This window comes from Podarcis pityusensis (genome assembly GCF_964106645.2).
Source record: "Podarcis pityusensis genome assembly, chromosome: 2".
Classification (NCBI taxonomy): Eukaryota; Metazoa; Chordata; class Lepidosauria; order Squamata; family Lacertidae; genus Podarcis; species Podarcis pityusensis.
Genome location: NC_138029.1, coordinates 54,511,408 through 54,655,586, shown reverse-complemented (window position 1 = coordinate 54,655,586; position 144,179 = coordinate 54,511,408). Strand labels below are relative to the sequence as shown.

General features: G+C 42.9%; 4 protein-coding genes across 17 annotated transcripts in view; 2 read left to right on the top strand and 2 right to left on the bottom strand.

Annotated features, from left to right (window-relative positions):
• Window positions 1-6,151: 6,151 nt before the first annotated feature.
• On the top strand, window positions 6,152-9,460 carry POU4F3 (POU class 4 homeobox 3; the record flags this gene model as incomplete). Its single annotated transcript, XM_080993452.1, has 2 exons — window positions 6,152-6,271; window positions 6,563-9,460. The coding sequence occupies 2 exons, from the start codon at window positions 6,152-6,154 to the stop codon at window positions 7,553-7,555; spliced, it is 1,113 nt and encodes a 370-aa protein (XP_080849578.1). The 3' UTR covers window positions 7,556-9,460.
• Window positions 9,461-50,398: 40,938 nt separating this feature from the next.
• TCERG1 (transcription elongation regulator 1) lies at window positions 50,399-85,016 on the top strand. 10 transcript variants are annotated; one of them, XM_080997115.1, is made up of 22 exons: window positions 50,399-50,549; window positions 54,017-54,242; window positions 54,521-54,673; window positions 55,413-55,683; window positions 56,441-56,683; window positions 60,081-60,143; window positions 61,314-61,514; window positions 64,130-64,245; window positions 65,100-65,188; window positions 65,916-66,076; window positions 66,548-66,641; window positions 67,012-67,147; window positions 68,468-68,557; window positions 69,794-69,912; window positions 72,149-72,299; window positions 77,466-77,630; window positions 78,720-78,902; window positions 80,422-80,601; window positions 81,798-81,881; window positions 82,045-82,145; window positions 83,565-83,661; window positions 83,857-83,995. In XM_080997115.1, exons 1-21 carry the CDS (start codon window positions 50,437-50,439, stop codon window positions 83,638-83,640), a joined length of 3,015 nt encoding a protein of 1,004 aa, XP_080853241.1. In that variant the 5' UTR covers window positions 50,399-50,436; the 3' UTR covers window positions 83,641-83,661; window positions 83,857-83,995. The 10 variants fall into 10 exon arrangements, with proteins under 10 accessions (XP_080853241.1, XP_080853235.1, XP_080853233.1 ...); XM_080997109.1 differs by having other exon boundaries at window positions 83,498-83,661; XM_080997107.1 differs by having other exon boundaries at window positions 66,575-66,641; window positions 83,498-83,661; window positions 83,857-83,907.
• Window positions 85,017-86,852: 1,836 nt separating this feature from the next.
• GPR151 (G protein-coupled receptor 151) lies at window positions 86,853-90,133 on the bottom strand. Its single transcript, XM_080997252.1, has one exon. It carries the CDS (start codon window positions 89,953-89,955, stop codon window positions 88,720-88,722), a length of 1,236 nt encoding a protein of 411 aa, XP_080853378.1. The 5' UTR covers window positions 89,956-90,133; the 3' UTR covers window positions 86,853-88,719.
• A 39,014-nt stretch (window positions 90,134-129,147) lies between these two features.
• The window catches only part of PPP2R2B (protein phosphatase 2 regulatory subunit Bbeta), a 250,394-nt gene continuing 235,362 nt past the window's right edge, over window positions 129,148-144,179 (bottom strand). For all 5 annotated transcript variants that reach the window (XM_080997195.1, XM_080997196.1, XM_080997197.1 and 2 more), the window contains 3 exons: window positions 140,344-140,513; window positions 138,044-138,135; window positions 129,148-134,885 (listed from right to left, as the gene is read on the bottom strand). In XM_080997195.1, the coding sequence (XP_080853321.1) occupies window positions 134,606-134,885; window positions 138,044-138,135; window positions 140,344-140,513 (542 nt within the window). In that variant the 3' untranslated portion in view covers window positions 129,148-134,605. The remainder of the gene's footprint in view (window positions 134,886-138,043; window positions 138,136-140,343; window positions 140,514-144,179) is intronic.

Here is a 144,179-nt window from a genome sequence, read left to right as displayed (position 1 = left end):
TGCCATTACTTTTCTTGTTTGGGGCTGGGCCCTATCACTGAGGTTGCCCACTGGGTAGGAAAAAAAGGATAAAATTCAGTGTGTTTGCCAATGTGTATTCAGTTACCTGCAATAGTACCATAGTACCCAGTTTAGGAACCAAACTGGCCCCTAGAGCACATCAAGAGCAATAGGATATTGGGTCAGGCAAAACAACTAAGGTGATTTGATGCATCTGATTGCTTGAACAGGATGTATAATGTGTGCCTGACACATGGAAAGAGAAATCATGTCAATGCTATACACTTTGAACTATGAGGCAAAATATTCTGGGTCCCACATTCTGTTGTTTCCTTAGTTGTAAAGTTTAACAGTAAAGGGAGTCTTCCATTATACAACTGCCTGTTTCCTCCTAATCTCTGAACTGGGTCAGATAATAAAATGATTCACGTGAAAAGATCCATAAACTTTTCATATAATTTTGTGTTCAGAGTGAGTTCACTGGAGCATTGTCAGGGTGTTGTTTATTTCCTCCTCCTTCTCCATCTACTCCCTCCAGAAAGACCATCAATAATTTACTGGGAGGAGAATGATCTCTCAAGTTGGTTGCAGCTTTCCTTTTATTCATGTGAACAGAGTTACTTGATGGCCAGCCATCTGGGTCCTTAACTTGTTCCTGTTTATGGTTTTGAACTTTCCTGTTTGTGGGGTTTAGACAAACCAGACGGGGCCTGAAAGGTTTGATTTTATTTTATTTTTTAAACCCCATGCAATAAAGAGTCAGCTCAGTTAGATGGAGCAGTCCATGCCTAAAAAGAAAATCAGTCAAGCCAAAATTCATAAATTCATTCATTCATTCAGGGAGGCAGGAAGCACTTGGGTGGAATTCTTATCAGAAAACAAAGAGTTTCTGACAAGAGATTTGTTCCAACTGAATATCATATCTGAGCTTTCAGTGTTTATCTGGAATGTGTCTTTAAAACAGTGCCTTGTTTTTGAGACCCCTATAAAAATATGCTTTATTAAAATGGCATCTCATCTTATGCCCCGGCCCCAGTAATCTTAGTTAAAGGGACATTTTAAGTCCTTGTACATGAAACTGAAGATCAAGTGTCAGTTTCATTATCTGAATAGATGGCAGCGGCTGGCTGAGCAGGAGAAACCCATTGCTAAGGGCTCTTGTATGCAATCCTACATTTCCCCTTTTATTTATTTACTTTAACTCACAAGTTCCAAATAGCAGGAGGGTTAAGCAAAAAGACAAAGGCCTGTCATTTATCCATCTATTAATTACCTCTAGCATGGTAGGGCCGTTTGTAAATACAGTGCTACTTTAGATAAAACTTTCATGCAGCTATTTAGGCCCTTTGAAATATAAATGATTTCCTTTAAATTTTTTATCATAAATCAAGGCATGGAGCTATGCGACAACACACCGATTCCCCCCCTGTTGGGAGGAAGCTCTCTCTCTCGCTCTCTCTGCCTTTTGCCTTTCAAAGCCTAGTTCATGTTCCACTTCCAATTGCCTGGCTCTTAGGCTTGATGGGAAGTGATGGCGTGATGCAGTCTTGTCATCAGGCCCTCTGCACCTTGGGCTGCCTTGTCATGTTGCCAGCAGATCTAAGGAATTTAAAGGGGGAAAGAAGGGGGGCAGGGAGGTAGCGCTTTAATGGCCCTGTACCAGCAGAGAACAGAGAGATGCTGCTGGACTCACTGTGGAGAGGTGACCACCCCATCCCATAATCCTTACCAAGGCCTCTTTGTCTGGCTTTTGAAAATCTCCCCACACCCCTCACTGGTCCTGCTTCCCACGCTGGGTGTCTTTTGCCTGGCTTGAATGTCTCCTTGAACTTTGATAAGGCCTCTTTGTGTATTATAATGATTTGATCATATGTGTCATCATATGTTTTTGAGGCCTGTTTGTTTCCTTGTGATGATGGGGGCTATAACCTGTATTTGGTTGAGCAGTAAAAACTGATGAAGGTTTAGGCCTCTTGGATAGAGGATAGAGAGCTCGCTCTCTCTCTCTCTCTCTCTCTCTCTCTCTCTCTCTCTCGTGTGTGTGTGTGTGTGTGTGTGTGTGTTTAGAAACTAGCCTACTGTAACCAAGATAAATTTTACCTTTGTGGCTCTGCCCACTTTTGCCACTGGCTCCTCTCACAACTGGTATGTGGCCTCCATAAGGGAATGTGGCCCTCAGGATGAAAAATGTCCCCCACCCCTCTGTTAACAGCACCAGGCAAATAGTGTTTTAAGATTGCCTGGGTCTTTTAACTCTACGTTAGTTACATTAATTTTATGCTGGGATTTTATTGCTGTTGTTTCCTGTTTCAGTATATTTTACTGTACATGATTCCACATTTGGTAAGCTTCTCCAAGAGCTTCAGTTGAAGAGCGGCTAATATGTTTCTGGAAAGAAGGCAGGCAGGCGGCCAATTATACTCAGCTCCTTCCTGGATTTTGCTGGATAGCATGGCTGGTTGTGATCCATGTCCTGTCTCCACAGAGGCCTGAGCAGGCAACAGAGTGAGAACTGGGATGGAGAATGGACCGCTAGATATCCCTCCAGTTTTGGTAACTGGAAATGCTATGTCAGGGAGAGGAAACCTGTGAATCTCCAGATGTTGTAGGACTCTTGCTCCCATCAGCCTTGGCCAGCATGGCCCATAGTCAGGAATGATGAGAACTGTACTCCTGGAATATCTGGAGAGACACATGTTCCCCTGTCTTTGTTGCTGGTGGTGACAATTTAAGATTGGGCAAGCCCCCTACAAGAACATTAAAAAAAACCTCTGGCATCAATTAGTATGAATGGATTGTTTTATTTCTTTGATTCTATAGCATGACAACCAAGGTGGCATACATGGGGCAGGATTCAACTAATGAGTGCAATGGGGCTTTTGCCCTCTCCGCCTTCCACATGTTCCTGCATGCCTGTTTTCCACCCCACCCCCAAAACTGGCTCCGGAGAACCTCCAGAACAGTGTGCAGGGGGAAGAGAGAGGAGACTGTACACTCTTACATTAACCAAAGATGCTTCAGTCATTATTGGCATCCATTTGTCTCTAGAGACAATGGAGTGGACCTCTGGAGATGAAGTCAAACCGCTGCATTAGCAACACCTAAGTGACCTCCCCAGGGTGCAAGCCTGGGCAGTGTGTATGGAGGTCCTGGGTTGCTCAGACCCCCCTCTCAGCCTCACTGATGTGGTCCAAAGGAAACCAGAGCAACATATTTAGCACCAACTTGGCTGCAGGAGTTGCCGGAGGGAGGTGTACAAGACGTCATCTTAGGGACTCCACTCCAAATTTGTGTAGGGTTTACTCCTTAGACTTTTCTTCTCCTGAAGATATCTCTCAAGGCAACAGAGGTTTGGTATCTGATTTTTCATTCTCCTAGATAGGCTAACCTCTTAGATTGACAAGGCCCATCTGCTTCTCACTTCCCCCTACAGCACATGCAGAAACCTCCTTCTTGACCATTAGACCCACTATTGGTCTCGTCCTTTCAATCTGCTGGAGCCTGTCTTCACAAGCAGGGGATATTCCCAAACTCACTGAGGGTTCGAGAACCATTGGCTACCCTCACCTCAGACCGAGGGCAAGTGGCAAGAGCTGCACCCATGGATCCCAAAGGTGGAATGACAGCACCCTGTTGCCCCCCCCCCCATCACTGCTCCTCACCAAGCACTGCTTCTGCCTCCAGGATGGCAACTGCAGGGGCAGCTAATACTCCTAGGAATTGTGTGGTAAAGGGTTGGGTTTGGCTGTGTGGCCTCTGGTAGCTGATCCTGGCTGTACATCTGGGAGTGCACAACTGAGAGGGGGCGCCTGAGAGTGCCCCCTTACAAACCACATGAATTCCTCCAGCCTGGAATCAGACTGTGTTCCTCTTCTACTCTCCCCCCCCCCCACTGCCCCAAATAATTTCTGGTTCCTTTCTTTGTGGTGCTCTGTGCTGGCTCTGAGCTGCTTCCCTTTGCCCTGGTGGCAGCTCTGAACATGTGGTGGCTCTAATGTGGGGCACCTGTTGCGTTACTCTGCTGTGCTCGCTTGCCACACAGTTCCAGGAGTGAGACAGATGGGAGAAAATTTGGACAGCTTTAGTTAGCCAGGAGGGAGAGCTAGATTCCCTTCACAAAAAAGAGGTGATGAAGATTCTCCCTCCCCGCCCCCAAACTCTAATGGGGCAGAGCCTAGAAGTTCCTGGGCAAAACAGGTTCCCACAAGTGGTAGCAGTTTGCTGAATACCCACTGGGATGCTTTTAAGAGAGGATTATACAAATCCTCATGACTCCTAGCCATGATGGCTATGTGCATCAGGGACTGGCTGGGAAGCACCAGTTGGGAATCCCATGGGAACCCCCAGAGGAAAAAGGCTCAGAGCCAGGGTATTGGTGGTGGGACAATGATGCGTGGTCAGGGGGAAGGAAGAGCGGACGAGCTCTTTTCTAGGTTGACCTAACCTGTCCCGCAGTGCTTGTGTACACAGTTGCATAAGTTCCCCATGATCCGTCAACAATCCTTGTTAACCAACCCCCAGTAACAGGTCTCTCCCATCAGCCCATTTTCAGGAGGTGTTTCTCTCTGCGAGGTGTTTCCCCGGCTAAGCAGCCACACAAGTCATCACAGGAAAGTCTACCTACCGTTCAAGGAAAGAGTTTCTGCACTGCTAGGTTTTTAGAAGCCATTAAAAGAATCAGAGATTTGTGGAGCTGTCAAAAAAGAAAAAGAAAAAAGAAACAAAAAAAAGCATTTAAGATCAACGCCTTTAATAGATTCAGGTTATGACACCCAGGAGATAGAAAACATCTGGAACCCATAGGCATTTTTTTGCGGCTGGGGAGAAGAACCGGCAGTGCCCTAGATGAGTGGAGATTTCCTTGGACCTGAGTCAAATTTTGTGGAAACAGGTCCCACTTCATGAAAGAAATATGGGCACTGGTAGCGTGTGGGGATGGGGGGGCAGCTGCCCCCTAGATCAAGTAAAACAATAGAAATACTTAACTGACTGACCAATTACATGAGTTCTGCCCCCCAACAAAGTCCTGCCCCCCCTCAAGAATCCTGGATACGCCCATGACTGGTAGGTAGAGGAGCAAGAGAAAGTGTTTGTTTATTAGGACTTGGGGCGCAGAGCCAAGTTATGCATGCAGAGGCAATGGGGCGGGGTGTGCATGTGATTTAACAAAGGGGGTGTTCGTTAATTCCAAGGTAAATTCTCTTCTGTGTGTAGTTCAGAGTAGTCTTGGGGAGGCTTCAAATCCCCGCTAGGCCAGAATTTGATCCTGGACTGGTGTCTGTCTGTCTGTCTGTCTCTCTGCCGAACCTTACCTCACTAGGCTGTTGTAGCTGTGAAGATAAAAGAGAGACGTAACCTATGTATGTTGCCTGGGAGGAAAGCTATGTTATAATATATCCAGGAGATCTGCAATGTGCAGCACAGCGAAAAGACGCGGTTCTTTTCCAAGCCTCCAAATTATTACGTATTCTGCTGTTGTAAAAAAAATAAAAAATGCTAGCTCAGTTGGCTAGACTGCGAAGTGATGATAACGCCAAAGTTGCAGGTTGGATCTCTGTATGGGACAGATGCATATTCCGGCATTGCAGTGGGTTGGACTAGATGTTCCTCAGGCTCCCAACTCTACAATTCTAGGATTTGAAACCCGGGCCCCTCTGGAGCTGGAAAAAACGCACGGGGCGCCACAACTGGCCAGGTTTGTCGCCTTGGGACGGTGCGCATTTAGCTACTTTCTGCGTCCTGGCCAGTTCTCCCGCCTCTTAACGCGTTGCCAGAAAGGAATCCCCGTCAGAGCCAATGGGGCGGCCTTTTTAAAAAATGGCTTTTGGCAGGATCCTTCCCAGCGCCTTAGCTGGGGACCCCCTGCTCTCCTCCTGCTTGGCTCCCATCCCTGGGGTTCCCCCCCCCCTTCCCTCTTGGCCGGCACCAGCAGCAGCAGCACGCGTGCGCACAGGGTGCTGGTCCCATGGCAGGCAAGGCTTGTAAGATGAGTGAAGAAGCCGAGGTGGAAGCAGGCGCGGGGCGGGGGGGGGGGGGGCGAGGCGCAGCAAGGGAAGCGTTGTCCTTGAGCACCGCTCACTTTGACAGGCGCCCGCCAGAGAACCAAGGCGGCCTCGATGCCCGACGCCGCGTCCCGGCCAGGTGCGCCAAGATGCTGGGCATGAACGCCAAGGCGCCTTTCGGCGTGCACCCTGCCCTGCAGGAAGCCAAGTTCGCCAGCCTGCACTCCAGCTCGGAGGCGATGCGCCGCGTGTGCCTGCCAGCCCCGCAGGTACGTAGACGGAGCCTAGCGACTGCTCGAAGGCACATTTTCTGACAGGCCCGGCTTAATGTTTTTTTCATGTCTCCTGCACAATCTCTCTCCCTCTCTCTCTCTCCCTCTCCCCCTCCCTCTCTCTGATCCACATGTCTGTTCCAGCAAAGCATCTTGCGCCTTCATATTAATTTTTATGACCTGAGCTTTGAGAAGAGGAATCTCTGTGCTTGAGAGAGAGAAAATGTGTTTGAATGCCGACTTGACGGTATTCCCCACTGACGGCGCTCTGCGCGTTCTTGCTTGCAGCTGCAGGGCAATATATTCGGGAGCTTTGATGAGAGTCTGCTGGCCCGCGCGGAAGCTCTGGCGGCGGTGGACCTGGTCTCGCACGGCAAGAGCCATCCTTTCAAGCCCGACGCCACCTACCATACCATGAGCAGCGTCCCCTGCACGTCGGCGGCGTCCAGCTCCTCGCCCCCCGTGGCCATCTCGGCGCCCTCGCACCACCATCACCACCACCACGCGCAACATCCTCACCATCACCCGCACCATCCCCACCCGCACCACCACGCCGGGGCGCAGCACCAAAGCCTCGACGGCGGAGACCTCCTGGAGCACCTCTCTCCCGCGCTGCTGGGCGGCCCCGAGCCGGGCGCGGTGCTGGCCGGCCCCATGCACCCTCACGCGCACCCACACCTGGGCGCAGCCATGGGCCACCTCCACCAAGCCATGGCGAGCATGGCGCACGCTCCGCCGCCGCCGCCTCCCTCGACGGCCCCGGTGCCGGCTCCCCACGCGGGTTTGCCTTGCCTGGGCGACGTGGAGTCGGACCCTCGCGAGCTGGAGGCGTTCGCCGAGCGCTTCAAGCAGCGGCGCATCAAGCTGGGCGTGACCCAAGCCGATGTGGGCGCGGCGCTGGCCAGCCTGAAGCTGCCCGGCGTCGGCTCTCTGAGCCAGAGCACCATCTGCCGCTTCGAGTCGCTCACGCTGTCGCACAACAACATGATCGCGCTCAAGCCCGTCTTGCAAGCGTGGCTCGACGAGGCCGAGGCCGCCTGTCGCGAGAGGAGCGCGCAGGCCGAGCTGCTGCGCGGCGCCGAGCGCAAGCGCAAGCGCACGTCCATCGCGGCGCCGGAGAAGCGCTCGCTGGAAGCTTACTTCGCGCTGCAGCCGCGCCCGTCGTCCGAGAAGATCGCCGCCATCGCCGACAAGCTGGAGCTCAAGAAGAACGTCGTGCGCGTCTGGTTCTGCAACCAGAGGCAGAAGCAGAAGCGCATGAAGTACTCGGCGGGGCACTGAGAACGCCAGGGGCACCAAAGACCATAGATCACATACATATATCTATAGCTATATCTATATAGATCTCTATAGATGTTGCTCGACGGCAACAGGGAGCGGAACAAATGGATCTCTGCAAGGACAGCCCTACCGAGCCACAAAGCCATGGACCTTAACCGACCAACAAACGCTTCCTTCTTTTCCTCTGGCCATCGGCCACCTGGTTTATTTATTTATTTATATTATTATTATTATTATTATTATTATTATTTATTGCTTATTAATTATTTTCATCGTCATCATTCAGTTGGCACAGCTTACTGTTGTTCCTCCCTGCGGGAGCGGCTGCAAATCAAAACTACCAACCGGCCTATCCATCCAAAATAAAACGCGCGCACACACAAACAGTTTGTTTCTCCCCCAACCTCCAAGCCATCTTTCCCCGTTTCATCCTTCTGGGTTTCTCTTCTCACCCGAGTGTGTGTCTTCTGGCGACCTAGAGAGTGTATGAAGCTTGTCATTTTTGTTGGAAGAGTTTAAACTCGAGAGGTACTGATTTCTTTTTAAAAAAAAAAAAATGACGCAATAAGAACGGCAGTGGTAGATGCAGTTCGGAGGGGGAATAAACCGCATCTGGATTTATGCAGAGAGAGGTGGGGGAGAGAGAGAGGGCCGGGAGAGAAGAGAATGAAGATTTATTCAGATTTTGTGGATTTGTATCAGTGGGCAGGGGGAGGCTATTTTCTGAAAGTCCGTTTTGTAATTTGAAGCCAGGTTTGGGTAGTTTTTGTTGCTCCACCGCCTGTTACATGCTTGGTCAATTGCATGCTGTGGATAACTTAAAAAAACAAAAACAAAAAAACAAAAAACAAAACCCGATTCCTTCTTAAAAAGCGGAGGTGGACCGAGCTTTATTTTTAACTGCGAAATGACTTGGTCTTCTGTTTCTCTCTCACACACACGCATGCCTATCTCCAGATACAGCACAGTTCGGTGTTTCCTGGGTGAGGAGAGAGGAAGGAAGAGGGGGTTATATGAAATAAATCCATGCCGAATGGAAATCTTTGTTGGGGAGTAGGGGAGCTTGCATTCCCCACCCCCCATCAGCGACTGGTGGATGCGTTTACTTTTTTATTTCCATGGGTCTTATTTCCAAACACGTGTTGAAAGATCATACTGAGCCAGCAACAAGTAATAGATTTTTGCCTGAGGTGAGCCACTGCATCCACATGGCGTAACGCGTGTGCCCATCCCCACCCCCCGCCCGCCAAAAGGCACCTCATCCCGTTCGATAAGTAAAACTCCCCTTCTAGTAAGGAAAACTTTCACCCGCACAGGACGATCTGCAACACTAACTGCATAAATGCTCATTGGAACTGGAGTTCAGTGGGTCTAGCGGGTTTGAAATCCGAGCTCTTTCACTTGAGTCTGTAGAGTCTGAGTGACTTTAAAAGAAAAACAACAACAGATGTGAGAGTTTTCATTGCACCTCCGAAAAGAATTTACTTTTGGCCCACTGCGGAACGCATTTTGAACTAAAAACAGTCCCGCAGGAGGTTTAAAAATATAGCTGTCAGTTCTCGTCCGGGCTTTGATCTAAACATGTTTTTGCACTAAGTAAAGAGTTCTTTTTGCAAAATGTCTTGTCTGTATTTGTATCCGCCCCTCTCCCTGGAAAATTTATATTTCCTCCCTGTAATTGGGGCATTTTGCCCACTCCTGTCATCTCTACACCTTTCTCTTTGTCACTAACTTTCTGCCCCCGCCTCCCTGGAAATACATTCTGAAATTTCTCAAATAAAAGAAGCTTTATTTTTCAACCTGAACGGAAGTTTTTTTCCTCCCTCCCCCGCCCCCACGACCGTTTTGTGGATTGATCTTGTGGTTGACCTTGTTTTCTGTTTAGATGGAGAAGTGTGGGGGACAGGGAGAAACATTTTGAGGCGCGCTAAAATGTTTCAGTGAAGCGAGTGATATTTGTGCCAGAAAAGAGAGTGTCACATCTTGCCTGACGAAGAGTTCTGGAGAAGGTGAAAGCTTGCCACGCTTTTGTGACATTATGGTTGACCCTAATATAAGTATTGCTGAACTAGATTTTCCAAATATTTTCCTATACGATGTACTCCGAGTTCAGAGGGGCTAATTCATCGGAAAAGCGTTACAGGATTGCAGCGATAGGGGTCAAGCCGTTCCTTAAGGTTATTGTATGTACTGTATTACGTTATACCTAATTTCGGCCCGCATCTTCTTCCTAGAAAACCAGTTCTTTCTTCACATTATATCATACTTTGACTGTTAATGATAACACTTAATTCTCATCCCTACATCTGACGTATTTTTGTTTTGATGCATTTCTTACCGCTGTTCCCACGTGAAAACTTTTTTATTGGATGGTCAATGTTTTGGAGAGAGAGAGAGAGAGAGAGAGAGAGAGAGAGAGAGAGAGAGAAGTACTCTAATATAACAACATCCCTTGCCAAAATCTTAAAAATTTCTTGTGGTAAAGCCTACAGAGCCCACTAATGGTGAAAATAATTTCGCAGTTCATAAAAAAAAATTCAAATTTTATCGCTGTTCATTAAAAAATAAAACAAAATACCGGACTGATTGTTTCTGTAATAAAGTTTAGCCGAAGCCCTTCTCAGCAGGATAAGGACGGAACTTCTTTGTCTGAAGTTCCATTGAGAAGGAAAGAAATCGCTCAAAACAACTGTATCAAAGGTTGATTTGGAATTCTGCTTAAAAGGAAAGTAGGGCTTTTGTTTATAAATCCCCGAAGCACCTTAAAGGATTAAAAATTAATGCTCGAACCGCAGCGATCTTCGGAATGTCTCGCCCTTGCATATCAATGAATATCCAGCAACAAAACTCCGACCACATTCTGCTTCCTTTGAAAAAATAACAAGAAAAGCTCCTTACTGAGTGTTTTTTAAAAAAGTTGTTTTTATTCCCATGAAGAAAATCGTAAGAAAGAGCATTAAACTCTCCTTCAACGCCATGGTTTCATTTTGTTTTCTCAGCGAGCCCCAATGATTTCCCCCAATCAAATGTCCTTTAATAATAAATGCCCTTGTGTCATTACATTATATTGTGGGTTCTGAAATTTTAAAATAAGGTTGATGCAATATTAATTGGATAACGTGGTATAAAAGGGGCAGAAAGCAATGCTGCCTGCATCCTGTCTCTGCTATCCGCTTGGATTTCAAGAAATACTCTTTTCAGGGTTGGTGGCGGTTGTTTTTATTTAAAAAACAAACTAACAGGTAAGAGGCATTTAATGATTTTAACATTCCTGCTTACTTAGCCTGCTACATTGCTGTATTTTGAACGTAGCACCCTGTGTTATTTGGGTTTTTTGTGCCCCCTCCTTCTTTATTATAGTCTGCCTTCCTCTTAAGTCCAAAGGTAGCTTTGCTGCTACCTAGTGCTCCCCCGCTCGGGAGACTTTTCTTCTTCGATTTTCTACTTAAACATCCAGTTTCTATGAGGATTTGCTTTAAAAGTCAGAGATACAGGGAAAGAAATAGAACCGCATTCAGTTTTAAGACAGGCTTAACAAATTCTCTAGTTCTCGCTCTCTTTCTTCGGATACGATCCCGGGAACTGAAGAGTTTCCCCAAAGTCTCATGTCAACAGAAACAGATTTTTGAAACTTTTTTGAAACCCAGTTGGCCTTCCAAAGTTGATGTTCTCAATTTCAGCACCTGGACAGCTCCCTGCATAGACAGACTGTCCATTTTTTTTTTTTTTTTTAAAAACGATTTCTATAAAGCCAACCTCAGGGCATTCCACTTCAAGAACGCAACTTTCTTCTCCACTGAGTTTCCCAGATTTAATCCAGAGGATGTGCTTTTGGAAGGGATTTCTTGATGTACGTCCCTTAAAAAAACCTCATCTTTTATTGATCAACAGCTGTTGTATTTTATTAGCTTCTTCGTTTCTTGTGTGGATTGCCACGAACCGCGCTGCGCTGCATTTAGCCTGTCTTGCAAAGGCAGGCAGGCAAGCAGACTGCTACTTACACTGGGTTAGAAAAGAGGAATGGCGCGGGCGACGGTTTCTCATTGACTGTTGCCGGATATAGCTTGCAGTTTGGTGAGTTATATATTGCCCAACGGGCGGATGTTTCGGGAAGCAAGTCCAGAACTTATTAGATAAAGCAGAACAAAAGCGATTCTGGGAAAGAGAGAGAGACTCAGAGAAAGACACACACAGAGAGAGAGAAAGAGAGAGAGAGAGGTGTCTGTTACCCTTCTTAATTTTTAACACGTGCAGAATAGTGCCAACTGCCAATGTTAAAGGACTTGTAATTGGACAATAAATGTCTTATGCCTGGATTTCGATTAGTTGTCTTGAGGGGCCCCTGTCCATTCTTCTGCTATAGGTTCCCATGCATTTTCATTCCGATGTAAGCACAAGCGGGAGCTTGTCCTTCAGTCTCTTTTTTACCCCAAGTCCCACCGTGCAGAGTGAAGGCTTGTCTTCCCTTTCCACCCACAATTTCCCATGCGGTGATGAAATCAGTCTCAGCGTCTTCCAGCTTCTGTGCACTTTTTGTTTGTTTGTTTACGTGTCCAACATCTAAGTCTCGTACATGCCTACTTAGAAGTAAGCCCCGCTCATAAGGATGCAAAAGGGTTGCAGCTCAGAGGGCCAGAATCTATCCAGCAGCTGGTTTCTGTGTATGAAGAGAAAGAATTCAGAACAACTTCTTCTTCTTCTTCTTCTTCTTCTTCTTCTTCTTCTTCTTCTTCTTCTTCTTCTTCTTTTATCAATTTCTTGTGATGAGCTACAAAAAAACTATGATACGTTCGTTCCTGCCGATATTTCTCGTTCCCCTCAGTTGCTTTATAAAGTTGAAGGAAACAGTAGAATGATCTCTCTCTCTCTCTCTCTCTCATAATATGGTGGCCGATGTGAGTGTGCAGATAGTATTCCTCCCATCACGCCTTATCCCTCTCGCTTTTTCATTGAATAATCGAATTGTAGAGTTGGACTATGCAGGACTCTTTGGCCCAACGTGGGGTCCGAACTCACAGCACTGAAATTAAGAGTCTCATGTTCTACCGACCGAGAGAACCATATACCGAGTCAGACAGTACATGGTCTGCCTCCACTGACGGGCAGCTGCTCTGCAGGAATCCAGGCAGGGCTGTCTCCCAGTCCAGCCCCGCTACCTGGAGAGGCCGAGAAGGAATTTGGGACCTTTTGCATCCAAGAGAGATGCTCTACCAACGGACCAGGGGCCTGACTCAGCAGAAGGAAGGGCTCCTATGCTCCTTCCTCTGTGTGTGACTCTCCGAGTCCTGCGGGCCTGCTTGCCTCCTCCCTTGCGAATCCACTGAGTGATCGCGTCTCATACACCAAGGGGGAGGAGGGCTCCCCCACCCTTCCCCCACCTCGCCCCCCGCTGCCCGGATCAGCCTCTCCCAAGTCACCTCCCCTCGTAATTGCCTCTGCTCCTCTGGGCCAGCCGGGGCTAGAGTCGCGCTGGGGGATCTGATCAATTAGTCATTAAGCGGCTCCATTAGCTTCCTGATAGAAACGCCCCGTGTCAGTTTCCTTGTTTGTGAATGAAAGCATTCATTATGAGCGCCGCGGAGGGGCAGGGCGGCGGGAACCTGATCCGGCCAGCCGGGAGGGGAGCGGGGAAGGGGACCCAGCGCACAGGCAGCGCCATTCCATCCCGAAAGGAAGGCTTCCTTTGACCAGAACTTCCAGCCGAGCGTCTTCTGGTCTCTTCTTCCAAGCCAGACGCGAGAAGAACGAGGCTGCCATCCCCCACACCCCACTCCTTGGAAAGGAAGCCCTGCGGAACTCACAGGGACTTGAGGAAACATGCCCCGGCCATAACAGGAGAAGCGGTTATGGGTTAAGTTAGGACGTTTTAAAAATCCAATTGGACCATTGATTCGTTCTTCGTCAGAAGTCCATGAACTTTGAAAAGGCTTCTTGCTTGCCTGGATGTAGGATAGACTCTATCCGATAGAGTAGGTGGGTGGGTGGTCTGTAGAAACTAGCCTACTGGACAAAGGTGCATTCACTGCCCCCTTTTGCATCCAGTCCTGCCTTCCACTGGCATGTGGTCCCTGAAAGTCGCCCAGAAGGGAATTATGGTCCACCGTCTGAAAAAGGTTCCCCGACTCTGTTTTATTCAATATTAATAACATTTACCAAATAGGTCTATATTTTAGAGAGCAGAGAACTTGCAGGGTTTGTTTTATTTTGATCATGGCGAGTCTAAGTGCTGTCTGAGGCAGAAAATCTTAATGTGGCTCCTATTTCCATTAACTAATGGAACACACCAACACACACACACAGAGAGAGAGAGAGAGAGAGAGAGAGAGAAAATCCACAATAAACCCTACTGGATCTAAGGAGGACTGTGGAAGAACTCTCCTTGGTAGATTGTGCCCTCTGGGTCAGAAAGATCTGTCTGTTGCTCACTCTGCCAAACTTTAGTGGCACCCAAATATGCCATTTGAATCAGTCGCTCTGCTTTGCTTCCTGGTAGAGACTGCCTCTGCTTTTGGTGCTGCTCTTGCAAAACTGAGAGACAGTGAGGTATAGTGCTTAGGGTGTTAAGAGTAAGACCTCAGAGTCCAGGGTTCAAGCCATGAAGCTCACTGGGTGACCTTGGGCCAGGCTCCATATCAAAGCCTAGCCTACTTCACACAGTTGTTGTGAGGATGAAATGGGAGAGAGGGAGAACCAGTTACGCTTCTCTGAGCACTTTAAAGAAAGGGTGGGGTATACATGAAATAAATGAATAGATTGGGAGACACAACACAGAATCTTGTGTATGCCCAGGAGAGTAGTTTCCAACTCAAAGAGAAAACTTAACATTCCCAGTAATGCTGCCTCACCCGTGAGATAAGAGTCTCATCTCCATGGTGGTCGAGTCAATCCTCCAGATGGAGATATGATAGTAGTGTATGAACCTTATAGTGTTCATTTTTCTACTGTTCATGAAAGACATTTGAAGAAAGTGTGTGGCCTGCTGTTTCTTGAATAAGAGAATGAAAGATGTGTGAGTCCTACAAAAGACCAAAGTTCTATACGCATTCCAGGCAAGGAGTTGGTCCATCTGGACATTTTGCTGCTCTGTAAGAAGTTTTTCTTGATGCAGACATGATTACAACATGACAGCAGTCAGGAAAGACTGTGCCATTTCCCCCCTGATCTGACAGGACGAGGGGACCAGAGAAGGACAGGGAGCCTTTTACCCTGTTATGGTTGTGCAGGAATGTGGGCAGGTGCAGCTTGACATGCAGTACAAAAGTGTGGAAGAGGCTCAGATGACACTCACATTCCCTTACCGCAGTCTTCTCTGTTCGTTAGCTCAAATTGCTTGCAAGTTCACCAGCTCTTCACACAGAGAAAGAAGAGAAGTTTGCCAGTTCCGATTTATCACAGTGTTTCCATAATGCAGGGGTTGCCAACAGAGTGCTTGTGGGCACAATGGTGCCCTTGAGATCTCCGCAGATGCCTTCTGAGCTCCCTCCCTCCTTCCATCTCTCTCTCTCACACACACACCTTAGTCAGAATGAAAAGCTGGAGGAAGTTTATTTATTATTAAGAGATTTCTATATCATCCTTCTCCAAAAATACACAGGGTAGTTAACAACAAAATAAAGCAATATACAACATACTACATAATATTATTCACAGGAACTCAATTAGCAGCAGCATAATTTGAAAACGACTTAACCCACAAACCTCTACAAACCTGACCATAAAAGGGCCCAATTTAATGAACATAAAGTTTGGGTGATTCACATTTCAGAGGGGAGACATTCCACAGATGTACAGTCACATGTTTTTCAAGGCTCAGTTTGATTCTACTGGATTTGATCCCTTCGAAAAGCAAAGTGTGTGTGTGCCTGTGTCTATGTGCTTTCCCGCTTCCTGCCTCTCTTTCTCTCTGTGTGGGTGATCTGGAGGAGGGATGATAGATGTGACCAGAGGGACTGTCACCCATAGCACTTGCTCAAAAATCCAAATGTGCCCACAGACCTAAAAAGGTGCTTGGCTCTGCTGTAATGCAGCTTATTAAGAACCCTAGTTTTATCCACATAGTCATCTTTCTGAATTTTAAAGTTTATTCACACACATGCACCTTAAAAGAAGAAAGCATACATCCCTTTAGTTTAAGCTCTCACTTGCATCACTAGCCTCTTTGCTTCTTATGGATGGTACTCTGCTGCTTTCGACAGAACCCGGACAGGCAGACATTTAGCAGTGGCAGGAGTAGAAGAAGCTTTTCCTGGGAAAAGTGATGAAGTGATGGGGGAAACTCCATCTGCTAAATGTCAGGCTGCAGGTAAAAGACCAGGAGCAGGGCCAGCCAAAGAGTTTGCAACTGAATCAAAACTGAATGCCTGCCTTTAATACAAGGAGTGGATTGTAGTTGCACATAATAACTGCTTTGGGATTAAACCCCCTCCCCCCTTTCTTCAGAGAGAGAATTCCTACAAAAGTAAGAGAGCTATCACCTCTAGGCAAGCATGATGGGATGAAGCCAAGAGTTAATCATCAGCTCAAATGTTAGGCTGCAATTCTGGAGAGATCTCAGGGTATATAATTAAAACATAAGACAAGGCAGTCTGCATCATCCTGATTTGGTGTAATGAACCCACTTCATCCAGTCAGATAGACAGTTAACATATGCCTCAATCTCAGGTTGCATTTGCCCCAGAGTCAATTTTTCTATTGATAGGGTTCCTGTATGCTCTACAGCAACATAACAAGTGTACATTCAGCAGGTGAACCTTCCAGGCAGAAGTAGTGGTGGGGGAAATCTTCACCTGCTGAATTTCTGCCTGTTGTGAAGCTATTTGATTTGTCATGCATATCCCATGCTTCCTCCAATGAGCTAAGACGGGTTTGCAAGAGTTCTCTCATTTTAGCCTGACTGTGAGAAAAGTTAGGCTGAGATTCAGCAAGGAGCATGAGGCTATTCAGTTTCATAGCTGAGAGGGAGTGCTGCCATGGTTCTTGAAAGGGGTGGGGAGCTGGCTGGAAAGGTGGCTCATCATCACTGGGCCCAACCATTGTTTGGTCCCCACCACAGACACCAGCTTCCTTGGCAGGAGCAGCTGGATCTGGGAAGCTGCCCACCATTTACATTTCCCGCATTGCCCCCCAAGCAAAGCAGAGTGCTCCATGGCACTGTAGGAAATTTGAGGAGTTGGGTGGCTTCCTAGATTAAAGTGCTGCTGCCAGATAAGCCTGTGGCAATGGAAACAGCTTACCAGGAGTGCCAACACAGGGGCATCAGTCCCTACCAGGAGGTTTGGGCAGGAGAAGTGGTCCAAGAGTATTGGGTGCTGATGGCAGTGCAAAATCAGTGCAAAAAAATGCCATAGGGATCTCAGATGCACAAGTATCAGTAACTCTTACCCCTCCTCCCGTTCCCTAGATGCTTCATATAAACCTCACTGTGTCTCACACCTACACAACATTTGAAATCTCTTTGGAGATTTCTTCATGGTTGCAGAAGCACGGAGAGCATAATGTTGTCTCATACCTGTATTGTTCTTGCTTAAATAGGAAGGATCTCTCTCTCTCTCTCTCTCTGCGTGTGCGCGCGCAGGCATCTGTGTGTGTGTGTGCACGCACACACATGCACGTGCGCGCGCGCACACACACACACACACCTTGCTAAATCACTGGTCATGGAAGCACAGCAAATGGATCTATGGCAATACCTGTGCCATATAAAGCAAATTAAATCAGCTGGATAGCTCAGTAGCTTAGAGCATGCTGCTGATAATGCCAAGCTTGCAGGTTCGATCCCCATGCAGGACAGCTGCATGTTCCTGCATTGCAGGGGGTTGGACTCAATGATCCTCAGGGTCCCTTTCAACTCTACACTTCTTTGATTCTATGATTACTAGCTTGTCCAATGTAAACAGCTAAGAACATAAGGAAGAGCTTATTGGATCAGACCAATGACCCATCTAGTCCAGCATCCTGTTCTCACAGAGGCCAACTAGATGCCAATGGGAAACCCATAAGCAGGATTCAAGCACAAGAGCACTTTCCCTCCCTGTGGTTTCCAGCAACAAGTATTTGGAAGCATCACTTCCCATCATGGCTAGTAAGTCTTTGATAGCCTTTCATCGCCCTCTCCTCCATAAATTTGTCTAGCTGCCAGCAGGAAGCATATTCATAGCATTTGTGGAGTAGCCATTGGTTTTCATTATCTGTAAGATAAAGTGCTTCTTTGTGCATTCTCCTTGCCTTGCCAACCATCTGGGCCAGGACCTGCTGAAAACTCCCATACAACTAAATAAGTTGTAAGTTTCTTCAGCTGGTTGTTTCATCAGTGCTGACAGCTCTACTTTCAAACTGAGTGTTACCTTGAACTTTCAAATTAAACATTACTTTCGATAGACTCTGACATGCAGCGTAAGAGAATAACGCTTCTTTGAAGCACAGAGACCAAGTGAGAATTACCAAGACCTGGCACACTGGTGAATTTTTCAAGATCTGTACAGATTCAGAATTGAAAATAAGAGCCAAGCTGGAATTTGATGATATCATTAGAAAACTTGCAAAGGCTGTTTTTGAGCCTGAGAATGTCTCTGGTGAGCCAGAAGTTTGAAAATGAGCAATGCCCATGTGATGCCAACATAATGGTGGACATTCGCATAACTTAAGGAACACAAGGCAGCTCCCAACTTTACCTGGAGATGCTGGGGACTGAACCCAAGACCTTGTGCATGCAAAACAGATGCCACACCCATCCTCCTTAAAAATATGAATGCACCACCGAGAAAAGATGGGTTCTGTGACTTGTATCAGTAATGCAAATTAAGAAAGATTCCATGTGCTTGATTAGATTCTGTTACTTACTCAGAATCTGATAGTCAGGGATAGGAACTATATAGTGCTCACAATTCAACCACTTATCTCATTTTGAAGTGAATGAACATGAACATGAAATTTATTACAGTCAGAGACCAGCTTGTGAAACACAAATGGAACTACAATCCCAATAGCAAAACAAACATTTAAAACAATATACAACAATGGATTTCAAGTTTAAAAGTGCAATAGGCATATAAACACATAAAAACTTTAAGATGGACTACCTTCCCCAGAGTCGGTCATGACTGGACCTAATGGTCAGGGGTCCCTTTACCCTTACCTTACCCTAGAGAAATGACCCAGAGTCGCCCGTGGATCCGAGTTTGGGAATGTTCTTAACAAACTAGATTGAATCTCATTGGTGCAGTGAGGTAATTTTAGTTAGACTTTGGGGACATCCTGGTCTTACTTGGGGTAGTTGGTGCTGGGGCTCTTTCAGAATGTGGCAAGCCAGCCTGGATGCTTCTGAGGGGCTTCTTGCTCATTCTGCCAAGAGGGACTCTGAGCATCTATCCCCAAGAGTTCTGACCAAATGGCACCATTGTCTTAATTCATGGGAAGGCATTCTGAGCTCTCACACACTTTTCACGGATGATCATTGTCATAATGAAAGATGCAGATGTGATGTCCAAAACCTCAGCCCATGTTGTTTTCCTCTCCTACTATATTATAGGCTTATCAGCATATCAGATGCAGCATATCCTTTCCCTGATATCATTACATGGTGATTTGCCCTCCATTTTAAAAATATTATTTGCCTTATTTTCATTCACTAAAGTGGAGAAAAGCACAGTGTAACGATGTCAGGACATGGATAACTTGTCCTCCACATTACAAAGGAGGTAAAAAACAATTGTACTCCCCAAAATTGTCACTGCAATTCTTTCTTAAATCCTTATTAATTTTGCTGAATCTTTTTAATTTTGCTGTCACATATTGTCCAAATGTTTTTGCTGGTTCATTTAATTGCTGGATGATTTAACAGTATTTCATATTCTGTACTTTCCACCCAGTGATATTTGATACTGGAAAGTTGATCATTTATAGGATTTGGTAGCTAACATGCAATGGTGTATAGTATTTGGCAATATGGAAAGCTGATACCCTGGATTATATTGAGTGGAAAAAAGACTGAGGTGGTTTTAGTCCCCCTGCTGCATAACCCATTTCAGAAGATGGATGGAGGAATGTGACCCTGTTAGTTCTCCTGAATCTCTTACAATAATGATCACATTATAAAATAAACTTTTCTTTGGTGATCTATATCCTGGGCAGGGCCAAGTTTGTTTGGTGTGTGTGTGTGTGTGTGTGTGTGTGAAGGCAATGGATGACATACAGGCAGAGAGTGAATGAGCATTCAATTGAACAGAGGGGCTCCTCTATATGAGCCACTAACAACTGATTCCTCCTCTCCCTGTTCCCTGCTTGTTTCCTAATATCCTGTGCTGTGTCTCCTGAGGACAGCACATGGGGGATGAAAGCAAAGAAAACCAAACACGCCATCGGCGGCATTCACTCAATTGATTTTTACACAAAATTTGCCTTCATGCTCGAAGGATGGAAAAATGATCCCATTAATAATAAATCATGAAAACAAATGTGGGGAGGAAATCAATAGAGGCACATTTGGTGTCATAGGGAGATGAGGAGGAGAACTGGGGAAAGGAAATCTCACTACAGACATCAGATTAGCAGCACTGAGGTGTTGCACTTGTTACATAATGCAAGGACTCTGCCTCTTTCCATTCTATGCATTTTGGGAGTGTGCTCAGGAGAAGAGGCTGCCGCAGCACAGGTAGAAAGTGATGCACACTTCTCTCCACAGGGCAGCATTTCGGAAGCAGGCCAGCTGATCCCACAGTGGGAAGATTCAATTGAGAATGAGTAGAAAAAGAGGGGAGACAGTTAAATCACCTGTCACTTAATTTGTAGTCAAGCCTTGAGGCTGCCGCTTTCTTTCCATCCAAATAGGTAGACTAACAGAAGAAATGAAACTATATAACAGTTCGTTCCCAAGCGATCCAAAACTTTTACATTGAAATAATCCATAATTTGAGAAGATATATTCAGTATCCATCAGTTTATTTGACTATACAGTATTCCGACAATATTCCAGGATTCCAGCTGAAGAGACTCAGCATTCACAGCTCTATCCTTCCTGCTTCAGTTCAGCCAGTGTTGTTGGGTTTTTTTTGTTTGTTTTTTTTTTTTTGTTCTCACTTGTTGTTTGAGCTTAATCAGTCTTGGGACACTAAGCACATTTTGCCACAGGCATAACTGAGCAAACACTGGATATTCCAATCCTATCCACTCTCTGCTGGTTATCCATGCTGGAAATCAGCAAACTGAAGTAGTGTTTTCAGTGCTATTGGAACTTGCAGATATCAGAATTTGCATATGCCAAAGTGTGTGTGTGTGTGTGTGTGTGTGTGTTTAACAAACATTTCCTTTCTGCAACCGAGGATTTGGATGCAGAAATAAATGAGACAAGAGAGAGTTACTAAATGTTCTATAGACAGAGACAGGCATATTCTCCAAGGATGCTCTATTGAAGGGAGTGAGGTCAGATCCAGCAGGGGGACAAGTGCAAAAGAAACTTCACAGCTCCACAGCATGAGCTGTCCTGTGCCATGAAGTCTGCATGATGAGATGTCATGGTTTTGGCATGGAAAAGGAAGTACCTTCCCACACTTTTCTCCACTCTGATTTTATACTAAAGTGGCATTTCTCAAACTTTTTGAACTTGGCTCCTCCCCTCACAACTGCACACAAATACCCCAAATAGCAAGGCAGCATTTCTAAAAGGAAGCAAAGTTCTTTTTATCATTCTCACCGTATGGTTGCTCCTAATCCTATCCTGGCTGGCTGTTGAGTATGTTCCTTATTGTGAGTTATTGTACATAAATTATTGAAGAGTGCCATATATCCCTATTTACTGACAATCAAAATGTACAAGTTAGAAAGGAAAACCTGCCATCACCTACCCAAAGAGAACAGCATTTGGATAATGCAAAGTTCCTGAATGATTCAGTGATGGGTTAAAAGAATAGGGTTTTGTTCTGTATAGTTCTGCTTTGGACTTTCGGGAGAGGCTTGCCTGCCCCAGTCTTCATATGAACATATGCCACAGCTCCAGGCCCTGAAGCCAATAACAATTCATGGGTGGTAGCCAACTAAGTAAGTCATACTCAGAGTAGACCCACTGAAATAAATGGACTTCAGTTACTTATGTTTATTGATTTCAGTGGGTGGAATCACCCACTGAGCATGATATGCATTGGCTATCACCCAAGAAGGTATTGAAAATTGATTTGGCCATTGTCTGAGCTAGATTAATTTATGATGTTTGATGCTCCCAACTGGCAAGCAGGTTGTATGTGCAGGTAGCAAAAAATTAGCCTCTCACCTTGTTCAACATGCCTTACTAGCTGATGGCATAATTTACATACTATGCAGAAATGGACAATTTTTAGGGTGGTTTAAAAATCATGAAATTATATATATATATATATATAAAACCACAATCTTATAAAACAGCAAGCAAGCAAGCAAAAAAACAAAAATAAAACAAAACCCAGGAAAAAAGACTCATCAGTTCAAAACTAGCTAGGTTTGGAAGCCCTGGGAAAATATATACCAGTAGGTATTTGGATGACACTGAAAAGATATCAAATTTAGTGCTCTGTTATCTTTTGGAAGAACATTCCCTATGCCTGGTGCCACCACTGAAATGGCCATCTGTTCTGATCACATCTGCCTAACTTCAGAAGACGGAAGGACTCAGAGAAGGGCCTCTGATAATGATTTTTTTTGTTTTGGTAACTGCTTTTATTTTCATTTCTAATACACAAAAAACAATAACAACAAAGAGAAAGAGAAAGGCTCAAAGCAAATAAGGAAAAGAAATGGGTTACTGCAGATTATCCTGAGTTGTTTCGTTTCCGCTGTTCTTATTGTTGGAAGAGAAATGTTGTAACTAACAAGTTCATAGGAGCAAGTTCAGATACTTCTGCACCCTCTTTTAAATCTGCCATTGCATAGGCCTTGAACAGAGGTTAATACATTTCCTGATACACTGGGAACTGGCATTCCCAGTATGTGCATCGAAAATACTACTTTCCTCTGCTAGACTAGCGAATGCATTTGTGAAAGCAGTCTTTTGCAACTATTCGCATGAGTAAACCCACTAATTTTGCAGACTCTGAAGAGATGGTGGTTTGAGTATGAAAAATGTGTGAGAACTTCATATTAAATAATGACCACAACCAACAAAGATGCTCCACTGTGTAGGGGCAGCAAAGTACTCCAGTCTCACGGTGAGAAGTAGAGACCAGTCGTTTGAGCCTTGTTCTGTAGAATAAGGTTCGTGTAGCTTATCACCCTTCTATGGGGTTGACGTTTAGCTGGCCTCATCATTACGCTTGAAAAGCAGTCAGATCAAATCTTGCCACCAAGGGAAGGTGGGAGAAGATTTGCAGCAACAACAACGTTAATGTAAGTTCCATATCAAGCATTAATAAAACATGTTCCCTGGGACTCGTGTACAGCTTGGATCCTGAGGAAAACATAAAAAGATAGCACATCCTGATCAGACATTAATATATTTGGGCTTCCCCTGCACCACCTCAGTTTAAAAAGGAAGACAAGAAAGGAGATTGTAGGTACTCCTTTCATATGCATAAAAAGCAACGCCAAAAGTAGAGATTGCAGTATTTATGGGAGACAGGCGAACATCTCTTTCATGTCTGGTGTTTGAAATTTCTTTCACAGTTACCTGTGGGAAAACAATGCACAGAGCTCACCCGAATATGCTGTATAATTCACACAACTGGAACTACATAAAAAAAAAAAACCAGCTCAGAAGATAAACCCACTAGAAGAAGAGCAAATGTGATTTAGAAAGGGAAGATTACACGTTTGGAGTTCCAGACACAAGCTAGATGTGCATCAGTCTGTAAAGTAAGGTTGTTCTGCTGTGTATGAGGTTCTAATATCAAAGTAAACTTCAGCTTGTGCTGACAGCAAGACAATGCCTAGGTGACTTAGCCTAGGGCAGGCACGTGGTAGATGGCTCTTTTTCTGCTTTTGTAACATAGGGAAGATCTTTTCCTTTCCTTGTGTACCTGCAGTGCACGCCCTTTTGCTGCCCATGAAGAACAGAGGGTGGAGGGAGGAAGTGGAGCGATTTAACTACAATGATTTAAATGTTAAGTCCTCTAAATTCAAATGCTTTAAATGTTTAAAGGAAGGTAATTTAGGGCCAATTCATGCATTATGAAATAACACTGACTGTGTTGACAAGAGCATCATAAAGCAGAAATGGATAATGTGTGCAGCGGATATTTTTGTGAGCAGGGATATCTGCAAGAGCCCTATGTCGACAATTCCTGCTACGTCTTTTTGTGAATACCCATTATACTGCTCATGCTAAAACAGACCATGCACTAGGGAAGCATGCACACAAGCTGTTATCTGTGCAAACCTGGACTATTTTCTTCCATAGGGCACATGATTTCATGGAGCAATCTAAGCAGTTGGTGAGAAGGGAGAAAAAATCTCCATGGCCCTGGCGTCAGACTTGGGAAGGGTGCAGGAGGGGGAATACATTTTCAATGTTTGTGTTTTGTTTTGTACTGTCCTGCCAAAATGCCCAAGGCAGTCCTGCTCAATGCCAACCTTCACAAATACTTTTGCAATCCTGCCCGGTTCATATCTCTTTTGTCATTACCATTCATTAGAAAATGTTAATCCTGAATTTTTGTTAAATGTTCATATTAACACATCATTTATTCTTCAAAATAATTCACTATGCTATGCTGTTGATTACTGTCGCTTATCCCAAACCTAATCATCTCTCTCTCTCCCTCCCCCCCCTCTCTCTCACACACACATACTCACACACACACACTCACACTCACACACACCCCTTTAGACAGGGCCATCTTTAGCATATGCGCTGCCGGGTGCAAAGATCCACCCAGTGCCCCCAAATTTGGTTTAGCTGCCCCCAATTTTTTTAGGGGGGGGGATGAACTCAAAGTTGTTGAGCTTCTTTTGGGAGGGGGGAAACAAAAGTTGTTGACACTACGGACTAACAGAGCAATGGAGGAGGGGGGCAGAGACTTTCGCTCCATTGCTTTTCACTGCCGCCGATCGAGAGGGACCAGTATACAGTAAGTATACATTTGGTGCTCCCCAGAATTCAGTGCTGGGGTGCACCGCACCCCTCGTATCCCTGGGTTATGACAGCCCTGCCTTTAGACCTCTGTGGCTTATTAAGGAAACAATACAACCTTAACTGCCTCGGTCCTGTATACCTCGGTCCTGTATACCTGAAGGAGCGTCTCCACACCCATCGTTCAGCCCGAACACTGAGATCCAGCGCCAAGGGCCTTCTGGCAGTTCCCTCATTGCGAGAAGTAAGGTTACAGGGAACCAGACAGAGGGCCTTCTCGGTAGTGGCGCCCACCCTGTGGAACGCCCTCCCTTCAGATGTGAAGGAAATAAGCAGCTATCTTCTCTTTAAAAGACATCTGAAGGCAGCCCTGTTTAGGGAAGTTTTTAATATTTAATGCTGTATTGTTTTTAACACTTGATTGGAAGCCGTCCAGAGTGGCTGGGGAAACTCAGTCAGATGGGCGGAGTATAAATAATAATATATTATTATTATTATTATTATTATTATTATTATTATTATTAACTGAGAAGCCATCTGCGGGGTCCCAGAAAGTGGGGAAAGTGCCACTCCTCTGGCAGAGATATTAATGTGTCAACACTCACCAGCAGGAAGTCCCCAGGACTAAGGCCTCAAATTCTGCTGGCATATGTGTTCCCCTAGTCAGTGGTGTTGCAAAGCGGGGCCAGAGGGGTGGTGCGCCCCGGGTGCCATTTCTGGGGGGGGGGGGGTGACAAGAAGGCACCCTGCGGGGGCTCACAGAAGCATGAGCAGCCATTGTGCTGCTGCAGCCGCATGTGGAGGATCCTCTGTTCGCGGCTGCAACCACGAGCAGAGGATCCCAGCGCCGGTGGCAAGCAGCTATGTACAGTACATGTGTGGCATCGCATGCATGCGCTGTACGTAACGATGCCACACATGTGCTGTACATAGCGGTTTGCCGCCGGCGCTGCTCGAGCACCGTACAGATGGCGGTGAGATCCCTCTGTCACTGCTATAGCCACATGTAGAGGATCCTCAGTTCGCGGCTATAGCAGCGACGGAGGGATCCCGGCACCGTCCGTACGGCACTGGAGCAGCACCACCGGCAAACCACTATGTACAGTGCATGTGCGGCGTTGCTACATACGATGCATGCGTCGTACGTAGCGACAGCACACATGTGCCCTATGTAGCAATGCCCCACCCCGGGTGTCACAACGCCTTCATTTGCCCCTGCCGCTAGTGCTGTTCTGGCAGTAGAACAGGGCAACATGACCCAACATGGTCCCAAACTTGGGGTCGAAGCCTAAAGGTCCTGGAGAGCTAACAGTTGCATCCTCAGCATCCTCCGAAAGAATGGTATCCTCATGTCCATGTGGATCTTATACACAATCAAAGACTAAGGCTACATCGACACCATACTTTTAAAGCACTATTTTATTACATTAACAGTCATTGCTTCCCCCCAAAGAAGCCTAGAAACTGTTGTTTGTTATGGGTGCTGAGGGTTGTTCGGCAACCCCTATTCCTTTCACAAAGCTGCAAGTCACAGTGTGGTTTAGCAACCAACCCCTCTTCACAGGGAACTCAGCACCCTTAGCAAACCACAGCTCCCAAGCCATGACTTAAACATGATTTAAATGTGTGGTGTGGACCAGCGGCGTAGCATGGGTTGTCAGCACCCGGGGCAAGGCAAGTAATTTGCGCCCCCTAACCCGGGGCAAGGCAAGTAATTTGCGCCCCCTAACCCCTAACCTGCCGCCGCTGCCAGCTGCTTCTTGCTGCTGCCTGGGCTGGGCTGGTGTGGTTCTCTCCCGCGCTCAGTGCTGCGCTGGGCGGCCGCTGCACTGTCCCTCCCCCAGATAGTCCCTCGCTCTCTCTCCACACCACACGCCTGGAACCCACCCCCTCCACAGTGGGCGGCGACCCAGCAGCTCGGATCTGATTTGCACAGCCAGCACTGCAGTGAGAGAGAGTGAGTGAGCCAGGTAGGGGCAGAGAGCTGCGAGTGCGAGCGCGCCCCTCAGATGTTGTGCCCGGTGCGGCCGGCCCCCCCTGCACCCCCCACGCTACGCCACTGGTGTGGACATGACCTTGGAGTTCTAATTGCCTCTGTCAGTCATAGGCCTGGCAGCATACTTAGGGGATATAGTTAGAGACACATCCCCACCATGCTTTTGGAGGGAGGATAAAGAGGTGTAGACCAGCCTATTGTACAAAAGTAGTATTTATGTCAGTTGTTCTGTCCACTTTTGCTTCTGATCCCATTCCCACCTACCACTGGCAAGGGCCCCTTCAGAGGTTGTCCGAAAGGGAATGTCGCCCACATGCTGGAAAAAGGTCTCTAGCCCCCACTGATAGAAGCGCTTCTTCTATGAGTTTAAGAAAAATGTCAGCAAGCTTATGCTGATCTCCTTAAACAAACGAACCTACACAGAAAGAGGTGAAGAAAGTTTATTTTGACATTGTTTCTTAGGAAGCTTTATTTTGGGAGACTTATTAGGACACAATTTGAGAATCTCAATGACAAAGGTAATTCTCAGGAATTGGCCTCTGTTTTCAATGCTATCACAGATGATGACGAGATAGGCACCCGCGTGATTGTCCCCAAGATGGAGACAGTCAAGATCATTTTACATGAATATACAAAAACAGCTGCTAGATACAGAACAAATTTTGGGCATCAACAATCATGACAGAATTCAGCATTAACAGTCTAGTGAGCGATGAAAGGTGCTATGGCCTATCCATTATCTGAGCCATCCATATCCCTGGATTATGTTTCAGTATAATGATTTCAATATACATTAAAGAACAATTCTGCATCAGCTGAACAGCTGGGGAATGGGGGGCAATTTACGAGGCTTGCCTGCTGAAATCAATAGACTCATTGATAGCATTGAGCTTTAAATCTAGCCTTAGTTGACCTGAAAGATATCAGAATCTTATCTTTGCATGACGTGAAATTATTGTCAGCTAACTTCAGGAACAAAAGCATTTTTGAGCCAATACAGGCAACACTTTTAAAGTTTGAGAGCTTGGCTGTTCCAAAAGAGTTGTCGCATTTGTTTGCTTTTTCTAAACACTAGCATAGCTTAGTTTGCTGTCTTTATTATATAACAAATCAAATTGTTCCCTATTTCATTCTCTTCTGAAAATCAAAACTTAAAAACCCCTCTGATCTGTGCTTTAACCTGCAGCACAGCTGGCTAGTTATGTCCTAGGGGAAAGGAAGGTTGGAAGAAAGCTGTGTTTTGTACAACTGTAGATGTACTGCATAAGCCTGGAATCTGTTCTTAGTGTCAACTTTACCAAAAGCAGTCTACCATCTGGAGTATGTCCACTCCACACCCTTCTTTTCTTTTATAGCAAATTTCCTTATGGTGTCAAAGAATAGCTTGGAAGCATATGAGAAATGCCCAAATAACTGACAGCAATATCCTTTATAGGGTTTTCTGAAGATGCAAGGAAATGAATGTGTGTGTTTTTTCTTAACACACGACTCAACAGGTAGAAAAAACAACACCCCATAATCAATAAGCAGTTTTACTGGAAGGCTGGCCTGCACAACCTGTATCCCACCAAGCTGAATGCTCCCCACCAGCCATGTACAGTGTCCTACCAGGGACTCAGTGAGCACCTTATTTTTTGCTACTGCAAGGGCTGCCAAAACAAAGGGATGACCCCGTGTCTGGCAGCTGCACTGCATTAGGAACATGAAAAGCTGCCTTATGCCATCAGACCATCGGCTTATCTAGCGCAGTATAACCTACATTGACTGGTCGTGGCTCTCCAGGGTTCCACCTAGGGGACTTTCCCAGTCCTAACTGGAGATGCTGGGGATCTGTAAAGCAGATGTTCTACCACTGAGCAACAACCATTCCTCCTTCAGTTTCATGGCTCACGTGTTGCAAAGCATAATTCAAGGAGAGGCTGGAGGGTGTCAGAACAGGGACTTATAATCACTCCAGGCTTATAACATAGTGGATGTCAAATGTATTGCTCTGCCAGATGTGGATTTAGGGGAACATGACTGGTTCGGTTGCACTGCGTGTGGAGCCTTAGGGGCACCATTGGGGATGCTGCAATGATGATTTAGAATGGTGCACAAGAAGCAGAGGGGCGCTGGATTTTGGTGCACAGGAGACGGCTGGAATCTGAGTCCCCAAGATCTGCCACTGCCTCTTCCTTCCCATGTTTGCAATAGCTAATTAGGAGGGCAGATCATGCCACTTCAGCTGTGCTGGCAAACCTCCCTTTGGCTGAGTCAGGTTTTTACCTGCCCTACACCTGTTGTCATAGGTGGGACTTAGCCAAAATGGAACAGGAAAGCCTGGCAGGATTAATTAGGCCATGGGCCAGAGGTTCCCTACCCAAGGCCTAGGGATTCCCACATGCAGATCTCTCACTGCTTTCCTCAACTGTACCATGAAAGCTGTTGCCACTGAAAAATCATACTGATTCTCATCAAAGAAAACACAGCACCTTCGGGCATCTTACAAACACAAGTGTCCTTGTTTTCAGGAATCCTGCACATGTTTTTCTGTTCATTAATTTCAATGTCTTCTCATGCAACTTTTTGTTCCTGTGCTGGTCCCGGGGGGAAGGTTACCGTTGGCGTAGTCAAAGTCTGGTCCTGGGTCACTAGCCTGGAAACAGTTCACAAGGAGCGGGGCGAGGTCCGAAGCAGGAAGCCGGGCGGGGACAGGAACACTGGAGGGTCAGGTCTGGGTCTGGGCAGGAACAGGTACTCAACAACGACGTTGCTCCCGCAACCTGGGCTGACTGGCCTTTATCTTCTCTGAGGCCAGGGGCGGTCCCAGCCCCCAGGAGACCCGCCTCTCCTGGCCTTAAGGCGAGCACTCCTCCTGGGAGAAACCAGTTCCCTTCGCCTCTCTGCCCTGAGCCTCTGCAGTTCAGGAGAGGCTGAAGGGTTACTGGGCCCAGGGGGAGACTCGCCTGTAGGCACTGAGTCCTCAACCACCTCTGGAGCCAGAGTGGATTCACCTGGTGCCTGCTCCTGAGGATCCGGCACAGGTGCAGGCGCCTCAGAATCAAGGCCCTGCCCCAGTTCAGCCGGCCCTGGAGGCGGGGACTCCTGTGCAGGCTGGGATTCCTCCGGTTCACCCTCTGAATCGGATTCCCAGGCCATCACACCATCCCCCCTCCCAGGCCCCCCCCCAATTGAGGGTCTGGACCCGGCTTGCTGGGGTACGCCGCATGGAAATCTCGGAGGCAGGCAGGCGCGTGGACGTTGGCTGCTGGTTCCCAGGAACGGTCCTCCAGTCCATACCCCTTCCAGTCTATGAGATACTGTAGCTTTCCCCTGCGGTATCGGGAGTCCAGAATGCGTTCCACCTCGTACTCAGGCTCCCCCTGAACCAAAACTGGCTGTGGTCGGGGACGGTTTGGGTGGAACTCGTCGGGTGGGGCCACCGGACTCAGAAGGGACCTGTGGAAGACCGGGTGAACCTTCAGGGTTGCGGGCAACCGGAGACGCAATGCCACAGGCGAGACCTGGTCCACGATAGGAAACGGGCCGGTGAAACGGGTGTCCAGCTTCCGCGAAGGTCGAGAGGGGTGGAGGTGGCGAGTGGAGAGCCATACCAGGTCACCGACGTGGAGTTCCGGCCCCACCTGGCGGTGGTGGTCGGCCTGGGCCTTGTACGCCTCCTTGGCCTGGCGCAGTTGCTCCATCAATAGCTGTTGCTGGGACTGGAGCTCCTGAAGCCACTCCGTCACCGCAGGGACCGCGGATGCCAGCAGCACATCTGGAAACAGCCGTGGATGATAACCGTAACTGGCCTGGAACGGGGTCTGCTGGGTGGACGCATTCACCGCGTTGTTGTAGGCGAACTCCGCCAATGCTAGGTGGTCGACCCAGTCATCCTGCTGGTAGCTGCAGTAACACCGAAGGTACTGCTCCAGCACCGCGTTCGCCCATTCCGTCTGGCCATCGGCCTGTGGGTGGTAGGCTGATGAGAGACAGACCTCTGTCCCGAGGGTCTGGTGCAATGCTCGCCAGAACCGGGATGCGAACTGAACGCCCCGGTCGGACACCACACGCTCAGGTAGGCCATGCAGGCGGAAGACATGCTGAAGGTACAGCTGAGCAGTTTCCTTAGCTGTGGGTACGGATGGGCAGGGGGCACAGTGCACCATCTTAGTGAAATGGTCGGAGAAGACTAGAAGGCAGGTACAGCCACGAGACGGGGGGTAAGTCCACTACAAAGTCCAGCGAAACCGTGTGCCAAGGACATGGTGGGACTGGCAATGGCTGAAGTAGGCCGGGGGGTCGCCCGGTAGGGCCCTTGGCCCGCCGGCAGACATCACAACCAGTGACGTTGGCCCTGCCCCAGTTCAGCCGGCCCTGGAGGCGGGGACTCCTGTGCAGGCTGGGATTCCTCCGGTTCACCCTCTGAATCGGATTCCCAGGCCATCACAGTTCCAAGTCAAATAACAGAGCACAAAACACATGTGTATCTTTTACCAATCATTGTTTTCTCATTTGAAATACATGAAACTGGTGGACGGATCCTTTTCTTGGTTATCTCTTCCATGTGTTTTATCCTAAGTCTTATTCTTCCCCAGTTGGTGTGCGTACCCCATTCTTCACCCAATAGATCTGTGTCCCACAGCATCCTATCCTTTCAATAGCTTTTATTCCGTTAATTGTTCCTCCCCCCTCCGAAGTTTTGAAGAAGATGACACCCAAGAGGAGCCGATCACCCAATGAAACTACAAAACAATCATTTGCAGGGCACACCCCTCTCTGAGCTCCATCCTGTCCCTGAAAAAGCAGAATACGTGAATCAAGAAACAAGGGGAAGGAAGGTTCATGCAAATGCAAAGGACAGAGTTATGTCCTCGCTTGAATTCCCCCAGTGTCAGGCATTTGTCATTGCTTGGCAAGCTTCAGAAATGAGAGTGATGGCTAATGATGAGACGACAGCAAACAGAGTCCCTGGTGGTCCGGACAGCTTGTTTCTCCTCCATTACACTGAGAGAGCCTGGCAGCTGGCAGCCAGAGACCAGCACAAGTTGAAGAGCCATCCTATGGAGCTTTCTTTCTGCCTTTTCTTTTTATCTCTTTGTTTGGATGCATAATGAAGTTGAGACAAAATAGGGAAACGAAACAGGGAGGGGGACTTGTTCTGCAGCAGCTACAAACCTGTGAAAAGTTAGCAATGCAGACAAGAGTCTCAGGGTAAGAGACACCTGGGGAAATGCCGTGTTTCGTGCCATGTCCTTGTAGTGTGTGGCATGGTGAAGGAATAGGACTTTAAGCCATTTTGTGAATACTTTTTATTCAGCGAGGTTTATAGCCTGACTACTTGATCAAAAAATAAATAGATCTCCAAGCATTTTACATAAACTAGTCATTAAAAATAACAATTAAAACAGTAACCAAATAAAAAAATGTCAAGCTGTAGAAAAGATCAACAGATTTTTAAAACAAACATGATAAAAACCACTTTTAATGTGCTATAGTCATAGATCTATCTTTTATGAACTTGCATGATCATTTTGAAAGGAGTTTCCAACTCAAGAAATTACTTCTTCCTCTTGGCTTCTGCTGAATCCTGCCCCACTGTCACTCAGCTCTATAGCTCACACTTAGCACAACTTCCCTCTACAACTGATAAACACATTTAACATCAGGTTGTTGTTGTTTAGTCGTTTAGTCGTTTAGTCGTGTCTGACTCTTCGTGACCCCATGGACCAGAGCACGCCAGGCACTTCTGTCTTCCACTGCCTCCCGCAGTTTGGTCAAACTCATGCTGGTAGCTTCGAAGACACTATCCAACCATCTCATCCTCTGTCGTCCCCTTCTCCTTGTGCCCTCCATCTTTCCCAACATCAGGGCCTTTTCCAGGGAGTCTTCTCTTCTCATGAGGTGGCCAAAGTATTGGAGCCTCAGCTTCATGATCTGTCCTTCCAGTGAGCACTCAGGGCTAATTTCCTTAAGAATGGATGCGTTTGATCTTCTTGCAGTCCATGGGACTCTCAAGAGTCTCCTCCAGCACCATAATTCAAAAGCATCAATTCTTCGGCAATCAGCCTTCTTTATGGTCCAGCTCTCACTTCCATACATCACTACTGGGAAAACCATAGCTTTTACTATACGAACCTTTGTTGGTAAGGTGATGTCTCTACTTTTTAAGATGCTGTCTAGGTAGTGACACTAACACTAACATCAGGTAGTGAGACTGAAATTTCCTACACTGGTGTCTGCCTACAGAACATGATTTTATGACAATGAAATCCCCTGTATGCCTGGGTAATTGGCTAGGTCCATTTCAGCAATGCTAACACTGCTGGGAGGAGAGAAATTGCCTGACATAAGTTGGTAGGGAAAGGAGAAAGAGTGGCGCCTGCTGCTCCCTGAGGAAAACATTAAACATTTTTTTAAAAAATATGCTTAATTTACTATTAACCCAGGAGACAGAACATTTCTTCTCTCTCTGGAAAATACTGCACATTTTATAGCTTCTTAGGAAAGACTTTTAATTTTCCCCATCCCACTCTGAACGCCTCACAGAATGTACATTTCTAAAAGCAAAAAGCTATGTTGAATTTTAAAACAACAGACATGCAAAATCCACAGTAGGCAGAAGATGCTTGAGGTAAGGTGGCATGGACAGAGAAATTAATAACTTTGTTTGGCCCCCACCCCGGCTGAGTTACTGCTGTTGCAATGCTGTGGGGATTATTCCTTTAAAATGTCAACATATCCCAGTCAGTTTCATCCATGTATGCGTGTATCTGCTTGAAATCTATGGAGCTGAACTAGCACCATTTTGAACCCAAGCTGGGCCTGGTAACATCCATGGGCTCCAACTCCTTTCCTCTCCCACTTTGCTTCTTAACACCCTGTCAGATTGACACATAAACTGACTGCCACTTGCGATTTTGACGAATGCTTTCCCAAGATGCACCTCAGCTGAAATGCCCTCGAGGAACAAAACAAAGATGAATCGCTTGGCTGAAAGGCATCTAGTGAACAATGAGTTTTATTCATTTGTATTGCAGCCAGGCTTGGAGCAAGCAGAGCAGCAGCACCAGGTTATTTGGCAGCTAGTAGAGGAGGGAAACCATACTACAAGCTCAGCTCCCTGCACTAAAGTGAGCATGGGGTGCACGTATGGAGAGGCTAACTGGGACTATTTTAACCCGCGTTATAGGGCTGTTGTGGGGATTAAACACCTCTGCCCTCTGCTCCTTGGAGCAAGAGCAAGCTATAAATGTGATAAATATTTAAAACATTGCAGCCCCACAGCACATGACTAACATTACCCCTCATTTCAAAACTATTTTACTGTACAGAATAAACACCCGAATTCTGGTATCCCTAATGGCCAATCTAGAGATGCCTGTGTTTATTCAGCACACTCTTTCCCTTTCAACTACAAAATGAGGCGAGACCTTTTTATATCAACCTGAGAATCTGGGAAGGGAAGTGAAACTTGCCCTCTCTCCCACCTTGGATGCTTTAAGCTACATTCCCCCAATCCAGCACACACAATCCAGTACAGAACTAGAAGAAGAAGCTTAAAGCAGCGAGGTGTGGGATCACTCCTGTGTGCTCATATTGATATTTTAAAAATAGAGCCCTCCTATTCCCATAAGTAAATAGGCAACGATGCACATGGCATAAGGCATACCCTGCAACATTTCTCAGATGAAAATAGGGACATCCTATTCAATTATTATTATTATTATTATTATCATTATTATTATTTTATATGCTGCCCATATGGCTGGGTTGTCCTAGCCACTCTGGATGACTTCCAACATGAATAAATCACAATAAAGCATTAAACATTAAAAAAAAACTTCACTTCAGATGCCTTCTAAAGGTTGTTTAGTTATTTATCTCCTTGGCTTGGGGATCACATAGCCAGCTTTCTATGTTCCTATGGAACTCCCTCCAACTGGAGGCAGTGATGGCCATGAGCCTGAATGGCTTTAAAAGAGGAAAGAGGTTGGCAGAAGCATCATTAGGGGTTGAGCCAGTGGGCATAAATTCCAGGTGTCAAGTGCCTAAATCTCCACCCACCTCCAACTAATATATCATCTATATCATCTATATCTAATCTATATCTATATCATCTTTATAGCTGATTATAGGCATCCGATGATAGACAGATGGCAGGGAGGAGATAATGCTTGGGGTTGGACTACTTGACCCTTTGGGTCCCTCCCAACTCTACAATTCCATGATTCTTTGCCAAGTTGGATTATTCTTCCATCTGGTTTAGTTTTGCATACACTTGACTAGTGGTGACTCTCTAGGATTCCAGACAGGGCTCTCTAGCAGTCCTACCGAGGAGATGCCAGGGATTGAACCTGGGACCTTCTGCATGCAAGACAGATGCTCTGCCACTGAGCTACAGCCCTTCTCTAATTTGGTTTGGCTTTTTCCAGTCTAGGACTTGGCCCATGTGCCAAAACTCATTTACAGCGCGACTCCATACATGTTTATGAGTTAGGTCTTACTTCCGTACAACTGTGCATAGGATTGCTGCCGCCCGCTGGAAAGTTACTGTAATTGTGTTTGCCCAGCGATGGGGACCATGGAGGTCCAAGGCATGGAGGTCCAAGAGGCAGTGCACCTCTGTCCCTCATCATGTAGCTTTGCAAACCAACCCAAGGAACTTTAGTTGCAAAAAAAAAAAAAAAGTGTGGCAGGGTGCAAGTGCCACCCACGTCAGCCAGCCGAAGCAATCCTGACATGGCAGCTCTGACAGGCACTAATTAAACTGATCTGGGTTCTACGTGGTGTGATCCTTTGCTCAAAGGAAGGATGTGAAGCAGGCATAAAGAGCAGCACGGCGGAGGAAATGGGAGAGCAGGAGCACCTAGACGCATCAATAATTCAGATAATGCCAGCAGCAACAAAGGGAAAGAGGGACCAGAACTAGGAGAACAGAATATCATAAAGCTTTTTAATGGTCTTTTTCTATTAATGTCAGCTCGGTGACCATTTTTCAAGGGGGTGGAAGTTTTCCAAAACTCCGGTGGAATCTAGCAACGAAAGCTAAACTGCACCTCCCCTCCATGTGGTTGTAATTCATGGTCTCGGAAGTGGAATGTGATTGGTGCTGCTTCAAAGTGCTGCTCCATTTTAAGGAGGGTTTTTTTGGTGTTTTTTTTAAAGGAAGCCTGGGGAATTAATACATTCATGGTGCAAGAAACCAGTGGCCTTGTCACAGTGAGTGGTGGGTGGTTAAGAGTATAGGCTGGAAAGCCTTTGAATTTTCTCTTTATCTCACCTTTCCACAGGCAGGCTCAAGTTAGCTTGCAAAAATCCTCTCCTCATTCTACATGCAACTCAAATCTACTTCAGAGGGTCCCACAGCCCTATATGGGGCATATTCTGAAGGTGAGGGTGGCAGAGGAGAGGAGAGGAAGTTCCACTGTGCAAGTGGAAGTCTGATGTGCAGGTGGAATGGCAGCATTGGCTATACAGTGGTACCTCGAGTTACAAAAGCCTCAGGTTACAAACTCCGCTAACCTGGAAGAGGTTGAGAACTTTGCCCCAGGATGAGAATGGAAATCGTGTGCCAGCGGCACAGCGGCAGCAAGAGGCCCCATTAGTGAAAGTGCGCCTCAGGTTAAGAACAGTTTCAGGTTAAGAACGGTTTAACTGATGCAAAGGAACGAGGGGGATTTGCCCTGCCAGACTTTAAACTTTATTATGAATCAGCAGCATTCTGCTGGCTGAAAGACTGGCTGCTTCTTGAGAACACAGACATTTTGGATCTAGAAGGTTTCAATAACGTTTTTGGGTGGCATGCATACTTATGGTACGACAAGGTTAAAGCACATAAAGCATTTAAAAACCGTATTGTCAGAAAAGCATTGTTTAATGTCTGGACAAGATATAAAGACTTACTTGAAAACAAAACCCCAAGGTGGTTGTCACTGATGGAGGCAAAGGCCCTGAAAAAGCTCAATATGGAGGCCAAGTGGCCGAAATATTGGGAAATCTTGGAGCAAGAAGGAGACAAATTGAAATTGCAGAGTTTTGAGAAACTAAAAGATAAAGTGCGAGACTGGCTTCATTATTATCAAATAAGAGAGGCTTATAATTTAGATAAAAAAATTGGCTTCCAAGTGGAAAAATCAAAGTTGGAAACAGAACTGTTAGATCCTAAAACAAAGATACTTTCAAGAATGTATAACTTGCTGTTAAAATGGAACACTCAGGACGAGACGGTTAAATCTGCTATGATTAAATGGGCACAGGACGTTGGACATAACATTATGTTTGCTGACTGGGAACAGTTGTGGACCACAGGTATAAAATTTACGGCATGTAATGCTTTAAGAGAGAATATTATGAAAATAATATACAGGTGGTACATGACCCCAGTCAAGCTTGCAAAAATCTATCACTTGCCCGACAATAAATGTTGGAAATGTAAAGAAATTGAAGGTACATTCTTTCACCTTTGGTGGACGTGCCCAAGGATTAAGGCTTTCTGGGAGATGATTTATAATGAATTAAAAAAGGTATTTAAATACACTTTCTTGAAGAAACCAGAGGCCTTTCTCCTGGGCATAGTCGGCCAATTGGTGCCAAAGAAGGATAGAACTTTCTTTATGTATGCAACAACAGCAGCAATAATACTTATTGCAAAGTATTGGAAGACACAAGATTTACCCACCCTGGAAGAGTGGCAGATGAAGGTGATGGACTATATGGAATTGGCGGAAATGACTGGCAGAATCCGTGACCAGGGAGAAGAGTCGGTGGAAGAAGATTGGAAGAAATTCAAAGATTACCTACGGAAATATTGCAAAATTAAAGAATGTTAGAGTGATGTTGGATTGAAATGAAGTGGCTTCTAGCTGTACAGGCTTTAAAGTTAATATATAGATCAAGATTAAGGATTAGGATTTAAAAAAAGTTAAAAGAAATGGAAAATTGGCTTTTAATAGGTTAAAATTTAATGTTATATTATATTAAGATTAAGGATTGGGATTAAAAAGGAGGGAAAGGAATTGCTGGACAAACAAATTGAATTGGAATACAAAAGAGGGAGGTATGAGGAGGTCCGGGAAATAAGTTAATGCAAAAGTTATGATGAAAAGAGGGAATTGTTTTTAACTGTTTTTTCTACCTTTTTCTTCTGTATTTTGTATGGTGTATTTCTCTTTCTATTTTTAAATTTCTTTTTTCCCCTTTTTTTCTTTTATTAAGATGTCTCTTTTTATGTGAAACTTCAATAAATATCATTTAAAAAAAAGGATAAATGAAAGAGGGTAAGGATTTGCTGAAAGGATTTTGTAAACGGGAATACAAAAAGGGGAGGTGTGAGGAGGTCAAGGAAATAAGTAAATGAGCCTAAAGATATTGAAAAATGGATTTTCTCTTTTTTAATTTTTCCCCCTCTTTTTCTTTTTTAGCCATCTGTTTTTTGTATTTTGTATTTTCCTTTTTCTCTTTTAGGTCCTTGTTTTCTTGGTATTATCTTAGGTTCTTGTTTTATTGGTATTGGTATTATCCTTGTTATCTTTTTTCTTTTTCTGTTTATGTGTAATCTTTGGTTTAATTTTCTTATGTTTATTGTAAAATCCTAATTAATATTTTATATATATATAAAAAAAGAACGGACCTCCGGAACGAATTACCGTAAGTTCGTAACTAGAGGTACCACTGTAGCACATAATTTTTATTCTGTGCTCCGATTATGATGCATTCTCATAAAACTTTGGGGACCCAACATGGAGTTAATCCCAGATGGGCTTAGTGCTCTGCCTACTCTGCAAGTTTGCAGCAAAATAGTGGTCAGGCACTGAGTCAATGTGACCACCAAGCATCCAAATGGACAGTTCATACCAACTCTCCTTTAAACTGAGTCTCCTTCCTTTAGCAATTAAACTTTGAAAACATTTATAGAATAGATTCAGCATGAGGAGGCAAAACAAGAATTGCATTGCTCACCATTACCAGAAACATCATAGGCACTATCAAACACCCAGCCACATTCTGCACAGCACTCCAAATATCAGTAGATGTGCTAGCTGAGAGAACAGCTAGGTTATTGCAGAAACAAAATACTGCAACTTGAATTCTTGGAATATGCAGTTTATCTGTAACATGAGCATTGTGACCAAATCCTTTATGGCATCTGAATAAAGCATCCTCCAGGAAGGCCCTCAGAGACCTCTGTCCTCCTTGCTTTGTATAGGATGCCAAAGTAGCCGTTGGACTAAAGTTGCTTCTTGTACTGCAATTGCTACAGTTAGGATTGGGCTGCCGGTAGCTGCTGTGTCATAAACTATTTAATAACAAGCATTACATATATATGCTCACACGTGCATAGGCACACGCACATGGCTAATATACAAGAAAATCAATTCAGAAAGACTTGCCAATGATTTACCTAATCATTGCTCTGGGTAACTACAACACATAGCGGGTGGTGGTGGTGGGGATCTTAACAACTAGGACTGAATTCATCCCAAATATACAGGCTAAAACCACTCCTTGTGTTCCTTTCATTTCCTATTCATGGAAAGTGTCTGCTGAGCATTCTGTCATGAATTCCACTGGGACTATGCATTAATCACATTGGCATTGTTAACAGAACCGCACAAAGGCTGTTTTGGTTTGCAAGGCAAGAGATACCTTATAAACATCAAGAGGTGGTGCCAACAGAGGGAAACACGATCTAGTCCACAGAAAATCCCCCCTCCCAGTTTTATCAATTTTAATGATAAAATTCAAGTTTTGCTTGAAAATTCTTGCAGCCAAGCATTGGGAAGGGGAAAGGAAACAGATTATCTGTTAATCTGATTATGCAGATTCAGGATAATCTCTTGAGTTTGGGAGAAATACAGTTGGCCAACTGTACATCACTATTGGACACCTCTCTCACACCCTCTCTCTCCCTTCAACCTTTTCACACCCTCTCTTCTCTCAATCATACACAATTTGTAGTATGTTTTGATCTACCTTTCACCCATTATACCGTTTTAGCCCACTGCATTATGCCAGTCACAGCACCCCAACATCCACCCAAAATAACTGAAATATTATTTTATTCAGGAATTTGCAGGTGTCATATAGTCAGAAAAGCAGGTTGCCTGCATCCCCAAATAGTTGCTCCTCTCTCTCTCTCTCTCTCTCTCTCTCTCTCTCTCTCTCTCTCACACACACACACACACACCCTGCTGTTCTTTCTGTGTTCATCTGCCAGCTGAAGGTTGCCCACAGTCCGAAATAGGACTTGTGGGTCTCCCATGGCAGATGCTGCCACTGCTGTAGTCTGGAGACCCTCCAGACAGCCCAGGGCAAAAATTTTAATTCAGCATCAAACTTCAGCTTGAAATCTGGGAGAAAAAATGACAAGATGTCAATGTCTCTGAACCTATTTAGCTGCGCTTGAAACTTCACTGATCTGGATCAGAAAACTCCAGATAATAGGTTATAATTGTAAGCTTCCTCAGAGGCTCTGAGAGCTTTGTGCACTGGTTCTCATTGCCTTGAAGGTCAATATGACAGGGACTTTAAAGAATTAAACATGCTTCATTTTCACAGGAAGCTAAAGCAAGCAGCTTTGATAGTGACAATAACTCCAAAGGCCCTGAAAAAGAACAAGGGGCTTGGCCCCATAATACCTTCAAGAGACCTGTAAGGGAATCACAGCTGTTTGATACTATTAATGCTTCTCACCCACAGGATATTCTCATCGTACAAAGTGCTTTCCAATTGTGTCACTGTATTTCACTCTCACAAAAATCCTTTTGGGCAAACTGTCACCATTTGGAAAGTGAGTCTTTGCAGAAGTTGAGGCCAGAGGCAAAGACAATATTACAAGCCACCATTCTTTTAGAACTTTGCTCCTTAACATGTAATCAATCATAGAATGCTTCAGCAGCCCCAAAATAATTCAAGGTTCGTCATCACATTTGATGCAGACAGACTTGCAAAATTCTCAGGCCCAGTTTGAAATAAGAAATACATAATGGCGGTACTCTACCATGTTTTACTCAGAGTAGACCCACTGAAATTAATTGAAGTGACTCACTTAGGCTGGTTAATAGGTCTGCTCTAGGTAAAACATAGTTGAATACCACACTTGCTCATGTTCAAATGTGAGGTGATTAGAAGTCTGTACATATTCTTTAAAATGCACTCGTCTAGTGTCGGAGAGAATACATTGCTAGCAAACATGGGGGGGAAAGTAACACAGACCATCTTCTGTCAAAAACCCATGAATTAAAAGTGTAGGTAAAAGAGATGCATGTAGGCAATTGTATATTTGTGCATGTATCACTTGTTTGTATATGGTATTGCCTATTCAGGAGACTAAAATATTATTATGGCTGCAGGGAGCTGTTCCTTTGTTAGGGTGATTGCTTGCTTATGGCCCAGGTGGCCGATAGTTGACATTATTTCAATGGACACTAATGCCTGAGATTATTGTGTGGAGAGCTTCAGAAAGTGCTTTGAGAAAGTGACTACCTTTCTTAAGGGGAGGGGGTCATTTATATGTGCATGTAACACAGGGGAACCCAACATGGGGCCAAGGCTCCTCACTCCTCCCAATTTTAGGCCTTTTCTGGTTTTTGTTTGTTTTGGTTTTGGGGGTTAGTTCAGAGTGTTGACAGCTTTTTAAATTATTTTAGAGTGTCAGTGTTTTGCTTGCTGGTGGGGAGTGGGTTCTGAGCATCGCTGGATTCTCTACTATGAGATGGGTGTTTTCTGGTGCCCATGAGTTCCATAGATTTCCAAATGTGCCCCTTGGTCCAAAAAGGTTGGAGATGACCCCTGGTGTAACATGTAGTTCGTCTCTTAATGAAGCAACAAAGAGCTTTCATCCCTGTGACATCTCTGCTGCAACTCTAAGTGTTGCTTGGAAAAACAGTCAAATACTGGCATATCAGGCTAATAATATTCACCACGTTCTGTTTCTTCATAGTTATGGGAAAACATTAAGCAGAGAACAACTGGATAAGAATGGGTGAGGTCTCTTGCACTTGACTAGGGCCAGTATACCCCCCGGGGGAGAAAATAGGCTTTGCAGATGTTGCACACTCTAATTAATACATTATTAACGTAATTTTGTGAGAACCTGTGAGATATGGGGATTAAAGGTTTTAGACAAAGACAGCCTCACTGTTTGGGACTTAGCTATACCATCCTAAAAATGTTTTAATCTCGGGTCATGGCAATGTAGAGCTGGTGTAGACAGTTCTCACTGAAGTCAGCAGAAGGCAGGTAGTCTGTGTAGACTTTTTCCACCTCCTTTCGCCCCACCCCTTGCAGCTGAGAGGACAGAAACTTCTGTCTCTTCACAAGGGCAGAACCACACCCATTTTTCTTCCTGCTGATCCTTGGAGGCAGCTTCTGAATCTCATCCTCTCTGGAGACATCTCCACCACCAGCAGCAGTATGTCACCTGCTGTATACGTGGCAGCTGATGAAGAATTGGCTTCTGGGACCTGAGGGGCCTCTTTGAATGGCAAAGAGTGGATTGTTCGATCTGCACAGACGACTGACAATCACTCTCTGAGCTGTCAACACTCTTGTAGTGCCAGTGGTTTTAAGCAAAATACATGAATAAAAATGAAAGGAAGCAAAGCATAATATCAAAGCAAAAGGAACAGGAGCGCTGTTTTATCACGGTCCCATCAAACGTTCCCTTAGAAACTCTTGATTGTTGAAAGAAGGCAGCTCCTTCCTGTTGGGAAAAGTGGGGATAGACAGTGGCACATGGAAGAAAACTACACGAGAGCACAGAGTTGGTACAGAGATTCAGGTGTTTGCAGCCCGCAAGCCATGGACAGCAGTCTGTGGAATCAGGCATGAAATTCCTTCCAGACTTTAAGGGTACAGACAACAACCTTTCAAAATACATATAGCTGAAAATTCCAAGGAGAGGTCCAGTCTCCCAGGAACAATATACGGGGGTTCTGTGCCTTCCACAACTGTGTGCTCTTCAGCCTCCCCAGATGTCGTTGGACTACAGCTCCCATCATCCCTGGCCATTGGCTAAGGTAGCTGGGGATTGTGGGAGTTGTAGTCCAACATCTGAGGACCCAAGGTTGAAGAACATTGATATACTGAGTGGCAGCGTCCTCTAGGATTTCAGACTAGGTTCTCACCCAGCTGTTCCTGGAGACTCGAGGGATTGAACCTGCAACTGAGCTAAGGCCCTTCTCTGAATCTCTACAACACTCACCAGTTTTCTTTGTCTGGGTTTTTTTTGTGGGGAGGATGTTGATCTCACTCTTCTCAATCTAACAGGGGCACTCTGGAAGGAAGGTAGAAGCACACCCTCCTTTCTTCTTTGGTACCATGAGCGAGTGGAAGATAGGCCCGAGAATCCTGGATTCCCATCCCTGATTTAGACTCACCATGAAACAATCAACCATCTGTGTTCTAGAAGTTCAGGGCAATGTTTTTGTTGCCATTTTTATTTTCTGGTGTTTGGAACATACACAAACAGGTTTTTCTTCTGCAGGTTCAGTCAAGGCACAGGTTTTGTTTTTTTAAAAAACACCCCACTACTAGTACCACTGAATGAAGTTTTGAACATTGTGCTGTTGGGAGCTTGAGTCTACATTATTTTAAGATTTCTTTACATAATGTTGCTAGGCAAACACATTATGCCTCTTCAAACTGAGCATTTGTCTAATGATACAGAAGAAAGAAAAGGTTCCCAACACATAGGTTTGTGCTATTGACAAAGCAAGCTTATGTAAGCCTTAACAATTTCTGCTCACCCCCACCCCCGCCACATTTTTCCGTTCATAAAAATGGCAAATGAAGTTTTCTGTGCTGTCTCAGTGAACTTCAGGTTGGCTTATATTCTTTATGAAAAACAAGATGCAATTCTGTGAGTACTGGCTTGGTGATACTGCTGTCATTTCCAATGCATGATCTGTAAACAATCATATTCACAACACCAAATCCTCTTTGGGGATACAAATTTAATTTGATGATGATTCTGTACAATAATTTTTGTAGGGGGTGGACAAGCTGTGGCACTCCAGATGTTGTTGGACTCTCATCATCCCTGGCCTTGCTGGCATTTGAAATTCAACATCATCTGGAAAACTTCACAGTGCCTATCTATGCACTATATTGACTTCTGCTCGACTCTGACAAAGAAAACTTGATGGCAGCCCCCCATGCAGAAATTAGGTGTCTAGGCATTAAAGAAGTCAGCTTTTATCTCTTAATATTTTCCAGTTGGCTTGCTACTCTTTGGACCTTTCTTTGGAGTTACCTGTGCTCATAACATTTTTATTTGGTTCCCTAGAGTCACAATGAAAAGAAGAAGTATTTAAGGACACCTTATCTCTGTGCGTCAGGGCCCTAATAAGTGTGGCAATTGCCATGCATTAGCACACGAGGACATGCCAAAGAAATGGAAGTGACTGAATAATTTCAGTATCTTATGCTGTAAAAATAAAATGTGGATCAGAACCCACACATTTCTAACTAAACAAAATTTGACATATCCAGTACTGATATTCTCATAGTCATGTGCGCTCCAGACAAAGCTAACAAATAGCATGGACCTATGCAGAGTTAAGGTAACTACTTTCAGTAGGCTTAGGATTGGATTGCTCGGTTGCTATCTTACATACACATATGAGGAAGTAAGTCCCATTGAACTCAATGGTACTAATGACCAAGTAAATATGCTTGAGGTCGCAGCATTTGGCTGCAATCCTGTGCATGCTAACTTTGAGAGTAAGTCCCACTGAAATCAGTGGAACTTATTAATGTGTCAACGTACATGCGGAGGATCAAGACCTTACTATATCACAAAAGTTATTGCTCCTCAAAGAATGGGTCAGTGGTCAGACAAAATGCCGTGCTAATAAACTGTTTGCTTAACTGTTCTTGGGTGATGGGGCTGACAAGCTGACACGAGGCTGAAAGGGGAAATCTGCCAAGTCAACACTGTATGCCTGAGGCTGATGCTGCCTCTGGCTCCCACAGAAGGCTTCGTGCGCACTGATTCCCAAAGCACCTTGCTTCAATCACAGAATGCAATCCAATGACCTCGTGGTAGCCAGAAAACCAAATAAGCCCTTCCTATCCTCGGGCAATCCTGATGGCTAGGTTTCATGTGGGTGGTGAATTTGATGCTGGCATAGGTTTCCCATAATACCTTGCAAAGAAAAAAAACACCCATCCTCCTTTTTAACAGTGGCATTCTGTCAAAGGCGTGAGGGGAATTATACATTGCTCTCCTTGCTAGAAGGATTTTGACTGATCTTATGGGTGGAAAGATCTTGAGCTTTTGTTGTATGGTTGTATATTCAGTTGAACATGGCAACAGTGTTGACGGTCCCAGCAGGTCGTTCCAGAGTTCTAAACCTAGTTTACGTGAATAAAAACTAAACTAACGAAGCACCATTCAATGGCTTTGTAAAAGCAACAGGTATGAGAGTGGCAATCTAGATTGGGATCCTGCCTAGGTGGGGGAGGGACTTTAGCTCTTTTACTCCCACTGCCATCTCAATCTGGATCAGCTCCCCACTCCAATCCCACCACACCTATTTGCACTCAAAGAAGACATCCCTTTTGGGCCAGCCTGAATTAACAAGCACAGCCCTAAAGTGGACATGAAAAATACAGTGGTACATCGGGTTACACATGCTTCAGGTTACAGACGCTTCAGGTTACAGACTCAGCTAACCCAGAAATAGTACCTCGGGTTAAGAACTTTGCTTCAGGATGAGAACAGAAATCACATGATGGTGGTGCAGCAGCAGCGGGAGGCCCTATGAGCTAAAGTGGTACCTCAGGTTAAGAACGGTTTCAGGTTAAGAACGGACCTCCAGAACGAATTAAGTTCTTAACCCGCAGTACCACTGTATCACTTTTCCAGTTTAAGAAACCTAGCAGCATAGTTTCTTTTAATTCTGCTGCTGCTTTTAATTGCATTGCTCACTATGTGCCACCATGGGCATTTGGTCTGACGCAACAGAATTGCAAGGTTAAAATGTTTTAAATAAATGACTAACAAAGATATGTCTACTTGAGAGTAAGACGCACTGTGTTCCATATGTTAGTATTTCACTCCTCCCATTGCAAGGATCATCTGATCCTATTGTTTACTTTCTGTTCCGTGAGAAAGGAAGCCTGTCTGTGTGACTTCCGTCTCTGGTAGTATTGTACTTTTTTCTTTCTGCTCTCTTGCGACAAGACCTGGTGTCTGTATGAGGGCTGCTCCTCTCATATGTGTTTGTTATGTTCTTTAATCTGTAATTAGTAGAAATAAAGTACCGGTAGGTATGCCCAGCTACCTCCTCACCTCTGTCTGCGTTTTTACTCTGCTAGACCAGGTACTCACAAGAGAGCAGCTATGAACCCCAGAACATCAGGACTCCTTCCTGGGAATGCTGCGTAGCTGTTCCAGTTGCGAGAGGAGGCCATGGGGCCTGCAGGAGTGTTCCATTACCATGGGGCTTACGGCATGCATAGGTTTGCAGGGCAAGTCAATTGCTTCCATGACTTTTAGTCAATGAATGAATTAATCAATTTTTATTACGGCACCCTTGATTTGAGAGGTACAATCTTTTTGACAACCCTTCCTCCCACATGCCAAGTAGAAGGCACCCACAACCTTTTTATTTATTTAAGGCTTTCAGGGTCACTTATAATACCTTTAAAAAGACAGCAAAATAGACACCTAGCGAGGAGCTAGACTGTGTATACACATTTTTCCAACAAGATCTCAGACATCCCAGTGGTTTCTTTTGTTTCTGAACCTCTGGGCCAAAGCAGATCTTACTCTGGCCCAGAAACAGCTGCCAAAGCAGATATCAGTCCTCTTGCAGGGCAGGTCTTCCTCACCTGGACTGCCGCTGCTGCCTCTCACACTTTGGGCTCCCAATGTCCCATCATCCAGGACTAAACGCAGTCAGAAGAACAACATGGTGCAGGCGACACTTCTGCCTCTGGAAGCCAATGGCATATCTTGACCTACTTCAACTGGAAATACAGCAGCTGGTGAGGGCACTTCCTTCTAATCTTTGAGAAAAGCAAAACCATGCCAGTCTTATGTAGCTGTAGCAACAAATCACCCATTACTCTTGATGTTTTGACATGCTCACTGCAGAATGGCTGGGAATATGCTCCTGTTTCGGCGCTAACTCTTTGTAGATCCCCATCTGTGACTCTATGAATATTTGATGCCAGCAGCCACTCCACATACCCACATTACTGATAACTTTTGCCCAGGAGCTAGAGCACAATTATCAGCCGTCAGAGTAAGTTAAAAGAGCTCATTCATTAGTAACATCAAAGGAGCAGATACATGTGTATATATTTGGTTTCCTAGGTGGACAATTAAACAAGGCAGGTCTTCAGCTAGTCACTTGCTCTTTAAAAGTACGAAACTACTTTAAAACAACAAAACACAGTTCAGTTGAGGGCTTCCATTTAACAAGCAGAACCGTCTCTTTACTGCCCCCTTTCTTTTTCTTTTTCTTTTTCTTTTTCTTCTCCCTCTCCTTCTCCTCCCTGAATATTCATTATCCACTCCTGTCCTGCATCATCTAAAACCTGTGCCAAGACAATCTTACAAGTGTAAGAACCAGCTTCCAGAAACACTGCTTGCCTAGAGGCTGCTCAGAGTCAACCATGGAATTTCTCCGAATAAAACAAGCAAATCATTATTAAAAAATGAACATACACTTGTTTTCAAAGGAGGGACTCGTTTTACAATGAGTAACATATTTGGCATTGGGTTATGCTGATTTCCCTTTTTTTATGCTTGCGATTTTAGTCAGTGTGAGCAGCTTTGGATGAAAGGCAGATAGTCAAGATTATATATATTTTCAAATAAAATATTCATACAAAGGCCAGCTCCCAGCATCCTGCTGTACTGTAAAGTGACCAAGAAAGAGAACCTAGGGTGAGGCCAAGCAAAGAAAAGAAAAGGGTAAACTATGTAGACATGAAATTCAGTTCTAAATTGCTACCACTGAGTTTTAAGGGGCAGAATAAATCAGGGTTGGAGAACTTGCAGATGTTGACAGACCACCCCCAACTCCCACAGCATGGCCTGTGGTCACTCAGCAAAGATGAGAATTGTTCTTCAACAATGTCTGGAGGGCTACAACTTCTTGGGCGTCCAACCAAAGCAATGGCAGCCACCAATCCTTATGCATTCCACCCTCTACAGAGGAACTGAGCGCAGGAAGAAGAGAAAACCTAAGCCAGACAGGTCCCTTGTTGTGCAGTTTTGTTTGTTGTTTCAGTTTTGTTGAAAGGGCTGAGTACACACAAACATTTAAAGCACATGGCTTTCTCCAAATAATCCTGAAAACTGTAGTTTGTTAAGGGTGCCAGGGATTGTAGCTCTGCGGGACGTTCTTTGGGGGAGAATGCATGTGCTTAATATGTATGTGTGTATGCAACCTAACCCTTTAGGGGCAAGTGAAAATGTGTGAGAGAACATGGTGTCTTGTTTGCTGGCTAAGTACTTGTTCCTAGGCATCAGACAAGAAACGAGGCCATTAACAAAAGACCTAGCACAGAAGAGACATGAGTATTGCAAACAAGTGAGATTTCATTAATGCTTTACAGGTCAATCTTCAAAGCAATCCACTGGACAAGCTATCAAAGAAACCGACAGCTGTAAAGTACTCCCCAGAAGATCTGCATTGCTACCTTGATGGATAATTCTGTCTACACATACCAAAGCAGCCGAAGGGGATCTCCTAGTGGCTAAAAGGAAGAGTGAAAATAAGAGTTACACTCTGGAGGGGAAAGAACCTGATTAACATTGGTTCTTTGAAATTATATTCCTGTGATGTTTCGATCAACAACAGAAGTGGATTCTGCAAGCTCTTATGATTGTAGAGAGACTTATATGTCAAGGTTAGAAGAATAAACACCCACTATCCATAACTCAGTGGTCACTGTCTGAAGATCTTACTGCCTTTCTCCATTTGAAATTATAACCTATCATACTTGATTGTGTTTGGGTGTCTGCTTGGATTTATGAACTGCCTATATTAATATATAAATTTAAATTAGGATTGATAGAGTGTTCTTATTGCTAACATGAGCTGACATCATTTCTTCTTTTTCTTTGTTATATTTGCAATGAAAAATAGACAACGAACCTTGGCTCTGGAATAAGGTGCAATCCTATTTAAAATAGTAGGACTTCTCTGAGAGTTTAAGTTAGCATTTATGGTCTGCCATTCACCCAATATACAAAAAGTGTAGTGTGACACAGACTCAGCTTCCAGTTTTCCCACTACCCACCAGGGCTGGAATTTTCACTCCTGCGCCTTTGCAATTCCATCCTGATTTCAGAAAGAGGATGTTGTGCTGGTACTACTGCTCCCACAGACACTAACTGTGGCTAGCCAATCCCACAGCAGACCCCAGTAAAAACAAAAGAGAAAAACCAAAAGTAACATCCATTGATATGTCCAGATGGCCAGACTAGACACTCAGAGCTCTGAAATAAGAGTCGGCACTCAAGACCCAACTCTCTTTCTCATCGCCCCAAGCATCTAGTCAAGCCACCAGGACTCATAGCTAGCAACACCCTGACTATATTTGTGATTGGGCTACACTATGTTCATCCAGAAGTGAAAGGTAGCAGCAACCAAAGAAAGTCCTGCTTTTCCTAACTGGTATCTTTTCAGACAGATGCCAACAACAACAAAAAGATCTTTTGTTTTTGAACATTTAAAAGCACAACACTTTCTCTTGCAAGTCAGTGGAGCAGCAAGCTTCTGAGTGGATCTGAGATGGCAGTTTAAGCAGAGGTATAACCTGAGTGGTATTTTGGCTTTAAATTAAAACCCTACTTTTAATCAGCAATATTAACCTTGGGTAACATTGAGGGGCGAACAAAAACTACTCTCTCCCACCAACACAAACAGCAAGCCTTATGAGTGGATATCTCCCCCTCCCCTACCCCAATCCCAGTCAGTATTTGCATTTTATAGTATTTGAAATTGTACTTTTATCTGTAACAGCTTTTGCTTGCTTTTATATATGCAATAGTTGTTTTATATTTTTATTGTATTGTGAGGTCGCTTCAAAATGCATCCTAGGAAGTGATTTGTTAATTAATTAATTAATAATGGATTGTATTTGCATTTGTAATAGCAATTATATTTTAAAATGTTTAAAAATACATTATAAATCATAGAAGGGTAGCATGTTAATCCGTTGCAGCAAAAAAACAAAAAGAATATAATCCCATATTATATTGTCACTCTACATTTTATATGGTGCATTTGTTTTAAAATAGTTAACTGCCATAAATCAAATGAATAAATCTGAAAGTATTTGTTCTTCTTTGGTAAAAAGATCGCATTATCTCTTCGCATGAAATAAGTCCTTAGCAAGAAAGATCCTAAACGTCTCTACCATTTCGGAGAGGACACGATGGAGCCCCACCATAGCTGAACTACATTAAAATGGTGATTTTACTGTATCACTTTTATTGCTCTCACTTCAGACCCCGCGAGGTTGAAAAAATGGCTTCTCCAACATACACCCGGAAGTTCCGTATCAAAAGAATAGGATGCGTCCCTTTATTTTCTTATCTCTGTGGTCAGAGACTTCTTTTTTTTTTTTTTTTGAGGTAAACAAGGTCAATTCCGGGTTATAGGTCACGTGACGTGCAAGCGAGCGGGCCGTAGGAGGGCGCGTTCAAGCGGCGCCGCTTGATGCTCTTTGAGCCAAAGCAGCCAGTCACTACTCGCTTTCCGCCTCTCATTCAAAATCGGCGGCGACAGGCACCAATCGAGGCGAGGGTGACGCGGCGCCGTCATGTGATTGACGCACCCGGCAGCCACTGACGAGGCGGCGAGGCCTGGCGAGGGTGGGCGTGTGCGGCGGCAGAGTCGGCTGGTGATGGCGGAACGAGGAGGAGGAGGAGGAGGCGGCGGCGGCGGCGCGAGTGGCGGAGCAGGCGGCGGCGGCGAAGGGGACGCTGGGGCGGCGGAGCGGTACAACAATGAGATGAGGTAAGGCCAAGTCCTCCTCCGGGAATGGCGGCGGGCGGGGGGAAGGAAGGGGTTGGCAGGAGGAGCCGGGAGCACGAGGCCTTTTGTGAGCGCGCGCGCGAGGGAGAGAGAGAGCGAGCGCAGGGGGCACGAGCGCCCTTCCCGCTCCGCTTTCGCGGCGCCGGGCCCGCCCCCCTCCGTCCTTTCGTCTCGAGGCGGAAGCGGCCGTTCGGCCTCCGCTCCCTCACGGGGCTTCCCCCCCCCGGCCCGTCCGCCCTTCACCTCAAGCCTCGCTCCTCCCCTGGTGAGATTCCCGCTCAGCGCCCCGACCGCTTTAACCGCCGTTATTCCAGAGTAGTACCGTCTCCATGCTCGCTTGTTTTATTTATTTATTTATTTCCAACGGCTCTTCAGCCTTGGGGACGGGATGCCCGTTTTGTCTGTTGGCTGCTCCCCCACACGCAGCCGGCTTTTGCCAATGGCGGCTCCCGGACACACGCTGACGTATCAAGAGCGGCGGGCGGGCGGCCGAGGAGATGCGTGGTTCCCTCTTCCCCAGTTCCTTCTTGAACTGGCGCCTCAGCTGGGGGCCCGCGGCTCAGTAGTAGTTGAGAGCGCATGCCTCTCTGTGCATGTGGAAGGCCTCAGTATTTCAGCAGGAAAGAGGATCTGAGGAAGGCAAGGGGAGGAAATAAAACAACCCTTGCATCTGCAGCAGATACCTGTTAAATCTATTCTGTGCAGAGTTAAATGAAGCCGGGGGCTGCCTCAAGTGTAAGGCAGGATTTCATATGTTCATGTAACCAGACTGCATTGAGGAGGAGAAGCCCCTCAGGGTTCTGTGTGTGTGAAAAACTTGAACTTGAAATGCAAGCGTAGAAGGTTGTCCGGATCACATCTAAAGTTTTATCCAAATAACCAGAAGGAATACTTCACATGTTAACAGTGGTCCTGCCTAAGGAAGCTTTCCCACGTAGGAAATACCGTGAAGCTGACATGTGACATTAATATAGGGTTGTGTTTTGCATGGTACGCTTCTGGCATCCATGTGTTGGAAAGCTGTGTCGAATGGCAGCTTCCCAACATATGGATGCAGAGCAAAACACATGTATGACGATTTTCCGTACATGGAAATACTTATGTGTTTATTATTAAAGTCATTTCTGTACTGCTTTGTATTCCTGGAAAAAGAATCTGTAAGGGGTTTGCAACTTTCCTCAAAGCTTCAAATGAAATACAGTAAAGATCCACCATTTAAAGCAACGTAATTAACAGAAAAATATTATTTGTAAACATTAAGAAATTACAAGTAAAAAAATTTCAAATATGAAAAATGTACATATTAAGCATAATTAGTGACTAAACAGAATAACTGAGATTGAAGTTGTGCCACCACCCCAGCCCTCTTCCACTTAAAACATATGAAGCAGCCCAGTTTAAAGTGGGGAATCTGTACTTGTCTGTGTTGCAGCTACGTGAAAAAGAAGACAGGGCTGCTTCACCTTCAATAGTCATGCAGAAGAAATAATTCCAGCAGCTGGTGAAAGTCTTTTGCACTTCTATTAAAGGTGCAGGTGTCCAGTTTGCTCTTTCACCCAGCTCCCCTGCTTGCATATACTGCATCTTTGGTAATTTGCAGCACAATGTGACTTTCACTGTATCCAGAAATTCCACTGCAAATACTAACAATCATAAGAGTAGTGGAAAAACTCACCCAAATAGTATTTTTAACTTCTAGTGTTCATAGCAGCAGTCTCTATTCCAATTTAATTGTTGTGCATCATAAGAAAAAGGCATTGTCCTTTTGAAATGGCCCATTATGACAAACAAAACAAGGCCTGACTATGCATATATAGTGGACTTGGTACTCTTAGGCCCAGGCTGTTTCTCCAGTCTGTTGCAGCAGTGGTGAAAGCAGTGAGGATTTAGAGATAAGAAGCCCTCAATCCAAGTTGTAGCCAGCCTTTATTCTCCCTCTTACTCCAGACTTTGGGTAGATGGCCACAGTAGTGGATACTGGAGGTAGAGGGGGGGCAGGAAGACCCCTATCATACTAGAATACTGTGCTCTTTAGCAGGCCGCAGACCTTCCTCCTCTCAGAAACCTCTAGAGGAGGCTTTTATGTTCAGTATGAATTGAAATGAAATAACTTAAATGTCTCAGAAATACTAAAAGTTTTGCTTTCTCTTGGATTCTGCCAATTTGTCCTTCCCAGGATGGATGTGGGCAACCAGTTTTTCCCATACACAAATGCATGGCAGAAAACTTTTCAGTGCTTTATTTTTCCGCATAATATTTTCCATTTCACAAGTTCATTATTATCAAATAATGGAGGCCAATTGCAAATTCTCATTACCTATGCATGTGCTGTGATAAAATTCTATCAGTTCTGTAGACAATACTTTTCCAGAACTGGCAGAATACCTTCCTTAGTGAAAGTGTTCAGTCTTGGCACCCCTATTTATAAGATATATTTTAAATGACTTATATTTTACATGTACAAAATACATGCACATTGTGTCAGTTTACATAGCTGCATTGTGGCTTTTTCCTTTTAAAGTGAGCTGTGATAGGAAAAGTTCAGTCCCAAACTTGCTTGAGTTCTAAAGGCATAACCTGAAATCCTTACATATGTGCATCCTTTGTAACTCATGCAATATGCATATATTATGTACTCTTAATAGCTTTATCACAAAAAAAAATCTGCTGTGGCTCTTGACCATCTGAGTGGAGTTGGCAGTGGCCACTGAGTGTTACATCACAAATTTACGAGTTATATACAACAATAGAATTCTTAAACACCTCTGTGCTATGCAACTTCCAAAATTAGAAGGTTGAATATTAAGTGTTGAATTATTTGTCTGTTGTCGTTCACCACCTTATAACCTTTGTTTTTTTCAATTTTGAGTCATCATGCCAACATTGGTATTGCACTGGCACTAAATGGTGGGCAAAATTGTTTTCCTGAGAGCATCAGAAGAGCGTTTGTTGGTTGCAAAGGTGAACGTTTTTTCTATATATACATTTACTAAGCTACCTCTGTAGAGGGCTGGGTGGCACAGTGGGGATAGCATTCCCAAATTCTGATTTAGGCTACAGGTGAAAAGGATGTAGATGTTCCCATCCAAGTGTGTGGTGTGCACCCATTCACATTATGAAACTATTGGGTGCTTTGGTATTTATTAAAATCAGTTGTCCATGTCTTGGATATATATAAATACAGGAGAGATGTGGGTATTGCACCTTGCGTTTGAGGTGACTTGTATTTAGGCTTGTGGGAGGGAAGCTTGTGCAGTGCCTTTCCATTTGAAGTATCCCCAGTCTAGATACTGCTTTCTAAGTCATTTAAATTGTGAGGACAAAGTCTCCCAAACAGTTTGGGGTTCATGATAACTTTGTCACAATGTTTTGGTTCACTTGTAACACCAATTCCCTTCTGTTGATCAAATAATTTGAAGACAAAACTGTTCATTTTGGTTTGCTCACAGAATGGCTCAACAGCAAGCACTGAGATTTCGTGGACCAGCTCCTCCACCAAATACTGTCATGAGAGGCCCACCACCTCTTATGCGCCCACCTCCACCTTTTGGTATGATGCGAGGCCCTCCACCACCACCCCGGCCTCCTTTTGGACGTCCTCCATTTGATCCAAATATGCCTCCAATGCCACCCCCAGGAGGAATTCCTCCACCTATGGGACCTCCACATCTACAGGTAAAAATATGTATGAGATGAGGACAGTATCTCTTTCTGCATGTCCCCCAAATATGCTCTGGATGGTTGGGAGAACCTCCAGAACAGTTCTGGGAGGCATGCAAGGGGAGGAGAAGCTGGGAAAGTTCTGTTGTGTTTGGGGAAGATGTTCTGTGCATGCAGTGATTTAGTTGGATACATCCCATAAGGACTTATTTCTGGATAGATTTGGTTAGTTATGAAGGCACTGTGAATTTGAACATCCCTTGTAATATTTTTACTCTTGCATATGTTTGTAGAGACCACCTTTCATGCCTCCTCCAATGGGAAATATGCCACCACCTCCTGGTATGATGTTTCCTCCAGGGATGCCACCTGTCTCTGCCCCTGGAACACCAACAATGCCACCTACTGAAGAGATCTGGGTAGAAAACAAAACTCCAGATGGAAAGGTAAGATTTATCCATAGTAACAATAGTAATACCGTATTTTTCGCCCTATAAGGCGCCCGCTGGGCGTGCAAGACTTGCGGATAGCTTCCTGAAGCACCGACGCCTCTCGCTCTCCAGGCTTCAGCGAAAGCCTGCATTCGCCCCATAGGACGCACACACATTTCCCCTTCATTTTTGGAGGGGAAAAAGTGCGTCCTATAGGGCGAAAAATACGGTAATTGTTGTCTTGCTGCACTGAAGATACAACAATCCTGGTGGGAAAGGCAGAAGGTGTGTATTTGAAGTTTTCAGATTGGCACCACAGGGGGGTCTGAATTGTTCCCCTCTTTGGTAAAAGGACCAGCCCAGGGGCCTAGTGATTCCATGGCTGGCCCTGCTCTGCATGCCGCACCTTGATTTGGGGCCCCATGTCATGGATAACTTCACAACTGCCCACAGTTTTGGCAGGCACAGTGGTAACCTTTATGGCAGCAGAATCCCCTGCAGGATCATGCTCAGTGGATGGACACATCTGCAGAATCCCAACCCCCTCTAGCAGCATTGATCAGGGGATTAGGCTTGCATCCTTCGCAATCTTATTTGTTAAGGTGGTTGTGTAGTATTGTAAAGCCTTCAGAATACTAAGAAAAATTTCTCACAATTATATTGATTTTGAGAGTTTTATCAGGTAGGAATCTGAAAGGTGAATGGAAAAACTAGGTTATGTACAGTAGCATAAAATTGTCTTTTTTGCCTCTAGGTTTATTACTATAATGCACGGACACGTGAGTCAGCATGGACCAAACCTGATGGAGTGAAAGTTATTCAGCAGTCTGAACTGACACCAATTCTTGCTGCTCAGGCCCAGGCTCAAGCCCAGGCCCAGGCTCAAGCCCAAGCTCAAGCTGTAGGTGGTTCCACACCTACTACTAGTAGTCCTGCATCAGTATCTCCATCTCCATCATCAAATAGTCAGTCGTCTACAACGTCTACTAGTACCACAACGACGTCTGTTTCACAAACAGTTTCCAGTAAGTAAAATTGCTACTGAGTTTAATATTAAATTATTGCACCACTTGGAGGTGCTATAGGATTCTAGAATGCTTACAGTCTGAGTTATAGAGGGAAATATTGAATATACAGTATGCATTATTCTGTGGCCATGCATATGCTGAAGTGTTTCAAAATTTTGCTTTGTATTACAAAGTTTACCTTCACTCTGCAATGGTACAGTGTAGTTTCCTTGTTCTTTATTTTGACTAGGAGCAATGTAAGTTCCTAATACATCAGTTGTTCAAATGACTTTATTTGCTGTTTGATGAATCAACAGAAAACTCATGCCACTGCTCTGGAGGTTTGTTAGGTGCATTTTATGGAAAATGTGGAAATGAAATAAAATCTTAATCCTTTGAAGAAAGCTGAAAAAACCCATTATCAGCTATTTTCAGAAATTTGCCTAGGCTGTTTGAGGTGAGTGTGCGTGTGTATGGTAAATTTTTGCAGCTGCAGAGATTATTTCATTATTTGATCCTTGCAGCAGAAACCTTGGTGACTCCACTAGCAGAGCACCTTGGTAATCTTGGCATTAAGATTGAAGTTTATACTAAAATGAAATAACTTGCAAGTTCTTAAGTGGCCTCTCTCTGTAAACTGTGCATAGTTTTGTAAATTACTTATGAGAGCATAATTAACTTGGCATTATTTACAAGGGAATCTTGGTGAATCGTATTAAACATGGAGCTTATACATGTATGATATAGGGTTTTGGATGTTTGTTCTCTTTATCAGCACCTACAACACAAGACCAGACCCCCAGCTCAGCTGTTTCAGTTGCCACACCTTCAGTCAGTGTTTCAACCTCTGCTCCTTCTGCTACATCTGTGCAGACTGTACCCCAGCCAGTCCCACAGACTTTGCCTCCTGCAGTACCTCATGCAGTACCTCAGCCGACAGCAGCAATTCCTGCTTTCCCACCAGTAATGGTACCTCCATTTCGTGTTCCTCTTCCTGGCATGCCTATTCCACTTCCAGGTAAATTGAGATACTATGACTGTCTTGCCAGCCACATGTCCATGTTGTCAATTTGTTTGCACTCATGTGTCTACTGTGTATGGAATTTGCCTGAATCCTCTTCATTTAAAATATATTCTTCAACAAATTTGGAGTTAGCTGACAGGCTTTTTAGAGTAAAAAAATATATTCCAGAATTTATTTTTATTGGCAAGAAGTCATGTTAAACCCTTTTTTTTGGCATGAATACATATTATACTTCAAACACAATTTATTGGTTTAACAGTTCATGGTTGGAAGAAATTCACCTTGTCTTTGTTACTTAAGCTGCAATCCTATACACACGTACCTGGGAATGCTTCCTTCTGGGTAGACATGCTTAGGATTGCACCCTAAGAATGTGATACTAGGCTTTACTGACTTTAAAATAAGTGATGTCTTGGTAGAAGTAGACTACTGTCTTGAAGTAAATAGCTGCTTTGGTGAATTAACTCTTATCAAACTGGTTAATTACCTATACAAGCTCTTCAAAACATTAGTTGTTGAGTCACATATTACAGTGCAGCTATTAATGTATGCATATTTGTAATTGATAGAGTAAAACTGACTGAGTGCAAAAGAAATACACTTTAGTTGTTACCTTGCCAAGTGGTAATTACCAGATGGAATCAGTAAACTTTCATTGAAGGACAGTATAAAATGAATTAATAAATTCAAAGATAGGGTTTAATTATCTGTCAGTGCAAAAAAGTTCAAATCCATGGTGCCACCTATGGTGTCCTCCCTTTCTTGCCATCACTTGTACCCCTAGAATTTAAAGACAGTGTTGCAGACAGGGAGAGGATTTGGTGGTACTCACATACACAAGTACTTTTTGGCCGGGCCATATAGCTTCATTCTGAAATTGGAATAATTTCAGGCCTATATGGTTGAAGACAGAATCTTGGACCTATGTGGGAAGTGTGTTTGAAAATTTGCTAGTATATAATAACTACTGTGGTCTATTTTATTTTTTATTTATAAAAATTTCTATACTGCTGTTCATTTGAGGATCACAGCACAGTTTACAATATAAAAACACAAAAATGCATAGTAACAAACAAAAAGAATACTCTCCTGCACCCCTGTTTAAAAGGCTGTTGTGTTTAAGCCCTACTTAGGATTCTAGCATTACCAGGATTCTTAAGTCACCTCAGCTGACTGAAAAAAGGTTAACTTTTTATAAAAGCTACATCTAGTGCCAGTGACATATGTGGGCATTTATACAAAGATATGTTTTTCAAATTCATGAAACTCTTAGTTTGGCTTCAGTGCTACTGGCCAAGTTGCCTGTCTTAATAGTGAAACCTCTGAGATCTTAAAATATACAATATGAAATTCCAATAGTTATTCTGAAAAGTATAAACATGATTGGTAAAGCAGTGGAAACTACCTAGCACAGGAACAGCAACAACAGGAGATACAGAAGGAAGGAGGAATTGATGAAAATTCCACCATCTTCTTCCAATGTGAGCAGAACGCTGCTGATTGCAAGTCTTGATCCAATTAGTAGTGTAGTTTTTGTCGTTTCCATAGGCAGAATCCTATGTGCCTTCTTTAAACAGACTCTTTGTAGCATAAAAAACAAGTCAGGTTAGAATACTAATGCACTAAGAAAAAAATAAGAGAGGTTGGAACATCCAGTAACATCTTCAAATACTGAAAATGTATTTTACATTGTCACTACTGCTATTGTACGTGAAGAAGTACCTGTTCGAATTATTTTCTCCCCTTCAGCCTTAAGTGTTTAGTTATAGTGTTTAACTATACAGCCTTAACTAAACAGCCTTAAGTGTTTAGTTATAGTTCATATACTATAAGCTACTGATACATTTTAACATGACAAGTTTGACAGTGGAAATGGCTACTTTTCTCAAAAATCTTTCTGAACAAAAACTTGCCCAGATTCAGTGATCTTTCTATAGCACAATCTTACACATACTTATGCAGAAGTCAGTCACACTGTAATGATACTTACTCTCTAGTAAATCTGTTTAGGATTGCAGCTCTACACTTAATTTTCAGGCATATTCAAAACATGGTTAACAAGATTAACCTCTGCATTCACTGCAAATTTGTAACGTAAATACACCCTAACATATATCAGCAAATATTTTGCTTGACTTGGCAGTTGTGCATTTTGTTCCATGCATGAATAAAGCTTGGGAATATTATTAGAAAAGATATTTTCTGGAAGACTAATGCAATACAAAAACCCATGAATGATAGTTGAATGTTTTTGTATTGGACACTCTTGAAGAAACTTTGTTTTTTTGTTTGTTTTGAACTTGGGATTTAATTTCATTTTGTGCATCTCAAAATATGGGAGTAAAAATATTCTAAACGAAATTTGGGAAGGGTTTACGTTATTGCATTTTCTAGTGTTAGAAGGTACTATAAACTTGGTACCTCTTTAAATTATCTCTTGTCTGGAATGTCCCTTCAACCCTGTTTCCCTCCCCTCCTTCCTCAATTGCTGGGTGTCCCGTCCTATGCAACCTGTCAGTAACATTTTTCAATTGGAAAACAGTTCTTGACTGCTCTTTTCAATGAATAAACTTAAAAGGCGTCCTTTAAACGTAAGCCTACCTTGCCACATGGGACTCTTCTGTGTGGCTAGGGAAGTGTTTTGTAATTTGTAATTTGTTTTGGCTCCGGAATGGAGGTAGGAGTGGGAGAAGGGAGAGAAGATGCAAGGGAGAGCATATATAGGCAACTAATGAGCCATCAACTCAATTTCTCTGTTTCCTTTCTTCTTTTGGAGGGGGCCTGTTACCTTGTCCCTTACTTGCATTCACCATCTTACCTTCAACCTTACCTGTTTTCCCACTTCAGACTGATACTCCTGTGCCTTCTAGTATGATTTGCTTTCTCAAAACCACCATTCTTCTCCCCCTGCTCCCCCAAATACATTCCTAAGGCTTCAGTCCTGTGAACACAATGGGGCTTCCTTCCAAGTAAATGTGCATAGGATTGGGCTAAATGAGCTATTTGCACTAATCCTGGACAGATTGCTGTAATACGGCAAGATAAGTATGACCTTTCATAGCATTGTCTCACAAGGGGGTGGAGAAGCTTGACCACACTGAATTTAAATCCCTGCATCATTCCCTCATTTTTTTAAAAAAAGATGGCTGCATTGTCATTTAAGTCCTCATGTTCAGTATAATCCGAGATTATTGCAGGAACTTGTCATTGATCTGGAATCACTTTACTAAAAGGGAAACGCATTTTAGACCTTCCTGCTTGCTTCCCACTGCCATTGGGAAAAAAAATGGCATGCTAAATTTGTAGCAGGAAAATTGATACTACTCAGATTCCCAGTGGTAGCTGACATGCAGTGGCAGCTTTCCAACATGCTTGCTTATCCATTTTACAGGTGTAGCAATGATGCAAATAGTCAGCTGCCCGTATGTAAAGACAGTCGCTACCACCAAGACCGGTAATTTTTTAAAACCATCTTAGTCTGTTTTGTCTGTAAGTTGGCATGGTAGTGAATGTTGTTGTTTTTACCTTTATTTGCTTTTCCCAAATAACTGGATCTCTTATCTTTATTTTCAAAATACACTTACAAATACAGATTTCACATGTAGTCAGCAAGAGTTTCCCCCAATTAACTGGCTATGAGCTTAATTAGTTTTTTAAAAAAACACTTATGCAAGTTAGACTACTCTGTTCATGTGAATCTCTTCCATAACCATATTTTGTTTTTGCTTTCCTATGTGGGATACAGTGTTTGATTCCCCCCTCCTGCTATTTGTACAGTGATCAGACTTTGTTTGCATGTTAGTGTGCTTGTGTATGTGTATGTATGTCTGTGTCTATGTTTAAACTTACATGTTAAAGGCTGTTCTAGATATATATGTTTTCATGCAAAAAGGAGTTTGTTGTCAGTACCTTACATATTCACAAAAAACTAGAGTCATGCTGCATTAAACCATCTGTTATTTTAAATTTAAAATCCAAAAATCAAAGTTGAAAGCAAAATCCCGGGTTGTATTGGCACCTAAACATGTGATCCTGACTTCTAAGATTGGGTGCTCCTGACAGTGCTTGAAGGAGCTCAGTAAGTGTGCAGGACTCTCTCCCCTTCCATGGCACTGGGGAAGCTCGGCTTGCATGTGTGGGTCTGCTTTGCTGGATCACATGACCATTTAATAGAGAGAACTAAGAAGATTTCCTGATAATCATGCTACATCTGTACTGAAGAAGCTGACTTTATTGTTTTACTACTCTTTGTTAGTAGTTTACTTTGAAGAGCAGTAAATCCTTCCCATTTTCTTTTAATGCTGATTATTATGATAGTGTATGGAATTAGCAATAACTTCATTCTCAACACTTAAAAAATAGTGCAAATTCACAAGATTCATCAAATATTTACTACATTTTGTGCCATCCATGACTGGGTATACAGGGCAGTAGTGATTAGGCAATGTGCAAGTACAGTGTACTAACACAGAACTACAGCTTAGAAGAAATGTCTCAGCTTCCAGTATTGATAGCTTCAGTTTCATTAATAAGCCACTGTATATGCTGATTTCAGTTTGATGCTTTGGATTCACAAAATGTTACTTTATCAGTACTTGCCTTTTTATTGCTCCTTCTTATGTAGGTGTCTTGCCAGGAATGGCTCCTCCTATTGTACCTATGATCCATCCTCAGGTTGCTATTGCCGCTTCACCTGCTACATTGGCTGGAGCAACAGCAGTCTCTGAATGGACAGAGTACAAAACAGCAGATGGGAAGACTTACTACTATAATAATAGGACACTGGAATCAACATGGGAGAAGCCTCAAGAACTAAAGGAGAAAGGTATAGTGTTCAGTTTTGGACCAGCTAATGTTGCGCTTTGCAAAATTAAAAAGACAAATTGGCTGATGAATGTGTGTGCTTATTTCTAGCATTTTTAAACCTGCTGTATGTCGTAAAGGTAAAGGGACCCCTGACCATTTGGTCCAGCCGTGGCCGACTCTGGGGTTGCGGCACTCATCTCGCTTTATTGGCCGAGGGAGCCGGCGTACAGCTTCCGGGTCATGTGGCCAGCATGACTAAGCCGCTTCTGGCGAACCAGAGCAGCGCACGGAAACGCCATTTACCTTCCCGCTGGAGTGGTACCTATTTATCTACTTGCACTTTGATGTGCTTTCAAACTGCTAGGTTGGCAGGAGCAGGGACCGAGCAACGGGAGCTCACCCCTCACGGGGATTCGAACCGCTGACCTTCTGATCAGCAAGTCCTAGGCTCTGTGGTTTAACCCACAGCGCCACCCGCGTCCCTCGCTGTATGTCTTACAATTAAAACAAGAGTCTCTCTGTCTACAGACTCACAATCTAAAAAACATGACACAGAAAGAAAAAGCCATGGTGAGTCAGAAGTTGGGGGGAAGAAAGCTCTTATAATGACCAACATAAATGGAAACAGTTCAGGGACAGAAGGAGTCCAGTGGAGCTGGTCTTTCAGAAAAGCTGATGGGATGATTCAGTGTCCCATCTCCGCTAGTATGCTACTTCTTTTACAGTCTTTCCCTTTCTTACTAGCTCACAGTTGAAGTTCGTTGCTTCTCTTGTTGTCTTAATATGGCACACTGTTACAAAAAGTTTTGCGTGTGTGACTTTGGGCTCCTGGATAGCAGACCTCCACCGCCAGGCTGTGGTTTCTCTCAGCTTCCGTTTGTCTAAACTGAGAAATGCCTATTTTTTTCCTGGAGCCTACCGCCAGCTGTTTTGAGAGTCTCCAAGTATTTGCTTTTTATGGATTTCGTCTTACAGATGGATGATTTCTAGAATTCTATTTAGTAGCTATCTCCAGGTTGCTTCATGTTCTCTATTTAGATTTTTTAAACCATTTCTTATTGGCCTTGGCATTTCTGTTGCAGTGTGAAAAGGATATGACTCTTTGAGAGTCCTTTGTACAGGATGCCTAGCACTATAAATCTGTCACTGATAAGATCTTCTTTTTTGCTCCCCAAATCATGAATTTTAAAAAAGGAATTCCATTGACTCTCTAGGCTTTGACATTTCAGGTGGAAATACTCCACCTCATAAACTATATTACACTTAAGAATAAAAAAATAACCAAATCTGCTCTGCATAGTTATTTTCAGTACCTATCTTATTGTCTTGTCCGTAATTTGTTTAAATTGTATTTTTAAATTGCTGTAACCTGCCCTGGGATCTTAATGATGAAGGGTGGGTAAGAAATCAAATAAATAATTAAATAAAATTAATAATCCTTGGTTTTCCTTAATAAAGGTGAAGGATTTAAACATGAGGGAGCTGAGTCTGATTTCTCCTATCTCATTGTAGCACAATGTTGCTGTGCAGCAACAATCAAATCTTTTCTGCCAGACTGGTTATTCTGAGGGTCTGTTGAAGCTTTCTGGGGCTGGAAATTGAGCAATTTTTGTAACACTTAAGGCTTGGGTTTCTGACACCATCTCATACTATTTCAGAGAAGGAGGCAGGCCCCAAAGGATACCTAACAAAACAGCAACTTTATTGCTAAGAACAAACTAGATTAGAATTGCAGCATAGATAACTGTCTTAGTTTGGACAAAGACATAACAGTAGTCCTGGAGCCAATATAAATCTCCACATATCAGTAGCAAGAGAATACCACTACATTATCTCATCCTTGTTGTGTAAACATTCAGAATTATTTTCTAAAGTACTTGTGGTATCTGCTGATTACAGAAGTGATTGCCATCCTTAACATAGATAACCAGTGTAAGGCGGTTGCATATCCATGGTAATTTTGAAAAGACAGAAAGTATGAAAATATATTTCTTTTGGAAATATAAGTAGAAGACTGTAAATAACAGTTGCTTTAAATAAAACCAGACTGCCTAGTGAAAACAAAGAGCTGCTTCTTCGAACTCCTTGCATGTCAAGGACCGTCTCCAGACTACATACCTGTTCCTTCAGGGGAATGCAGCTGTGTTGGGAATAGGCAGATTGTATTGATTTCTGGACTGGAAAACCACCCACAAGGCCTTCATCTTACCAGGATTCTGACTCAGTATTGGCTCTTGTCCAGTCCACCACTGTATCAAGGCACTGATTGAGAAATTGCACAGCACACTAAAGTTGGATGTAACAGAAAAATAGAGCTGGGTGTAATCAGCATACTGATGATACCATACCCCAAATCTCCTGATGACCACTTCTAACAGCTTCATATAGGTGTTAAACAGCATCATGCAGCACCTAAAAGTGTCTGGGAGCAGAAATATAGCCACCCAGTGTCATTCTGCTAGCTCTGTAATAATTTGTATAATCACAGATACATGTCCATAGTTGAGAAAAATTCTGACAAAAATGAAAACACTAGCATTCATATGTACTTTTCATTATGAATAATTATGCTGATAAGAGCCTTAAGTTTGAATTTACAGAAAGTGGAAGGTAAAAAAAAATGTTTTTCCCTAGAAAAAGTAGAAGAGAAGATGAAAGAAAGCATTAAGGAGCCTGCCGAAGACCCTTTGCCTATGGAGACGGAAGAGGAGGAACCCAAAATTGAACCTATCAAGGAACTTATAAAAGAGGTAAAAGACATGAGAAACCTACAGTTTAATTTTGCTGTATTTAAATACTCTTATGTTCGTTTGTGAAAACAAAGCTGCAGATCAAGTAGAATGAAGTGGAAGATGCAGTTAAGTAAACTGAAATAAAATAGAAAATGTGCACATTTTGGTCTGGATATTGAGAGCATATTGGCAGCTCTCTAACGTGAATAGGTTGTTCTTATATTTAGGAACTAACTAGAAGCAATATTTGATTTTACAAATTACTTAGAAAGTAAAGCATTGTGGATAGTCTTCAATGGCTGAAAAACTTGATTGTATCCAATGTTAATCATACTTTGCGTCAACCAGTTGAATAAGCATGACAACCTAGGTTCATTTATTCAAATGCATATTCTGAGTAAAAACAAGCTGAATACAGTCCACAGTTTTTAAGGCACACATTCAGTGCCTTAAATATTGAAAACTTGATTTACATTTAGGAACATAAACATCAAAACAAAGTGCTATTGCATAGTTTTGAAAGTAGTAAGATAGCACAAACTCTTGGCAGCTTTTATATTACTTTGGAGCAGATTTTGGGGCACATGGGGGTGCAGGTGGAAAGGGGCAAAAAGAAACCAGACATCCCATTTCACAGATGGATTAACCACTGTGCAAAAGCAGGTGGGCATCTTAGGATGTTGCCCTTAGTGTGTGTTAAACATAAATTGAATTAATCATTATAGTTCAGAAACTTTTCTTACACATTGGTTTCACTGATTTCCAAATTACTTTTTATTTCTAATTGATTTTATATAGTTCCTCCTTATCCTTCTTGTCAATTCAGTATAAATGCAACAGTTGGTTTTAAATTACCTTTGATCTCTCACCAGGAACCAAAAGAAGAAGAAATGACGGAAGAAGAAAAAGCAGCTCAGAAAGCAAAACCTGTCGCTACTACCCCTATTCCTGGTACTCCATGGTAAGTAACATTGTTTCCCCTCAGATTGATTAGTGTGAATATATAATAAAAAAATTTCTTCCAGTAGCACCTTAGAGACCAACTAAATTTGTTATTGGTATGAGCATTTTTCGTGCACGCACACAAAAGCTCATACCAATAACAAACTTAGTTGGTCTCTAAGGTGCTACTGGAAGGAATTTTTTTATTTTGTTTCGACCAAGGCAGACCTACCTGTAACTGTGAATATATAAGTACTACTTTTAAATCTGTGCATTCTATTCATAGTGAACATGTTATTCATTGTTTATTTTTAATATAAAATTAATGTTAGATTTACAATGATTTAATCAATCAATAACGTTAGCAATAGGCTTATATTATACATTTCATGTTGAATAAAGAAAAAATTGGCTTTACATTATTTTTGTATGAGATTGACCAGCAGTTAGCAGTAATCGTAAGTCTACTTTGTGTTTATAAAACATTCTGGTACAGACAGGTACAATTAAGTGCTGTTGATCTTGGCTATAATCATATGCACATTTATCTGGGAATAAGCCCACTGAATACAACGTTGCTTATTTATGAGTGAACATGCTTAGGACAGTGTTGTTTTATGGAGTTTAAGAGCATGTGACAAAGGCATTGGGACCTCTGTATTTTATTAACTGAAAGCATGCTTATAGGTTAAACAAACTTTGATAGAGTATTGATAAACCATTGATTGATTGTGGCTTTCCTGTAGGTGTGTGGTGTGGACAGGTGATGAGAGGGTTTTCTTTTACAACCCTACCACACGCCTGTCTATGTGGGATAGACCAGATGACTTAATTGGAAGAGCAGATGTGGATAAAATTATTCAGGAGCCTCCACACAAAAAAGGAATAGATGAAGTGAAAAAACAAAGTAAGAGTAAAAACAGTATTCTTCCTATTTTGTCTTGGTTATTTTGCAATTTTGAATATACTTACAGGTTCATTTTTTTGTGCTTATTCAAAGCAAGAGATATTTTGTGCTTATTTAGAAGCAAGAGAGAACTGCAGTGGAAAAAGTTATTGATCAATGCATGATTTCTGGGACTCAGTTGTGACTAAATTAAATCATTTTTGATTGCTAAAAGTAGGCTAAGCATATATTCAGCATACATTATTGATCAAATGTTATTATTTGTTTAATTTTATTTCATAAAATTAATATACCTATTGATTGTGGGGGGAAACCTCAGAGTGGAATATTGCATTCTTTATTGAGATTCTAATGTGTATCCATAGACTAACTTTGCATGTCTTAATATTAACATGAGATGCATTCTTTACCTTTATGTAGACAACAAGCGAATATAAGTGGTGTGTTTTTCCCCCTGAACTGTACCTATAGGGATGCTAATAGAGGCCTCTCTTACAGTAAAAGAAGAGCATGAAATGCTAGATGAAACAAATGATGATGAACCTATTAAAGCAAAGAAGCGGAAGTAAGTTGTGTATGAAAGGATAGACTGCATTAATTTCTGAGCTTTAAAGTTTTTAAGTCTGATCTGGGGCTCAACTCTTTCAGTGTGGAAAGCTAAGTTTCCCACATTGCACAGTGGCTTTTGTAGTCACCATATTGAGTGAGATTGCTTGTCTGCAGTACGCCGAAAGTATTGTTGTATGCTCAATCATATTTTTTAATTAGTTGTTTGGGGGGTATTGGGCCAAGTTAAATAGTCTCTGGTTCCACTGTGCATTGAATGGAATGCATTGAATGGAATCCACCCTGAACATATGTTAACAAAGTGATGTAAAGCTAAAGATTTAGTTGTATTTTTTTTTATGGAGTCTTGTATGCCTTCACTTTCATAGGAAGGAGGAAAACAAAGACATTGATTCAGAGAAGGAGGCTGCCATGGAAGCTGAAATTAAAGCTGCTCGAGAGAGAGCAATTGTCCCGCTGGAAGCACGAATGAAACAGTTCAAGGACATGCTACTTGAAAGAGGGGTCAGAAACTATTATTGTATTAAGTTCTCTAGAATGTTGCAGACTATATTTTTTGTGTGTGACAATTATCATGCAGTATTGCATCCCTAAATCAGATTGGGAAAAGAAATAGAACTGGAACAACCTTGGTGTTTCCTGATTTTAGCCCAAATAATGGAAAAAGTCTGTTAGTTCCTATATTGTTATTCTTTCACTGACAAGTTATTCCTGCATACTGTCATTAGGATTGAAGGATATTGGTTATCTGTATACTAATAAGATATTCCAACTCTGTATGGTGCTAATGATAAGGATGTCCCGTGCTTTGATAATTTGTTGTTGTTTGATTGTTCAGAAGGCACATGTGCAGAATAACTGGTCAAAGATAAAACTAGTGTTCACATTAAGTAAATGCCATTGGGAAACACACACACATTCTCACACACCTATTCATCTGTTGAAGTTCTGCAATGTAGGATTGTTGCACACAACTAGTTGGGTAGGTGCGTAATCTTAATTTGGGGAGTTGGATAAATTGGGCTTCTGTTCAAATCCTTATACTACGATAGTTTCACATTTGAAGAGTGTGTCTGTTACCTATGTGTGTGTACTGAAGATAAATTCTGGATTTCAGTAGAATATTTTTTTCATGCAAAATGAAGCCCACAACAGTTGTCTTTTTCAGGGGCAGTTTAGGGAAGTGGAGCATTTTTGGCAACTATCATTGCTATTCCTGGAGCCTTGGTATGGGTGGGACAGGAGAACGGCACATATGTTTGCAATTGATTTCAAAATTCTCTAAAGAATATCAGCTTTCAGTGTGATTTTTCCAATGCAGTTTCCATGAAATGTTATAAGTTTGCCTTGTTAACCTGTCTTTTTAAAAGTGCTCCAGAGACAATTTCTGTGCAAAACCTTTGGGTTTATTTGGGGTGGCGGCGGGTAGGGGAGACATTGGATCATTTAGAAAAAGAGCTATGCAGGCAGCATAGGAAGTCAGAGTAGAGAACTTCAAGGCTCTCTTTTGATGTGGCAATTTTTAAATGTCACACAGTAGTGGCTATTTTAATGAGTAATTAGATGTGTGTTAGTTCTGTGTAATTATGTAGACGTTTTTGGAGCCAATTAGTGTGGAAATTTGTGATGCTGACCTCCTGGAGCTTGTCATCTATTAGTGATGAAACTGCTGTAAGGGTTTCAGTTATAGCTCTTCTCTAACAGATGTCCTGTAGGTTTCAAGCAAAATAGCACGACTTGCTTGTCTTTGGGTGAATTTAATTGCTAGGAAAATCAGCACTTTTCTCTCTTCCACTCCACCCCTTTCTATTTTTTTTTAAAAAGGTTTCTGCATTTTCTACTTGGGAGAAGGAGCTACACAAGATAGTTTTTGATCCCCGCTACCTGCTTCTTAACCCTAAAGAAAGAAAACAGGTAAAATAAAGGCCTACAGGTAAACACAACTGGCCTGAGAATTCTGTGATATCTGGAGTTTCAGATAACAAAAGTTTAGGGAATGGGGTGGGGAAAGGGTAAGGTTCCAAGTATTTCTTAAGAAAGAGAACTTGACAATTTCTATAGGGAAATGAAAGCTTCAAACTCAAATGTATGTTTAGGTACGAAGCCCCACACCCCCAAACCATAATTGTCACAGAGATTTGTATAAAAATATTAACAGGAGTATTTGACAAAGAAACCCTGAATACGTTATTCATACCGAAAATATTCTTGTGTGAAATCTTTTACTACAAAGATGAAAATAAATGGGAAATGTAAAATTTGCAAAAGGGATCAATCAGGATTTATGTACTCTGTTTTAATTTCTTCATCTCCAGAGTGATTATTTAGAAGCTGAGACTTGGTAGAACCACCAGGTTCTGAACCAAGGTGGTCAGTTGTATGTCTCTCATATTAAATCATGCACATATATTCTCCTATCCTAACTAGTGATAGGTGTGGATACTGTGTCCTCATGAATAAATGATAATTTGATTGCATTAATATTGCCATAAAACTGTTTCTAGGGTTATTGAGCATTCTTAAATGCTGGCTATGAGGTATGAAAGAAGAAAGAGCTGGCTCTTTTCTGATAGCTTCTCTTATATATTAGCTTCTCTTAGTGAGAATTACACTTTTTGGCTTTGATAGAGAAGAGTATGTCACTGTCTCCGTATGTAGCAGTATCTTTGGCAATACCCTTCTTCACCTCTCCTCCTGGGTGCTTGAGCTGCAGGACCCCCTTGTTCCATGCCACATTATTCAAGATGGGCTTGATCCCAGCTTGAGTGATGACATAGATCTATTAAAGGACATGCCATTATCTAATGAAGACCTCTGTGCAATTTAAAAATACAGAAATTCATCCTGATGGAAGGAAGCCGTTCTTAAGCATCCAACTATTTTACGTTTGGTACTGTTGCTGCTGTGATTGTTACTTGGTGCCCTAAAGAACAGTGTTAAAATTTATGTTGAATGGCTTTACATAAAAGTTTTTATAGAGAGGAATATTTCAGTTAGTCCAAGCTTAGTGAAGTGATACTCTTGGCGTCATATATGGTAACTTCTCATATTACTGCAAATGATGCATCCTAGCCTTTGACTTGTCCTTTGGAGTTCTCGCCACTTACAGGGTGATAATGCTCCAAATGGTATACTCTGGTGTTTCTGTAGGTATTTGATCAGTATGTGAAAACCAGGGCAGAAGAAGAGCGCAAAGAGAAGAAAAATAAAATAATGCAGGCTAAGGAAGATTTCAAGAAAATGATGGAAGAAGCGAAGATTAATCCCAGGTAAGAATATTTCCTCCTACATAAATAATTTTAAAGCTTTTTTCAGGTACTGTGTGTACTGCTAGACTTGGTTTTACTTGAAGTTCAGTACTATCCTCTGCTTGTTTACTGTCATTTAATCCAAATTTTATGACACTGGCTGTTTCAGGATATGAAACAATCCCAAATGCTTGGCAAGGTGTGGAAGATGGATTTATTTGCCCTAAATGTTCACAAGCTATGTCCTCCAATCTGTAGGTTTCCTCATCTTGATTAGCTGTGAAAACACCAACATTACTGTATAGAATATAATAGGGAACTTCTACTCTTTTCCAGCATTATGTAAATATGAAACATATTAGTACCAGAATTGTTTGTGACTTTGAGTAGTATTTTTTAAAAGCTGTCTGTTCTACTTAAGCAAACTACGTATGCAAATGGGCCCTAGCTATGGCAGGCAAGTTTCCATAAGCTATTCCATAGTCAGCATGGGGGAAAGGACCAGGTGGATTCTCTCTACTTAGCTTTGTAATTTTAGGTTGTGAACCGCCCTGAGATCTAAGGAGAAAAGGTGGTATACAAATTGAATAAATAATAATAATAATTTTATATTATTTATTCATGACCAAATAGGTTTCCATAGTTCAGTTACATTGTAAGCAAGACATTGCCAATATATTGTTCAACAGTATGTAGTTATCATTTCCTTTTAAAGTATTTCTTTTTGTGTAAATTAGGTAGGATTTACATTGCATTACATGTTTGTCTGCTTTAGGTTAACACTGTGGTTTTAACCACAGTAAAATGCAGTGAAACACCCAAATGTTTCTTCAGAAATTGTGCTACTTTGCTTGAATTAACTTGATGTCTACAAATGGTTACCCTAAACACACTTATTAGGCAGGGGTGGGCAACCATTTTTCTGTCAGGGATTGCATTCCCCCAGGAGTAATCGGTTGGAGGCCATATGCCATATGTGGGCGGGGCCAGGTCCAGTGGTGGTTGAGACTACATTTTTTCTCTTTCTGATGCCACCTTTTCTCTCTCTCCTCTTTCCTGCCTGTCCAGCAGACTGTCAGGGAGTGATGAGTCACTTTTGCCAGCAGTCTGAACTGATTGCTTGCAAAGAGCTTTTGAAATTAGGCTGTGGGCCACATAAAATAAGGTCAAGGGATTCAGGTTGCCCATCTTTGTTGAACAGTACTGAGCTTGAAAATAATTGCTTTGTTAGTGTAACCATTTTCCTTACTTACTTAGCCTTAATTGTTTCTTACTACTTTTTCGCACCCCAAAGGACACAGAAGTATATATCATTTATATATTATGTTTGTCTTCTTTACCCACTGTTGACTAAAACCAATCTCCAAAGGACCTGCAAGTCTTGTTAACTAATTTCCCTTTTTTAATCCAAGGTAACAGTGCCCATTTGGAAGTTTGCATTCCTTAAAAATCATATTTGTGCTTTGTGTGCTCAGAAATCCATGTCCAGTCTTGCTTTTGCAGCTCACTTTCTTTAGTTTAGGTTTACATTCACTTCCAGTCAGTTGAATAAGCTACCCAATTATTCTCTTGTTTTAATTTACCCTACAGCAACATTAGGCGGGATTGCCCAAGTCTAATTATTTCCATGCTGAGATGAAAACATTCGTAGGATTATAATGTCTCACGTAAACCTGGGGCCAGATTAGCATCAGACCTTGGAAAAAGCACAGTAGTGTTTGTTTTTTTCGAGGTAAGTGGCAGTACTATATCTACTGCACATCTGAGATTTGGAATCTGGCCCTGGAGGTGAGAGTACTGTTAATAATTAAAACTGCAGGGAGAAAGGGTGGGAAACCCTTCAGACACTACTGTCCTTGCTCACAGTATTAAAAGAATCTGAATTTTTGTACCATGCCAGTTCTATTTCTGGCAGTGTTGGGTGGCAAAAGAGCATTGTTAAATTTACATTGCATAATCATGAAGTATCAGGACAGATTGACCATGGAATTTGTCTTCTGCAAGGATTATGTTATATGTGAAGAACTGCATTCAGTGTGTGCAATTTTTAAAAAAATAGTTTTAGCTGGTTCATGTCAACTTTCTAAAAAGAAAAAAGACAAACTTTATGTCTTGGACCTTCAACGGTGGCAAGGATACCAATATATTGGTGCTTAGTGTATGTATTCCAACAGAACCAAAACACAGTTGTGCTTTTGAATATATTTTCCGTCTACAAAAGCCCTGCCAAATCGGTACACTTGCCATTTTGTTACAGAACTACTTTTAGTGAATTTGCAGCCAAGCATGCTAAAGACTCACGATTCAAAGCAATTGAAAAAATGAAAGACCGGGAAGCCTTGTTTAATGAGTTTATCACAGCAGCAAGAAAGAAGGAAAAAGAAGATTCGAAGACCAGAGGAGAGAAGGTAAGATTTTTACATCAAGGATGTGAAAATAGCATAATGGGAGGATTGGGGAAGGGCCCATGCTAGTCTTCTAGATTTGCCCTTCACCCCCTCCCCCAAATTATTTTTTCCTTTTGTTTCCCTCCCCTAGTTTAAGCATTTGTATCTTATTTGGAGGTGTGGGGTTGGTCATTTTACTCTTTTTTCCCCTTAATTTGGAATAAGTTTAATGTTCTAGAAAATGTACTATAATTTTCTTCTAAATTCATATCTAGGTTTTAAAATCCTAGATATATATTTTTTTGGTGGGGGGACAAATGTCTGACTGGTAAACTCCAAGCAGACCTTTACATACCCGTTCTGTCAGGGATGCAAGCAAGGTTTGAGAACTATTTGTGGGCAAATTTCAAAATGCTAACACTTCAGTGGTTTTTTTAATCTTCCAGTAAATGTATCTTAGCATGACTACTTATCAGAATTAAAGGTCGCCTATGAAAGATTAATGAATTTCAAATGTCATTTGTCTGCACTGTCAATACAAGAGACAAAGTGCACATCACTGGGGAAGGTGGATGCTACAAAGTATCTTCAACAAGCGTTAGCATCAAAATATGCAGCAACTTTCCTCAGTGTCCTAGCATACACCTTTGAAACCTAATCATTTTTGGGATTTCTGTTTCCTTACATACTCCTTAAGTGAAGCTAATATAATTTCCTTTCAATAAGTAGCATAGATAGAGGCAAAACTTTCAGGCAAAAGTTACCTGTCGTATAGGAATGGAAAACAGCTGAAATGCAAAAATCTTAATATTGCAAAAAATGATAATCGGAAAATCCTTTGAGTAGGATCCAACATTGTCCGAGCGGACTTTCACCCACGTATTGGGTATTTCACTTCCTCACTGCTGCCCTATTGTGTGAGCAAGCATTTGTTCCACACTTGCATTTGATGGAACCCCTTAGGGAGCTGAAAATAAAGGCAAGTGACTCACATAAGGCCACTCATACTAGGCATGAGATTAAGCCCAGCAACTACTTAATGCACTGCTCAGTCTCATAGGCTGCAGTCCTTTACCCACTTACCTGATATTGAGCCCCATTGTACTCAGTGGAACTTCTGATAGATATGTACAGGATTGTGCCCTTAGATTCTATGGTACATCAACTCTATATGCACCAGAATGATTAGCTTTCTAGAGGTGAACATGTATAACCTAGAACTAGCCTAAATTGCACTCTACTTGTTTTAATCTATAATCATGGCTTAAACATTATTGTTGCATCTTAGCCATTATCAAAATGAATAGTTAATAAGTAAATTCTTTTATGTTGCATGAGTTACATCAAACAAGATTTTGTGTTAAATAAATGTGTTTATCTTTGCATCTGAAACTAATTATTTCTTTTCTCCCAAAGCCTCTTGTAACCATTTTATGTATTCTGTTTTGTAACAAGTGGATAGATTTTACAGTTTTGTGCTGTGCGGCCTGTCAATCAGTTCAGTCTGACAGCTGTCAATCACTGACACGCAAAGTATTATGGGATTCCCTAGTGAGGAAAGAATTGGTATCTCTGTGTGGTGACTTTAGCCTCCCGCAGTTCCGGTACTTTACATTTTTTTCAGTTTTTTTCCTTGTGAAGTGATGAGAGTTGTGCCCAGAATGTGTAAACTGCAAAAAGAGGAGAAAAATCCTCCTAAATAAAAGCAAAGTATTTTCAGCCATACATGCTTTTTGGATTCCACAAGAAACATAAAAGTTGATTTAAAATATGCTTAAAGTGTTAAGTGAAGCTTTCTCAGCCAGTTCTTCTCTTCCCAAAAAGAGGTTTAATGGAGGGGCAGAGAAACCTGTGGCCCTCTAGATTTTGTTGAACTGCAATTCCTATCATTGCTGGCTGGGGGTAATGGGCGTTGAAGTCAAACAATATCTGTAAGGCTTCAGGTTCTCTATCTTTAATTTAATACTATAATTTTGTGATTTCCCACAAACCTTTAAAGTAAGTGATTTGGGTTTTGTTTGTTTTGGCATCTTCCAACTCTGTGGTTCACTTGTTTAGTGAAATTAAAGAGAGAAGATAGCAAAGTTCCCTTAGGACTAGAAATATGACTAAGGAAGAGATGTAAGGCACATCAACTAAACTGAGGATTTTCATCTTTCAGAAGTGTATTATATAGCTCCACTCAGTAAGGTCTAACTAAGCTGAAAGTTGCCAGGTCAGTACCTTATAACTAAACAATTCTGCCTCCCTTCCTTTTCACTAGAAAAACTTCAGCGACCCCCCAGCTACCATGTCCATGTTTTTTTTAAAAAAAAATATAAAGCCAGAATAGAGGGACAGGTACAGTTTCGTTACTGCATTTATGGATTTAGTATCTATAATCTTGGATTTACGCTTTTCATTTTCTACTTTGCTTTTCCTGAAGGGTGACAGTTTTCAAGTAAAATGTGGTGTTCTCACCACCATATGAGACCAGAAAACCTGCATGTTTCCTAAACCCTAGAATTATATTAAAATATTAGGAGAATGGATTGGCTGGTTTTGGTAGAAAAATCCATGGAAGGGTTGCCTTTAGTTGGAATACTGTATGTTCCTGCAGCACTAGGTGGTAAGATCATGCTGGCTTTCAAGTTGGAAAAAGGAGGGCAGCTGCTGGTTTCTAGAGAGACGGGTGCATGCTGTGTAGATGTCAGGCAGGTTTGTTACTGTACCTTCTTTGTGTTGTAATGTTCTGAAGCCTTCTAAATGAATCCCAGTTAAATTATGGCTTGAAGATTAGCTTTGTGTACAGTAGAAAAATAGCAATAATCGATTAGGTGTGCCTGTACAATGACCCTTACTTTAAAGATTTCCACAGAAACACATTCTGTTTTTAATTTTGCAAGTGTTGTTTTCATATATCTGGCTTAGAAAGCTTTCTATTTTGATACTAGTTGCATGCTGTGCTTAAGTTCGACTTTGGAATAACAAATACCATTAAAAAATAGCTATAAGATTACTGAATATCTTCTTAAATACTACTCCGATAGATCTGCCATTGGTGGAGAGAAAAATTGCTCTACACAGTATTGTGCAGCCTTTTCATGATTTTATTTGCCTTTGGACTTAAAAAAATTCATTGTCCTTGCATAATACTGTGCCAAGAACCAAACATACGTGTTGAGGGAGATCTACAGATGATTAGCATTATTTTTATGTAGTAATTAATAATTGAAGGAAGCTAGGATGCAAGTTTTAATTGGCTGGTAAGGCATCAAGGTGCACTGTTAATCATACTTAAGCCATTGGGATTTGGTGTCCTATAATGCATTAAGACTTGGGGTTGCAGGTAACACCCTTTGCATGCATGATTTGGGTTTGGGGGGTGGGAATTGAGATTTATAATATAGCCTGTCTTACAATGGAATAATATCCGTTCTAGAGCTAAAGTAACTATGATCTCTCTAATCTCAGAAAGAAGCTGTGAATGCTCTTAGAGCGATAAACTTGGCCCCTTGGCAGGGCTTAGCCATTTACAAAGATAAGATAACTGGTAAAAGGTTTCTTAATGGTCAGAGGCCTGATTACGGGTGAGCATAAGTTGTTTGTGTGAAGCATCTTCCCATGTGATTGCAGCAATTGTACTCTTACTATCTAGCAGCCATGCATGGGGCAGAGGTGCTGGTGGCAGTGCTAGAATAACTGGGAGGGAACGAGGTCAGGAGAGCTCTGGTTGGCAGTGCATCTGTGGAGCTGCCACCAACTTGGAGTTGCTCCAGCCTTGCCACCTCTCTGTTCAGCACCACCACCTGGAGGACACTCCACTTCTCCCACATACATGCATAAACCACTGTTGATGCTGTCACAACTCCTGAAAAGGTGGGTTTTCACTGCCACAACAACATGAGAAGTTGATTCATCCAAACAGATTATGATGTGCTACTGTGCCTTGTAGTTACGTGATTTTACCCGTCCAGGTGACAGTACATGTGACTCTACCAAAGGCTCTGCAATGACATCCCTGTCATACATAAAATTAAGAAAATTCCAGAATTTCCAAGGGAAGCCAACAGAAAAAAATAACTTGGGAGAGAGGGGGAAGGAAGAAGAGAAAAATAATGCTTATGTTTTGCTGCACTTGTTTATATGGAAGGGAGAATTGTTTCATGAAACATTTCATTGTAGACTGAATTCTACTATTATGATTTATGCTTGCATTTAGCCAGATAACTATGTTTGGACAACTTCTCACTATTTTGTATGAAACTTAATTGTGCCCTTCATAACAAGTTTTGAAATCATTATCCATTGCTAGCTGCTACCAATGGTGTCCTTGGAACATTAACGTGCCCATTTTTATGCTCACATATAAATATTGATACTTTATTCTATGATTCTATTCCTTAATTCAGTGAGTTGGTACTTAAAAGTGCAATGAGAAATCTAAGGGTCTAGCCCACCAAGCATTGCTTCTGTGAACCAACAATCTTCAGTGGATTATACCATGGCTAGAATCCAAAAGTACAGTATACACACGTGTTCTAGAGCTCTGGACTACTTATCAAAGCAGGCTCTTGTTATAAGTGGTGTGGACTTAGACTGCATGCACACACTTCCTTAAGGTGGAAGGATTGCACAAATGAACACATAAGTCCCACGGTGCACATTACACATTTGTGTTTCCCTGCCATGCATGTAGAAGACAGTTTCAGTAAATATGAGGACTAGTCCCATATTTACATTCTGGGTTTCCTGTGCAGTCACTGCAGGAGCAATACCAGTTGTGTATATAATGCACACTCTTTAAGTGGAAGAGCAGATTAGAGCTGCTGTAGTAGGAACTTCTCAAGCAAGCCCTAACTATTGAGATGGTTCTCTTTGACATGTGTAAGCACCCTCTTTAGTTAATGTCCTAAGACTCTCATGACTGTGCAGTAGCCTTAAAGGAATTAGTCACATTGCATTTTGAAGGCTCCTGTATTATGTTTTAATATATAATCAAATCTCTCTTTCAAAATGGCAGTGGATTAAATTTAAAGTATAATATTCTAATGGAATCATCTAGTTTTGAATCTATTAAATTAAAATAGTTTTTGCTGTACGGTGAGTCTGCTTCTTTTTATTTCTAAATTACACTGCAAGCATTCAGAAGTCTAAGTGACTTCTTTTGTTCCCTTTTTCTTCCTTTTGTCTTGTTTTGAAATATAGATCAAAATGGACTTCTTTGAACTGTTATCTAATCACCACTTGGACAGTCAGTCTCGCTGGAGCAAAGTGAAGGACAAAGTAGAGACTGACCCTCGTTACAAAGCTGTGGATAGCTCTTCACAAAGGGAGGATCTTTTTAAGCAGTACATTGAAAAAATAGCCAAAGTACGTGTGTTACTAATGAAGCTGCTTCCATGTTCATAGTATTTCAGTGATGAAGCAATTGACAATAGACTTTGAAATACCCCACACAAGCATAAATCAGTTTTCTTAGCAGTGGTAGGAATTGCCCCATAGTCTCAGATTGGGGTTCTTACTTACTTACTTATTTATTTATATTGCCTTATAAAACACTCTCTTGAGGTGACACATGATATATATTATATATAAAAAAGAACAAGAGCACAATCTGGAAGACCATCCTAGGGTCCATAAGATTCTGCATTGATGATAGAGGAATTAGGGGAAGTTTTGGACCAATAGCCACCCTATTTTCCTAACAAGTTCTTGGAGGCAGGAGAAGGGAGTGGAGTAAGGTGGCCCTGAGGATGTTTTAGGTATTCCAAATGACTTCACTATGTCCAGTGAAATGTTGGACTTTCGCCACTCCTTTTTGAAAGTCCTTGGGATGTTTTGCCAGTACAAGATCAGAATCGGCTTGAACTCATAGAACTAGTCATGCACTTACTTGAATCCTAGCCCTGATTTACTCTTCACTCAGCAGTTCTGACTTTGAAGGTAGTCTTATCACATCTTTTAGTATGCAGTGGGTTGGGTTGGTGTCCCTCCACTGATGAAAGGTTCTTTGATCCAGCAGAACCTTCCAGCCACATAACAGATTTTAAGACGATGGTTAGGAATTCTCCCCCCTTTCTCCATATGCTGTACAGAATTAAGGAACCCTTGTAATATCATGGGAGGGGGTGGGGTGCTGCTGAAGAGGAATTGCTTTGATTCCACTTCATTAATGGAGCGATACCAGTTGGATACAACTCAGTGTCTTTCATTTGTATAGCCCATCGGAGCTTTCATTTGTATAGCCCATTTGTATAGCACATTGGAGCTGTGATAACTATAGTTAACAAACATTCTTAAAAAATTCAATTGAAACCTTACACTAGCAGCAGCAGTTTAATAGATTTTTAACTAGCTGCATTAATTTGCTTTATCAGTTTTTTTTCTTGAGTTCATTTTGTGTTAAAATTCGTAGCTAGTCTAAGCAGAATGTAATGTGTATTTTGGCTTCCATTTCAGAATGTGGACTCTGAAAAAGAAAAAGAACTGGAAAGACAGGCTCGCATTGAAGCAAGCTTGCGTGAACGAGAGAGAGAAGTTCAGAAAGCTCGCTCTGAACAGACAAAGGAGATTGATAGAGAACGAGAGCAGCACAAACGAGAAGAGGCCATCCAGAATTTCAAAGCTCTCCTATCTGATATGGTGAGGTTCCTGTGTGTTGAAATTAACAAGGTCAGGTATGCACTTGTGTATAGAGAACACATTAAATTGTTTCCTGTTGATTTTAATCCCATAAGAGACTGATGTGAGTACAGATGCCTTGCCTAAAGTCCTGTGATTTCAGAAGAGCTAAATTATCCATCTTTCCTTTCCCCCTTTTTTTCCATTGGCCAGTGTAATAATTGGGTGGTATTCAACTAGGTTTTGCTTAGCTACTGAAAGAAATTAATGAACATGACTAGGGCTCCATCTCCATTTTACAGTCATGACCCCCCCCCCCCCAATTTAAACAGTCATGGCTTCCTCCCAAAATTCTGAGAACTGCAGTTTGTTAAGGATGTTGAGAGTCAATAGGAGACCCCTAGTCCCCTCACAGAGCTACAGTTTCCAGAGTTCCCTGGGAAGACGGTTTGACTGTTAAATCACTTGCAGAATTCTGCCAAGAAATAGCAAATGGTAGCAAAAGACAGGAAGCATGATAAGGAAAGGGAGTGTTGCATAGCAAAAAACCAATCCTGCTTCCCTCAAAATGAATAATAATAACAAAGAGAATGTGACATTGATGGTCTGAAACATATGGAAAATACATGGAGATATTTTAGACACAATGATATCTTAATTTCTCTTTGCTTTGAAGTAATTTGGGGCTGTATGTATGTTTGTACATTTTGTATAATGGGGGGTGGGTCACTGTTCCCCCTGTATCTACATAGATAACCAGTCAGTATTTTTAAATCAAGGACTCCAGCTCATTTGTTCAAAGTAATGTGTGATATCCACTGCTAGTTATACTCAGGGGGATTCAGTAACTTAAACCCTTCTATATTTGAGGCAGTTGCTGATGACCCAAATGGGTTGGGTTTTATTCCTCCTCATGTGACGGAGGCAGGAGAGCAAAGAACTCTGGGAGGCAGCCACAGTCTCCTCATTTTTTTCTCTCCTGCCTGATAGATCAGATTGTTTTTTCCTGGCTCTCACTGATCTTTCTTTAAGCTAAGTTCTTCTACTTTCAAATACTCTTTTTTACTTTTTACTTTTTTGTGTGTGGGGCTACTCTTGAGTATAACTTAGTTGGATAATGCTCAATGTTTCCATGAAACTTGTAGGTATAAGTATTGTCTTCAGCACAGCCAAAATCCATACTTCTTATTTGGGGGGGGGGGGCATCCACATAGCAAAAGAGACCACCTTGGGAATATTTTTACATTAATGCAGACATATTTCTCCCTCTTTGGTAGATGTATTTATACCAAAGTAATGAAAAATTACTTTGACACTTGACACATATTTTTATGACCCGGTCTAGTTGTGACTGTAATTGGTTTTAAACTGTTTTTAATGCTGTATTTTAATATTCCTGTAACCCATCCAGGGACTTTATAGTGAAGGGCAAGTAATAAATGGAGCAATAACAGTAATAATCTTAATGCAAATTAACTAAAGTTTTTGAAGTATATATTTTAACAAGCTGTATAGTGATTGAAATTATTCCTTCCATTAGGTGCGATCTTCAGATGTGTCATGGTCCGATACTAGAAGGACACTTCGAAAAGATCATCGGTGGGAATCTGGCTCCCTTCTGGAAAGAGAAGAGAAGGAAAAACTATTTAACGAACACATTGAGGCACTTACAAAGAAAAAGAAAGAGCATTTTCGGCAACTTCTAGATGAAACTTCATCAGTAAGCAGATGCTCTGCAATTTTTATTGGGAACTAACATAGTTTTATGTGTGTTTTATATCTTACTACAAAATATTATTGAGATTAAATTGGATTTTCTACTGTCGTTTCATTTTCCACTGACTTCTGCCTAGCAAATCTTGGAACAAAATGTGTATTTGCTGAATTAAAAAGCAGTCTGTTCAAGCCCACTATTATGTTGTGCCCCTGTTTCTAGATCTGAGCTATGTTGAGCGGGTTGAGAGAGATTTGCAAACATTTATCTGATTCCTTTTGACAAAGTCTGATGGTTGGTAGCAGATCTCAGATACATATGAAAATGTTTATTGGTGGGGCAGGGAATAGGTTTAATCCTACATGAATAAATGTTAATAATTTAGTAGCGGGTGGCGCTGTGGGACGCGGGTGGCGCTGTGGGTAAAACCTCAGCGCCTAGGACTTGCCGATCGCATGGTCGGCGGTTCGAATCCCCGCGGCGGGGTGCGCTCCCGTCGTTCGGTCCCAGCGCCTGCCAACCTAGCAGTTGGAAAGCACCCCCGGGTGCAAGTAGATAAATAGGGACCGCTTACCAGCGGGAAGGTAAACGGCGTTCCGTGTGCTGCGCTGGCTCGCCAGATGCAGCTTGTCACGCTGGCCACGTGACCCAGAAGTGTCTGCGGACAGCGCTGGCTCTCGGCCTATAGAGTGAGATGAGTGCACAACCCTAGAGTCTGGCAAGACTGGCCCGTACGGGCAGGGGTACCTTTACCTTTATTGATTTATAGTCTACCAAGTTAAACATCTCACTATTTAAATGATTTCAGTTTCTCAACTTATTTTATTTTGCAAATCTTGTTTAAAAGTAGCATTGAGTTCAGAAGTGAAAACAGTGTAACAATAGACCAAAACTGTCAGTCAGCACCTTTATATCTCCTTCCCCTCACTTAACATTTGAGCACAATTAAAGGGCATCCCACTTCCTGTGTTGTGCAGCAGTAGTATAGGCTGTTTGTGAGAGAGTGAATCCTTCCCCCTGGACATCTGCTGAATAGAAGGTCCTTTGCTTCTTTGCAGCAGCCTCTTCTACTCTTCTACTTCTCTGATTATGGTTATCACATGTTAAGTCAGAGACCATCCTTTGCAAAAATTGCAGCTTAGTATTGCATGTTTGAATTTCTTACCGCAGCGTGTAATATTTCTATTTTTCTATTTCAAAAGATTACCTTAACGTCAACATGGAAAGAAGTAAAGAAAATAATTAAAGAAGATCCCAGGTGTATTAAATTCTCCTCCAGTGACAGGGTAAGAAGCCTTACAGTGGTCATTCTAGAACACCCATGTGATGTTAAAACCAACAGCAATTTTCTCCCTCATCTATTTTGTTCAGCAGCCCCTAACAGACATTAGGAGATCTATGTTGTGATGGAGATGCAATGTCCAAATTTGCTTCTTTCTTTTCATGCAGAAAAAGCAAAGAGAGTTTGAAGAGTACATCAGAGACAAATATATTACAGCCAAAGCGGATTTCAGAACACTTTTGAAAGAGACCAAATTTATAACATACAGGTGTGTATTCAAAAGCAACACAGAGATGGTTCTTCACATTTTTAATATTTATGTCGAATATCTGGTTAGCTTTAGCAGTTTTTTAAACAGGGAAAAAATGGATTGCCATCAGTTCTTTCCATGAATTTTTCATGGATTTGGATTTCTGGGATGATGCTGTTCAAATTGAGTATCTGTGCCAAGCTAATTTTTATGTACACAAATATTTAGAGATGTATATTTTATAAAATACGTGGCCTGCTCTAGAAAACCCTAGTTCTGAATTTTTACTTAGCAGTGTGAACAGATTGGGTTGGATACAGAGCTGTTCTTCCACTCCCATAAGGGTGTTTCTGACCTAGCAGAAGAGTGTTGCATGAAGAAAGTTGCCCCAAGTCCAGAAGAGTAACCTCTCGTTTTGTGCAAGCTCTTCCTCAAAACCATTTTGTGATCCACAATGTTTATATACTACAACCTGTATTATCATCATTCACTATTTCTTACAGTGTAGCACAACTCCTTCTACATTGTGCTGCTGCATTATGAAGAGTTGCTGAGCTCAGTTAGCCTCTGCCAACCTGGTGTCTTCCAGATGTTTAGGACTACTGCTCTCATCAGCCCCAGCCAACAGTCATGCTCGCAGCATCCTACCAGCACGTTGGCTGGAGCTGCGACAAGTTGTCATCCAAATCATTTGGAGGGTATCAGGTTGGCAAAGGCTACTCTAGCCCCTGTGGGAGAGCTGATGAGAAAGCACTCTTTCTGCTCCAAGCCACTGATTGTTTAGTTAACAGCAGTCCCTACCCATGGATAATTCTATCCATTTACTAAGGATAATTTGACCCCAATAGGTTGTGTACTTTTCTTTTTAGTTAGTCCTTTTGCAGAGTATCTATTTAACAATTTACGTTGTTTATATACCACCTGTATGCTAAAGTGTTCAGTGCAGTTTCAGAAATGTTAACTAACAAAATAGCAGATTTGCCTTCAAGCTGTTAGTGATCTCTGCTGATCTCTACTTGAGGAGCTTAGCTTTGTAGGCTGGAATTCTCTTATTCCTTTCCTTCTTGGTTCTTTAAGTAGCCCCAGGAAGATGAAGAAAGGACTGGCAACAACAGTTCTTGTAGGCCAGTGGTGCTTTATTCAAAAACTGATGGCCTGAGCTCCCCACTCAGGCTTATTCTCTTATACTTGATTATTGCTATTGTTGTCATTGAAATAAAGCACTGTCTTAAATGAATGTAAATAATCATATTTATCTTCGGTTGGTCTGGAGTACAACTGGGATATTGGCATCCATTTTCTACAGGTGTTCTTCAACTGCAGTGTTTAATTTGAAATGTGCTCATTTTTCTTATTTTACATTTTTATAGTTTAATTAGTGCTGATTTTAAAAGGTACTGGCAGCCCTTGAGACTGAAGTCTTCTGTTTACCTGCAGAACAGATACAGCACAGGCAGTGGCAGTGCAAGATTTTTTACATTCACACATCCCTGCCATTTTGCCTCACCCCTGACCTGAAGGGGCAACCTTATAGGTGAGAGGATAGCCCAGTCTCTGTGTCCTTTTGAGCATTTGGCCTACCTGATTGCAATGTCAAGAGAGATTTATTTTGGTGGGTGGAATTGTTACTGGGACACCTGTCCACTAGTATCTTCACCAAGATTCCAGTTCATTTCTGCGGTGCACCCAGCCATCTAATGGTAATGATGACCCTTACACTTAATTGCAGATCCAAAAAGCTGATCCAGGAATCTGACCAGCACCTGAAGGATATCGAAAAGATATTACAGAATGACAAACGTTATCTGGTACTTGACTGTGTGCCGGAGGAGAGACGCAAACTCATTGTGTCCTATGTAGATGACTTAGATCGCAGAGGTCCCCCGCCTCCTCCCACAGCTTCAGAGCCTACAAGACGAACAACAAAATAATTGTGACATACTCTTGAACAAGAATATCTGTTAAGTCAAGAAGATTGCATGAGCCATCTGTCAGGTTTAATCGTATACATTACCATGAACCTATTGCAAAAACCATCCAAGGAGCAGAGAGAAAAGCAACATTTGTGAACATAAAGCAGTCTCTATGCAGAGAGAACATTTGCATTATCGATGCTTTTTCTCTTTGTCGCATGACTGACAAATATTCTAACCATGCAGCTATTTCCAGTGATTTTTAGGTCCTAGAACAATGCGATATCTTTGTACAAGGTGTGAATGTTGGTAGCATTTTGAAGCGTTCTTGGCAGCGTTACATGTGAAAGCCTTGGGATGATTGATATTTGTGGTTTGAAGTTAAGAACAGCAAAAGATACCGCAGATATCCTAATGGGAGAGCCAAGGTCAGGCATTCTTATGATTAAACTATTGACTGCTGAAGACCGCAGTAAGATTATGCCCCTTCATGAACCTGAAAATATAGGGCCTAATTCTCTACTCATGCGTGGCCTTTCCTGTATATAAATCAGGACTAACCCCATTAACGTCAGATCCAGCATGAGAGGAGAATGAGCCTTGCAGTGACCAAATTGAATAAACACCATTTGATCTTGTTCACAGGCCTGCTTTGATTCCCCCCTCTCCTTGTCCTCCCCAGTAGGCACAATCAAGTTGCTTTGCCCAGTAGTCTGGTAATGTTTTTGCTGTAAATTGGAAATGCACAGGAAAAAGTGTGTTCCCCAGGATGGCACGGTTGTACAAATACACTTTTATTTACCATAAAGTGATCTCTACCAACTTCTGGATTAGAATATGAAGTTCCCTTCTGGGTATTTCTTGTAAACTATATTCCTGTTTTGAATGTTAAACTTGTGTTTCTAAAGTTTAATTTTGAAATGTTGGGATTGTTCAGTTTACGTATTTGAACGACAATAAACCAACCCTTTTTATATATGGATTGTACATGCTTAGTAAATGGCTCATTACCTTTGGGCAGAGTGGAGGAGGGAGAATCTGAAGCAAAGGAAATACCATATCCATAGCCCTAGCAGGGTATAAGATGGTGGCACATTTTTCTATTCCCTCTTCCCCTTTTTAGATAGGTAGGTGCTTTTTTTCTTATTTCATTTCCAGGTTTTCTTGTGCAGTGGGAAGGAAAGTAAGTATATTAGTTCCAAGACTGGCATAATTTGATGGCAGATGTTGCCACACCCACAGTGGGAAGACTTATGAGGGCTAACATTCCTGGACTTCCACAGCAATCATAGGATCACATCCTGTTTATTTGATGAGTCAGGCAATATGGAAATCATACAAATAGGCATGGGATTTTTTTTTTGAAAAATCACCTACATGTTTAAAGTAGTCAAAATGCCAGAGCATGGGCATCATAATGGGGGGGGGGGATCATTTTTTACATTTTTTAGGGATTATATCAAAGGATAGTGCTTGCTAAGGGTTTGTAGTGGATTCAGAGGATTCCCAAGCTAATGTAAATTGCTTTAGAGGGATTCTGGGCTTGTCCAAGGTGAAGCAGTATGTATGAGATGCCTCAAGACAAGAATCCCACCCCCAAAGTTTGGTGATTTGAACGCCCAACAAATGCTGTAGAGAACATGTCTCTAAAGCTTACCTTAAAACAAAAATGGCAGGGTGGTTTGAGAAAAAGGTAAAGCACCAAGAGAAATGGGGAAGCTCTTGTGATTGACAGGTCTAGCTTGAAATCAGAGGGAATGATTACTGTCCAGCTAGATTTGACTGTCCAATTCCAGTGCTTTTGGGGGAGGGGTGTGGGAGTAAATAGCCTTAGTGCTGAATAAAATACTAACAGCATCTATATTTTGTTGAATTTCAAGGTAAAAATAAAGTATAGCTTTTATTTCTTAAGTACCACAGAGCACTTTAGCTGCAAATGCTTCTTTTAAAAATGCATAATAAGTATGTGCACATTTCCTCACTAATGAAAGTAAAGCAAGTTCTGCAGGGCTGTTTTCTCTTTAGAGTTGCCGGATCATTTATGATACTTGCCATGAATGGAAAATTATGGTGTTGTCATAGGTTGTATATGCATTTACAAACACCCCCCGCCCCCTATTGCTTGCAGACCATTTCAATGAAAGAACTCGGATCAACATATGACTGGTGGAATATTTCTCCTGTATAATTCCAGAGACATCCTACAGATGCAAAGTATTATACTAGTATTGCTTTTCAGTTTTGTAGTACATTTTAATTTTGTGTCTATTTCTACGGTGCTGGTAAGGTGCGCAATATAAGCCATGTCTTTGGTAAAGACTTGTCTTTATAAACTTGTCTGCTGAGGAGGGGAAAAACAAAAAAACACAGCTTGCTTTTGTGGTTGCATCAAATATACCGTATTTTTCGCTCTATAAGACGCACCAGACCACAAGACGCACCTAGTCTTTGGAGGAGGAAAACAAGAAAAAAAATATTCTGAATCTCAGAAGCCAGAACAGCAAGAGGGATCGCTGCGCAGTGAAAGCAGCGATCCCTCTTGCTGTTCTGGCTTCTGGGATAGCTGTGCAGCCTGCATTCACTCCATAAGACGCACACACATTTCCCCTTACTTTTTAGGAGGGAAAAAGTTAGTCTTATAGAGCATAAAATGCGGTAGTTACTACCTGAATAAGGTGAGCCTGGTGCAGCAGGAGCAATCTGCACACCCACGTCTTATTGCACAAACAGTAGCCAATGCAGTTGCAATCAAACTAAGCGTAGTGATGAAAGATACAATGCTCTGTACACAACCAAGTGAAAATACATGCACTTACGGATACCCAAATGACTTGGAAGTTTATTGAAACTGGCATGTTTAACCACACATAATCTAAGTAGTTGTTCGGGTTGGCAATTTTTTTACAAGCAAAAATACAGTAGCACGTGATCCAAGAGCTGCATCTCAGGATATTTTGCAATGTCACAGAATTACAACTCATATTTGGCAAAATGCAGTGTTGCTGTTCCAGGTTTTGATCCAGTGGAATAATCTGCTAATGTAAAAAGGGGAGGTGATTTCTACCACTTCCCACTCAGCCTGCTTTGCCACCTAACACTTTTCGGGAGAATCTGCCAACTTCCTGAACAGACTTGCAGGAGGACGCAGGAGGAAAGGGTGAAAATTATTTTTCGTTGTATGGTAAAAGACCCTCTCCACTGGATCAACATTTGTTCTGCAAGCAGAAAAGGCAGCACTGGATTTCATCCACAATATACATTGTTACTCCCCAATGTCCTCAGTTCTATTAATGCAGCCTAAGGCAAACACATTGAATCTCACAGTGTAGTAGCCACTAGAGGCAACAGAAATGTCTTTGGCCAGCCCTGTTAACAGTTCTATGCATTTAAAATGTTCCCAGGAACAGTTGTTGTGTACCAATTAAAATGTCATCAATACATCGGAATCGAATAGCTGCAAGATCTGAACTGTAACTTTAATCCCCTGAACTTTTTATGTATGTATGTACAGTTCCACCTTTAAGCACTCAGAAAACCTATAAGGATGAATAGCACTTACGTTTTAAAAGCTAGTTTGCTGGAGTCAGTTTTTCCTTTCATATACAAATGTGCTTCAGCAGTTGTGAACAGTATTGCTATGTGATGGATAATGCATGTTGCCTTGCACTGAAATAAGACTAATCCTGTCCTGCATATACAAAAGTTGTATTTCCAGAACTGTGGATATGAGCCACACCTGATGATAGAACTCAGTAACTCACTTGCTCTTTTCAAAAACAGTATTTTAAATGAGAGCGAGTGAGTCCTCATATGAAGATGAAACATGCAACTGTATCTACAGTTGAGAGATAAAGTAATATATAAATGATGTAGCTTTGGAAAAATATTTATACCAGTTGCATAATAAGGTCCTGGTGCATTTGATGTAAGTGGCTCTTGTTCAAAACTTGCCTTGCTGCCAAATACAAATGTTATATTAATTGCTAAATGACTATACAGTGGAATGGAAGATTTCTACACACCTGGTTTGGAACACTATGCTTATACTATAAAGCTAATTTCTGTTATTCGTGTGAAGTGGCAAGCCCATTAAGAAGGCTGATCGGTTAGCAGAAAAACATGAGCCACATTTTCTTTGAGCATGTTTAATACATATTAAGTGTAATAATGAGAGAACCTGTCATGCATACTGCTTCATTAGTTAAAACCAAATTACACCTTTTGCTCTGCCCTTCTTTTTGAATTGGTCAAAACCTGTTCAAAGCCATAATTGTTCACCCCAAAGCGTGCCTACAAAACCTATATACAGAGTATGTATTATAAATAAGCACAAAGCCCTTCTGTTTTATAGTCATCTCATGCAATTTCAGCTCACTTCTTGATGCAAAACTACTTTGCAAATGTAACCAAATTACTATTTTTTCCTTCCTGAAATTTTAACTTAAATCACCATCTGAAAGTACAAGACATGCATTTTAAGTAAAATGAGAAATAAAAATCTCAGAGCAGAATAACTGGAATAATTAACTGACAGTTGCATTTATTCATTACATTAATTCTGAAGACGTCGATAAGTCCCAAGCACACATGCAAAGGTGTAAAACTAAAGTAGTATACCCAGTTCAGCATTACTCCAAGTAAGCAACAAAATTATGATTATATATATCAGCTTTCTAACTTCAGTTCTGTTGATCACAACCTACTGTCTCTTGCCCTTCATGTTCCCAAGGAATAGGGTCATTGTCTTGAGCATCAGGGACTGCTTCCCTGTCGTGCCAGAATTGTTCAACATCTGGCAAAATGGGCATCTCCTTCTTGATTTCCATGCTTTCTGAGGTTTGAGGGATGGAGGGGGGCTCTTTTTCTTCATCAGGAGTCACTACCTCTGGAGAAGGAACAGAATCTGGGGCTTCCTCCGTGTTGTCAACCACTGTTTCCTCCTGATCTTCTGGGGCAGGGAGAGGTTTCTTCAGCGTAAGCCTTTTCCACAAGCCTTTGAAACCCTCCCTGAACTCTTCTGACATCAGTACAAAGATGAGAGGGTTGGCCGAAGAGATGGCAAACATCAGGACCTGGGTAGTGGCCATGAATCCTTGTGGGGGAGCAGGCCCACCCTTCTTCAGGTGCCAGACCCACAGCCAAGATATCCAGTCAGGAAGCCACATCAAGGCAGAGGTGACAGTAACACTCAGAAGCATCATAGTCAGGCACCTGGATCTGATCTGGTTCCTCAGGTTCTGAGTCTTGGTCCCCCTCCGCTGGCATCTGCCATAAGCTCTCCAGAAATAAAAGAAAGCAAAAGTGAGGGGGGTGCAAAAGACCAGCAGGGGATAAAGCTTGACAAAGGCTGACATAAACTCGTGAGCGTGGGCTGGAATGATCACGATGCACAAAGCAGAGCCTACCTCTGGCTCCCAGAGGCTGCTGAAGAACCACAAAGGCAGCGGGATTCCCAAGGCCAGCAGCCAAATTGCCAGCAGCACAACGCAGATGGTGTGCCATTTGATGCTCACCTGCTTAGCCGGGTTATTTGCATACATGAAGCAAGTCTTGGCAACCACAGCGATGGTCAAGCTCTTGGCTGTCATGCAAGCATGTCGGAACCAGTCGGAGGTTTTGCAAAGAAACCACCCCAGGTACCAGGCTCCTCTGGAGTAAGCTGCTGCCTGGAAGGGCACAACAAAGAGGACAAGGAGCAGGTCTGCCAGGCTGAGGTTGAGGATCAAGGAGTGGATCATGGACGGCTTCCCTTTCTTGGAGTTGTACAGTAGGATCCCAATGACACACACATTCCCTGCAAAGCCAGCCAGGCAGATCACCCCCAAGAAGGCTGGGATCACCACCTTCCACTCCTTGGAATCCTGGGGCTCATAGCCTCCTGCATAATGGATTGGTAAAGCCAGGGAACTGTTCATGGTGCTGAAGGAAGATTCTGTCCACCAAAGCCTCTGTTATTGTTGATGATGCACGCCAATGGGAGGTAAATCCTCCTTGCACCGTTCTGTCTCCTTTAAGCCCTCTGTGGGTGAGGAAAATCTACCATTCTGTAAGTAATACAAAACCTCTGCGAAAAGCCTTGATACAGTACATGTGGTTCTAGCCAGACCCTCTCATTGCTATATACCTGCGACGGCTTTGATTGACAGTCCCCTGGTGGGAGCACGTAGCCTGCTGCTTATTAGCAAGTCTAATAACCTGTGTAGCAGCCCCATGGAGTAATTAAAGTGATTCTTCCATAAATGATGTAAAACTCAAAAATGCTGTGCCCGATTCCTTTTATTACTATTATTATTTTTTTTACAAACGATAATGTGCAGCTAATCTCTGGACATATTTATTAGCGTAAACAGCAGGACTGAATGGTTTTCTGATTTCGATGCTAATTTGAACTTGGGCCATTGGCTAAAATAATTCTGCAATCATGCCAAAAATATGTAGAACTCAAAAAGTTCCACTCCAGGTGCTACAGGTGCAAGCTTCATAGAAAATTGCCTTTGCAGTTCTGAGAGTTAATGACAAGATGGTGTTACTGCACAGACTCTCTTAATGCTTTGATAAACATTTGACGTGGGTATATTCCATGCTCTTTTACTGGGGTTTTTTTTTTTAATAAAAAACTTACCTTTATATTATTTTAAGGAGAAGGGGAAAAAAGAGATTTCTTTATTAATTTATTTTTTTTAAGAAAGGGGGGGAGGGAATTGGGATTTAAAAAGTAAAAATATGAGTAAAAAGTGGCTGCAACAGCAGTGCCCCCCCTTAAAAAGGAAAATATTTAAAAATGGGGGGGCGTGTTTTGTTTTTGTTTTGTTTTTTAAATTGGAAAAAATGAAAAATACTGGGGGTGGGGAACCTAAAAAATAAAAATAGGGTTTTTTGGATGATGTTAAGCTGCGTTCTCTTTTCTTGCACGGAGTCCTCTGTTGTTCTGCTTCCCTCTGGGTCCCAGCCTGCTCTAGGCACATTAGCCACTGTGGAGGTAGGCTTAGGTCGGGCCTGGGCTTGACTGCGTGGTTTTTCGCGGCCTCACTGGCCCTCCCAGTGTTCTCCTACCTCTGTTCTCCCTTTGTGTCATCGGCGGCAGCAGCGACGACAGTAAGCTGGGGAGGCTGGGGCTCCTTTCTCCTTTTTTCTTCTTTTTCTGCTGGCTCCTTAGGCCTCCAGGCCCCAGAGCTCCACCGGCTCATGGGCTGGTGTTCTCAGCCCTGGCTCAATGAGGATCGCTGAGGGAGTGTTTGGCGGCTCCCCCGGTTGACCCGCTGGGTGTCCCCAGTTCAACCCGGTGACGGCGTTAGCGGCAGCAATCCTGGTGGCCCGGGAGCCTGCCAGGCAGCGCAGTTAATGCTGGCTGCCTTCAGGAGTTCTGCTGTGCCATGGCCCGCACCATATTGCCTCCATTTATATTATTTTAGATCATTTCACAGGATACAGATTTTTCTCGCTCCGCATCTTATCCTCACAACCACCTGATGAGGCAGATTCAGCTGAGAAACAGTGCCTGGTGTACAGTCATCCAGTGAGTTTCATGGCTGAGTTGGCATTTGAACCCTGGTCTCTCCAGATCCAAGTCAAACACACTAACCACCACACTTTGCTAAGAATCAGCATTCTACTAAAGTTCAACAGAAATTTATCCTCCCGTAATTTAAGACCGGGACAGGGTGGCGCTGTGGGTTAAACCATAGAGCCTAGAACCTGCCGATCAGAAGCTCAGCAGTTCGAATCCCCATGACGGGGTGAGCTCCCTTTGCTCGGTCCCTGCTCCTGCCAACCTAGCAGTTCGAAAGCACGTCAAAGTACAAGTAGATAAATAGGTACCGCTCCGGTGGGAAGGTAAACGGCGTTTCCGTGTGCTGCTCTGGTTCGCCAGAAGCGGCTTAGTCATGCTGGCCACATGACCTGGAAGCTGTACGCTGGCTCCCTGGCCAATAAAGCGAGATGAGCACTGCAATCCCAGAGTCAGCCATGACTGGACCTAATGGTCAGGGGTCCCTTTACCCTTTACCTTTAATTTAAGAGCATTATATCTAGGCCTGTCTTCTGGGGAAGTTGAAAGCAAGTCCTTGCCTCTTCTATGTGACAGACCTTCTCCTATTTGGAGAGTCCCATCTCACTTATCTTTCCTCCTGGCTGAACATGCCCATTTCCTTCAACTTTTCATCATAGGACTTGTATTCCATACTGCTGATCACCTTTACTGCCCTCTTTGGAACCTGTTCCAGTTAGTTTATATACTTCTTAAAGTGTGGCATCCAGAACTATAGCTAGGTACAGGATGCCAACAAGTTAGTAGGATGTACTTTTTACCATTTAATGATCAATGAGGGTTAATGGGCCTTTGTATTTGATGCTACATCACTGTCCACAAATTTAGTGTCAGATATCCTAGAAATTATGATGGTTGAAAACCAAAACCTCAAATACTTGTCCTGTGTGGAGAACAAAGCCCAGTTGTTGTTGTTGCTGCTGCTGCTATATTTGCCCTATTTAATATTCTCAGCCAGTTCAATCTTACGAAAAGCTTGCATTTGGTATCATGTAGAAAAACAAATGGGTAGAAAATGAAATGGACATGTGCGTAGCCATTATTTTAATAAGGCTGACCATGTTGCACTGCTTTTCCCACCTGTGTGGGTAAGCAGGAAGGAAAAGATTATTCTTTTTGCTTTCTGATCCAAGGAAGACAGTGAAGTGGGTTGTCTGCTTATTATTCACTCACTGTTCCCCAGCTGGTATTACAAATGGGCCACTTTTTAAAGTGACAAGGAGCATTATTCTCATTGCAGCACATTAGTGCATATATAATTCATTTCCTCTTAGAAAGCCTCAGCAGCACTACCTGCTGCTCATTTTTTCTGTGCCATAGTTTGCCTGATACTAAAGATGTGTAGGTGGTGGGAGTATCAGTGATCTTGTGAGAACATGAATCATATTCCCAGGTGTCAACCTGGCTTGCTGATTTGTTGATTTAGCTATTTTCTTCAAGAATGGTGCCAATGTGTTTATTCCTATTTCTCTCCTGCCACCAAAAACCAACACACTGCTCTGATTGCAGATGGTAGGTTTCTTTGTTTTTACAGTGAATGATTTTTTTATGAGTAGCTACCACCTCCGTTTGAGCCTAGCCATTTCCCCTTCCTACTTCTCTCTCCACACCTTCCCTCAATCTGCTTAGGAGGCTTGAGAGAATCCCCCAAAACAGATTGACAGATGTCGTCCCACTCCCACTGACTTCCTTGGTTACATCGCAACAATGGAAACTTACTTCTCCAAACGCACAAGCTGAAAACCACACAAAATGCAATGAAATACTCTGCAGCAATATCCCCCTACAGGTATAACCACCAGCATGGATCCACTCACAAGTAATACTCTGCTGTGGTCCCCAGTATTTGCCCCAAACATGCTGTGTGGTGGTGCTGGGCCTGATCTAGTCTGCTGCAGACTTGGCCTGCCTTCCTCAGGCTTAGCAATGCAATCATTATGGAATACTCCCATGAGGATTTGTGTCTATTTTGAAAGCTTCCATCTGTCAGGGCTAAATGCATCTGATACCAAAGGCTATTGCAATGCCATCTGAGCAAAAGAAGAGCAGGGGATAGCTTCCACCTGCAAATATTAAACTATCTCAGCACATGTAATATTTGAAGCATCAGTACTTTTCTTAACTGGCATGGCTGATCATGCAACTACATTGTTAGCCAAAATAGTGTCTGCCTGACATATGCAGTGTGCAGTTTGTTGGGTTGACAGCTGGGTAGTGCTGTTTTTCACATTGGCAGCCTGTGTTCCAGTCTCTGTTCATCCTTATGAGACGTTGGTGGCCTTTGCCATATCACTGGCTCCAGCCACATACAGCAAGTATACTCATTCGCATTGACAGCTACATCCAGACAATTCAATGGGACGTGAATGAACACTGTCTATCTGTGTCCATAGAAAATCTCTGTATGCAACTGCATACAGCCAGTGTGGTGTAGTGGTTAAGAGCGGTAGTCACGTAATCTGGGTAACCGGGTTCGTGTCTCCGCTCCTCCACATGCAGCTGCTGGGTGACCTTGGGCCAGTCACACTTCTTTGAAGTCTCTCAGCCCCACTCACCTCACAGAGTGTTTGTTGTGGGGGAGGAAGGGAAAGGAGAATGTTAGCCGCTTTGAGACTCCTTAAAAGGGAGTGAAAGGGGGGTTATCAAATCCAAACTCCTCCTCCTCTTCTTCTGCATGTTTCCTTGAGCCAACCTCCCTTGCTGCATCCAACTCCTGGATTTGCTTATCTGTAAAATGGAAGCAATGGCGACCTAACTCATGGGCTACATGCAGTGCTTTTTTAAAATAAAAAAATGTTTAGGGGTACAGTGGTACCTCGGGTTACAGACGCTTCAGGTTACAGACTGCTAACCCAGAAATAGTACCTCAGGTTAAGAACTTTGCTTCAGGATAAGAACAGAAATCGCGCGATGGCGGCAGCAGGAGGCCCCATTAGCTAAAGTGGTACCTCAGGTTAAGGACAGTTTCAGGTTAAGAACAGACCTCCAGAAAGAATTAAGTTCTTAACCCGAGGTACCACTGTACTCTCATTTTGACTCAAGAAAATCACCATTTTATAGTTCAAATTGAGAAAAATAAATACAGTAAATGGACAAAAGTACTAAGAACATGCATTACCTCATATTACACAGCTGACGGCTCACAGTAACTTCCACAATGAGGCCAAACTTTCATCAGTAAAACACCACACATCCACATTCCACACTACTTCACACACTAAAAGCTCGCTTCCATCTGAGACTCAGGAAACACCAGGAAAGGAAATTAAGCCACCATCAGAGGTGGTAACAACAAAACTGACCAATCACCGTGCTAGATTCCAACTCCTGGCTTCACGCATTAAATGCTCGCTTTCATCTGAGACTCAGGAAACACTGTGACAGGAAATGAGGCCACCATTGGGGGTAGCAATGGAACTGACGATTCACCGTGCTAGAGAAGAAACTATTTTTTTTAAGTTTCTTCTCCCGTTAGATTCACAAAATGTTTAGGGGTACACATACCCCTGCATCCCCCCAGAAAAAAAAGCACTGGCTACATGTAAGGATTAATAAAAGACAAGGAAATGGTTTCCACCACTTGTGACCTGGATACAGGAAGGACCACCTTCTCCCACATAACCCTGCTTGTATGCTGAGATTATATTTGGACGGTAGCAGATGGTGTGGTGGCCTTACAGTAAGGTACAGGATGACCAAGGCAGCATGGAAGATGCCCACACAATTGTATGTATTTTTGTGGAAGTAACACCTGGGAGCTGACAACTTTACATAACCAAATTAGCAAGGTGAGGATAATTTATATTGAGTAAAAGCATCAGTGCAGAGTGTGGTTTGCATTGAAGTCACCCCCGCCACCTCTTTTTAGTTTAGTTTGAGTCCATGGATAAGTGTCTGTCTGGCTCACTACCCATTTACTGTGCTCGCAGTAAATGGGTTTTGGGTCTGAGTTTTGGGCTGGACACGCAGTTTTAGTTATCATGACACGACCACTTCAGTTACAGGTAGGTACAGCCGTGTTTGTCTGCCATAGTCTAAACAAAATTTTAAAATGCACACGAAAGCTCATACCAATAACAAACTTAGTTGGTCTCTAAGGTGCTACTGGAAGGGATTTTTTTATTTTGTTATGACCATTTCAGGACATGCTGAACTCTCCTTGAGTCTACTCAGTCGACCTTGCCTTGACAGTTTTGCTCACATGAACAGAAGGCACTCTAGGTCTTTGTGAAGAAAAAATTTAAAGTTTTGTGGCACTTTTAAAGACTAACAATTACCGTATTTTTCGCTCTATAAGACGCACCAGACCATAAGACGTACCTAGTCTTTGGAGGAGGAAAACAAGAAAAAAATATTCTGAATCCCAGAAGCCAGAACAGCAAGAGGGATCGCTGCGCAGCGAAAGCAGCGATCCCTCTTGCTGTTCTGGCTCCTGGGATAGTTGCGAAGCCTGCATTCGCTCCATAAGACGCACACACATTTCCCCTTACTTTTTAGGAGGGAAAAAGTGAGTCTTATAGAGCAAAAAATACGGTATATTGGAGTTTTTCCCCTCCCAGAAGCTAAGAAGGCTACCTTACTGGAATATGTTCTAGGAAACAGTGGGTCTTACATGCAAAATCCACTAGATGGCACAGCTTTGTCATAGATTTGATGCAAAGTGGAATGGATTTCAGATGTGAACTGAAAGCAAACTCTCCTTATGGCTGCAGAGGTGGCTTTCGGAAACCAGACATGTGAGCATATTTTAAAAGGCATAGGAGAAATGCTTTCCCATATTAGCTATGACTAATTCACAAAGGTTCCATAAAACAACGTGGAAGTGGAGGAATTGCCAGCGTTCCCTCGCGCAAAGGACAATCACTTCCCATTTGTGGCTTCTCATATGCCATATTACAGAATGGGGATGCATATGAAACAATACAGGGATAAACTAGTGACGAGGAAACAGTGGTCCTCTCAAACATCACTAGGCCACAACTTCCATCATCCATAACTGCTAGCCATGCTCAATGGGGCTGATAGGAGTTGAAGTCCAGCCACATATGGCCAAGGGCTCCCTCTACCTGCTCTAAGAATTTTAAAGGGGGGAGGGTGAAAGGGTGCTAAGAAAAGCGGAATCCCTATGAGGAGGATGAGTTGATGACGTTGATGCATTACTAGGGTGAGGTTAGAAGCAGGACCAGCCCTACCATTAGACAGACTGAGCTGGCTTCCACAGACGCTTTGGGGCAGAAAAAATTGTCAAGGTGTTGCAGGACAGGGCCGTGTGTGCTTCATCACCTGCCCCCTTTCTAAAACAGTCTGCTGCCTCCAAGTGTGATAGAGGATGATTCCCCATTGTTAGTGCTGAAGAAAGTTTTAACATAACATGGCAGGGCATGGGGATATCTTGCTTTTTGCCTTAGGACCAGCCCTGGTTCACTAGGAAAGTAAAAGAGAGCCCCTTAGCACAAAGATGGAAGATGTTGTTAAGTCTAAGGGAAACTTTCAAGGGCCGCCTGCTGGTGGGGGGCAGAGGCAGAAGCAGAAGTGGGTGGCACAATGACCACACATTTTAGCTTTTCATGGTAAGCTAGCTTGTGTTACACCCACGCCTCTGTCAGAATTCAAGAACATATTCTGGCTGGGCAAAAATGCCCAGGGTGTGATACAGAGCCAGTGAGGGGGGTGGCCTGGGGAGGGGTGAGGTTCCCTGCCTCTGCCTTAGTGCTTCATGTAATTTGATCAGCAGGGCATTATAATTAACCTGAAAAATCCATTTTGCAGTACAGCAGCATTCCTGACCCACCCCATTTTACCTCAAGCTGCCATATAGGGGGAAAGGACTTAATACAAATCTTACTATGCAGACTTCAAATAGTTTATCCAGGTCTTTGAGCTCTATTAGCTGGGTGTCCTCTTTTTAGGGATGTTTGAATTATTTGGAACAAGTCACTGAGGTAAAAATTCTCCTGAATTTACACAAAGACATGCATGTGCTTGCCACAATATGGCCTAGCTGCAGTGGTGGCATCACTATACCCTGCTTACTACACACACACACACACAGAGAGAGAGAGAGAGAGAGAGAGAGAGAGAGAGAGAGAGAGAGAGATTCATGGTCTCATATAGGGCTACTACCATGGCTTGGCTCCTTATTCATTAGTTTCATGATTTGTATTACATCGTCACAGATAAAATGGATGGTGGAAACTGTAGCCCGACATATACTGCAGGGCACTATTTTTAGGAAGGCTGCTCCAACCACTACGTAACACTACTGAGATGTCATTGCCAACACCCGGGAGGATTCTACTGAGGGAATGTTAAATGTACTAGGTTGTCTATTCTGTTCTCTAACATGCCATTTACAAATTTTGAGTACATGCTTTCCCCCTCACACACCTCTTTGATATTTTTCAAGTATCCAGGGAAAGGTTCTTCTGACATCTGAAACAAAGCTATTGATTCTCACAAGCTAAGGAAAATCAGACTGTTTGAACCGAGATGCCTCATTTCATTATTTGCAAAATTGGTGGTGCATGTATAGTGACATTTGGTAACAAAGGATGCAGAGACCCTCCCAAAATAAGTGACAGTTTTGCTGTGACTTCCTACTGGACTAGGGGTTTGGCATTGATTCCATACTTCACATACTAATTCTAATTCTAATTACACACACACACACACACACACACACACACACACACACACAGAAAGAGAGAGAGAGAGAGAGACTAATCAGTGTTCAATTTTAAATACAAAATCTAACACTAAATTGTTAAAGACTAAATGTCCATCACAGACAATGCCAGAGGGGTGAGGTAAGCACCCTCTGAAAAGGAGCTTGCCCCCCATTCCTGAACTCCTGTCATTAACATATGATGTCAATTTTCTTTCTAACCCACCTAGAAATATACTTTGCTCCTTCTGTGTTTCCGCTGCCCTAAATCCCCCCCATGTCATCACTTATGTCCAGTCTTAAGATTCACCTTTGTGAAGTGTGGGGCTGCTTTGGATCATTGCTCAGTCCTGGCTTTAGTGTCTGACCCACAGATTGCGCGTTTTGTTTCCTCATAAAGTTATTAATGACTCGTGGTTTTCTTTTCCCCCCACGATAAATTAATTGGTATCTCTACCCTGGTAGCAAAGATTTCCATCTTGAGTTTATAATTGCAGTCCTTCCCTCTGTGGGTTTTTAATGTCGCCTGTTAATTACTTCCCTGTACACGGGACAGCAGAATCCATACTGGGGGTCCCCCAGTCAAGTCTCCCTCCACCAGTCATTCCTCTCCAGCCGTGCATTTGGAGATAACTAGGGTTGGCATTTTGCATGCTTTTGTGGGCTGCTCACCCAGCTAAATTCAGCCTATTCAGACTAACACAAAGCTCTCTGATCAAAAGTATTGCTCTTCAGCCATTGTGAGATATTTTTAGCATCTACAAAGGCAGAGAAGATGGAAAGCAGGCAAAGTGCAATATCTGTAATCGAATTGCTGCACTTAAAAAGGAACCGTCGAGTACTTTGTCTCAGGTTTGACCTACCATGATGATTCTCATTAATCTGGTCTGATGGAGAAGAGGGGGAGAGAAGGAGAGGGTTAGCTAGGCCGTATAAACAAGGAAGAAACACCTCCTTTTCTTGTTTTTTTTTTAAGATGCATCACACACACCAGCGCAGTCGCTGGCAATGAGAGGGAAACCTCCCCAAGTCAAACAAGATCTGAAGGGACCTGAGCTAAACGACTACATTGGTCGGGGCTTGAGCCTGCCCATACAGACAAGAAGCTATCATTCCCTCCTGCTAAATTGTTGGTTTTTTTCAAACCTTGGTGTAATGGAGGTTTATTTAAATTCTTCCCTGCGGTAGGCTCCGTATGGCATACTGATGTGAATGCAAACAATGGGCTCAAGTCATTACCAAGGCCTAAGTCCTACTCAGTGTAGACCCATTTAAAATTAATGGACATGGCATAAAGTCAGGTCTATTTTCTGACCCTGTTTACAAATGAGTTTTTGCCCGAAAAAAAATCTCATTCATGACCTTGTTGATTTATATAATCACAGTATCCTCAGAGTTACTGTTTGTTTATCTTAATTACTGGGTCAGTTTTGGATCTCTGCTCTTCCCCCCCCCCCCCTGCAAAGATTGACTTTGGTTATTAACTTTCCATTGTGATTATGCTAAAGGAGTCACAATCTCTGTCAGCCCCTGCATTTCTCCTAGGATGACCCTGGATTACTATCGGGTTAACCAGGACTAGTGCTCATTTGAAATGCACTAGTTGAAGGGCAAATCAATTAGTTCATTAAAAAAACTCGTAGAGTTCTATTGCTGATCAGGGACTTGGGTGGTTGCAATCATCTCAGGCAGTGATGTACTGCTAGACAAATAGATCAGTGCCTTTCAATTTCCCATACCCTGGGGTGAAATCCACTGACAATGTCAGGGAACCAGCATTGCATAAATTAGTCTGCCAAACATCCATCTTCTAATTCAGTATCAAAGTATGCTTCTCACCAACTGGTCAAATGATGTTAAGTACCCCCTGCCCCTTTCAAACATCACAGTTGCCCCTGAAGCTAGTCCAAGCCTGGAGACAGACATATAATCATTTAACTTTCTTGTCTCAGAATTGGTTAAAATTTGAGTTCAAAGCCCTTCAGATGACACAGCTCTGAGCAAGGCTTCAAAAGGGGGATTGCAAACAACCAGGAGCCACATGGCAGTGGTAAACAGCACAAGCCTTCTCAGGAGTAAGGGGTCTGCCTCCCTAGTTCGTAGCTTCAGGTTACAACTTTAAAAGCAGGGATGGGGAAACCAGATATTGCTGTACTACAACTTCCAGCATGCCTTGGGGGGGGGGGGGGGACAGGGTTCCCCATTCATGCCTAAAAGCTTAGTGAGCAGTTAGCTTATTGTCTGAAGTCTCTGGACTTGCAGTTAAACCCAGCATTGCTGCTCCTTAATGCAGGATAACCCTAAACATGAAACAAAGTTCTGGCACTGTGCTTTGGAAAGTTGTCTGTAGTGTAACAAAAAGAGCATGGGGCATTCAACTGGAAAAAGCAAAACCAAACGCTCCTCCTTGACCCTTAATGCACTCCCTTCTTAAACAGTCCAGCTGCAGCATTTCTGGACCTACTGCGGCTTCTGAATGCTCCTCAATAGCAGCTGGCTGTAGAGCACATTGCAGTAATCCAGACATGGTGCCAGTCAAGTACTTGCCATCTCTCCCCTTCACTTGCCACTCCAGTCCTTTTGCCTGCTTTCTCCCTTCACTGCCTGCTGTTGGAAACTCCTTTTTCATTGGTCTTCAACAGTAGCCTGACACCCAGAAGTTAAGCAGGTGATGCTTTACCTGACATGGAAAAAAGCGCCGATGCAGATAACTTGAAACACTCAAGGAACAGGGCAGTGGCAGCTTATTTTTTTACATCTGGCTTAGTATGCACAGGAGAGAGAGGCTGACTAAAAAGTGAAGTAAGAAAATCTCACCGCCATGGCCACCACCACCACTGGGGATAAGGAAAAGCAAAGCTTTTGGCAAAATGCCCACTCCCTGTGAAGCTCAAAGGTAGCCCTGGAGTGCCTGTAAACACATTTCTTTCGCTTGGCTTCACACCTCCCTGCAGGAGTTCATGCATTTTTTATCCCTACCTTTAAAAATATGGTTAGCATGTTCATTAAATGAATAAGATTATTATTAATTTTAATTTATCTTGTTTATTGAGACCAGCTGTTCATTAACATTTATTTATCTGCTTATTTTGCAGCTAAACCAATTATGTAAAATGCGCCGTGTTTCATGCCTAGGGAGGCATTGCCATTTTGAACTGCAGAGCCCATTAAAATAAAATAAAATGGTGAGGGGTTTTCATGGTATCCTGCCGCCTGCTGTCCATCTGTGACCATAGGGCAGTCACTTACACATAACCAAAACAAAACAAAAAAGGAAGCCCCTCACCAAAAAAGAGGATAAAAGAGGGCATAGGTTTACATGGTATTGAAATACGTTAATTTATATGTACAGGTGCACATTTTAGAAACGATTGCTATTATTTACATGGAAAAAAGCAATGCATCTCGCTATAGTGGGGAAGGCCACTTGGTCTGCTGTCCTGATCTTGAAACTAGACTCTGAGACAGTCTTTCCAACAGAGGGCTGGTTTCCCCCCCAATACTGTCCTCAGAGAGCCCTTCAAACAGAGGACTGTCCTCTGCAGAGTAGGATCAGTGGTGAAGCTGCATGCTCTGGCACTGGGGGTGGAGAGCAGGTGGGGGCGTGGCTGGTGAGCATCCTGCGGGGCATGGCATGCATCCCATGAGCGCGGGGCACTGCCCTCAGGGGCATGGCGCACTGCTGCGGTGGTGTGGAGCCCCAGCACAGTAGGGGCGCGCGTGGCGCGTGTCTGGGGGCGGCCGCGATGGTACCCCCCTCCCCGATGGTGCCAGGGGCGGTGCACTCCCCCCCCGTTCCTCCGCCAGTGAGTAGGATGCATGGCTATTCCACTTGGGAGTCTCCATGTGCAGAAGCTAAATGCATGCGGAGAAGGGAATAAGATCAAGGGTTCAAGCATATCAAGGGTTCAAGTGTTCCGGTTTTCGAACGTTTTTCGGAAGCCAAATGTCTGAGGCTTCTGCAGCCAATTGGAAGCCATGCCTTGGTTTTTGAACATTTTGGAAGTCGAATGGACTTCCGGAACGGATTACTTTCAAGAACCAAGGTACCACTGTACTACACAATGAATTCATTTACCCATGCCCATTTAATAAAGACAATAAAATTGCAACACACCAGTTTTCATGTACTATCATATGAAAAACTCCACTGGTGATTCCCAGGAATGCTCTACGATGTTGTGAGGAGCCAGGGGGCTGAGCTGAACACCCTCTGAAAGTTAAGGGGGCCAGGCCCCCTCAACCCCCAAGAGGTGGTGCCTATGCTAGGGATAGTTGGGAAGGGCATGGAAGGAATGAGGATGAAGACAAGGCAGTCCAGTATCCCTCGCATAGCATCCACTGGGCAACCAGTGTGGCCTCGTCCCCTTAGTGCCAGCAAGAGATTCTTTCAGCAAGTCTTTATAGCTAAAGACTTTCAAAAGTAAAGAGACCCAGAGCCAGAATGGGCTGCTTTGTGGAGTCCTCTGCACATCCAACAGCAGCTTAGAACAGAGAAGAGGATGGGTCATTGCCATAACACCACTGTCACCCTAATCTTCATAACCTTTTGCAAAATTGCTAACATTTCAGTGCTGTTTATTATTTCTATAGCAATGTCACTGCACATGGCTCTTTACAGAATATGGGGCATTGACGGGTGGGGAGAAGAGAACAAGTCCTTGACCCAATGAGCCAAGAATCTAATAAACTACTAAGTACTGCACTATGTGTTTGAAAAGAGCCACTAGCCTCTGCCTGCAGCAAACATGATCAATACATGCTTCCTATCCAAAGCTCTCTGGGAACCATGTGCAAAGCCTCCTTTTTCTCCATCAAGGCCTTTGCATGTGCAGACTCCATGTGTATGTTGGATCACTTGAGAGATGGGGTTGTTTTTATTAATTTCCCAAAAAAAATATGGAATCAAATTAAGACACGATTAGGCAGACTTCTGTGCATCGATCACACATCCTTGCCTGGTTGCTGGTACATAACGGAATGCAGTCAACCTAATGAGCTCCCATCTGCACAATGGCGATGCTGGGAGCACACGTAGGATTTTAATCCTCGCCACTTTCTCACTCAAACTGGGAAATATCGCCCTGCATGTGGGAGGATCTTTGCCATATCTTTTCATGCAGCATTTCTCTGGAACAGCCATCCATTATTCAAAACGAGTGTGGCATTATCTAAACTCCCCCTAAAGGGAAATAACCTTGCCAGCTCATTCCTTGAAAACCATGGATATTATTTACTATTTCAGTTGTCAGAAATGGTCTAATAGACTGGAATTTAAATGAAACTCACTTTAGGGGAGGAAAAGTCCATTTTGAAAGCAAAATGCCTTTCAAGAGGATCAAGTAGTCGGATTTGCCAGGGGTCATAAATTCAGAGCTTCATCCCCTCACTTAGGCTGGCAGGTCCCTTCTCAGCAATTTACATACTACAGCTTAACAAATCAGTTCCAAACTTCTTCAGACGAGACACTCCAATGTGAACTTGCTAGGATCCAAAAGAGCATAAACCAGCCCAGTTACATCCATTAAAGTTTCGTCCATTAGGTGTCAATGGGAGCTCCAATGAGCACATTGGCCATGATCTAACAGACTGCTGCTGTCAGAACTGTATCGGCCGTTCCATGTTAGGGAGGGGAATGCAAATGTAATAACTAGGAGGCAATCTGTTGGGTTTTATCCAACAAAATCATTGTGGGAAAAGTGGAACAACATCTGTGAACACAATGGAACTCCCCCTCCCAATGCCTCTCAAATCTGTTATGGGGTACAGAGCAGATTTGGGAGTGGGGGAAGGTGCCATTGCTCTCATATTTTGCAGATGTCTTTCTTTGTGTGGAGGGATTTAGCTGGATACCCACAATCTGCGATGAGTGATGTAATGTAGTAGGTAACTACTAGTGCCTTATTTTGCCCCACCCCCACATGCCCAAGGACACTGTCCTGCCACCATCCTTCAACTCAAATTGCACGTTGTGACATTATCATCTTAAGAAGGGGCACATTTCAAGCCATTCAAAGCAACTCCACCTCTCTCTTCCCCTGTTTGTTTATTCAGAAAGGCAAATAAACACAAATGAGCTCTGACCATCTGAGAGAACACAGCCTCACCAAGATAATTTTCTCCCTGTCTCACTGCCACACTCACCAACAAAATTCAAGCAAGCCAAGTCATTCAAGCAGCCCTTACAACTGAACATCTGGAAACATAGGTAGGCTGTGCCTGCAAGCACCTTTGGCTCTGGAATTTGCTCTCTGTCCTCCTTGATTTGTTGCCACACGAAGAGAATGAGAGATCTATCTGCCCATGCAAGCTTTTACCCCAGGGAGGAGGTTATAGGCTAGGCACATAATTTACTCTGAGAGATGCGAGTCTCTAACCGTTAACGTTGGCCAGTGAGTTATGTGCATTAGCCTTCAAATGCCCCTAGGGAGTGACGTGACAGGTGCATATTTCACTTGCAAAATAAATATATCATATTATTTCAAATTAAAATACTCTCTGCCTTTCAGCAATTATAGCATCTGGCCTGTCATGCCCATTTCTCTCCCCCCCTCCCTCCACGTTAGTTGCCGACTAGTCTTCTTAGAGCACGGCATGCACATCCTCTATTAACTGTTTGCATGCACCACACTGCTCAGTGCATCCCAAGTTCTTGACAGTTGCAAAGCATTTGCGATAGAATGAAAATTCTGGTCAATCTGGAAATTCTATAAAGACTGGGAAAGTTTTGGGTGGGGGACTGAATCACTGGGCAGCAGCGCCAATACTGGTAGCCTTAGAACAGACCTGAAAATAGAACATTCAGTGGGCCCTTGTCATGTATTTGAACTTCAAGAAGTAGCCACAGCGGGGCTAACACCTCAGTTATGATAGATTATGGGTACTGAAAACAAGTGGTAAAGGTCTATTTAAGGCAACCATCATATACAGACATTAAAAAGGTAAAAGGTAAAGGGCCCCTGACAGTTAAGTCCAGTCACGAACGACTCTGGGGTTGCGGCGCTTATCTCGCTTTACTGGCCGAGGGAGCCGGAGTTTGTCCGCAGACAGTTTTTCCGGGTCATATGGCCAGCATGACTAAGCTGCTTCTGGAGAAACCAGAGCATTGTTTACCTTCCTGCTGGAGCGGTACCTATTTATCTACTTGCACTTTGATGTGCTTTCTAACTGCTAGGTTGGCAGGAGCTGGGACCGAGCAACGGGAGCTCACCCCGTCCAGGGATTCGAACCTTCCGATTGGCAAGCCCTAGGCTCAGTGGTTTAGACCACAGCGCCACCTGCGTCCCACGTGGCTAAATTAGGTCCCTTAAATTCAACAGGTCTTCTCTGAGTAAAGCTTAATTTAATACCACCAAAATTCTTTGGGGAGGGAGAGGGAGAAGAATTCCCACTTTCAGGATGGAAATAGAAATGGGCAAACCTACGGCAGCGATTCCTATTTTGGAGGGAAATATTATACTTTTTTCTTTTTAACTTCTGTCTTTGACACTATGCTACGTTTTCCACTTCTGTAATAAACAACCCCCTTTCCAAACTACACCACATGCTTCATAATTTTTTGGAGTCAAAGAGGAATTTGCTTCACAACATGAAGGGAAAAGGGTACAGACAACCATAGTTTGCGTCCCCCTATACAGACATACTTGAGAGTAAATCATATTGAACTCAATGTACCTTCCTTCTGAGTATAGGAAATCCAATCCTGGAACCCACCAATGTAGCTTTATAAACAGTCTTTAATATTTCTACAACATGGTCCTCAAATGTACGCTGGCTTTTAGTGTAATACAAATCAATTGCAAATGGTGTGACTGAAGAATAAATGAAGGAGGAATGAATGGCTAGCTTTAAAAGAACACTGTTACCAAGGGAGAAGTAACAAACAAAGTTTGCTTCATCACAAAGTTTGTGAGCTGAATTCAATAATCATGCTTTCTTACCTCCCCCCTGCCTCCCATAGAATAGTCCCACTGGTTCTTGGACTTAATGAGCAACACATGATTACTTACCCCTACTCTTGAAGAAGAGGAGCAAAAGGTTGTTGATCACCCGAGGATATCAAAGAGCTCCAGTTGATTCAGAAGATGGCAAGTGAATGAACAAGGCGCCCCCAGCAGCATCTTTAGGCCATGATACAGAAATAAACAGCACCAACGACAAGGGTCAGTGAACACTCAGCTGATTTTTAGTTCATCAGCTGCCCTGATATGTTGAGCAATTAATGCTCATTAAGGTTCCCATTATTTCCTGATGAGTAACACACAGTGGAAAGAAATTGCATCAACAGCATTTTATGCTCAGATACATTTGGCTAATATTTAGTTTCGGCACTACTTTAGATGCCCAGCAAATGTATAAATGTATTAGTTTTAATTAAAGAGTTCCAAATAGTGCATTAACCTCTGGTTGACCTTGGATACAGATTTTGCATCAGTGGCTAGAGCCAGTCAGTTTAAACTCTCTGGCTATGCCAAACTCACTGAGGAATTCCTAACTACAAATTACAGGCCTAAATGTTTAACTAAAGCCTGATACCCCACTTTTACCTCAGGAAAGGATGCAAGGGGGTGGCTTTGAATGGGAGAGTGGTGGCAGGTGTGGGGATTTAACCCTTCCCCTACCTGTCTTTATTTGCTTCAGATTGTCCCTCCCCAATCTTGGCTACCAATTTTCAAATGCACAGCTGCCAGTAAGTGGGTCTGCTCTGCAAGTGCTTGCTGGAGTCATTCCTCCAGCAGCTATGCATAAGCCAGGTGCACAATGGAGCTAATTATCCACAGGTTGTGACAATCAGAACTATAAGTTAGCTGAGGAAAGCCTTACAAGCCAGTACTGAAACAGAACACAGAGTAGTTAGCTGAGAGTTAGTGGAAGGACACCTCTGTCTGAAGGTAAGTAGCTCATTCTGAAATACCTTGTGCAATGAAAAGCGGGTGAGATATGTTTAAAATAAATAAATTTGCCAAATGCAGGTTATGTACAAAGGAACTCAGGGTAGTACAGGGTTGCCTTACAAAAGAGGACTGGGTGCATGGCTAAGTACTAGGTTGGGGTTACCAGAAATGTAGGGCTGGGCTTGTACAGACAGGATTTTACCATTATTTAGTGTTAGAGCAATTGTATAATTGACTTTAAAACCTATGACCAACCAGAGTTTAAATTAGCATGGTACCCCTCCTACATTTGAATGCCATTTCTATGAATGCCAACTTTTGTTTGGATACCTGTCTGGACATTTGGATGGTATGAATTAAACTGTATGTGTAAATCAAGATGGATGTATGGATGTTTATTCTATTGGGAATGTGAGCGAGTGATTTTGTTTTTGTTCTGTTTTTCCTGCCCCCCCTTGTTTTATGTTTAATACATTTATAATAAATATGTAGGAATATCATGTTTTGAGTTTTACAGATTGCCAGTCATGGTTTATTTTTACCTGCTTTTATCTTTTGGTAGATGAAAACAAGTGCTTTTTCCCACCTGCTTTCAGGTTTTTGTTGAGTTTAGCCATTTTAGGTGGTCTTGGTAAATGCAGAGCATAGCTATATTTAAGGGTGGCTGGATTAGACAAATTCCCATCTGCGTTTGTTTCATTAAGACATTCTTTCTGCCCCATTTTTTCCTCACATATACCTGGGGAAGGGGATCAGTTTGAAAGACATGTAGATTTCACTCCCCACCATGTGTGCACAACCGACTTCACAAATCTTCTTGGGAGGGTGGGAGGAATGCCCAGAACAGATTTAGGGGATGAGGGAGAAGCAAAGGGGGGCATTCCTGTTGTCTATGCAGAAACCTTTGTGCTGACAGGAAGGTTGCTTAGAACTGTGTAAGACACAAACCTGGCTCTCCCCTTTCCATGGTACACCTGGTCAGGGTGGGCCACTGACTTTTAGTTTCCCTAATAAAGGAGGCACTTGCCAACTTTGCCAGAGCTTCTAGCCCCATGACCTCATTCCCGTCCAAAACCCCAATCCTACAACAGTGCAGATGACTAGAACATTTCCATGCAATGCAAGATTGAATAGTAAAAGCCCAACAAAGAGAACGAACAGATATCAGAGAGTGCTTGCCATGTTGAATAGCTGAAGAATAGCTGAAGAGCAAGCTGCCCTTTTTCATGCATTGGTACTCTACTGCTACTCTGTTGTTTATTGCCCTTCTCAGGAAAGCTAACTTGGCGCCAATGTTACTATTGTTTTGGCACCAGGCAAAAACCTTTTTTATTCACCCAGGCTTTTTAAGTATGACATATCTGTTTTATTGGCTGTTTTTATCTCTGTGTTTTATGGTGTCATTTGAGTTGTATTTTTCACTTGTTATATTATTGCGAGCTGCCCTAGAATCAATTTTTGATGAAGGGCAGCATATAAATAATATTTTAAATAAATTTTTAAATAGAGGAGGGAGAAAATAACACATCTAGAACAAAACTCCAACCCATCCATCACCACAGCGAATAGGTTCAGAAAGCACCAGCTTGAACCACCGTGGCCCCTGCTGTACATAATAGCTCATGTATCTTTTAATGATTGCGTAGAAGAGGGAATTGCCGAAAGCGCAGGGGTGCTTGTCGTGCAGGGGTGAGAACCTGGGACAATATCATTTATCAAAGGCACGGTGTTGCTGATCTCATTACTGTATTTGTATCCCTGAACTGCCTTAGGCCAGAATGCATGGAGTCACCCAGTTTTATCCTGTGAGCAGGTCTGGCCCAGCACAGAGGATTTCTGGGCATCCGCCTTGGTTGCTGACATTCCAATGTTTCCTTCCTCAGCTAATAATTGTGTTAGAGTCCCTGTCTGCACTTCTGGTAGAGATCCACACAGGCAGGTTGTGTCCCTTGCCTTCAGGGAGGCCAAAAGCAGATTAAAAAGCCTGAGGGGAGGAGCAGGTCTTTCAGGCTTCAACTGGCACTGAAACATTAAGAATCATAAAATGGTCGACTCCTGATCGCTTAATGTCCTATTGTCAGCCTGCTTAGCCTACAGTGAGACACAAGGGCCTGAGCCTCCCTCACAATTTAACATCCCTAAGGCAGTAATATTCAGTTACAGGTAGGTAGCCGTGTTGGTCTGCCATAGTCAAAATAAAAAAAATCCTTCCAGTAGCACCTTTAAGACCAACTAAGTTAGTTCTTGGTATGAGCTTTCGTGTGCAAGCACACTTCTTCAGATACACTGAAACAGAAGTTGCCAGATCCTTCTATATAGTGAGAAGGTGGGGAGGGGTATTACTCAGAAGGGTGGTGGGAATTGGAGATTAGCAGATAGCTGAGATGAGCCTGCTGACGACTCTTAACGACTGTAATAGGTCTTACAGGAAAAGGCAAGGGGTGAGAAATGGCTTAGTCATGTATAATGGGATAAGAATCCAATGTCTTTGTTCAAACCAGGTCTCTCTATGGTTTTAAGTTTGGTAATGAGTTGCAATTCAGCAGCTTCTCTTTCCAGTCTATTTCTGAAATTCCTTTGTAGTAAAACAGTTACTTTGAGATCTTGTATAGAATGTCCTGGGAGATTGAAGTGTTCTCCTACTGGTTTCTCTGTTTTGTGATTCTTGATGTCAGATTGGACATAAATCTGACATCAAGAATCACAAAACAGAGAAACCAGTAGGAGAACACTTCAATCTCCCAGGACATTCTATACAAGATCTCAAAGTAACTGTTTTACTACAAAGGAATTTCAGAAATAGACTGGAAAGAGAAGCTGCTGAATTGCAACTCATTACCAAACTTAAAACCATAGAGAGACCTGGTTTGAACAAAGACATTGGATTCTTATCCCATTATACATGACTAAGCCATTTCTCACCTTCTCACCCCTTGCCTTTTCCTGTAAGACCTATTACAGTCGTTAAGAGTCGTCAGCAGGCTCATCTCAGCTATCTGCTAATCTCCAATTCCCACCACCCTTCTGAGTAATACCCCTCCCCACCTTCTCACTATATAGAAGGATCTGGCAACTTCTGTTTCAGTGTATCTGAAGAAGTGTGCTTGCACACGAAAGCTCATACCAAGAACTAACTTAGTTGGTCTTAAAGGTGCTACTGGAAGCAGTAATATTCAGTTGAACAGGCTGGGCCTGCCAAGAAAGGTGAGATAGGCTGAGTCTGAGGTGGGTCCAGGGCAGTGGAGGCTGCTCTGTTAGAGTGCATGGGGCCCTGCCCCTGCCCCACCAACCTCAGACAGCCCACAGCAAGCTCCCAGCTGCCTGCCTTTTTTATCTGCAACCACCAGCCAGGGGGTGGCTCAGCCTGTCAGTAGCCTCCACCTACTGTTGATCTCTCTGACTTCAGTCTTACCAACTCCCAATGGACACCAATCACTGCTTGCCATGCAATGTTTTAGGGTCCATAAATGTAGACAAGAGGAATAAGGACTTGTGCAGAAGAATGTCAACCTGCAGAGTCACTCAGCAATTTACGCTATATTCTTTGGCCTACTTTTGCCCCACAGGCTCTTAGGGTATGCCCAAAAATTGTCATTTCCTTTCAGTTGTTGCTAATGTCGGGTCCTCAGGTACACATGCACTCAAGAGATCTTTCTCGGTGCGCCCACAGGGTCCCCTCCCCACGCCGAAATAAAGACTTGAAAGAAGGATTATGTGGAAGCCATTAGAAGAGGTTGCAGTGTGTGCTTAATTGTGGGGTGGGGTATATATGCCCATGACAGTTTATCTTGTTTGCATGTGCCCACAGGCTGAAAAAGGCTTGTGACCCCTGCTATGTTGTTGCTGACTAGTGAATGGAATGCTTTGAAATTATAAATCTAGCCACAACCTGCCTCAAGTATGCTTCATAGCTGAGACATGACAATGATTCCTAGATGTTTTGAGGCACCATGCAAAAATAAAAAATGGAAAAAGCAGCACAGCCACCACCCACTTACAAATCTAGTAGACAAAACTAGTACAGTAGTTCAGAACTCAGTGCAACACCCTGCTTATGGATTATGGAGAAGAGGCTTATGGATTATGAATTTTTTAACTTAGAAAAGAAAAACTACTAATGGTTAAGAGTGAGGATAATGTGGTTATGAATAGTTCATACGTCAAATGTTAAGGATACGTTTCTGCTTCTGCCAAAATAATAGAATGTAGGAAAATCTCTTGTTTTTTGTAATAGCAAACCATAGTTCATATATATATACCTGTGTGTGTGTGTGTGTGTGTGTGTGTATACATATATATATATCCATCCCTAGATAAATTCATGTACCATAGCAATATTGGTGGCTTTTGTCCAAATGCACTGTTTAGTGATTTGATCAGATGTCACAGTCCTATTGGCTTAGATGCTCTTGATGTCACTGAGGGGCAGGTAGAACAGAAACAAGCAACTGAATGCTAAAGGAAAACCAGGAACTGGAAATCCTGAGGATGATTGTTCTTCAACTCGATTCCCTTTTATGCCATAAACATATGTATTTGAACAATATATTTTAGGTGCAAAACATTTAGTGGCAAGTAGGTGGCTAGATGGATACCACTGGGATACTGCTAGCATGGATGAAATGCTGTCATGAATGTAGCCCTAGATCAGAGGTGCAAAGCACAGAAACCAGCAGCAATAGTACCCATTTGTCAGAACACCTGTATTGATTTCAATATTCAAGCACTCCTAATCGAATTGCATACACAATTACCACAGATTGTTGTGCTATCCAATTCACTGGCCAGTCTAGAACCACAGAAGCATGGATGAGGCTGAGCATTGATGGAAGCTTCACACTGCCCTATCCCCAGGGTTCTAATATTTTTCCTTCCTCTTGTTGTTCAGTCCTCCAAGTCTCCCTTCCTTTGTTTGCTCTGTCCAAAGCTACGTGACAGGCAGATTGACATCATGATTACAGGGCTTCCTGACCTTATCAGGATTCTCTTTTCTAAAAAAAAAAAAAAAAGGCTGCCCTGATGGTGCAATTTCAGCCAATCATACCTTATTAATCCATGTCCTCCAAGGGGAATTGCTCACCTATAAGCCAGCCCTAAAAACTGTTAACACTGTTGTTTTATCAAAGGTAAAGTCCTGTTTATTTGCAAGCAGCATCTACAGCTCTCATTCCATTGTCTTCTCTCAGTTTTAGCAGAGCTTTCATTCATTCATGCATGCATCCATTCCTTCAGTCAGTTCATAACTGATAACAATGCACTGGGGAATTAAAAATACAAATAACAGAAATATAATAGGAAGAGACACTGAGCCCACTGAGATACAGGGACCGAGGGCACTGATGGACTCTTTGTGTTCATGATTCTATGAAATGTGAGTTATTTGCATAGTTTAGGGTTGATGTTACAGGGAAAGTGCAATTCTTGTGGTTTTAACAGCTGGGTGGCAAGCAGAAATTCAACAGGTTAAGCCTCTTCTAGTTTGGAAATACAATAGGGAAACTTTCCCTTGTTCACATTCTGTGTCAGACATTTTATTACTGTGTGGTCAATGATTTATTTGGGGGGCCCTCCACTCCACCTGCAAAAAAGGACAGAAGTTTGCATATGACCCAAAGCACATGCAAATCTGTGCCCTCTTTTGCAAATCGGGTGGAAGGGGTCAAAAATAAATTATTGACCACACAGTGTACTAGGCCCAGAAAATCTTGTTGATGCTGTTGAAAACTAAACACCTATGAATACACGTGTAAATAACATTCACAGAACCTTCATGGAGACTTGTATTGCAGAATAACAACCCTACACTTTATTCTTCCCAGAGTCTCATATTCTTGGGAAGCCACAAATGGTCTGAAGAGGACACTGAAGCCACTGCAGCACAGCCAAGGCAGGACAACACACTCACTTGGTTTCGAACAGTTAGTGGGTGGTTGAATAAGACTTGGTCTCAGACCCCTTTTTAGCTGTGATGTCACTGGGTGCCCTTAGCTTGCCACCTCTTTCCCCTTTGTAAAATGGATTACTTACCTCAATACTTAGGAACACAGTATTTGCAAAGCACCTGCTCATTAAAATACTACAGTCTTGATTAGCAATAATAATACGGTGGGTGGCAGTATTGTAATGGCCCTGCCCTTGACATCTTGGGATGAATGATGCACACTTTCCAGTCTCATCGCTGCAGCAACTTTCGCTATTAATCTCTTAATTATTTCTCTATAACAAGACTCTGATATCTTCTTCTCCTTCTGGTTATCAATCTGCCCCAGGTCCATCTGGGAGTCTCGTTTTCAGCAAGTTTCAGCTGATGGAGGCGCATGAGTGATTTTTAATTAAATACAAGTTATTTGTTTCCACAAATATAGAGCCCTAATTAAAAAACAAACAGCATAAAACTTCATCTTTACAAGCACCCGGGCAGGAAGCAGCGCTGTCTGAAATGCTGACATTCAACGAACAAATTAGAAACATTTATCAGCTCAGGATGCTGCTTGCATATGCAAATTGGGCTTGAGCAGGCTAGCAAGAAGTTGGAGCAGGATGGACTAGTAACTGGTACTAGGGAAGTTTGTTTTCAAGGGGAGGACTAGACAGAGTAACACTGTTTGGTGGAATTGGGTGGAATCTAGTGGGGTATCACTCCTTGCCAGAGTTGCTTAGTGACACCTCTGCACCCTCTCACATCCATGTCCCCCGGATTCCATTCTTGACTCATTGATTGCACTGACACCTCACTTTTCCTCCAAGGAGCTCAGGAGAATTTAGAGGTTCAAAGGCGACCTGCCATTCAGACTATGTACAAACAACATTTTGTTTTAGAAGCAATGGAGAATCAGCACTTGTTTTTTCTAAGTAGTCCTGTTAAATTTATTACCCACCCTTCACCAGGGCAGTTCCCAGGGTGGGTTACAACACTTTAAAATTCAGAATTAAAAACAGTGAAAACATCTAGATCTGTTGCATTCCACCCCCCCCCCCCCGAAAAACGCTTATCGAGAAACATTAGGAAAATAAAAGCTCATTGCAGATTGATTCTGCAGTGTGTCCATTTGAAAACAGATGTAGGAGGTCCTAACAGTGAGGGTGGTATGTATCCACACCTGCCCAATGACAGCGTGGATGGGCATTTGTCAAGATCACAATCCATGTTTCTTTCTCCATTCACCTGGGGCATTTGCAGGGAGAAAAGGGCATGGGAGACCTAATCAAAGGAAGGTTTTTCAACCACACATCAAGTAATATCTTTTTTTGTGTTAGATAGGGTTTAATGTGTACTCATCCTTAGACACCCAGATCTGCATAGCTTCAGTGCTAGAAATAAATCATGTGCTTTGGGGCCATTGAATTCCATGATGTCACTATTACAGTATAGTCATACCTTGGTTCTCAAACTTAATCCGTTCTGGTAGTCCTTTCGACTCCTGAAACCATTCGAAAACCAAGGTGTGGCTTCCGATGGGCTGCAGGAGCTAACTGCACTCAATTGGAAGCCATGTTGGATGTTCGGCTTCTAAAAAACTTTCAAAAACCGCAACACTTAACTTTCAGGTTTTCAGCATTTGGGACCAAAACGTCCGAGTACCAAGACATTCAAGAACCAAGGTACGACTGTACCGTGTGGTCTTCTCTGTTACCTACTTTGCTCTTCTACAAAGCAACTCTAAAGGGCTCATCAATGGGAATTTAAAGGAATGGAGCAATTACTCTTATAAGTATTACTCATGCACAAAAAAGACAATAACAAGAATCAATACCTTGAGTAATTTTTCTGACAGTGAGGGTGGGAGAGGGGGTGACGAACTGAGCCTTGATGCTACCTGCGTAAATGAAACACTTGATTCAGCCTTCATTGCTGGAGAGGCATTCAAGGGAGCTGATTCATGCTGAAGTTTGATGGGCTTAATGCACTTTCCCGCTGATGGTATGTCTGCCTCGAAAATATCCCCTCACTAAATTGTTTTCAACAGAGAGAATAATGTGAGCTGCTTGTCTCAGCTAGAGATATTTCCCAACAGGCTCAACCAATATAGTCATGCCAATAGTTGGGAATAATGGCAGCTGGAGTTCAGGAACATCTGGGAGGACAGAGGTTCTCCTTCCCTCATAGGATTGTTTCTCAAACTTTGGTCCCCAGTTCTTGTTGGACTACAACTCCCATCTTCCCTGCTAGCCAGAGATGATGGGAGTTGTAGCCCAACAACAGTTGGGAAGCCAAGTTAGAGAAACACCGTCTTATATAGTATCTGCACAGTATTTGCAGTCACGGTGACTGCATTAGTTGGAGGACATTTCATTCGGCAACAGACTGCCGCAGCTTGAGAGCTAGCAGAAAAAGAAGAGATATTCAAGGTGTTAACTCAGGCGGACGACAAATGAATAACAACTACACATTTACTAGATGAACAAAAGCGATTTCATGGCTAGCTTGTAAGAGTCAATCATTTCCTTAATCCACCCTCCCAGATGCGAATATTCAGAAAACATTACTAAAATGAAAAGGATGCTGGCCAGTGAAACCAAACTGTCCCTCTCCAAGCTGAGTAATAGCAAAGAAAGGCCGTCAATCTACCATTTTTTTTATCTGGCAGGGCAGGGAGAACAGCAAGCCATAATGGGCGGCAGGGAGCACATACATCACTAGGCGTAGCAGACATGGGATTCCCTGGGGAGTCTTAACAAGGTGCTGCCTAGCCTAAAATCCACAGAAAATCTGACTGATAATATTGCATTATGATAAGGTCCTTTTGTCAGCCCAAGGCTGTGTCTCTCCACCGCCCCGCTCCCCCCATCCCAGGCCTGAAAGGTGTCTCGCTTTCCCAAACCCATCCCCTTGATCTTCTCGATGGACAGCAATTGGGGCTTAAGCCTGATGGAGAGGGGAGTGGGAAGGTGGAGGGAGAGAAGAAGCAGGCATTAAAATTGATAGCTCAGCAGCTCTGATGATAGAGAGCTTAATACTTGTTATGTGGTATGTCACTTATGGCTGGCGCAGCAATCTTACTCCAGTGACAAATTGCATTAAGGGAGGGATGAGAAAGCGAAAGCCTGCAAATTAAAAACAAACCAGTGGTGCTTACAGCATTCCTGTCATTGATGGGTGACGGACCTCCTCAGCTTTAGGCTAGGGTGTCAAGTGCAACAGAGACAGCCAGCTTTCACATTAGATTAGCCATGGAGATGCAGGCTGCATCCAGGCAAAGGGAATGGCATTGCCAGAAGCAAATGAAGAAACCAAGAGGTGGTCTCCAGGAGGAATAAGTCTGAACGGATTATATCAAGCTAAGTTCATATTAGTTCTCCTGCTGCGGGTGGGGCGTACACAGCAGCTTTCCTAGTCAAGGTCTGTTTTCTCTCAAATCCCAGCAGTTTCTGCCTGCATCCTTAGGAATCCCTCGTGTTTCAAGCCATATGTGATTATTCCGCAGGAGCACCTACTTTTCTATATTTGGTTTTACTATCTGTCGGTGCTTGGGAGTACAGGGTGAGAAAAAGTGGCCCATGCGGGATCCCATTAATTTCATAATGGCCTCCTTAGCTGCTGCAGGGGGCGTGATTTGACTAAGGGGGGGGTTAGTGGGTGGAGTTTGTGGGTTTCTTTAAGGACCTGCCTTTCCTTCTATGCTTTGAGCCACTGCAGTAAAGGACCATTTGTTATAACCCATTACATGAGTTTAATTGTGAAAAAACACAAATCCTTTTGCTTTTTTAAAACATCTGCTATCATGAGGTATATAAAGGAACCACAACCAATAATTTTAATACACACTTCTTTTTTAGTAATTTACTTTTGAATAAATCTGATACGTATCCCTTCAAACCTTCTCCTCACTAGTCTTGCCATACTACTGCGAACCCTGGTGTGCTTCCAGGGCCCAGCTCTGGAACCTCTTCTGAATGCCAAGGATCAGTCCTGGAAGAGGGGAAGTAATGGTAACATGCTTCTGAGCACATGCATTGGTCTTTCCCCATGGCTCCTCAGATCAGAGAGTGCAGCTTCTTTCCAGGCAATAAATTAACAATTACTGTATTTCCCCCCACCTATTCATATGGACACCCCTAGAGGTAAATAAGAAAAAGCAAACCAGGCCATAGGCTCTATAGCTCTTGAAATGGTTTCTACGATTCGTGTGAGTGCCCCCGAATTCCCAATTAGACCAACTGTGCTGTCTGTACTACACAATTTTTAATTTTAATTTTAAAAACGTACACAACTTGCTTGTTTTGACCTTGTCAGACAACCATTGTCACGTATTTGTTTATTGTTTGATTTAGCAAAAATTATATACGAGTTGATTGTATGAGAACGTGTAAGTGGTTACAAAACTATTAAGATGCTTCCAAAAACCACCTCCAACATATTGTGATCCAGATATTTATCTATATGATATGCACAAATCCCATCACATTTCTCAGATGACCGTGTGCTTAACTGAGACATAATCTCTAGTTGGAAAGGAATGTACTTTTGTGTCCTGTGTGACTGCAGAAGACTTAAAAATTGCGTAATGCCACAATAAATGCAAACTTGTCTTTAGTCATACATCTACAGCACCTGACTCCTGTGAAAGGATAAGCGTAGGTCCCGAGAAGTGATGGGATTGCCAAAGTGACGTAGAAATAAAGTAATTAAAAATAATATAAATTATGGGTTAACAGGCAAATGAGTGCATAGTTGGTGATATAATTTTAAATAAATGTTCTTGGATACACCACTTTAGACATCCAGGGTTTATTAAGGGTTCTGCCAAGAGATCATCACGAATGTCTTTGCAGCCTTACACTGGAGTATGTGAATCAAAGAAAATGACCTTTTAATGAGGCAGTGTCAGAGAGGGCAGGTGGGGGCTCTTTGAAGTCGTCTATAATTCATTCATTTCTCTTCCTCCCTCCCCTGAATCAGCCCCTACCCCTCAAGAGAGACAAAGAGTGAGAAAGTGCACACACATACAAACGTGTTGCATTTCTAAGGCATGTGGGTAAAGACTGGATCCAGTAGAATTAACCTGAGCTTGGGGGGGGGTGAAAGGTAAAGTGGCAAAGGGCACCATTCTTCCAACTTCATCCTTCAGCTCCATATACTCCTCAAGGAGTACATCCCCAGAACTTCATGACCAAGAGGGCAGTGAATAAGGGGAGGCTCAGAAGCTTTGTGGTCACCAGAAGACCACCTATTGGTAACCACTGCAGTACATAGATGAACCAATGCAATTTTATGTTGTGATCTGCCGTAAGATCTATGGGTGTAGGGCAGTATACAAATGTAATAAAAATAATTATTATCATGACCCCTTTTCAGCTTGCAATTTGGGGGCTCTCATAACCCCTTTTCAGCTTGCAATTTGGGGGCTCTCATAACCCCTTTCCATGCTTATAACTATAGCATTGGAAGGCCAGTTGGGCAGAGATATGTGCCCTTGGCAGCAGTGGCGTAGCGTGGGTTGTCAGCACCCGGGGCAAGGCAAGTAATTTGCGCCCCCTAACCCATGGATTTGCGCCCCCTAACCCTAACCCCCAGATGTTGCGCCCGGTGCGGCCGGCCCCCCCTGCACCCCCCACGCTACGCCACTGCTTGGCAGTGTCTCTGAATCAGATACTGGCAACAAACAACAGGGGAAGGCTTTTCTCTTGATGACTTCCTGATGATCTTCCCATAGACATCTGGTTGGGAATGGGATGCTGGTGCTCTGCCAAAGCCAGTTTGCACCCAACCCTGGTGTTGCTGTTGCCCCTTACATGTGGTGGCTTGTAAATAATGGGGTGCTATGTGGCTGCTTCCCACCCCAGTGAATTCCCACCCCTGCCGCAACCTGGCAGCTGTGCCACTATGGTGCGCTCAGAATATACAGAGTGTCAGCAATTCAGCACATAGTAATATGCAAGGCCATTATGTTCAGCGGTGCTACTTTCCAAGAGATCATTTTCTCATCCATTAGTAATAGGTTTACTCAGTGCACTCTCAAAATCAGAAATCCCACCCAAAGTCAATGCAATTCTCTGACCAAGGATACTTGAATTAACATGGCCCCATCTCAAGTGAATCTTATGCCACTTGATCCAAATGCGGTTAATTGCATAGCTTACAAATGGAATGGATTTTGGCCCTAATGCAATCTACATCTTATTAATGTAACAAGTGAATGTGCCCTCCTATTTAGATATATGGGAGCAGCTCTGGAATGTAGATTTGCACACAGCTAGCATTGCATAGGGAGGATTTTTCAGTGCTACTATGGCTATTTCAAGATTTCATTTGAGAATGCTGTGGGGTGCAAAAAAACTAGGGACTGCTCATTTGCACACCTTAAAAGCCCTTATACATTCAGAGATGTTTCTCTTCCCTGGAGTCTGATCTTATACCAGGCCCTGTGTGCTGCTGCTTCGATGCAGCAGATTTTAACAGTTTCTGAAATTGATGCCAGAGGGATAGCTTGTTCTCTTACTCTGGTGCTGGGGATCCAGCCATCCCTTCATCGTGGCACGGCATCATACATCAGCACTGCCACACAAGTGTAGCTGCGCAAGGGCTTGCAAAGTCAGGGGGGTCGAGAGAGTGCAGGTGCACTCAGGCAGTCATCCAAAGGATTTGAAGTGATGTAGATGCTACCCAACCTCTTTTGAGGTGGACATAGTTGTGTCTGACCTAACCAAACCTTCTCCCCTCATCTCCCACTTCAGGCACTAGTAATCCCAATACTACACCTGAAAAGGGGATTGTAGGCTATATCTATTGTCACCTGTGATCGTTCTGGCACCAATGCTGGTGTTGCTCCTTCGCCAGCAGCGGGGTTTCTGCCGCCTGAGGTGGTTTCTTCACTGTGCCTAATAGACGGGCTAGGCCTGACGTTGCAGGGCATCTTGGGAAAGACGTCATAAATCATCATGGCTGGCCATTTGCTTTGGAAAGCAAACAATTATCCTCACACAGTTACGTGTGTATGCTTCTAGATGTTCCTTTTTCAAACTGGGAGAGATAGTGGTTGGAAAATGTTAAATCGCTGCAATCTATTTTTTGTAGGGTGACCCCCTAAATTCAAGGACTTAGGATTCAGCAGATTTCCTCAAAGGTGCCCTGCTCCCCAAACGCCCTGCTTCCGGGGTTACCACTGCTTGCCACTGGTGAGAACTTGCCACCCGCCCACAGGAGGCTGGGTAACCGGGGAGGACAACTTGCCAACAGCATCAGATCTGGTGTGTTCCATTACTCTTTTGCTGTGAAGAATGACAGTAAACCAGGTAATGTTTTCATCAATATTAAAAATGGGCATGGAAGAACTTACGTGATAGCGATGGAAGCAAAGCAAGGAATAACTATTGGGACAGAAACCATTAATCAGGGCAGTTGCATTATAATTGCCAAATTCAAATTGTTCTAATTGTTATAAATGAATACAGATCAGGAAGGCAAACAGTTCTTACAAACATATATTCCCCAGGGACACAGCAGGTAGAATTCCAGGTGTGTTGTCTGATAGATGAAGGAGCAGCTTAGAAAATAAATGTTTCCTTATTTGATTTGGTGTTTGTGTACTGCCTCTATATTACTTTACAATGCACTAATGTAAAGAGGGCCATCTCACACAGGTCCTGCTAGCAAGCTTCTCGTTGGCATCTGGCTGTGAACACAGTGTGGGGTACTCAATAGGAGTGGTGTGCATCAGCCACAATATTTAACTTGTATCTGTAGCTTAGGGGAATTGAAGAACTCACACACACCCCTTTTCACAAAAGCGAATGAACTTTGCAGGCAGAGTAACCCCTCCAGAGTGGATTAATGCCATTTTGCCATATTGTAGACAAAGTCATCCCAGTGGGTTGTATTCCAACAACGTCTGCCTTTTAGCACATCATTGCATTCTTATCACTCATGCCACTTAGCATGGTAGGAAGGAGTGGCCACAAGGAGCATTCCAGGTTGGGCTCCCAAGGGTTGTGTGTGATGCATTCTGCATGCAAACGAGGTCTTCCAGAGCTGCAAATCTGTATGCACTTACCTGGGAGCAAACCACCTTAAAATCTATAGAAATTGTTTGTCAGTTGACATGCACAGCAAAGCATCACTATGTTGGAGGGTATGGAGTTATGCAACCCCTGAGCCATCAGAAGGCAACCCCATATAGGGAAGTTTTTAAAAAAACGTTTAATGGTTTTTTATGTTTTTATATATGTTGGAAGCCGCCTAGTCAGTTGGGTGGGGTATAAATAGTAAAACAATAACATTAACATTAACAATAACTGAACAAGACATCCCTATTTGTATCAGAGAAATGTTGGAGGGCATGAAATGGCACCCTCCTTTTCTGGCCAGGGAACTAGGAGTGAGTGAAGATTGACATCACAAACGGGGGTGGGGCAGATAAAGATCTACATTGGGAACAAGGGTGTGGGGAGACCAGCAGCACCAGCCTTGAGTAAAGATTGGAAGGTTGGAACTAATATAACACACATTAGGGAGCCAGTGTGAGGATAGGTCAGAGATAGGTTGTCGAACGACTTGGCTCCCAAACAAATCGGTGTGGCGCTCACACAGGGTCCCCGGACATTTCACTGTCTACTGATCCCTGTGCCACCACTTTATTTCTCGCTGCCACCACCCAGGCCCTACCTGGTACAATACTGAGTCCAGTCAGGGTTAAATTAGGACATAAACTTCTGTTTATTTATTGCAGTTTAACAAGCGTGTGGTTTCATAAACGGTATCGGTCAATTACAATCATGGGGTGCCTATCCCGACCTATAACTTCCATTACCTGCTCTTACTCACTAAACCACCTCTCACATATTTACTTGTCTTCCTAGCTCCTAACTGTTCCTGACTCAGCTTATTTCGCTACACTAACTCAACCTACCCACAGACTCTCTCCCAATTCACTCCCACTCCAGCCAACCTCTCGACAAACTCTCCCCTTCACCCCTCCCAGAGCTGGTTTTATAGTGCCTCTGACTCCACCCCCTGGGTTCTGATTGGGTGAGCTGTTTAACTATTTCATTTTTTTTTATATAAAATATTTATTAGGATTTTACAATAAACATAGGTTTAAAAAAATTAAGAAAATTAAACCGAACATTACACATAAACAGAAAAAGAAAAAAGGTAACAAGAATAATACCAAAAAAAAACCAAGGACCTAAAAGAGAAAAGGGAAAATACAAAATACAAAAAACAGATGGCTAAAAAAGAAAAAAGAAAAAAGAAAAAGAAAAGAGAAAAGAAAAAGGAATTTAGAAAAGAAAAAAATCAATTTTTCAATATCTTTAGGCTCATTTACTTATTTCCTTGACCTCCTCACACCTCCCCTTTTTGTATTCCCGTTTACAAAATCCTCTCAGCAAATCCTTACCCTCTTTCATTTATCTTTACTCTATATCTTAACCTATTATAGCTATATATTTTCATCCATATAACAATCTATATTTGCATATTCTTATTAACCTTATTACCAAAACCACTTATTTACATTCCAACATCATTTTAACATTCATTAATTTTACAGTATTTCTGCAAATAGTCTTTAAATTTCTTCCAATCTTCTTCCACCGACTCTTCTCCCTGGTCACGGATTCTGCCAGTCATTTCCGCCAATTCCATATAGTCCATCACCTTCATCTGCCACTCTTCCAGGGTGGGTAAATCTTGTGTCTTCCAATACTTTGCAATAAGTATTCTTGCTGCTGTTGTTGCATACATAAAGTTCTATCCTTCTTTGGCACCAATTGGCCGACTATGCCCAGGAGAAAGGCCTCTGGTTTCTTCAAGAAAGTGTATTTAAGTACCTTTTTTAATTCACTATAAATCATCTCCCAGAAAGCCTTAATCCTTGGGCACGTCCACCAAAGGTGAAAGAATGTACCTTCAGTTTCTTTACATTTCCAGCATTTATTGTCGGGCAAGTGATAGATTTTTGCAAGCTTGACTGGGGTCATGTACCACCTGTATATCATTTTCATAATATTCTCTCTTAAAGCATTACATGCCGTAAATTTTATACCTGTGGTCCACAACTGTTCCCAGTCAGCAAACATAATGTTATGTCCAACGTCCTGTGCCCATTTAAACATAGCAGATTTAACCGTCTCGTCCTGAGTGTTCCATTTTAACAGCAAGTTATACATTCTTGAAAGTATCTTTGTTTTAGGCTCTAACAGTTCTGTTTCCAACTTTGATTTTTCCACCTGGAAGCCAATTTTTTTATCTAAATTATAAGCCTCTCTTATTTGATAATAATGAAGCCAGTCTCGCACTTTATCTTTTAGTTTCTCAAAACTCTGCAATTTCAATTTGTCTCCTTCTTGCTCCAAGATTTCCCAATATTTCGGCCACTTGGCCTCCATATCGAGCTTTTTCAGGGCCTTTGCCGCCATCGGCGACAACCACCTTGGGGTTTTGTTTTCAAGTAAGTCTTTATATCTTGTCCAGACATTAAACAATGCTTTTCTGACAATATGGTTTTTAAATGCTTTATGAGCTTTGACCTTGTCGTACCATAAGTATGCATGCCACCCAAAAACATTATTGAAACCTTCTAGATCCAAAATGTCAGTGTTCTCAAGAAGCAGCCAATCTTTCAACCAGCAGAATGCTGCTGATTCATAATAAAGTTTAAAGTCTGGCAGGGCAAATCCCCCTCGTTCCTTTGCATCAGTTAATATTTTAAGTTTTATTCTGGGCTTCTTGCCCTGCCAGACAAATCTAGAAATATCTCTCTGCCACCTCTTGAAACAATCCATTTTGTCCAGAATTTGTAGTGATTGAAACAAAAACAGCATTCTTGGCAATACATTCATCTTTATAGCAGCAATTCGACCCAACAAGGAAAGCTTCAAATTTGACCATATTTCTAAATCCTTTTTCACTTCCGACCAACATTTTTCATAATTGTCTTTAAATAAGTTCCCATTTTTAGCTGTCATATTAATCCCCAAGTATTTCACCTTCTTAACCACTGTTAAACCTGTCTCATTCTGAAACCTCTCTTTCTCAATCGGTGTTAAGTTCTTTGTTTAACTATTTCACCTCCAGCACTCTCATATGTTAATGTCACAATCGGCTCCCAAACGCCGCAAACCCAGAAATGGATGTTCCAGTTTTCAAACGTTTTTCGGAAGCCGAATGTCCAACACAGCTTCTGCGGCTTCTGATTGAGTGCAGGAAGCTCCTGCAGCCAATTGGAAGCCATGCCTTGGTTTTCAAACCATTCTGGTAGTCAAACGGACTCTTGGAATGGATTAAGTTCAAGAACCAAGGTACCACTGTAGTTATATCTACCACCAATGAAAATGTTGTACAACACGGCAGCACTTTATAAATGTTAAACAATGCTGGTGCAACAACAGTGAGTTACTCTGTTAGCAAGGTATGTTAAATAAGAGGACTGGCATGGGCAAATAAAATGAATAATCACAATTAATTGGCTAATAAGTGATGGGGCAGAATGCTGCCCCAGGGGCTCCTTATTGCTACCACAGAGCAGTGTCAGATATTAGCTGAATAGTTTAATCGCTGCTCAAGTTATTTACATCACTGCAATTTGTACCTATCGCTACCCTTTTTAGCAAACATTTCTCAGTTCTTACCTACCTCTGCCTTGGGGAATCTGGTATTGGATGACCTGGGGCGGGGAAGGGACAGCGTTTTGGGGGTTTATTGTAATGCCTTGGACTCGGACAGCTTTGGCAAATCAAGTCAACTCACGACAGTGCATCAAACTACTCCCTTTCTTGTGCAAATAGCAAATGGATATTAATTTGGCAGTACAGTTTATCATTGCTTTCCCTTACGTACCCAAGACATGATGCTTTAAAAAAATCATAATCTCCACTTGGAGGTTTCTTCATTAAGGTCATGCAGACTTGCTGCAATAATATTGACCTTTGCCTTGGCAAAAATGAAAATGCTCTTGTGTTCCAATTCTGCTTGCATCTGGTCAGCCACTGTGAGAACAGAATACTGGACAAGGTGGATCATTGGCCTGATCGCTTTCTATGTTTTTATGAGAGGGCTGTCAAGTTATCATTGGATGTTCCTGCTAGTTTCCTTTAGCTTGTGTTTTTTTTAAATATAATGCTAAAATGTTACAATTTCTAGTCCATGTGTTATATAGGGCTAGATTTTAGGTGCAACATACTTGCCTATCCTGACTGGTCAGCCATGTTCTATGATAATATTTAAATAAAATAATATTTTTTTTTTTTACATTTTTATATACTACCCTGAAACACATATACACAGGGTGGTATACAATATATTATTTATTTATTGCATTTCATATAAAAACGAATTGTAGAGTTGGACAGGACCACAAGGGTCATCTAGTCCAATCCCGTGCAATGCAGGAATCTTTTGCACTAGGTGGGGCTCAAACCCACAACCCTCAGATTAAGAGTCTGATGCTCTACCAATTGAGCCATGTTCCAAGGTGCTCAAGGTGATGCAGATGGTTCTCCACTCCTCCCTTAATTGCCACTAGAGCCCCTGTGAGTTAGGTTAGGCTGAGAGGCAGTGAATAGCCCAAGGTCACCCAGTGAGCTTCATTGCTGAGTGGGGTGCCAGAATGTCTTGGGCCGGCTCATAAAATAGGCCAAAATGACACTTGAGTATGCACACAAGGAAGGTGAAAAATGTTGAAGGATTATTATTGTTATATATAACTTATGCCCTTGTGAAGTTGCTTTACAGATAAACCTTAAGCGTTTCACGAGGTCTAGTTAGTACAGTGGTACCTCGGGTTAAGTACTTAATTGGTTCCGGAGGCCCGTTCTTAACCTGAAACTGTTCTTAACCTGAAGCACCACTTTAGCTAATGGGGCCTCCTGCTGCCGCCGCGCCGCCAGAGCAAGTTTTCTGTTCTCATCCTGAAGCAAAGTTCTTAACCTAAAGCACTATTTCTGGGTTAGCGGAGTCTGTAACCTGAAGCGTATGTAACCCAAGGTACCACTGTACTGCCCAGCCCATCTTGTGCAGTTCCCCTTCATTTGCATGAGCTGGCCCTAGACATTTTGGCACCTAAAGCAAACCACAAAATAGCTCCCCCATCCCCACCAGGGAAGAAGGGGTTAGTGAAACTGTGAAGTGGTGAGTGCAGACAGAAATGGAGCCCAAACATGGAGAAACAACACAGAGGAGTCAGCATGCTGGAGGGGACCCCAAGGTTTGCAGAAGTACAAAAAGAGGTCAAAAAACAAACTCAGGGGACAACCCTTCCTTAGTTACCACTGAGTGTTGAGCATCAGCTAAAAAAGGAAACTGGGAAACAGGGCGGAAGATTGTAATGGTATATTCTGGAGGGAGAGCGTGGGTGGCTGTCACCTTGAACAGGAGCATCCCTGTTAAGGTGTGCAACATTTTGCTGCAAATCTTACTTGTTGCCATTCTCTGAAAGAAAAGAAGCCTGTATTACTTTATTGCAACCTTTTCAGGCATTCAGTTTAGTTTTTGTTCTGCATCTGTTGTAAGGAAGGCAGATGATTCCCTCCTCTGCACTCTTTAATATCTCCTCAAATATTTGCTATGATCTCTGAACTCTTGTGTGAGGTGGCAAATTGTGGTTGTCTGTACCCTTTTCCCTCCATGTTGTGAAGCAAATTCCTCTTTGACTCCAAAAAATTATGAAGCATGTGGTGTAGTTTGGAAAGGGGGTTGTTTATAACAGCAGTGGAAAACATAGCATAGTGTCAAAGACAGAAGTTAAAAAGAATAAAGCATCATATTTCCCTCCAAAATAGGAATCACTGCCATAGGGTTGCCCATTTCTATTTCCAACCTAAAAGTGGGAATTCTACTTCCTCTCCCTCCCCAAAGAAGAATTTTGGTGGTATTAAATTAAGCTTTACTCAGAGAAGACCTGTTGAATTTAAGGGCCCTAACTTAGCCATGCTCATTCATTGCAATGGGTCTACTCTGAGTAAAACCAACCCTTTGTCTTAATTTTATTTACAAGTTGGAATTAGTTTCATTAGTGACATTTCCCCCTGTGTGGTTCCAGTTAAGCATCCTTCTTGTGAAAACTGCGTCGAAACAGGCAGCTGAAAGGTTCTGCAGTGAGGACCACATAGGCACTGGAATTTCTGAGCTCATTATGCTTATCCATCAGATGTGCAATTTCACTTTCTCTCTTAAACATTGAAGTCTGCAATGCGGAGTGTGTGTGTGTGTGTGTGTGTGTGTGTGTGTGTAGGGGGGTTTACTTCATTATGATCCTGCTCCAGCTGGGTATGATCTTTGATTATTTTTTTCCTTGTGAAGGAGCCCGCATGCTGATAGGGAGGAGAAGCCAGTCTGGCTGCTATATGAAACATGAAACGAGCATTTTACACAACTGCATGTTTTACATTTGAATGTATTTGCTTCTGTAGCATCTGCATGCAGGGGTCCTTTGCCATTTTAATCATCCTGTTTGTTGGATGGCTGTGGCAGGAGGGGAGGCATCCACAGTCATGCTTCAGGCACAGAACAAGGGAGGCAGAACTACAGTCCTCCAGGGCTCTCTGGACTTTCCAGAGGCAATAGCAGTCAGCAGGGCAAGGTGGTGATGCTGAATTGGCTTTCCAATGCCAGGGTTGCTCCTGGTTATCAAGAAGGAAAGGGGGGAGGAAGCAAGCTCAGCACATTGGCAAAATCTTGGCCCCATCCACCTAAAAGGTTCCCCGGTGGGAAGGAAGAATGCAGCTGAAAAAGGCTCCCCACGCCCAGCATCAAAGCTCCCCCAAAATGGGTGTCCATTTTAAATAGGCTTCATAGTCTTTAGTGTCCAGCGTGGAATGTGTTATTATGCTTGTGCATTTTGTTCCTTGCTTGAGAATTGGAAACTGAAAGGCTGTGTCATCAGTTTCCATAGCAAATTTGGATCCTGGCTGGTGGATACATCTTTGCATTCCTTCATTAACCTTTTTATGCTTACTATAAAATAATGAAAGGCTTAGACCTTGGAGCTACAGTTAGACTGCTGCCATTGCACAAGCCTTCCTATGAGCATGCATAAGGAGGTAGGCCAAGCAATAGTAGGCACCAGCGGGTGGGCAGTCACTGGGGCAGCCTACCCAGAGCCCCTGAGAAGCTTAAGCCAATCCTGTATATTATTATGGTTGTGTCCTATATCAATTACAAAAGGAGAAATGAACATTAGACGTTGATCAGTGACTAGGTGGTACTTTGGTGATTCTATTTTGAGGGAACACACTCCACAGATTATGTCCAGCTCTAGTGGTGCAACAACAAAACTGCTAGCAGAGTTGCAAAGCTAAGCAGAGTCCAGTATGATTTCAAATTAGATGGGGGACCAATTTGAATCCTGAATTGCAGAGGGTTGGACTAGATGACCCTCAGGACCCCTTCCAACTCTACAATTCTATCTGTACTATTGGGATTATACTTTTCTAGCTATATTATAAACTCTACTTCAGAAATTATTTTGTATCATGATCATATTTGTCCACGAAAGTTCACAGTAAGGGCTCATCCAGGTTTGCCCTTGCCCAGCCAGTTCCCCATGAGGAAACCCAATCTTTACTGCTGAACTGGAGCAAACTTCAATTGGGTTTTCTCCTGTTTGCTCTGATTTATTGCTAAAGTTCAGGTTTTCCCAGGAAAAGAGATGGGGGCAAGGGCAAAATTTCTCGGACTCGTGCCTGTAAAGCACAGAAGTGGAGCACAGCTTGTTCCTGTGCTTTTAAGGCATGGGACAAGCAGAAGTGTGGAGGAGCCCTCTATTATGACAAGCAGGAGATACCAATAGTTGTAAAAAAGGATTTTGAATGTGTCTGTTTCAGCATTTTTCTTTATATCAACAGGACCTTTTAATCCCTTGTAAAACGGTATGAATGATATAAAGCAAATGCATATAGATTTCACAGGCTTTTTAATGGCCATCCCTTGTGTTGTAGACTTGATTAGCTTTGATTTTGTGTGGAGTAATCTGTGCTGATTGTCTTTTATGACTAGGTTATAGTTTCTGTGATAGATGACCTTTGTTCAGAATGCAGACACCAAGACCAAAATAATAAACCCATGCTGGGAGAAGGTTTCATTTATTAGAGTACATTTTCCCTGATACATTGAAATCAAAGTTCCATCTTTTAGAAGATGATTACAAACACCATAAAAGAAACCCCACATTTCACCTCTCTCATCAACCAACGTGTTGTATGGCAACCCAACTAAATAGATCTGCCAATCCTGGCTGCGTTAGGCAAGCACTTGACTCCTGCTGCGGGATTATGAAGGGGCTGAGGAGGCTCCCCCTGATAAAACTCAAATGGAAGATTTTTTGGCAGCTCGGCTTTTCAGAGAGGTTTAGACTGTGGGTTAAAAATAATAGCCCTTGTCACTTCACATAGCCTTGTTATTGGAGATATTTAGTGCTGAGGCTGGGCTGTGGGGGTAGTATCTAGGATGTGATCATGTTGCTTCCTGCATCAGTGAACACAATATTGATTGTGAGCTGTCATGGCTTGGGCACACTTTATGGTACTCCAGCAGGCTGCCTTCGACAATGAATCATGCCACATCTCTCATGCACTGCATTATCTTAAGACAGCCGTAAGAGCAATAGGGTGTCCTTCCTTAATAATACACCTCTCAAATATCTCTGTAGCTCTTCTAAAATAAGGCAAGCATCCAAGAAATTAGCAAACTAGCTCCTTAATGCTGCTATCATTTATTTATTTTTGGATTCTGAAATCCATTCAAGCCCATGGTGGTGAGCCAGAGTTTCTTGTCATAAAGCTTACATTTTTCAAAAGTGAGGAAGTGAGCATCACTAGGACAGAGTGAGAAATCTCTCTCTTTTTTTTTTTTCTTCCCTTTGCCTCTCTAGCCAAGCCACCAGGCTCTTTTGAACAGGTCACCTCTAAGCAGAGCTTGATGCCAACATACCGTTGGAGCACGTGACCCAGTCACTATATTATAAAACCTTGGAAAAATCTCCAGATGAATCTCTTCCACAGAAATGGTTGATTCCCTTCTGAAAGTTCAAAAAGTGTTATAGCTGTTTGGTCTGTCTCATACAACAAATCAGCTTGTCCATTCAGTAATATGACAAATACAATTGGAAACTGCAAACAAAAAACAGCCTATTACACAAATATTGGATGGGTAGGTATGCAGCTGGATACTATGCTTGCAGCTTTAAGCGCGCCGGGGGCAGAGGTGTTATGCACTTATGCCCCTCTCAGATCCATGGGCTATACTCCTGACCCTTTGATTCACCAGTTATTCCTTCAGGTTTCTGAAAGGTGAACTCTTTTCAGTCTGTTCTCCAAGCATTGGCTCCTCCCACCCAAGTCTCTTCCTTCCTGCTTCCTGTTCCACTGAAAACTCACTCATTAGTGGACCAAATTCAAGGGCTCACCCTAACCAGCTCTGTGGCCATCAGTATTGCCGCACAGCCCTATTGATTATTAAAGAAGACCTTTAGCAGAATGTGGGGTGATGCAGTGGCAGCAGAGATGGCTCAGAAACAATCCTAAGCACTGTGAGGCATGTGTTGGCCCTGAGAGGAAAGGGGGGCACCTTTTGACATGTGTGATCTACTCAGCTAGAAGTGTCCCACCTACTGAGAAAGCTATGCCAGATTAAATTTGTCTTCTAGTCTGACAAGAACTTTCTTAATAAATGTCAACGTAAACTCTGGTGTAGCTGGCACATGGGAAGGAGTTGGGTTGTAAAGCAGGGCATTGTCATGGAATGACAATAAGGAGAAAGGAGTGTGAAAGGAACTTCACATTCTTTGGCATTATGATGCCCACAGTCGTATGGAAACCATCCCTTCCCAGCCTATGGTTGTCTATCCTTGGAGTCTTCCTAGTCACTGACTGCTTATGTGTGCTATGCTCTGTGGGGTCCCTTGACAGGAAACAGATGATGGGAGACAACCTGAACATAGAAGTACTTGGTGTGGGTCACAGTGCAAAAGCCTGGCTAGCAGCAAGTACCGTCAAGGATACACTTGAAGGATGCAAACCATAGGATGGTACTGTGAGCTCTTTCCATGCAATGGGCTTTCCAGCTCCCGTAAGTATTCTGACAAGAGCACTGCACACTGTTTGATAAGCTATTATTGAAACTCTTAGGAGTGTTTCCGTTGTGTTTTATGATGCAGCAAGAGAAGGGAGATCTGAAACCCTGATACATACATCCAAATACATTGCTGGATCATAACCGTAAGCATTTATGCCAGCATCTAACCTTGCTGTACTGAGGTGGTATATTTCTGAACACCTAAGGCTGGTGACAGACAGGGGATGGATACCATTTTCATTGCCCTTCCTTTTTCTGAGTCTCCTCAGGGGCATCTGTTAGTTGCTGAATGCTGGACTAGAGTAACCTTTGATTAACCCAACAAAGAAACCTTTCCCTTAAAAGCTGTCACCTTTATTCTCTGCTCATAGAACACACATGAGACCAAAGTGAAGCAAGAGATTTAGTCTAGAATCCAAATTCTAGACAATGTTCTTTGCGTGAACGAGCCCTTTGAGTCTGCCATTGGGTGACCTTAGTGCCAATGGCATAGGGTTGGGATCCTCACTCAAATTTGGAAATTAGCAACTCCACACCAGAACATTTTGGAGACAATTTTACTTCTGATACCAGAGTGCAGCCTTTCTTTACATGAAGAAAAAAAAAAAGACATTTTTTTTAATTAAGAAAATGACTCATTTACTCCTGCTATTTTTTTTTATCATTTTGTTTTTGTTTTTTTAAAAAAGAGGTTACTCCTGAAAGCCATTACTTGTAATAAATTTATAAGCCAGCATACTTTTTTTTCCTGTAGTCATTCCTTTAAACAAGGCAAAACATCTAATTTGCCCCTGACCTGAGCAGTCTCATGAAGAGCAGGCAGGGAGTTAAGTAGTTTAATAACAATGAAAAAGCTTGATTCCAAATATCTGAACTTCCTCTTGCTCCCAGGACTATCAAATCAGTGTCCCCTTCCCTGGCTTCCGTGCAGCCTTGTAGTATTTTGATGTCTCTTGAGAAAGCTGCAGGCAAAGTCTTGCTCATAAGGTGTAAGAGGTGGTCAGCTGGGCACAGGAAAAGGCTGGGCTTTTAAGATTCCTTTACCCGAGAGGGTGTTTAGAAATTCTTGTATGCTTCACGGCAACAATCACAAAGGTTGGAGCTACTGCCCCACTTTTCACAATCAGAGGAAACAAGAAGCACATTGATCTTCAGATATCCACCTTGTCAGAGAAAGCACTGGTTTTATTTCTTGTAGGGTCTGTTCTCTGATCATAATTTTATTTACTTGTTTTTATTATTATGGTAGTTTGTTTTTTAAAAAACCCACCCTCCCAAACCAATCAATTGTTCAAGAAAGGCAAGACCTAGATTAGATCCTTGTAGTGGAATAGGATAGTTTACCATGCAAAAACGAAGAGCTAATCTTCATATTGCGGAACCATGGACAACCTCTCTTAGAAAGCAGCCAGGCGAGGAAAGCAATACATGTTGGTTGGGTGGCTATTTTTCTGTGTGTGTGTGTTTCATTTAAATTCCATAAATTAGCAACTCAAGAGTTCGTTCTTTTTAAGAGGAGGAGAAAAAAGAACAAATGTCTACTGGAATAAATAAATAAATAAACAATATTTAAACACGCACTACTAAAAATAAAAAGGAGAGGGAGGAACCCTCCCTCCCACACACAAATACATATTTATGTCATGCAAGAGATTGAAAGAGAACATTTTAAGTTCTCTCAGCCAAAGCAAAGATAAAAATTTAAAAATAAACTCACAGGAATTGCAGAAGAAAGCTCAGATTTGTTTTGGTATGCAAAAAAGTTGCATATTGGAAGCATTGGGTTTCTTTTTTGTTTTGTTTTGTAAGGTATTTTGTATACCAGCAAAAGGCACCACAGGATCAACCCAGCCAAATCCCTATGAGGACATCTGTGGGGTGTGATGAAAAAAGGTAAGAGCCCTCAATAGCACACATGGTTCTTCATGAATGATGAGTTGAAATGTCTGTACTGTGTACCTGTGTTTTCCGTGTCTTGGCTTTGCTTTTCTTCTGTCTGAAGGCCTTTCCAGAAAACAAAAATAGGGCTTAGTGATCCTTAGAGTAGCACTGGCATCATGTCCGCATGCAATGATGGAAGGACAAAGTGGACTTATTGCAAGTGGGACAGCGACACTTCTGTGGGCTGGGCCTGGGCAATTCACATATTTTTCAGCTGGGGGGAAAATTAAGAGGGTGGATTTGTGTTCTAGCACGGAATGAGAACTATGGACTGATTGAAACTAAATTTAAAGGCAGTGGGGGCAGAATGATGGAATGTCACAAAGGCTGTGGGCTGAGACACTGCTGTCATGTGTAATGCGTTGGTAGCAAGAGCTTAGGACTTGCCGCTCTTTGCCATTGACAAAGAACAAATACAATTTTGTATGAGGTCACTGGCTTGAATGGTACAGAGGGGGGAGATTCAGCATCTCAAACACTCAGATCCAGCCAAACATAAGCACACAAGCACTTTTGCAGTCAAAACATGTGCTTGTATCTGTCCCATTGAGATCAATGGTGCTTAAAAAAATATTTAGATTATGCTGGATTGTACCCTAGGAAACATTAAGTTAATGGCATAGTCATGGTAGTCACCACAGGTGTCAGATACCAGCCAATAGGAGGTTGTGACACCTGTGCAACATAAAATGGCACGTAAAAATGCAACAAGTCTTCTAGCTGGAAAGAACAGGGCTGGGGCGGGGGGAGCAGAAATGGCATTTCACCCAAAGCAAAATCTTGTGGTTTTGCAATGCATTAGCTAGCTTGGGCAAAAATACATTTGTACCTCTCATAACAACAGTGTTACAGCAAAACATTTATTGTGTGACAAATATGCACAATAAATGATAATCTGGAAAGGCCCTGAGTTGATAAAAGGTAAATGCCATTTTTAAAAAGGGGAAAGGACAATTAGAGGGGGGGGGGGATGAACCAGCAAAGGAAACTGAATTCCTGTTTGGGGATGGCTGTAAAACCCAAAGATCTCCAAAACTGAAATTGGGTAACTTAATCTTTAGATACAGTAATACATCATTGTATTTTATGGCCTTGCTTGCATTTTTTCTTGTAAATATATTACTATAGTCTTAACTTCTGTATAAATTGGCAGATGTCTAGAACAATATTTTTAAAGAAACTAAAAGCTACTACTGAGTACTGGGGAAAAATAAAGCGCAAATAATTCAAGCTTGCTGTTGAATTAATGGTGTCACTTTGTAGGTCTCAATACTTGGAAGTCAAATGTTCCTAATGGGCTTTGCCAACCCAATTTCTTAAGGTTTGGGGGAAAGCAATAGACACTGGAATCTGAGTGCTTGCCTCTACATAACTAATGTCTGCAGAGGAATAACAAAACAAATAAGGAGGAGAAGGGGAAAAATTAAACGGAAGAAACATTTTAAAACTTGTGTTTGCTAGTTAGTACCCAGTACGTAAGATTCCTAAGGAACATCTCCCCCACCCCTTCCTAGTTAACCTTGTCCTGAAATATATACAGGTTATTTGTTGCTGCCACTGCTATGATATTTTCTGAAGGATGCCAAGCTGTATGCAGGATCTTCTTGCTAAAGTCCAGACTGTCCACACTAATTTCATCTTTTCTCCGTTTGCCCCCCACACAAACTTTGCGGGGTTTCAGGATGGCACGGGGTTTGCTGTTTTCCCTTGAGGCCTCCAGGGTCACATCACGCTTGGTGTTGCGATCAAACATTCTGAAGAAATTGTTGTAGGAGCCGGTCATGATGACACTGAGGAGCAAGCAAAGAGAATGGGGTGAGAACAGAAATCAAATCAGGTGACGTACCCAATAGAATTAAAACCTGTTTTGTTTCCCTTCCCGTGCATTTTCTGCCATACCCAATGATGATGGCATTAGTTTAGCCTTAGATAAACACTCCAGGCCCCTTTGACAGAAAAAGAGGCACTGAGGTGTAGAATAATGAATGGGGTGTAGGTGGAATTTTCTGTCCTCCAGATTTGTTGACTGAGGTGAGGTTTCACTTCCCCTAATGGTTGGGCTGATTCCAGCCAGCATGATTGTTTGTACAGCTGAGAAAAGTCTCACTGCTTATATCCCTGCAGCTTCAAATCCTATTTAACAGGTACTGGGAATTGGGAGCACCTGGCAATGAGGAAGCATAGTGCAGGGAGCCCTATTATACTCCTCCTCCTCAGATTCTTACGTTTTTCACCCAATCCACAGATCCATGAGTGGGGAAAACATAACAAAAAAGCTTTTCACATCAAAGAGGAACCGTATTTTTCGCTCCATAAGATGTACCTAGTTTTTAGAGGGGGAAAGCAAGAAAAAAAAATTCTGTGCAGAGAATGTAAGCCGCTCTCACTTTTCTTGCTTTAAAGCAAGCAAAGTGAGAGCCACTTATATGGCTTCTGTCCCGCTTTGCGCAGCTCTCACTTTGCTTTCCCATCCCTCCTCCCGCCTCCCTGTAAAAGAGGAGGAGGAGGAGACACCGGAACAGGTGCTTTGCTTGCTTTACAGCGAGGCAGGAGGAGGGATGGGCAAGCAAAGTGAGAGCTGCGCAAAGTGGGACAGAAGCCATGTAAGCAGCTCTCGATTTGCTTGCTCCCGTCCATCCCTCCTCCCACTTTGCTGTGAAGCCAGCAGAGCTAGAGGCGCTGCACAGCTCTCATTCTTACTCTGCTGGCTTCAGCAGAGAAGCGCAGTGCCTCTTCAGCAAAGCAGGAGGAGGAATGGAAGGGAGCCCTTACACGGAGCCCTTCCGTCCCTCATCCCGCTTCGCTGAGAAGCAAACAGAGCAAGCTGTGCAGCTATCACTCTCGCTGAAGCCGGCAGAGCAAGAGCAATAGCCACACAGCGGCTCTTGCTCTCCTGGCTTCACAGTGAGCGACGGACAGGAGCCATGGCTCCGGCTGCGGAGGCATCACTCAGCTCGCAACTGCAGCAGTAGCCAATTGATCCCTCTGCCTCCCAGTGCATTCGCTCCCTAAGACATTTCCCCTTACTTTTTAGGAGGAAAAAGTGTGTCTTATGGAGCAAAAAATACGGTAATCAGCCAAATCTGGACTTGCTGTATGCACTTAACCATCTCAAAACAGAAAGATACAAATATGGGCTACAATGGGATTCCTTAATCTGGTTTTCTATCAATGTTATTGACTTTCAATTCCCACCATCTCCCATCATTGGACAGGCTGGCTGAGGTGATGGGAGTTTGAGTCCAATATTTGGAGGTTATCTGCTGACATGCCATCTTTTGTCATGCTTTCAGGTGTCTGGATCAGAGTGACCACTACTTCCACAAGGCTATGCAATTTTTCTCTTCTGCTAATATCCTGGGCATAGAGAAGAAATACTCTAAGCACACTTCAGTCTTTATGAGATCCAGGTATGACTTAAGAATCCAGAGCAAAATCCCTGTCCTCAGACCCCCAAGTAAGAGAAAGGAAATCTGTGACCCTCCAAATGCAGCTGGACTCCAAATCCCATCAGTACCAGCCATCATTGCCAGTAGCAAGGGATGATGGGAGCTGTAATTTCCCATCCTTGCCCTAAGTAACAGTTGCAAGTCCCTTTGGCTGTCTGCAAATGAAAATGGACAACAATGACAACCAGCAAATGTCATGTTTAATTTTACACTGCAGATGAAGTGACAGATTTTGGAAGGCACCTCAGTCACTAAATTGAGAACATGAAACATCTTTCTGATAAGCAATATTTGAAAACTACATAAGCATGGTGTTTACAAATAAGCTGACAATTTAGTTAGCAATATTTGTCAAATCATAGCTAGAAAAACATCACAACTCATCTCCGTTCCATTTCTAAAGCGGAGAGAATGCTCCATTTGCAGGGCTGCCTCAGCTGCATTTGCATGGGGAGTGAGGGTGCTACCTTTTCTTTCCAGGAGAAAAAGGTAACCTACTTGCCCCCTTGAGTGTCAGTGGCAGAGGGACTCCCTTCCTCCCGGTGGTGGTAGGAGGAACAAGCTGCATTGGCCTCGGCCATGTGAGGCGCAACCTCCTTGGCTCCCTCAGTGGGAGCAGTGGCGTTTCCCCCCTGGTGGGCCCAAGGCCAATGTAGCTTTCCCCTCCCTTTCAACATTGTGGTGTATCGCCAGGTCGTGATGTTTGCCTGATGATACATCGCAATGTTGAAAATGTGGAATTGCCCAGCCCTAGCAGTGAGCAGAACTCCACTAGGGGAAGCAGACGTGTCGGCTGTCACAGAGACGGGGATGGTACTTAGAATGCCTCTGAATCCAATGCTGCGCTGCTGGAAAGGACAAGCCCCTCCTGAGATGCAAATGCTGTGATCTTTCTGTCTCCATAAAACAAGGTGTAAATAAACTACATTTCTAAGACACTGCAGACTCTCTGTGCCTTGATGTTCCAATGGAAAAACAACCTTGGTTGAGTGCCACAGCTTTTTTCCCTGCCTGCCCCCCGGCTGATGAACAAATGTCAAGTTTCATTCAGCTTCACAATGATATCTACACCGCATCAACAGGGGCATAGCATTGGGGGTGGAGGTAGGTTGCCAGGGCGATTGTCCCAGGCAATTTTTAAGAGGAGTGTTGTTCAGATCACCCTCTCTTAGCCAGCCCTATGGTGCTTTTGCAAGGCTGGGATCTGATCAGATCCAAGCCTTGCAAAGCAGCTCAGGGAGGCAGCCTGAGAAGGATGCCATGCGCTATTTGACCCCAGCTTCACCCTCAGGGGGCTGGGATCAAAGGGCACGTGTCCTTCTCATGATGCCCTCCATGAACCAGCCCTGTTTCTGAGGCTCACGACTGGCACACGCTTTCCCCCTCAGCCCAGTAAACACACACTCTGCCACTGCTCATGAAGCAGAAGAAATGCAAGATCGAACAGTGCCAAGAGGCAACTAGGGGTGGGATAGCCAAAGTAAAAGGAGGCTTCTTACCTGTCAGACCCATTCCACACACATTCAAATTTATCAAAAATGCAATCGTTCTCGTAGAGGGAGCACAGCTTGCTGCGGAGGTAATCATGAACCTAAGGATTGAGGCACAGACAGAAAGGGTGATGGTAAAACAAGGTTCAGTGGGAATCATAATCCAAAGCCTGATTTATAAATCTTGTGAACCAACACAACATAATATCCACTAGTTCCCTACAAGCTCACCTCTTACTCATTTAGGTTATCAGATACATTAATCCTGGAGACATCTTCTACAGTGGATACATTAAGCTCTTCATTACTAATCCAGAAGCATGACTCAAAAGAAATGATGTTCACAAGGTACTTAAGGGAAGAACACAGCAGTCCCATGGGAGAAGGCTGCTCCATTACCAAAGAGTGGGAAAAGACAACCTCAAAAATCATCTATTAGTATGGTGATGGGGGAGAGACGTGGGTAAGAAGAGCACTCAGCAACCTTATTTTCATAACAAAGATTCAATGAAGGGTGAAGCTGTCCAAGAATCAATGCACATACTTGCTTTGCAAGCTCCAGTTATCTGTTCCAGTAGTCTGGGTTTAATGTGTATAGGGAGAAGTCCACCCTGGCATCCAAGAACAATGTTGGAGGATACAGGTTTAAGGGGCAGGCCCAAGACTTTATGCTGCCTGAAGCAAAGGGGCAAGATGATGCCTTCCCAATTCCACATACAGAAGCCACTTGGGTTGGCAATCTACTCTTACTTCAGCACTGGCGAAGGGGGCAGCATCCTCCACTGCATCTGAGGGCAGTAGAGCAGAATGACACACACAGTGCTCTGCTCCAATACTTTTGTAATTCCTGTCCACCAGCCAGCACGTGCTACCTCAAGTGGTTGCCTCATTTTACCTAATGGTAGGGCTGGCCCTGATCCCTCCCCTCCACCTACAGAGTGGAATTCGTATAATGAGTTCCATCAGCAGAAGCCCTGCACAAGGACTTCTGCTTGCACAACAGGGTCATTCTGCATGCCCTGCATACCTTTGAAATTGAGCCAGGGGGAAAGGGAGGGTTAGGAGAACCACCAGAACAGTATGCAGGGAGAGGAGATGGGGAGGTGATTCTGCCTGGCAAGCTGAAACGCTTGCACTGATGGAATGTTTGCAATAGCGTGATGCTGAATTCCCCTTATAACGATCAAAGCAGAACCTCTGCCCAGGTAAGAAGCATTACATCCAAATAATTCAGAGCAGTCCTAGTTTATTGGTGGAGAGTGTGCTCTGCATGCAGAAGGACCCAGGCATATCCAGTTAAAGAGTGTCAGGTAGCATGCAGCAGCAGGAAGTGCCCCATTCGCTGAGATGTTGAAGAGCTCCCAGCCAAAGTAGATAATAGTGGTCTACATGGACTGATGGTCTGCCTCTATATAAGACAGCTTCGTGTATAGTTTGGCCCCTTGGCCTTGCTCCTGAAAGAGACAGTCTGTGTTCCCTCAAAGATCCCTAAAGGCACACCAACGTTATTAGGCAAGAGAACACAAGTATATTCCAAGCCTCATCAGCAATTTCATTACTTTGGATTTTTTGACAAGCAGCCTTAAAATTATGCCATTTTCCATGAGATCATATGCAACAGAAAAAACAAAACGCAAGTATCATTCTAATTTCAGTTGGAATGGAAAGGAGCATCCTAAACAATGAGGACTTTGCCTGGTAGTTCAAAGAACTCATAACAGTAGTTATGTAGCAGTTTTGAATGTTCAAAGTGCTTTACATAGATTGGGTTTGGCCCAGACTTCAGTAATATTCAGAGCAGAATAACTGAAATCAAACGCGTTTAAGTTACAGTGGTGCCCCGCAAGACGAATGCCTCGCAAGACGGAAAACCCGCTAGACGAAAGGGTTTTCCGTTTTTGAGTTGCTTCGCAGGACGAATTTCCCTATGGGCTTGCTTCGCAAGACGAAAATGTCTTGCGAGTCTAGAGATTTTTTTTCGCTTTTCCCCCCCTTTATCTAATCTGCTAAGCCTTTAATAGCCTTTAATAGCCTTTTAGCAGCTAATCCCCTAAGCCTTTAAGCCTTTAATAGCCGCTAAACCGCTAATAGCGCTAATCCGTTAAGCCGCTAATAGGGTTGCTTCGCAAGACGAAAAAACCGCTAGACGAAGACTCTCGCGGAATGGATTAATTTCGTCTTGCGAGGCACCACTGTATGTCTAACAGTGGATCAACTCTAAGTATGACAAAGCCTGGGTGCATCCCTTTATCTTTAATTCCTACCACCCATTTATTCACAACACACACAAAATCTTGAGGATGAGGTACCTGGTATGTTTCAATCGGTCTGTTCTCCATGTTGAGGTCCCACACCTTGACAGTGAGATAGTCCCTGGTCATGATGTACCTCCCGCTGTGACTGAACTTAACATCAGAAATTGAAGAGATGATCTCAGAAAAAAACGACCTGTTACTTGGGTCTTCGGGCTCTTCAAAAACTATACAACACACAAAAAACAAGTCACTTAAAACATAGCCAAGGCACAAGTCAATAGGGCTGGTGCCAATGTGGTAAGTATTGAAGTATTGATGTGTTTCACTTGCACAACAGTGTGGAAATATTTAATGGAAAATGGTTACAGTTCAGGATAGTATCCAGATATAAGTGCTAGTGGAGCATTCCCATCCCCACTGTGTTTGTCAACCGAGGAGCGGGGATATGCCAACCCCCTAACCCTTCTTCAAAGAGCACGGCTCTCTGCAATCATTAGTACAGCTAAATGCCTAAAGGCTTTGTTTTGAATCTGGAACCCCAGTCGGACAGGGTTCTGGGTCACGTGAAAGTGTTTGCATATACAGATTTATGCCTAAAACCTACATTGTGGACAACTGTGCTCCATGTACATCTACACCCTCATTCTGACAAGCACAAAGGCAAGAATGCCTGAAAAGGGCTACAACAGCTTTCATTTCACAGAAAAAACAAGACCATAAATAACACAATTCTGCAAAAATACTGTCTTATCAGGAAGTAAGCCTTATTTAAATCAAAGGGACTCACTTCTAAGTACATATGTATAGGCTTGCAGTGTTAGAACTCATCTGAAAGTATCCTTTTAAAAAAATGTTTCTGTTTTATTTTACTGTGTTTCGAAATTTTGCAAGCTTCCCTGGGAAAAATGTATTGAAGTGGGCTATAAATATATAACATTTTATAGGGGTAGGTAGGTAGGTAGTCAACACAATAGGAGGAGGAATGGATAAAGTCCACTTTTAAATATGCAATGTGTAAGCAAATTTGAACAGTTTCAGATGCCTCACAGAAAGAGTAATGATGCAAAAACCAAATTTTATTTTAGAAAAAATATATAGTCAGCTGAGTGAAATCTCCCCTAAAAGTTCAGAGTTTAGTGCAAAAGCTGACCAAGTTGAGGAACAGAAACTGCTCCCCTCTTTACAGTCTATAGTTTCTTTGCCAAGTCTCCTTTCTGCCTAATGACAAAGGTAGGGTGAGGGGAGAGACACAGTAGGATCAGCACTGAAGTCTTAACAAGATCTTGTTTTTTCAGTCCTTAACATATAATTGCCAGAGTGAGATTGCTTGTTTTGCCAGCTTTTTCATTCACCTGACAATCTCAAACTCCATCAAGCTACCTACATTTGCATTTCAATGTTTCAATGCATGGCATCATTAAATATATATACCTGTAGACTATAAAATATTAATTTCTTAAATTAAAATGCAACAGAACAAATTGAGCTTTCACACCTGGACTCCCACTGAATGACTGGCAGCAAACCAAAGTAAATAACAGTTTTTAGGAATCTAAACAGAAGTGTAGTATGATTACATCATGTGAGAAGTCAATGAAACAGCACCCACTTTATGCCACCTTCTGATTTGTAAAGTTGGCTTCCATGGGACCAAACTTTGGTCCACTGGATCGGAAGCCAGAGGGATTAGTTCATCAGCTTCACGGAAACCTTGAGAATCTTCCTGTCTTTGTTGCAGAGGCCTACTGGCCAAGGCCCTGACTGCACCAGACACTTAAAGCACTATCAAACCGCTTTTAACAGTCATCAGCAACCATTCCTATTCCCAGAATTCAATGGGAAGAGGGACTGATTATTAAACCACTGTGGGGACTGTAGCTCTGTGAGAGCAATGGTCTCCTAACAACTCTCTGCACCCTTAACAAACTACAGTTCCCATGATTCCTTGGAGGAAGTCAAGACTGTTAAGAGTGGTGTGAGAGTGCTTTAATTGTATGAAGCAGATGTAGCCTGGGTTGCTTATAGAAATCCTTCTGGATCAGGGTGAACCCAAGTGTAGGACATTCTGCCTGGCATCTATGGCTAAATGTGGACTTCCCTGCATCTCCTTTCTGACCTTCTTCCTAAGAAATTTATCTTGCTTCTATCATGGAACAGCTCATCTATATGTTGCACTCTGCTTTTCCTTACCCAACTATAGTGTGTGTGTCATGCCTATCTATCTATATCATATATATATATATAACTCAAGGTGATCTGGGCACTGTCAGCTGGTCCTGGACCCTCAGAACAGTTGAGATTTTAATGACTAGGACATTTTAATGAGAACACTCATCTTTAAAAGAACGGACCATTCTCTACCAAGCCATCAATTAGTGGAGTAAGAAGCACTTGTATCAAAGCTGCCACCAGTCAAAGAGATTTAAAGCTTTATGGGCCAATCAATATATGGCGTTAGCCAATCGAAGTCAATACAGAGGTTTCAGAGCAATCGCTTACTTCGTGTATATATAAATCACAACTGAATGGCCCAAGAAAGCAGACCGATGCAACTGTGAAGTTAAGACCTTTTTTTTGGTAGGAAAAATTTCAAGGATGCGTTCAGTGGATGAGTTTTAGGACCCTCACCATGCTTTTTCAAAATGTTATATTTATATTAAGTAATCATAAAATAAAGATATGATACCACAGCAGAACTTAAGAAAGAACATCTTCCATTGTTAGCATACTTTACTTTTATGTGTGACAGTGGCTCTATTGGTAAAAGTAAATAAATCTTATGACCATACGTAAATTCTTAAAACAACTACCAGAAGTTTTCTCCACTACCATCATTCCGCAATTGACTGTGGTGACAGCTTGGTTCTTCAGCTGTGGACAATAACCTGAAAACAGGGATGGGGGACCTTTTTCAGCCCAATTTTTCAGCCACATTCCTTCAGCACCACTTACCAGTGGTGGGGCAATGAATATAAATTCTAACTTTGCAGAGCAAGCAAATTTCTACACCTACTCACGCCCATTCTCTACCTTCCATCCAGGGAAGACAGACACATCATCAAAGATATATTCCAGCCAGGCAAAAACACTAAATGCAGGTGTTAATCAGGGCTGCAGAGGCACTCTGGCCAGGGAGAGTCTCAAGGGCAGTTAGAGAGGCTTGGAGGGACACATTCAGACACAAAGCTTGCATTTCCCGACCCCTTGCCCTATGTGAAAGTGAGTGTTTGGGTAAATTGTGTTATGCTTTTGTTGGGGTTGGTGGAATCCTAGATTAAATTTTGTTCTGACTCGTAGTATTAAGGCTGTCCATGTTGTAGCACATGGGATTGTTGGTTCTGGTAACTGTGTTTGTGGGGATTTTAGATTTAGCTGAATGTATACAGGATGTCTGGCCTACGGGTGTATTAGTAAGTGTGGAATTTGTGTGGTTACTGAGTGAAAACTTGCTTTATGGATTTTATTATTGTATCTTTTTATTATTTTATATACTGGATTATTATTCTTGTTCACTTTTCTTTGTTGACTGCTTTGGAATCTTTTCTGATGCATAGAAGTATTATAAATGCTTGAAAAAAAATGAGAGAGGGAGAGGAGGAGGAGGAGGAGGAGGAACTACATGTATATTTGACCAAAGGAACCACATTTCTGTGGCCAGGGTAGAAAACATGAAGTGTGGCTAAAACAAGACAAAGCTTAAGGAAATTTCTTAGAGACAGTAGGATTTCTTTCGCACTGCATGGATTCAGCTGCAATGATGTGTTCTCACCCTTCGAGGGTAATGACCCACTTGACACCTAACATCCTGGCATTGAGAATTTTATTTACTTATTAAAAAAAATAAGTCTGACATTAGCAGTCAGACCTCCTGCAGGAAAAACTGGGGAAGA

What these genes read in the sequence shown, in the direction of transcription:
- GPR151 (XM_080997252.1), bottom strand. Translation starts at nt 89,955, where the DNA reads ATGAACAGTTCCCTGGCTTTACCAATCCATTATGCAGGAGGCTATGAG.
- TCERG1 (XM_080997106.1), top strand. Translation starts at nt 50,437, where the DNA reads ATGGCGGAACGAGGAGGAGGAGGAGGAGGCGGCGGCGGCGGCGCGAGT. An exon ending in GAAGCGAAGATTAATCCCAG is followed by an intron (nt 69,913 to 72,148) that starts GTAAGAATATTT and finishes ATTTTGTTACAG; the next exon opens with AACTACTTTTAGTGAATTTG. An exon ending in TTCTAGATGAAACTTCATCA is followed by an intron (nt 80,602 to 81,797) that starts GTAAGCAGATGC and finishes CTATTTCAAAAG; the next exon opens with ATTACCTTAACGTCAACATG.